General features: G+C 47.8%; 1 protein-coding gene and 1 non-coding gene across 5 annotated transcripts; both read left to right on the top strand.

Annotated features, from left to right (window-relative positions):
• The first annotated feature begins 29,773 nt into the window (after positions 1-29,773).
• On the top strand, positions 29,774-131,188 carry BRPF1 (bromodomain and PHD finger containing 1). 4 transcript variants are annotated; one of them, XM_063940990.1, is made up of 15 exons: positions 29,774-29,880; positions 32,239-32,847; positions 34,087-35,046; positions 65,195-65,351; positions 66,364-66,459; positions 69,659-69,790; positions 69,867-70,013; positions 81,776-82,088; positions 120,484-120,798; positions 124,511-124,804; positions 126,544-126,691; positions 127,901-128,031; positions 129,521-129,642; positions 129,836-129,990; positions 130,894-131,188. In XM_063940990.1, the coding sequence occupies exons 2-15, from the start codon at positions 32,249-32,251 to the stop codon at positions 131,075-131,077; spliced, it is 3,753 nt and encodes a 1,250-aa protein (XP_063797060.1). In that variant the 5' UTR covers positions 29,774-29,880; positions 32,239-32,248; the 3' UTR covers positions 131,078-131,188. The 4 variants fall into 4 exon arrangements, with proteins under 4 accessions (XP_063797060.1, XP_063797061.1, XP_063797059.1 ...); XM_063940991.1 differs by lacking the exon at positions 29,774-29,880 and adding an exon at positions 29,887-30,288 and having other exon boundaries at positions 69,867-69,995; XM_063940989.1 differs by lacking the exon at positions 29,774-29,880 and adding an exon at positions 29,887-30,288.
• Positions 102,671-102,791, top strand: LOC134959541 (U5 spliceosomal RNA). Its single transcript, XR_010187563.1, has one exon. It is a non-coding gene; the product is annotated as a U5 spliceosomal RNA (small nuclear RNA).
• Positions 131,189-144,179: the final 12,991 nt, after the last annotated feature.

Raw genomic sequence — 144,179 nt, 5'->3', positions numbered from 1 at the left:
GTGATCAGGTCGTATTGGTCGAGGTGGGCGAGTGAGTGGGGTACTCGGTAAACCGCCACCGCCGGCCTATTTTTGGACAATTTGGTTTGCTGTAAGGGTTCGCTGAAAACCTTGAGATAAAGATCCAAGGAGGAATAAGCAACACCTGCAGAATTATGGGGGCCAGTTGTTCAGGTAGGGGGCGATCAACCTCGGTTCGGGTTGATTCAGAGAACCGACCCGTTGGGTCGGCAAGGTACATCATGTGTGAAAAATACGGAAGTCACACAGAATCTTTATGTGATGAATGGGAGAGAATGACTGTACAAGACAGGGACAAATTCCCAAGAATAGGTAGCTTCAGTCCAGACGTGTTACAAAATTTAAGGAGGAGGATATGTCTCGTAAAATCATCAAAGAGACGAATTCAGCATCATGATTACTTACAGTTGTGGCACCAGGAAGGTGAGATACAGAGAGGTTTGGCTCTGGCGGCGGGATCTGGGGCAGTCAGGAAGCTGATAGCCACAGCTCCACCTCCACCATACATTGCAGGAGAGAAGCTGATTACGGAGAGAAACGCACTGGGTTGTAAAACACAAACTCTTAGTAACCCTGTAAATGTTAATGATGTTAACCAAATAACTCATGCAAGTATTAACCCGTGCAAGATGTACCCTGTTCTGAACCTTCCTCAGGAGTGTGATCAAGAAGAAGATTCGGCAACAATTTCAGCGCTCTCTCTAGCGGCCACCATATCAGAAACCACAGTGGGAACTGCACCACCCACGAGATTAGTGAAGGCCCCTAGCGGAGGGATAGGTGAGGTCGTGTCAACGGGTAAGTACGGCACCATGCACTACACTGAAACAATTGTACCACAAGTTGTAGAATCTACGCAGAATGAGGCTGTTAGAATTGCTCCTGTAAAGGTGATAGTAGTTCCCAATGGGAAAACAGATGCATCAGGAGCCACACCCGTCAGGAACATTGCCATGTATTGCCCGTTCACTAGAATGGAATTGAGGACCATAGTGTCTGAATTCCCAGACCCCAGAAAAGATTTAGTGGCAAGCCAAAAATACATCAGGGATCTAGGAAACACTTTAGAGCCCAATAATAAGGATTGGCAGATAGTGCTAAGAGCTTGCTTACCTTCCAATGTCGACTCAGTTAAATTCTTGGCTGATTGTGGACTAGATAAAGATGTACCGCTTACAGATGTGTACGACCAGGATAATGTAAAAAGGATAAATTTACAGCTAAAGGAGTATTTCCCAGCCGTTGTTAAATGGAATAAAATATTTTCCATTAAGCAAAAGGAGTCCGAAACGGCAGCAGAATATTTCCACCGGGCACTATCAGAAATGGCAAAATACACTGGTATAGAAGACATTAAGACCAACCCAAACCATCGAGAAGTAGCAGTATCTGTACTGATGGATGGTTTGAAAGAAACATTAAAAGCTAGGGTACAGACCACACAACCATGTTGGCGAGGTCTGTCAGTGTCCACCTTGAGAGAGGCTGCTGTTGATCACGACAAAAACATCACTAGACACAGGGAGTCGCAAAGTGATAAGTTGATGTCCGTAAGTATACAGGCGCTGACCACAAGGCAGCCTGCGTATGTACCACCGAATCCTGTGGGTAAGGCAAGTGTAATAACACGTTTTTCTTGTAACAGACCGGGACACTTTGCACGAGAATGTAGAACAAAGAATGTACAAAGATCTTTTCAACCCCCTAGACAACAACACAACACACGACATTGGGAGCAGGGTCCACAGAGGCGGAGTTTTGAGCCACATACAGGGGAAACAAAAAGATATCCCCCGAACAGAGACTGGCAGGCCTCTGGTAGTTCCCAGCTAACTCCCCCACAAGTAGTTGCTGCCAATGGGATTCAGGGAGGTCAGCATACCCAATAGGGGTGTGGCCACACCTGTAATCTGCAGCCAGTTAAATTGATTGCCAGTCTTGGAAGCGAACCAGAGATTGCAATCAATGTAGCTGGTAAAACTTTAAACTTTCTTGTAGACACAGGGGCGGCCAAGTCAGTGATAAATTCGACAGTGGGCATGAGAACCACTGGTAGGACAATTCCAGCCATGGGAGTAACAGGAGTAGTCCAGCACTACCCTGTTAGCAAACCAGCCGAGATTACAATAGGGCCTTTGCATACCAAGCATTCCTTTTTGCTGGCTGCATCGGCACCAACTAATCTCCTGGGGAGAGACTTACTATGTAAAATGGGTTGCGTCATTTATTGTACTCCTGAAGGTGTATTCTTGGACATTCCTGAGAATCACGCTCAGGAGGTACGAGACATGTTAGACTCCCCATCAAAATTAATGTCACATTCCATTATGACAAATAGGAACCCATCCCAAGTAGAAGAGATGACATCTCAGATACCAGAGTCACTTTGGACAAAAGATGGACAGGACACTGGATTAATGGCAAACGTAGCTCCAGTAGTTGTACAAGTAAAAGATGGTAGGATAGCTCCAAAAATCCCACAGTATCCTCTGAAGCCAGAGGTGGAGTTAGGAGTTTTCCCAGTAATAGAACGCTTGCTGCAACAGGGCATTCTGGTAAGAACGTCCAGCACAGCCAATAGTCCCATCTTCCCTGTTAAAAAGAGTGGGGGGAGGGGTTACAGGCTAGTGCAGGATCTAAGGGGGATTAACAAAATAGTTGAGAGTCAGTTCCCCGTAGTGCCTAATCCAGCTGTCATCCTAATGCAAATTCCTCCCACTGCCAAATTTTTCACTGTTATTGACCTCTGCTCCGCTTTCTTTTCGGTACCTCTGCACCCTGACAGCCAATATTTGTTTGCATTCACATACAGAGGAGTCCAATACACGTGGACTCGGCTACCCCAAGGTTTCATAGATAGTCCAAGTATATTTTCTCAGGCTTTGCATGATTGTTTACAGTCTTTCCAACCAGACAGTGGATCAGTATTGATACAGTATGTGGACGATTTATTACTGTGTTCAGATTCACTGGAAGCATCTCTGAAGGATACGAAACAGCTCCTGTTTCATCTTTCAGACACAGGTCACAAGGTTTCCAAAGACAAGTTACAATTATGCCAAACTAAGGTAAAATATTTGGGACACTGTCTAACACAAGGACTGAGACACCTGACCGCTGATAGAATCCAAGCCATTAGAGACATGACACTGCCACAAACCCAGCAACAGATCAGGACGTTTTTAGGAATGTGTGGGTATTGCCGTAATTGGATCCCAGGGTTTTCCATATTGGCGTTACCTTTGCAGGAAATGGTCTCTTCAAACAAACCTGACCGGATTTCGCATACAGACGAATCCGAAACAGCATTTGAGAGACTCAAACAGTGCCTAACGCAGGCACCAGCACTAGGTATGCCAGACTATGGGAAACCCTTTGAACTATACGGAACAGAAAGTGCTGGGTGCGCAGCAGGTGTACTAACCCAAAAACACGGTGACGCCAGCAGGCCAGTCGCATACTACAGCGCCCAGCTAGACACGGTAGCGCGATCCCTCCCCACATGCTTGCGTAGCGTTGCGGCGATAGCATTGCTAGTGACAAAAAGCGAAGATGTCGTGCTAGGCCACAACCTCACAATCCATACACCACATGCGGTATCTGCCTTATTGAATTCTGCCCAAACCAGACACGTCTCATCTGCAAGGTTTACAAGATGGGAATTGGCATTAATGGCCCCAGTAAACATCACCATAAGGAGATGCAGCGCATTAAATCCTGCAACTTTTCTCCCAGGTGTGCCTGGTCAGGCACAAAGGGTGGAAGGTGAGAGTGATGGGGAAGGAGGATTTAATGCAAAGGAAGATACACATGATTGTATGGAATATTTGACCCAAAATTTCACCGCAAGGCCTGACATCAGTGACAACCCACTGGAAGATGCAGAACTAACGTTCTACACGGACGGTAGTTGTCATAGACAGTCAGACTCGGGAGACTTGTGTACTGGATACGCAGTCGTAGATGACCAAGGCACCATAGAAGCGGAACCGCTAGGCCCACCTCACTCAGCCCAGGTTGCTGAACTGGTCGCCCTAACCAGAGCATGTGAATTGGCTAAGGGTAAGTCAGCCAATATCTACACCAATTCTAGATACGCCTTCGGGGTAGTCCATGATTTCGGAGCCCTATGGCGGCTCAGAAATTTCATGACGGCGGCTGGTACACCGATAGCGCATGCAGCTCACATAAAAAGGCTTCTAACAGCGATACAGGAACCCGACAGAGTGGCTGTTATCAAATGTAAAGCACATACATATAGTCAAGACCCAGTGTCACTTGGTAACAGCCGAGCAGACGAAGCCGCAAAGCTTGCAGCTGCTACCCCCATACAGACAGACACCACACAACTGATGGTATTTAATACCATCAACACACAAAAGTTGTGTGAGATGCAGAATTTGTGTTCCACACAGGAAAGAGCAGTCTGGAAGGCAAAGGGATATGGCCAGGAGTCCTCAGGGCTCTGGACGGATGGACATGGTAAACCAGTGGCCCCCAGGGCATACCTTCCATGTCTGGCTGAAGCAGCTCACGGGCTGACTCATCTAGGCAAGGAGGGGATGTGCAAATTGGTAAGAGCATACTGGTGCGCCCCAGGATTCTCCTCTCATGCGAGTAAAAGAGCAATGTCATGCCTTACCTGTCTGAGAAAGAATATTGGAAAAGCAATACCTACAGAACCATCCCACATCCCACCTGCCGGCGGCCCTTTCCAGGTAATACAAATCGACTTCATTCAATTACCCCCATGTCGAAATTTGAAATATGTACTTGTTTGTATAGATGTTTTCTCGAATTGGGTCGAAGCTTTCCCAGCAGCTACAAATACCGCTATGTTTACAGCTAAGAAAATTGTGCAGGAATTTGTATGTAGATATGGTATCCCTAGAATCATTGAAAGTGATAGGGGTACCCATTTTACAGGTGATGTCTTTCAAGGAATGTGTAAGTTGATGGGAATTGATAGCAAGCTGCACACTCCGTACCGTCCACAGGCGAGCGCGAAGGTCGAAAGAGTGAACAGCACTATTAAAAATAAATTGAGTAAAGTAATGGCAGAGACAGGATTGACGTGGCCAGAAGCTTTACCCATTGTTTTGTATAGCATCAGAACCACTCCCAGGTCCCCTCTTAATCTGTCTCCTTTTGAAATCTTGTTTGGTCGACAACCGCATGTCATGATTAACCCTCAGGATGATTTGAAATGTAACAATGAAGTAACTGTAAAGTACTTGATTAACATGAGTAAGCAGTTGAGGAATCAAAATGATAATCTGAAGTTGATGATTCCTGATTTACCAGATAGTAATTGTCATGACATTGAACCTGGGGATTATGTAATGATACGAAATTTTCTACGCTCAGGTTGTCTTATTGATAGATGGGAAGGACCATACCAGGTCTTATTGACTAGCACCACAGCATTGAAGGTGGCTGAGAGAGAGACTTGGGTCCATTCATCCCACTGCAAAAAGGTTGCTGATCCAGAGAAGTCCCGTGATAAGGAACAGACGGTAGAGGTTGTATCACTGGAGTGTCTGTTCCAGGAGGACTGAGGCGGCACCTGAGCCTTGAAGACCGAAAGCAGTTGTCGACTCCCTTCTCCCTTTTATTGTTTTCCTCCACTTCCCATCCCCTCTTCCTTGAAATTTCTTTTTCCCCCTTCTCATTCTTCTCTATTTCCTCCTCAAAGATGGACTTGCCCCAAGAGACTGTGATCCGGATTTTGATGTTAACCATGATGTTGACCAGAGCAGTCTGTTCCGGCGAGAGTACCATAGAGGTCGAGAGAGGTTCTGGAATGGGTTCCGATTATGATGATGGAGGCGTAGTTTTCCAAGATCAACCAAACCAACAAGCAAAGGCGAGTATCAGAAAACGATCCGATAGAAGAAATTGTGATGGATTGTTAGCTGAAGAAAATTGTATCTGTAGGCTCTGTGATAATCTGGTTGAAGATGGATGCATAAAGAAATGCCAATCCAGTTTTAATATCCATATAGACCGGCATCCATTGAGTGACTATCACTCTTTAGTGGGTAATGTGTTAAACCAAACAGATTGTTGGGTATGCTCTCAAGTACCTCAGGGTCATAGCAAATCAGGGCTAGTACCATTTCCTTTAACGTTAGGGGAGGTACTTGAGCTAAGTGGTGGGAGACCGGTGGACCGGAGGTTTAATATCTCCAGCCCTCCTAGTTTGAAGCTCCACCAATACCATGTGGATAGGTCCCTCTTATGTTTCAATATCTCCAATCCCAGAAAACCGGGAAATTGGGAAGTGTCATGGAGCAACCTTACCATGACCTTTTCACACAGAGCAGATAGAATGCCTACAGATACAGAGCTGGTACGCCACATAGCCAGTAGAGGAAAATCTTTTCGGTATCGATATACCTTAGGAAATAGGATTACTAGAGTTGGAGAGGTATCACCAGGATACTGTGCACATATCGTACAAACTGATACGTGCATTAAGCAGATGGAAGAATTAGGGTCAGGAGATTTCACCTGGAAGGTTTGTAACATGGTCATGTCCTTCTCCGTCCCATATGTTCTCCCCGATGACGCATATTTCATATGCGGGAGAAAGGCGTACAAGTGGCTTGCCCCAAACTCTGAAGGATTGTGTTATATTGGAAAAGTATTGCCTGAAGTGATGACTGTAACACATGACAAAATGAAGGACATACACCGTGGTGCCCAAGCTCCTTATACTCACACTCATTACGAGCACCGAGTTAAAAGACAACTGTCAGAAAGGTTAGAGCATCCGGCCTCCGATCTTATCCATGAATCCACCGGGATTCAGGTTCTGGTAGCGTTAGATTTCACTCGCACCGCTCGAGGAGTGATGAATTATAGATACATTTCCGCACTCGCCAATTTGTTAGATAATATCACTGAAATGTATGATGACACGTTTAGATACACTGGAAGAGAACTTCAAGCTTATAAAACAGAACTAGTTCAGCATAGGATGCTTCTTAATTATCTTACAGCAGTAACAGGCGGATATTGTGTTACATTGGCAACACAGTACGGCATAAAGTGTTGCACTTATATCACGAATAGCACCGAGGATCCGGTAGAGGTCATAGACCAAAAGATGGACGATATTCTCCAATTGAAGTGGGAATTTCGTCGAAAACACAATCTCACCCTTGCTGCTGTAGGTAATGAGCTGACTGGTTGGGTGTCATGGTTGAACCCGCGAAATTGGTTCTCCGGTTTGGGGGACTGGGCTCAAGGAGTCATAATGGATGTTGGAAAGTTTCTACTATGTATCTTGGGTGTCGTTATATCGATTGGATTGATATTTAGATGCGGGCTGGCTTTAATGAGGTGCAAACAAAGTACAAGAGTGATGAGCTTGAGGAGCGAGGAAACTGTAATTAACCTGGATTTGATTTATGACCCAATGATAGAAACCAGGATGGGATGAAAATGCGATTATACGGTCCGTTTCTTTCACCTGTTTTTCTGCTTTTCTCCAAGATACAAAGACCCCCTTGGACGAGGAAGTTGACGAGACGCTATACAGACAACAGACAAGCACCAAAGATGAAGTTTTGACAACCTATGATATGGACACTTGATGAACTTTGCCATGGATCCCCAGTCTCCCTAGTACTTTTAAACTCACGCTAGCCCAACATTTTTTTGTAAATCTGATGGCTCAGACAAAGCTATTTGCTCATGCCCAAGGAGCAATACAGCGCAAAGAAGACGACTCTCAACAGATACCGAACACAACTTCGACGACAGATGTACATTTCCCTGACATAGAATATCATTGCATTTTCCATAAGTGTTCTTTATCTTCATCTCTACAACCCTCAGGTAATGACACACATAGACGATAGGGAATACAGGCACAGATATCAGCAACCACATACCTCCCCCATTCATGTATCATCAACTAAAATGTGCTCCCCATTTTGTTCAAAATCCGAAAAGAGCTCGGTAAAGTTTGACAGCCCATCCACAGACCTGTACCACAGGATAAGAAGGAATTCAAATGTATACTTCGCAATACCTCGAAGCTTGATGTACAACACGTACGGCACGATGATACATGACCCCCCAAACATGGATTCATACACACATGCTTCTGCTATCTCACTAGGTCATACCCTCTTCACACCTTCTCCTCTCTCCTCCCTTACCCAACCATGGAAATCAATTAACCCCTGACTTGCATTTTTCTCCTTAAATGTTTTGTGGCAGTTATTATTGACTGCCAAAGGGTGGACTGTCAAAGTCAGAAAAATGTCTCTATGCACGTTGCCATATTTGCACCGCACACTGGTCCGTGCTGCGCATGCGTACGCTCTCCCGTGAAGGCGCATACCCGCAATAGCGTGCACTCGCAGGCGCGGTATGCGTATTTACGGTAGAGTTTATGTAGTCGTAGCGTGCGACTCATTCGTTACATATTTTCACAATTAATGTAGTTTATAGATCATGATCCCTTTGATAGTTTCTGAAAGTTTGGTTAATATAGAAGGTCCCTGTTTAAAGTAATCCCTCTTTGTATCGTACGAAGGGTCTAACAAGACTCATACAGCAGTGTTTGGTACCCATCGGAAGAGTATTTAATTAGCAATATTCCGGTGTTGGTTTGGAGCGTATTAATCGCTCGTGCGAATAGTTATGGACATAAGAAGTTTATGTCCATTTCTACTATTTACTCATACTCAGGTATGCGGCGGGAAACCTAGTTCCCCACCCACCTGAGCTGTTTGAAATCGTCACAGCCCACCTGTATGAATCAACCTATGACCTTTTGTTGTGATACAGGGTCGAATTCCTTCATCCAATGGACAATGGGATTGTAGGGACTATGAGATTGCATTGTGTGTGGGGCATAAATAGGCAGGCCGACCACATCCAGCTCTCACTCTTCAACGGTTCTCATTGCTGAAAATCGGGTGCTGGATGTCCAGGCGCATGCGATCGTTTACCCTTGTGCGTAAGTTTCTCTCCGTAATCATTGTCTTTCTGTGAGCCAATTTCTCTCATCTCTCTCTCTCTCTCTCTCTTTCCCTTCTCTTTCTCTCGTATCTCCCCTAGACTAGTATTGTATTGTATTAGATAGTATTGTATTTTGGTTAGGAAGTCTTTGTTATATTGTAGTGTATCATTTGTACTGTTATCCCCTTTTTACAAGTATACTAGATATAATACAGTTAATAGGCTTTGGACCCTAAACCAGTATCTGTGTATTTCCTATAGTGTTAAGTGTTCACTTGAGCGTCGGTGACGCTCAAGCAGCTTTGTAGTTAGTCAGGTTACACAAGGTTGCACTTACACCCTGTATTCACATTAAGGTATTCCGTGTATTTCATTGGTATAAGGTTTAGACATAAAGGTATAGCGTTGTGAGCGTCTGCGCCGCTGGTGATCTCCTCGTGGTCTCGAGCGTCCGCTACGCCATAGCGAATCATTACTCTAGTCATAGCCAATAACGTGTCCTGTGATCGCTGGGCCGTGAGCGAACGTGACGCTTGAGCGTCTCGCCTACGGCTGAGCGATCGTTACGCAACTAGCGTACCATTACGGTACTTCTTAAGTAAACAGCGTACAGTGTTCTTAGCTTCATAAAGGGTTGTTTATACGACAAGGGAATTTAGCATTGTCAGGTCAAAGCCTTATCCAGGGACGGATTGGGAACAAAAAGCGGCTCTGGAAAAATTTGTACTAGTGGCCCCACATGGGCAGCACCAGAGGTGTAAGGTCTAGCCATGGGCCATGGCAGCAGCACCCTCCCCCCAAGACTTTCCAGATAGTGGGCATGTCCAGAATCAAGGGGGAAGTTAAAAAGAAATAAAATTAAATATTATGAGTACATTATATGATACACCTTCAGAATTTAGGAAACTATATAATTCTTTAGAAAGATATATTTTCTTGCTTATTACACCAACCGTATCCCAATCACTATTCACTCAATCTTATATGTCAGCCAAGCAGGCAGACAGAGCATACACTAGATCATCTGCAATCACAGGCTAAGTGGCAAAGTAATTTTCATATATGCAAATTATTTTGCATCTTCTTCATTATGATTATAAAAAGGACCACATGTCCTCAAACTAAACAGGCCCCACGGGTGCGTCGGCCCACCGGGAATCTTCCCTGTAAACCCTATGCCCAATCTGCCTCTGGCCTTATCCCCTTGCTGGACTTCACCACCGGGTACTGCGGGCTTTATAGTAAACGTTTTTTAGTTTAACCAACCTGTGCCCTTGCCCTGGTGGTCTAGTAAGGTCCCTGTACTACCACAGTGTCCACGCCAGCACGCGCGGCCCGCCTCCCACCGGCCGTGCCAGATTGCGATTTCCAGTGGGTCCCGCCTGGGGGACCCACTTACCTCCTCCCTGAGTGCGGCCACGCGATCCTGGAGAGCTGCGGTGGGGTGTGTGACTGACAGATGAAAACCGGAGCCTCCACTGTAAGTACCCGGCAACCAGGACGCAGGAGTATACAGAGCCGCTGGGGGAGGTGATGGAGCTGCAGCAGGAGATGTCTGACTGACATCTAACACTCACAGTGTCTCTGCTGCAGCCCTTGAAGTTTTCATTTTTCACTTAAAAAAACTCTTCTGAGGGCTACTTGGAGCAGCCCTGCCTGTTGTATGCCTGCACTGCATGGCACCAACTACAAAACTGGGCTCCTGTGCACGGAGGCGGGGTTATAGAAGAGGCGACGCTATGCATTCTGGGAACAGTCAAAGCTTTTAGCCTGTTGGTGCCTCGGATCAAGATCTTATTCTACACCCCAATGTCATTCCCTGTGGAGCCCAGTGTACCCCGCAGCAGACATTCCATTGCTCTGAGGGGGCATCAGAGATATCACTGTACCGGGCCCCAAGATGTCTGTTGCTGGCCCTGCTTACACAGCACCACTGAGCTTATGGCAGCACAGGACACAACACTGTGACTGGACTTATGCAGCACAAGACACCACCACTGGACTGATGCAGCACAACACAGCACTGGAATGACAGATAAGAGCAGGTCGTCACACCACTTTCCCGTACAGACAGACACTGAGGAGAGCGACACGTCCTCTCGCTACACTCTCCAGGACTGAAGTGAAAATGGCGGCCACGCGCGGCTCCTTATATGGAATCCAAAACCTGCAAGAATCCGACAGCGGGATGATGACGTTTTGCCTTGTTCTGGTATCTGAGTCTGGCGGGAAGTCCCGAGCTGGGTTCGGATCAGGACTCGGGACGTGATGTTCGGGGGTGTTCGGTATATATATATATATATATATATATATATTTACTTTTATCTATATAATATTTATATTATTTTTGCAAAAAATACACGTATACCAGCTGAGAGATGCTCAACTGTCTTGGCGATGCTGGCTGGGAATGCCAAGTCTTGACCCCATTTGTCACTGGCAGAGGCTCTCATTGTGTACTGAGCGGTGTGACGGATTCTATATCTACAGGCCGGAAATATCACACAGATGTGAGTCACTGTTAAACAAGAGTTGAACATGAGCACATGGAACCACTTAGATTATCATAGACAACAGATACCAGTCAGAAGGAGAATTTGGGGGAGATGTATCAAACCTTCTGAAGTTTGGAGAAGTGGACAAGTTGCCCATCGCACCCAATCAGCTTCTTGCCAGTATTTATCAAGTACATTCTATAAAATTATAGTTAAAGATGGTTGGTTGTTATGGGCAACTTCTCCAATTGTCCCCTCTTTAACAAGTGCGGTTGATGCATGTCCCAGTAGAACACAATGGGGGTCATTCCGAGTTGTTCGCTAGCTGCTTTCGTTCGCTGTGCAGCGATGAGGCAATAAAAAAAATGCACTTCTGCGCATGCGTATGCGGCGCAATGCGCACGTGCGAAGTAATTTTACAACGAACGATGTAGTTTCACACAAGGTCTAGCGAAGCTTTTCAGTTGCACTGCTGGCTGCAGAGTGATTGACATGAAGTGGGCGTTTCTGGGTGTCAACTGACCGTTTTCAGGGAGTGTTCTAAAAAACGCAGGTGCGCCAGGAAAAACGCAGGCGTGGCTGGGCGAACGCAGGGCGTGTTCATGACGTCAAAACAGGAACTGAACAGTCTGAAGTCATTGCAAACGCTGAGTAGGTATTGAGCTACTCTAAAATTGCACATAAAAACTTTGCCGCCGCTCTGCGATCCTTTCGTTCGCACTTCTGCTAAGCTAAAATACACTCCCAGTGGGCGGCGGCATAGCGTTTGCACGGCTGCTAAAAACTGCTAGCAAGCGATCAACTCGGAATGACCACCAATTTCCTGTAAAATTATTTTTAATGCAACATCGCCACCTGCTGACCAAACTGAAGGACAGAAAGGTTAATGTTACTTGAGGCACAATGGTGGTCATTCCGAGTTGTTTGCTCGCAAGCTGCTTTTAGCAGCTTTGCACACGTTAAGCCGCCGCCTACTGGGAGTGAATTTTAGCTTATCAAAATTGCGAACGAAAGATTAGCAGAATTGCGAATAGACACTTCTTAGCAGTTTCTGAGTAGCTTCAAACTTACTCGGCATCTGCGATCAGTTCAGTGCTTGTCGTTCCTGGTTTGACGTCATAAACACACCCAGCGTTCGCCCAGACACTCCTCCGTTTCTCCAGCCACTCCCGCGTTTTTCCCAGAAACGGTAGCGTTTTTTCACACACTCCCATAAAACGGCCTGTTTCCGCCCAGAAACACCCACTTCCTGTCAATCACATTACGATCACCAGAACGAAGAAAAAACCTTGTAATGCCGTGAGTAAAATACCTAACTGCATAGCAAATTTACTTGGCGCAGTCGCAGTGCGAACATTGCGCATGCGCAGTTAGCGGAAAATCGCTGCGATGCGAAGAAAAATACCGAGCGAACAACTCGGAATGACCCCCTATGACTGCCCCCTTTGATTGCAATTGTTGAGCCAAATCTAGTTGTTGTTGATATTATTATTATTATTATTACTCCTATTATTATTATCCTTTATTTATAAGGTGCCACAAGGGATCCGCAGCGCCCATTATACAGTACATAATCAAATGAGCAAACAAGAAAACATCACTTACAGTACAAGACTATATAGGACAGGTATAGAAAATCCGGGGTTAGGTGACATCAAGGAGTATAAGATAGTGAAGTAAGAGAAGGACAGGCACATGAGGAAAGAAGTCCCTGCTCTTGCGAGTTAGATTAAGTTACATCTGTAGGACCGGGTAATGCCCAAATTTATTAAACAGAAGCATAATCAGGGGTTAAATTGAAGAGCAGAAATTTCACTAAGCACTTTGAGCAGTATCCAATAAGCTGCATAAAACTTGGGTGCTTTTTTAATGTTTTTTTTCAACCCTATTCAATTACAAATGTTTTGTCGTGCGAAAATAAATAGGGTCTGCGAAAAGCCGTAAACCTACTGTATGTATTTTCGTGGCACCTATCGCAGAAAAAATAGTCACTTATTGGGGATTTGGTTTTGCCTGCCTGAGAGAAAATAAACCAACTCCGATTAGGACCGGCTATCGGGGCTAATAGGATAGCACCCGGCGAACCAATTAGCTACCATAAATTACCGCGGCTAATTGGATACCCCCGTATGAATATATTGAGGACTAAGGGGGACATTTACTAAGCAGTGATAAAAGCGGAGAAGTGAGCCAGTGGAGAATTTGCCCCATCAACCAATCAGCAGCTCTGTATCATTTTATAGTATGAGAATTATAGATGTTACTTCAGTGCTGATTGGTTGCCATGGGCAACTTCTCCACTGGCTCACTTCTCCGCTCTTATCACTGATTAGTAATTGTCCCTGTGACAGGACGATACCGTACGGAAGCACTCGCAGCTTCCGCGTCCCGTTGACTGCGCACAGAATGGAAGGTCAAGCCGCACGAGGCCTGACCACATAGGGGATTCCCGCTTACCGTCAGTAACCGCCTGTTACTGACTCCACCCACTGCGCTGTGGGCGGGTTCTTGCTGCCACCACCAAACTCCTAACCTGCCGTGGCGTTTGGAACCACGGTTCTGCTCTGTATGTGCCGACGCACTGCTTTACCACACCTGTGTGGTGTCGACGAATCCCCACTAGCCACTTGCTAGGCCTCTACCGGTAGCTGGCGGAAGGCGGAGCTTGGAGACGTCAGGTGCTTCCCTGGACAGCCGGAGGACGGGGCTAGGTTTGGCCTAACCCTGTTGGTCACAAGATGAAGCAGTCTTCTTGAGGCAAAGGTGTTTATTGCTCAAATAACCTTTAAAAAGGCTCCTCCCTATTGCTAGGGGCAACAGCATACAATTAAGATGTTTCAGCAGAAGAAGATGTTACAATACACAATCCTATGGGCCAACTGCCCTCCTTTTATCCCTCTCCAAGACCCTCTACCACAGGGGGTAAGCCCGCCCTGTGGTGTACAACCAATCAATGTTTACCCATGAGCTGTGCATGCTCTGGACTCATGCACACCTAACATTGTCCCCAATGGACAGTGGGGAGTGGTCGGTCTCCTTTGTCTCTCCCATCTGGGAGAGCAGGCTACTCCCACGGTGCCGTTCAGTCTGGCTGGGGGGAGGTTTTCCCTCCTAAACTGACTTCCAGAAACCTGCCCGGGACCCCTTCTCACTGCCTGCAGCCTGGATTTGGGCTCCAGAGCTGGGCAGCCTGGCTCCCCGGTCCAGGTCTCTGGTCCACTACGGCTGATCTCCATGGAGCTCCAAGAAACCACTCAGCTTGTCTTATAGCTAAGCTGCTTCTTTTTCTCCCTGTCCCCATTGGAACTGTGAGGCTGGATGGGAAAGCATTCCGTTTTTAGGGAAAAGGTCTGGGAGAATCCATCAGCCTGCACAGCTATGGATTCCCCCCTCCTGGGACACACAATCAAGTAAGTGCACTTTATCTTTAAATACATTTACATTTTAAATCACACTGTACATTTGTCCTTTTAAATATACACTGAGCCTGTGCCCTGCACAGACTCTACATACTCAGGCACTGCAGTGCCTTCCCTAGCCCTGCAGCCTGGCTGTTAGGGCTCTCTGGGTGCTGGAGGTATGGGGCTGGCTTCCCCCATCCTCCAGCCTGCTTTTCTGCCTCTGGGGTTCCAGGGAGCTGGCTCTCCCTGTCCCCCCAGGGTGGCACTAATCAGTGGCCTCGCCGCACGCAGCGGCGCACCCCCCTGTACCGAAGTCCGGCGGACCGGGACACTTGTCCCGGCCGCCGTGACCCTGGCTTGTTGTGGTGCTGGGGCGCCGGGAGCGTAGCTCCCGGACCCCAGCGCTCATCATCTTGCTGGCCCGCCTAATGTGCCCACGCCGCTAGGGAGCCGGCTAGCCCGGTCCCCCCTGAGCGGCGCCTGTCTTGTGGCCTCGCTGCAGCGTCCGGCGGGGAGCCAGGCTGCAGCGCACCCCCCTCGCCGGCTAGCAGCCCGGGACGTCCGTCCCGGCTGCTGCGGCTGGCCACCCGTGCTGTGCTGAGGCGCTGGGAGCAGAGCTCCCGGCCCCCAGCGGCGGCTCTCACATAGAGCACTGCAGCGGGAGCCGAGCTCCCAGCCGCAGCGCTCACCCTTCTCCCCGGCGCGCACACTCCAGTGCGCCCGGGGCTACACTGACCGCTGCCGGGAGCGGAGCTCCCGGACTCCGGCGGTCAGCGGCTGCCTCCTCTCCCTCGGCGCGCACACTCTGCTGAGCGCGCCGGGGAGCTGTCCTCCCTGCCGTGGTCTCCGGAGGGGTCCGGGACCACGGCGCATCCTAAAATACATTTTACACATTTATAAAACACGGCGCCTAGCGCCCACAATATATTTCAAATTTGGCGCCAAGAGCCCCTTTTGTCCTTGCAAATGGCGCCGGGCACTAGGGATTAACCCCTTCAGTGCCAGGGCGGCCATTTGCCTCGTGGCTGGGGGCTCTCCGGCCACACTCCTCCCCCCCCATTCAAGCGGGTCAACCAGGGACCCATGTCCCAACGATTTGGGTCCTGGTCCCGCAGTCCGTTGGTGTGAAGGGGACGCTACCTGGGGGGTGTAGGCTCCGGCCTAGACAGTTCATCCATAGTGCAGTGGGCCTCTCGTCGTGGGTGCACAATGTTCAAATAGTCCACCTGAAGTCCAAGTTCAAGGCTCCACCACAAAAGTCTGTCCAATTTCCCCAAGGTAGGTTGCAGCCACCTAACAGGTAGGTGGTAAGTCACCACGGTGGGGGGCCGGTTACAAACAAGTGCCACCCACGGTGTCCCAACTGTGGCATACCCCACCTCCCACAATAGCAGTATACTGCTCAAACAGGCCACAGGGTGCTCCTGCCCATATGGCTCTTTCTGGCTCGGTACAGCTCCCAGTCCGTGCAGTGGCGCAATAGTTCGTAACACACAGTCCTGGTCAAGAATGTGCGCCATCAGCACGGGAGCGGGTACCCGAGCCTCCTTCAATGACTGGAATGCCAACTCGCAAGCGGGTGCAAAGTCCACTGACTTGGGAATGCCCTTCCTAGCCATCTCTGTCAAGGGGTTCACTACAGGACTAAAGTCAATGACAACATGTCCGTAGGGCCTTACAGGTTCTAAGGTCAGTACCGGTCTGGGTGATGTGGGTCGGGGACAGCCTCTGGTCGCCTCCACCCCCTCTGGGTTGGGCCTACCCCTGCCTCCTCCCACATGGTGCCCCAGGCACTGCACCTCCGTCATACCTATCTGGCAATTGTCTGCCCTAACTGTCAGACCTGCCCTCCAATCCTCTTCTGTCGACCTATGACTCGGGAAACCTACCCTGTCACCTAGGCCTACTCTTTCCTCCTCGTCCGCTACCTGTGCCACAGTGATGGCGGCCAGACCACCAGCCTCTGGATCCTGTGTGGCATCCACTACAGGGAGGCTGCGTGTCTTCCCCGATCTACTGTGCACAGGCAGGGGACCTGCTATGTCCACAGCAACTTGCTGCAACGGTTCTCCTATGGGCAGAGGCCCAGAGACAACACAAACGCTGGAGTGCCCCGGCTGCCAACGCATGGCACCAGCCTTACATTTGGTCTGGGCGTCATCCGACATTCCAGACCAGGGTAAGCTCTGTGTCAGGCACTTCAGGGTACGGTCTGTCTCCGGGTTGCTGTCCAAAGGGGTTTCGCTGGCAACCGACACCGGTTGCGCAGGAACGTTCCCTGAGGGGACCAGTTGGACACATTCCCTATCTGGTCTATCCCCTCCCACTTTCCTGGCTACTCTGTACCTTAACCCTTCCCGCCAGGTCAAACTTCCTGCCCCAACCCTGTCAAGGCCGCTGCCAGAGTGGCGCCTCATGCCTTTCAGGGATGGGTCAGAGAGTTCAGCCTCCCTAAACTCCTGCCTGTGGCCCTCAATCTCTCCTAAATTGGGAAACTCTACAGGGGGATCTAGGTGGGGACTATTAGGGTCAGTCTGGTAGGGGTCAGTCATGGAAAAGTCAATGTGGTTTCTCATACTCACCGCCGGAGTTGGCAAACCACTTGGGTCAGGAACATCATTGGGCACCCCCACAGGATCAAACGAGCTGGAACCGACATCCTCTGCGTTGCTAGGGGACGTGGGCATACCAGAGGCAAAAGGCATGCGGGGTCGATGTGCTGATCTAGCCGCTGTAATCTTTTCCTCTGGGCTGGTTGATGCTGTGGTTGGCTGTGCTGGCAGTTGTCTAGCAGCTGTAGTCTTTTCCTCTGGGCTGGGCTGTGCTGGAGTAGCTGATGTCAACGGTGGTTTTGGAACTTGACTCCGGGGAATGGCGCCAACAAACGTAGTGACGATCCCACCACCCAGATCATTTCCTAGGACCACATCAGTTGGGAGACCATCCATGACGGCAACTTCTCGCAACTCTGGTCCAGCTCCCCAGTCCAGGTAGACTCTTGCCATGGGAACCGCTTTTTCTGTTCCTTCTGCCAGGGTGACCGTGGCAGTGCGACCCTGCAATACTGCAGCAGGATCTATAAGGTGGGGGCTCACCACAGTGATTGAGGCCCCAGAGTCTCTTAGGCCTTCTCCCTGCAGGGGTCCCACGTGGACTGGCTGCAGGTGCCTCCACATGTTGTGTAGGGGCTGTTTGGCCATGCAGGTGACTCTCTCCGCAGAGTGCACCTGTCTCTCGCCACACTCCATCGGACTGACTGGAGGGGGAACAGTCTCTGTAGGCTCATCTCCTCTCGTCAAACAAGCGAGCCGGGCTCCAGCACTCGGATTTGGGGCACGAGTCTGGGGTGCTTGGGATGCAGGACAGTTCATCCTCAGATGTCCGATTTTCCCACAGCCGTAGCACTTCTTCTCCAGTCGTGGCACCGATGATCTCTGATCAGTTGCAGGGACGCTGCGGTGCGGTTGCTGGCCAAGAGCACCCGGGTTGGAAGATGCTTGTCTTTGGGGGTGATGAGTTGAAGAGGGGGGTCCCCTTGGTGGTGCAGTCTTTTGGAGCTGACTGCTCGCTGGGCGCTTCTGGCCCCGTGGCCGAATTGCCACATATTTGTCGGCTAATTGGGCAGCCATTTTTAAGCTGGGTGGCTCCCGATCTAGCACCCACTCCTTCACTTCTTGGGCGCACCTGCGGTAGAACTGCTCCCTGCAGATCAGGTCGATCAGTGTGTCCCATGTAGTGGCTTCCGAATCCTTCACCCACTTCACCACGTACTGCCGCAGCTGGGTGGCGAACTGCTCATGGGTGCTGCTAGGATTCTTAGGCAAGTCTCTGAATTTCTTCCTGTAAGACTCGGGAGTGATGAAGAATCGCTGGAGGAGGGCCTTCTCGACTTCGTCGTAGTTCCCACAGTCCTCCGTCGCCACTCCTCGATAGGCCTCCAAGGCCTCTCCATGCAGAGTGGGCACAAGGTGTCTCACCCACTCCGACTTGGGTAGATCGTGTAGTTTGCAAGTCCTTTCAAAAACTTGTAAATGTCCATCAATGTCCCCATCACTGTCTGCAAACTTGGCAAACTGAATACGTCCTGATCTGTGTACAACAGCTGACAACGGCTCCCGGGGTACCACGGCCTGTGGTGCCCGCTCATCACGCCACATCTGGATGATGATCATGCGTTCTTGCTCCGTTGCCCTTTCCCCCAATTCCGCTAGCCGATCTGCTAGGGTATCCGGGCCGCCCCCCCTGGGACGTCGGGATCCTGGCCCTGCTAGGGATTGCTGGGAAACATTGCTGCTGTGAGAGAGGGCGGGGCTTGTGGTTCTCACCGGTTCCTTACGAAGGTCCACTGTTGGGCTGTCCTCTGCGATGCTGACGCCGTCAGTGCTTTCCACCTCCGCCCGATGAGACTCCTCCACGCTCCTGAGCGCCGCCTTCATGACGCTTCTGGACGCGTTGGAAGGGATATCCACACCCTTCCCCTGGCATACAATCTCCAGATCCTCCTTGGACATTCCGCTGAATTCCGCCATCTTGTGCGTTCTCCTGCGCTGCAGTTACTCCTCTCCTGAGTAACTCGGCTTCTCCAATCGGGTGATGAAAAGCCGCCTGGGACTATCCCACCACTATGCCACCAATTTCTGTGACAGGACGATACCGTACGGAAGCACTCGCAGCTTCCGCGTCCCGTTGACTGCGCACAGAATGGAAGGTCAAGCCGCACGAGGCCTGACCACATAGGGGATTCCCGCTTACCGTCAGTAACCGCCTGTTACTGACTCCACCCACTGCGCTGTGGGCGGGTTCTTGCTGCCACCACCAAACTCCTAACCTGCCGTGGCGTTTGGAACCACGGTTCTGCTCTGTATGTGCCGACGCACTGCTTTACCACACCTGTGTGGTGTCGACGAATCCCCACTAGCCACTTGCTAGGCCTCTACCGGTAGCTGGCGGAAGGCGGAGCTTGGAGACGTCAGGTGCTTCCCTGGACAGCCGGAGGACGGGGCTAGGTTTGGCCTAACCCTGTTGGTCACAAGATGAAGCAGTCTTCTTGAGGCAAAGGTGTTTATTGCTCAAATAACCTTTAAAAAGGCTCCTCCCTATTGCTAGGGGCAACAGCATACAATTAAGATGTTTCAGCAGAAGAAGATGTTACAATACACAATCCTATGGGCCAACTGCCCTCCTTTTATCCCTCTCCAAGACCCTCTACCACAGGGGGTAAGCCCGCCCTGTGGTGTACAACCAATCAATGTTTACCCATGAGCTGTGCATGCTCTGGACTCATGCACACCTAACATTGTCCCCAATGGACAGTGGGGAGTGGTCGGTCTCCTTTGTCTCTCCCATCTGGGAGAGCAGGCTACTCCCACGGTGCCGTTCAGTCTGGCTGGGGGGAGGTTTTCCCTCCTAAACTGACTTCCAGAAACCTGCCCGGGACCCCTTCTCACTGCCTGCAGCCTGGATTTGGGCTCCAGAGCTGGGCAGCCTGGCTCCCCGGTCCAGGTCTCTGGTCCACTACGGCTGATCTCCATGGAGCTCCAAGAAACCACTCAGCTTGTCTTATAGCTAAGCTGCTTCTTTTTCTCCCTGTCCCCATTGGAACTGTGAGGCTGGATGGGAAAGCATTCCGTTTTTAGGGAAAAGGTCTGGGAGAATCCATCAGCCTGCACAGCTATGGATTCCCCCCTCCTGGGACACACAATCAAGTAAGTGCACTTTATCTTTAAATACATTTACATTTTAAATCACACTGTACATTTGTCCTTTTAAATATACACTGAGCCTGTGCCCTGCACAGACTCTACATACTCAGGCACTGCAGTGCCTTCCCTAGCCCTGCAGCCTGGCTGTTAGGGCTCTCTGGGTGCTGGAGGTATGGGGCTGGCTTCCCCCATCCTCCAGCCTGCTTTTCTGCCTCTGGGGTTCCAGGGAGCTGGCTCTCCCTGTCCCCCCAGGGTGGCACTAATCAGTGGCCTCGCCGCACGCAGCGGCGCACCCCCCTGTACCGAAGTCCGGCGGACCGGGACACTTGTCCCGGCCGCCGTGACCCTGGCTTGTTGTGGTGCTGGGGCGCCGGGAGCGTAGCTCCCGGACCCCAGCGCTCATCATCTTGCTGGCCCGCCTAATGTGCCCACGCCGCTAGGGAGCCGGCTAGCCCGGTCCCCCCTGAGCGGCGCCTGTCTTGTGGCCTCGCTGCAGCGTCCGGCGGGGAGCCAGGCTGCAGCGCACCCCCCTCGCCGGCTAGCAGCCCGGGACGTCCGTCCCGGCTGCTGCGGCTGGCCACCCGTGCTGTGCTGAGGCGCTGGGAGCAGAGCTCCCGGCCCCCAGCGGCGGCTCTCACATAGAGCACTGCAGCGGGAGCCGAGCTCCCAGCCGCAGCGCTCACCCTTCTCCCCGGCGCGCACACTCCAGTGCGCCCGGGGCTACACTGACCGCTGCCGGGAGCGGAGCTCCCGGACTCCGGCGGTCAGCGGCTGCCTCCTCTCCCTCGGCGCGCACACTCTGCTGAGCGCGCCGGGGAGCTGTCCTCCCTGCCGTGGTCTCCGGAGGGGTCCGGGACCACGGCGCATCCTAAAATACATTTTACACATTTATAAAACACGGCGCCTAGCGCCCACAATATATTTCAAATTTGGCGCCAAGAGCCCCTTTTGTCCTTGCAAATGGCGCCGGGCACTAGGGATTAACCCCTTCAGTGCCAGGGCGGCCATTTGCCTCGTGGCTGGGGGCTCTCCGGCCACAGTCCCCCTTAATAACCAAATAAAAAATTGAGTGTGAAGGGCCAGACTCCGGATTACATTCACCATGTACCTCCCAGGGAACAGTGGCATTGCATGCGGCTGGAATCAGGCCCTCAGTGTGACATGTACCGTTTAGCATTTGGAACCTTTGATGGATCAATAAATATGTACCTGGGAAAAAACCTACAAAGCAGATCTTGTTATACTGTAATCATTTTTTCCTTTCTGCTTTTGAAAATGAATATTTGTATAACGGTGCCCTAGACGTATCCAGAAACACAACTGGCGGCAACAGGGGCGGATCCAGAAAAAAATGACAGGGGGGGCACAGTGATTGGGAAAGCGTAGTTGTGGGGTGTGGCAGTGACGTGCGGTCAGGTGAGTCAGAGCCTTTCCTGTCATACTAACATATATAGCAAATACAAAGAATATATTATAAATATCTTCTTTGTATCTAATCATTTTTATAGTCAAATCTTTGGAGTAAAAAGTCTATGGCAGGTGCCTATGGATGAACATCGCAATCCCACCATCAAATGATCTGTCGATGCGAAAAAAAGATTGAAGAAAAAAAATCATATGATTAGCGCATGCGCAAAAAAAGTCCTGTTTGCGCATGCACAACCCTCTGCAGTATGGTGGCCGGGGATCGGATTTGGGGCGGACTCATCACTACACCATCAAATGTTTACCATTAGATGGCGGCAAACATTGGAGGGAAAAACCACTACCATTGCAACAAAACATTGATGGTTGCAAACCATCGTGATGCAATATCCATCCCTACCCCAGCCTACCATTACCGCACATCTCTGATCAAAGCTCACTAAATTTCCAGCAGTATCACCTGTGTATAATGTCCACATGTATATACTGATGCACCTGTGTAAAATGCCCACAAGTATATACTGCTGCACCTGTGTATAATGCCCACATGTATATACTGCTGTACCTGTGTATACTGTCCACATGTATATACTGCTGCACCTGTGTATAATGCCCACATGTATATACTGATGCACCTGTGTATGATGTACACATGTATATACTGCTGCACCTGTGTATAATGCCCACATGTATATACTGATGCACCTGTGTATGATGTCCACATGTATATACTGCTGCACCTGTGTATAATGCCCACATGTATATACTGATGCACCTGTGTACAATGTCCACAAGTATATACTGCTGCACCTGTGTATAATGCCCACATGTATATACTGCTGCACCTGTGTATGATGTCCACATGTATATACTGCTGCACCTGTGTATAATACCCACATGTATATACTGCCGCACCTGTGTATAATGCCCACATGTATATACTGCTGCACCTGTGTATAATACTCACATGTATATACTGCTGCACCTGTGTATAATGTCCACATGTATATACTGCTGCTGCTGCTGCTGCTGTGTATAATGCCCACATGTATATACTGCTGCAACTATGTATAATGCCCACATGTATATACTGCTGCACCTGTGTATAATGCCCACATGTATATACTGCTGCACCTGTGTATAATGCCCACGTGAACCCTTTGGCTCATGTATTGTATGTAAATCTGGCTCTGGTAGTAGCCAGTGTGTCCTCAGCCAGTTGCCTCAACGCACGTTCCTGCTGGACAGAGTCTGCAGTAGGGGGATTGAAAGATCTCTCATCTGCTACTATGACTCTTTAGGCTAAAAGTAGTTTAAACCATCAGAAGATGCCGTAAACTAACATGAACAAATTCTGAAAAGCTTTGCTGATAATAATGGGGACTGCAATCTGTAATGCTAATTAGCATTCAGCAAGAGATTTTGTGAAATCTCCTGCATTATGCTATTAGTATATAGTCACAAGCCTTAAAATTATGCGGAAACTTCAGTTTCTACATCATTTTATGGTAAAAAGCTTGATACATAGGCCCCATAGAGTGAGTAATACCCCTTTTCCACTAGCTCAAAAAACTGCAAGTGGAAAAGGGTCCCCCCGCAAAAACCTGGATCAAGTGACCCGTGAATCCTGGGTAGGACACGGGAATGATCCGGGTAGGGTTGTAGTGTAAACGGGAGCCGTGTCGCTCCCGTTCACTGTGTTTGGAAGGGCAGCGCTGGGAGATCATGTGATCTCCCAGCGCCGCCCCTGCGCATCACTAGCAGCGTCACCAACCCGGCAATATGCCGGGCTGGTGACTGCTGATGGGAAAGGGGCTGAGCACGGGTCGGAGCCGGGTAGCACCCGTGTCAGGCTCCCGGCTGCGACCCGTGCTCGTAGGTGGAAAAGGGGTATAAGTGCTCTATGAAACCACTACTAGCAGTAAAGTAATATTGTTTAATTAGAAATGTTTTGAATACCATTTGCTAAAAGACAGAATTTGTCTAACTGTAAGCATTCAGATCTAAATTTTATTTTAAAACACATACATTTTCCACCTGCTACAGTACTGTATATCACCACAAGTACTATCCATTCTGAATATAAATGCAGAGCACATGGATTTATTTAATAAACATTTACCTGTATTTAAAATTCACAAAGATTTGTCATTAACAGTGATGATGTAACGCTAATAACTGAAAACTAAGCCAATTAATAAAGCACATTCTTTAGAATATAAAATGGGTCCCTGGAAGTTTTTTAAAATCTGTGATGTTATATATTTACAATATTTTAATATATGGCAACCAGGCTTTTATGTACCTACTCTATCAGAAAACAATAGGATTAATTATTTTTGATGCTGTCCTTCTGTATTCCTGGCTGTCTCCTGTTTGTTTTATGTTGGCCTGTTGCACTTTATTGTCTGGGTCAGGTCAGGAATGCGGCAGAGTTTAGGATTTTAGCCTGCACCTACAAAACTCATTGAAGCAGACTAGTAAATGCATATCCTCAGAGCAGCACAGACACACTTATAGTTGAACTTACTGTAGCTGCCGTGTGTGGGCAATAAGTCAATGCATGTTTATGTATTACTGGCACAGTTTCTGCAGCAGGCCGTCCCACATACTGGCTGGTGGGATCCCGTCTGTGTGTGACTGTGTGGAGCAGAGGGGAGAGGAGGCTGAAAAGCATATGTTGGAATCTCCTTGTCTCCCTCTGCCGTAAATTGGAGCATTCTTTTGACCTCACCTTCCCTCCCATCTTCACTCTCCCGATGACTGACAAGCAGCTGGGTCCGGGTCTCCGGGAGGCTTGCAAAGCTCAACGAGGCAGAAGCTGCGGAGCTGCTGCTGAGCCTATGACCATACTGCTGCTGCAGATACTATTAACACCAGCAGCAAGTACAATAAAAAACGATTTAAAAAAAAACCTGAAAATGACAGGGGGGGCACGTGCCTTGGTGCCCCCTCCCTGAATCCGCCAATGGGCGGCAATCTCCCTTCAACGTCTCACTAACTGCAGTTCAGTGCCGTTTCTTGCGGCGGGCGAGCCGTGCAACCGCACGGGGCGCCCGCCGCGGCACTTCCTGAGCACTTTCAAACCCCCCTCCCCTCTCCTCCCGAGTGCCCAGCTCGGGGGGCGGGGTTTCGCGGAATGACGCGTTTGCGTCGTGACGTCACAACGCAATCGTGTCATTCCACAAAACCCCGCCCCCCGAGCTGGGCACTCGGAGGAGGGAGAAGGGGGAGCCAAGACGGCCAGCGCTGCGCAGACGAGGGAGAGGCGGCTGAAGAGCGGGAAGAACCGCTTCAAATGTAAGTCAGCCCCTCTCCCTCTCTCTCTCTCCCTCCCCCCCCACCTGCCGTACTGTGTAAAATGGGGACACTTGTCTGCCGGAATGTGTAAAATAGGGACACTTGTCTGCCGGAATGTGTAAAATGGGGACACCTGTCTGCCGGAATGTGTAAAATGGGGACACCTGTCTGCCGGAATGTGTAAAATGGGGACACTTGCCTGCCGGAATGTGTAAAATAGGGACACTTGTATGCCGCAATGTGTAAAATGGGGACACTTGTCTGCCGGAATGTGTAAAATGGGGACACCTGTGTGCCGGAATGTGTAAAATGGGGACACCTGTGTGCCGGAATGTGTAAAATGGGGACACTTTCCTGCCGCAATGTGTAAAATGTGAACACTTGCCTGCCGTACTGTGTAAAATGGGGGCACGTGCCTGCCGCAATGTGTAAAATGGGGACACTTTCCTGCCGCAATGTGTAAAATGGGGACACTTTCCTGCCGCAATGTGTAAAATGTGAACACTTGCCTGCCGTACTGTGTAAAATGGAGGCACGTGCCTGCCGCAATGTGTAAAATGGGGACACTTTCCTGCCGCAATGTGTAAAATGGGGACACTTGCCTACCGTACTGTATAAAATGGGGATACTTGCCTACCGTGCTGTGTAAAATGGGGACACTTGCCTGCCGTACTGTGTAAAATGGGGTCGCGTGCCTGCTGTAATGTGTAAAATGAGGACTTTTTTTTTTTTATCGTGTGGTGGCTGTGATGATGAGATCAGATGAGGCCACACCCATCTTAACAAAGCCACGCCCATTTTAACGAGGTCACGCCCCCTTGCCGGGCATACTTTTCCTCTTTATATCTATGGGGGGGGGGGGGGCATTTTTTCTTATGTGAATGGGGGGGGGCGCGCATTTTTAAATCTCGCACTGGGAGCCAAATTGGCTAGAAACGGCCCTGCTGCAGTTACTGAGCGGGGGAAAGCAGGAAGACACCGCCTCTTCTCTGCTCTTTTCTGTTTCTACAGGTAAGACATATAACATCCAGAGATGGCGCTATGGGGGTTAATCAGACTGTATCGCGGCAGCAATCGCAGTCTGAATTACTTTGTGGAGTGCGCACGCGCAGCGGCTGCACTGTGCGTGCGCACCCCGGGAGCCCAGTGAGATGCTATCAGCATCTCACTGGCTGCGATCGCCTCTGCCTGATTGACAAGCAGAGGGGGTCGCGCGGAGGGAGGTGATAATGCACCAATTCGCTCCTGTCATTTTTCAAACCCATCATGATTGGCTGGTGCGTTACCACCTTCCACATATCACTGCTTTATCACTTCTCCAGGCTTAATACATCTGTGTTTGCGCTAGCTTGTATAAAGATGCTGAATGTGTGGCCATTGCTATATTTTTCAAAAACACCTCAAAAGCATTCCAACACCATGCTAGTCTTTGTTGCAGCATATTTATAAGGCAGTGTGTTCCCATCGCTGTCCATAGTAAAACAGACTAAACGGTTTGGGTGTGTGGAATCTTTGGGGTGTTGGAAAACCAAAGGCTTGTGAACACAGGCCCTGATGGAAGTTTATGTATTAGACCTAAAGTGATGCCAGTTGATCCCCCTCTGTTGTTTTCAAGTGTCAAATTTGTGTCCCAAGTCTATTTAACCCTTGCAATACTACAGCTACTTATTCAAAATGGTTAAATATGGCGAGCGGGTAGCGAGCAGGGTTTAATGCGTGTTCAAACTGGCTCGCTGTGCTGTGTAAATGGGAAAGCGGGGTCAATGCGACCCGTTTCCCATTCACACTATAGTGACAGGAGACCAACCCAGCAATGGGGGTCATTCTGAGTTGATCGCTCGTTGCCGATTTTCGCAGTGCCGCGATTAAGTAAAAAAAGGCAAAAATGCGCATGCGCTAAGTACTTTCACACAAAACTTTGTAGATTTACACAAGCTCGAGTGACGTTTTTTCATCGCTCGAGTGATCGTAGTGTGATTGACAGGAAGTGGGTGTTTCTGGGCGGAAACTGCCCGTTTTCAGGGAGTGTGCTAAAAAACGCAGGCGTGCCAGGTAAAAACGCAGGAGTGGCTGGAGAAACGGGGGAGTGGCTGGCCGAACGCAGGGCGTGTTTGTGACGTCAAACCAGGAACTAAACGGACTGAGCTGATCGCAATCTGTGAGTAGGTCTGGAGCTACTCAGAAACTGCAGCAAATTATTTAGTAGCAGTTCTGCTAATATTTCGTTCGCTATTCTGCTAAGCTAAAATACACTCCCAGAGGGCGGTGACCTAGCGTGTGCAATGCTGCTAAAAGCAGCTAGCGAGCGAACAACTCGGAATGAGGGCCAATATGCCGGGTTGGTCTCAGCAGCAAATAGGGGCTCAGGCGGGTCGCACCCGTGTACGTCTCCCGGGTGCAACCCGCCTCAGGCGGTCTGAAGGGGGAATAAGTGAGCACCCTCTGCTGGTTTCAAGAGTCAAATTTGTGGCCCAAGTCCATTTAACCCTTGCAATACTTGCAAAGCTACTTATTAAAATCAATAAAATTAGTATATGTGCCCACTCTGCCAGCCTAATTTATGCCCAAAGGTTTGTTGTAAGGTATATGATTTTTGTTTATACAAGGTTAACTGGGTGATACAACTTGATGTAACTGTTTTAATAGACACGTTCTGAATAAGAATCTGGGGCTCTAATAAGAAGTGAATAAGAAGCTGGAGCATGAATTATACCCCTTTTAGACCACATTAAGCAGGTCGCACCCGAGACTTGTGCACAGCTCCTTCCAAGGTGCAACCCACTTCAGACCTGTTTCATATTGCCGGTTTGGTGACGTCAGCAGTGTCACGTTACGGAGGCGGCGCTCGGAAATCAGATGATCTCCAAGTGCCGCCAGTTCCTATACATACCTTCCAACATTTACACGTAAAATATCGGTCCAGGGGGAGTGGCCATTTGTAGAGGGGGCAAGGAGACGTGTCAGCAGTGACTTGTCTATGGGACCGGCTGCTGTTCCTGAGGGCTTGGCCCCTTCCTCACCCCGGATGCCGTCCCGCTGACCAAAGGACACCAGCACCCGCTCGTCCTGCACCTTGAGGACCAGGTCCAGGGGGTAGCTGAATATCTTCTCCGTCTCAGAGCACGGGTTCGATTGTCCAGCTGGTAGATGAGCCCGCCCGCCTTGTTCACCACATACACACTGAAGATCGCCATCTCACCGGAGCCCCTCAGCCCGGCGATGAGAGCAGCGTATGACAGCGGGGAATGATGGGAGTGACATTTCCCGCCCAACCCAATGGCAGCTCTCCATACAGCAAACGCAGCAGCAGCACAAATGACACATAACCCCCTAACACACGCCGCTCCCTAGGGATGCCAGGAAGTGTAGTTCCTTGCTAGAGAGCTACTGCTGGTGCTGCCAGGGAAGGGTGGAGGGAGCTGCCTGACACTGAGTAGCGCTGCCGGAGTCCATGTCCCTGCAGCGCTCCGATACATGTCCGAACAGTCCAAAATCCGGTACAATCAGTACACCCCCGTTTTAGCCGAAACAGTCCTTAAAGAAACGGTACTGTACCGGCTGAAACGGTACAGTTGGAGGGTATGCCTATACTGTGCATGGGTACAGCAACCCGGGATGAACTTGTGTTCAACATTTCCCCTGGCCCCTTTCACGCTGCAAAAAAACCTGGATTGCTGTGCGTTCATGTGCAATAACCCGGGTTATTTTTGCCAGTGTGATACCGCTTTCACATCGCAATGCCGGGTCGCACCCGGGAATTGGAAACGGGTCCTTCCTGGGTGCGACCAAGCATTAGACTTTTTCATACTGGCTTCCTGACCCCGCAATATGCCGGGTCGGGTTGCCCACAGGATGGAGCCGGCATCGGGGGCGGGTGCGAAGGTTGCGCTGGGAGATGAGATCATCTCCACGCCGCCTCTGCAGTGAATGGGTCCCGGGTTGCATCGACCCGGCAACCCGTTCACACTGTACCTCACCCGGTAATAACCCTTCTTTATTCCTGGGTTGAATCACCAGGTCAGGTGACCCGGGAATTCATCAGTGACCCCTTTCACACCGCACAGCGGACTGCATTGACAGGGCAATATACTCGGTCGATACCGGGTTATTTGTGTGGTGTGAAAGGGGTATAAGAATTGAATATGGACAAATAAGAAGCTAACTTCAGCCTTTTAAACTTTAGGAAGTCATGTGAACGTCTATGCAGTATATACATACGGTACAGTCCTATTCTATGCAAAGGGGAACCTAGGAGGGGGATTGTGACACACGACATATTGCTCAGATGAAGGAATCTACACTATGTAACCCTCACCTTGTCACACTAGCATTAACTGACTTTTGGGAGCCATAACTAACACAAAGAAACCGAAAGGGCAAATACAATTACAGTATCAGCTCCCAGGCCGTCGTTGCTCCAGATCCCCCCGTTGGGCTCCCCACCTCGCCGGGAAGCGGTTACTAGTCACGTGCGGCAGATTCGACACTCGCCTTCTGCTCGGCCGGAATAATTACCGTTGCCCGACGGCGGGCGGAGCGGGTTTTCTCTCTCTCTCGGTAGGTACCCGATGCTGGCTCGGCCGTCTCCGGAATTATTTCCCTGGCGCGGTGCGGCAGGAGGGGGCGGCGGGGAATCGGCCGGCGGGGTAAGGAGCTGAGTTTACACGGACAGGGCAGCATCTCCCGGAGGATCCTCCATTGTTTCCCGGCGGCTCGGAGCCAGTCTCCGGGGCTCAGCGCCGGCCCGAGGCCGTGTGTCTGCTGTGCAGGGACCCAGGGCCATAGGGAGAGCTCCCCCCCAGCCGCCTGCCCCTACTCGCTCCTACGGTCACGCCCGCCAGGCGAAATACCCGGCCTCGGGGCCTAGTCCCCCCACTATCCCTCGCCCCATGGGGCTGATGGCCTCCCCGGGCACCGGAGCTGCCTAGCCTCAGCCCCGAGATGATCCACAGCGGCCACAGACAGGTGAGTGAGCCCACAGGGCCGCAGCCCCCACCCTTGACCCCCACAAGGCCGCAGCCCCCCCTTGCCCCAGGGTATCACTAAAATATTTGCCCCTCTATACCCCATGGAGGAATTTACCCCGGGCTGGGACAGGGTCTGTGCAACATGACAGCCCCCATTTTATATTATTCATTTATATATGATTTTAATACATATTTACTGTTCTATAAGCTCATTGCTGCAAATAAATTGGGGTTTTGCTGTAAATCGCCCGCGGGGCGGCACGCTTTATTTTATGCAGGGCAACGGGTGTCGCGCACGTATTAATGGGTGACTGCGCATTTCTTAGCTGCTCCGGTGCCAATTTTAAAGAGCCAACGGGATATGCGAAAAAATCTATGTAAACGTCAAAATAATAGGTCAAGGATCTGATGAGACTAGATATGATGGATTAAAATCTATAATGAATCTAGCCACATGGATAATTTTATACACTTATTACCAATTATATAGCGCATACATACTCCATAGTGCTATATTATTATCCTTTATTTATATGGCGCCACAAGGGTTCCGCAGCGCCCAATTACAGAGTACATAAATAATCAAACAGGAAAACAGCAACTTACAGTCGATGACGGTATAGGACAAGTGCAGGGTAAATAAACAGCTGCATCAGCTGATGACACTGGAATAAGTATCAGGTGGCAGAAGACTGCTGGAGTTGATGCAGTTGAAGAATATTCAAGTAAGAAAGGATAAGCACATGAGGGAAGAGGGCCCTGCTCGTGAGAGCATATATAGGGAATCAGAGCCGGCCCTAACCAATGTGATGCACTAGGCAAGATTTTGGCTGGTGCTCCCTTGCACAGACGCTAGTTCTGCCTCTGACCCTTTCCCAGCACTATCACCCCTCACCCATAGCAGTCCACATTTTGGTGCTCTTACCCCCTTTATTTTAAACAGGAACAGTGTGCACATTCAGTGCGCAGCCGAACACGGTGCGTGTTTTTGCTGGGAAGGGGCATGGCCACACAATAATACCCCAAGTTGAATTTACGCCACACAGTACTGCAATTTTATTCACATTAAATCAAACTAAAGTTTCTCTTATTCACGTTACATCACACAGTAGTACCACTTTACTCCTCACAGTAGTGCCCCTTCTTCACATTACACCACACCATATTGCTCTTTATTCACATTAGACCACACAGTAGTGCCCTTTCTATACGTTACGCCACAAAGTACTGTAGTACCCCGTATACACATAATGCTGCACATTAGTAATGCATTTTGTATGCAGATAGAGCCGCAGTCATACACAGAATACAGGCATGCCACATATAATTTTAATCAGCAGAAGCTGCTTGTTCCCCTAGGCATTCCAAATGCCCTAGGCCAGGCATGTCCAAACTGCGTCCCTCCAGCTGTTGAGAAACTACACATCCCAGCATGCCCTGACATAGCTTTTGCATTCTCTGACAGCAAAACTGTGTCAGGACATGCTGGATATGTAGTTTCACAACAGCTGGAGCGCCGCAGTTTGGACATGCCTGCCCTAGGCATTTGCCTTGTAGGAAATAGTTCAGTCATTCACATCCATCCCTGCCCCAGAGCAGCTCACACTATTCCATATCGCATGTACACACATACGCTTGGGTTAATTTTTTTGTCAGCAGCCAGTTAACCATCCAGAATGTTTTAGGATAGTGGGAGGAAGCCGGAGCACCCCAAAGGAAATCCCACGCAAACACAAGCAGAACATATAAACTCCACTCAGATATGGCCTTGATGGGAATCGACCCCAAGACCTCATTGCTGAGAGACAGTAATGCTAACCACTACACCAACTGTACTACCCCTACCGCGTGTCAGGCCGCATGTTATGCAGCACTTTACGGAGTATTGATGCCCGCAGCAGTTCGGATTATTATTTGGTTTATCTGTCATGTCTTTTGTTTGTTGCAGATGTAACATAATGGGTGTGGACTTTGATGTCAAGACATTTTGCCATAACTTGAGGGCCACCAAACCGCCCTATGAATGCCCAGTTGAGACCTGCCGTAAGATCTATAAAAGCTACAGTGGAATTGAGTACCACCTTTACCATTATGACCATGACAACCCTCCGCTTCAGCAGCAGACCCCGATCCGAAAGTCTAAAAAGAAGGGGCGTCAGCCTCGCTCTGCTAACAAGCAGTCGCCGACGCATTCCGAATTGTCCCAGTCGCCAAACCGTGAGGTTATGACCTACGCTCAGGCCCAGCGGCTAGTCGAAGTGGAATTACATGGAAGGGTGCACCGTATAAGCATCTTTGACAATCTGGATGTTGTTTCGGAAGACGATGAAGTTCCGGAGGAGGTCCCTGAGAATGGGAGCAATAAGGAAAATAATGAGACTCCGACAGCGACTCCTAAGTCTGGAAAACATAAAAACAAGGAGAAGAGGAAAGATTCCAATCATCATCACCACCACAATGCATCCACGGGTACCACGCCAAAGCTCCCGGAAGTTGTCTACCGGGAGCTAGATCAGGACACTCCAGATGCTCCTAATCGTCCTTCTTCTTATTACAGGTGAGTGTAAGACATGTAACACGTGCCCATCAAACTTTTATTTCTCTTTCATTATATATTCTTTACGGTTATTCCCGTTTTATTCATTATCAAGGTAAACAGAGTGTGAGGAGAATTATGGTGAAATACTTTATTCTTCTATTCACATTTTTACTTACACTGTACTTATCGGTGGAAAGTGTGTTCTAATAAGGAGAAAAATGTAATACCAGCGCTGTTATGCCTGACGTTAGAGACTTAACTGCGACCTCTAGGACCCTGCATCTTATAGGAATCGGACACAGGACCGCATTGTACCTGTGGCCCATGATTAGAGTACATTAGAAGACACCCCACACTAAATTAACCATGCCGTCATGTATCCGTTTTATTAACTGTTGAACTTGTTTCTGCAAGAACAGAGATAGGAAACGTTTCCGTTGCTGTTTCGAAAGTTATATTGATGCTTTTTATTGTACATTTGAGGAACCACCTCATTTGTTCTTCATAAATGTATTAATTACTCGTTAGTTATTTATATAGCACATACATATTATGCAGAGCTTTACAGAGAATATTCAGTCATCTACATCTGTCTCTGTCTATATTACAAGCTATGGGGCAGATGTATTAACCTGGAGAAGGTATAAGGAAGTGATAAACCAGTAATATGTGCAAGGTGATAAAGGCAGCAGCCAATCAGATCCTAACTGTCAATTTACATATTGGATCTGATTGGCTGGTGCCTTTATCACCTTGCACATATCACTGGTTTATCACTTCCTTCTGCCAACTCCAGGTTAACACATCTGCCCCTATGTTCCCTATCACAAGTGCACACATAGACAATAGTGTTATTTTTTTGTTGGGAGCCATTTAACCTACCAGTATATGTTTGGCGTGTGGGAGGAAACCGGAGTACCCGGAGGAAACCCATGCAAGCACGGGGAGAATATGCAAACTCCACACAGGATCATGGTGGGAATTGACCCCGACCTCCTCCGTGTTGTGAGGCAGTAATGCTAACCACTACACCATCCATGCTGCCCAAACTAAACCCTATAGATTCCAATGGAGAAATTCCACCATCTAGCTCTATCATAGAGTCACCTTTTGCACAATACTCTCTGAAAATTATATATATATATATATACTACAGTTTATAGATATGGTTGCTTTCCTCAGCATGAACACCGCCTGCCTGATAGAAGAGCTGCAGATTTACATTTTCTGGTTATTTTCCTTACTCGCCTTTTTAAGGTACATTGAGAAGTCTGCAGAGGAGCTGGATGAAGAAGTGGAGTATGATATGGACGAGGAGGACTACATCTGGATGGACATTATGAATGAACGGCGAAAGACAGAGGGTGTTAACACCATCCCGCAGGAGATCTTTGAGTACTTAATGGACCGGCTAGAGAAAGAGTCCTACTTTGAGAGCCATAATAAAGGGGACCCGAATGCGTTAATAGATGAGGACGCTGTGTGCTGTATCTGTAATGACGGGGAGTGTCAGAACAGCAATGTTATATTGTTCTGTGACATGTGTAATCTGGCTGTGCATCAGGAGTGCTACGGGGTCCCTTACATACCGGAGGGACAATGGCTTTGCAGGAGATGTCTCCAGTCACCTTCTAGAGCAGTAGACTGTGCTCTGTGCCCAAATAAGGGAGGGGCGTTTAAACAGACAGACGACGGACGCTGGGCGCACGTGGTTTGCGCCCTTTGGATCCCCGAGGTTTGCTTCGCTAACACCGTTTTCCTGGAGCCTATAGACAGCATTGAACACATCCCACCAGCGCGCTGGAAGCTTACATGCTACATATGTAAGCAGCGTGGCTCGGGAGCCTGTATCCAGTGTCACAAAGCAAACTGTTACACAGCCTTCCACGTCACGTGTGCACAGCAGGCCGGACTCTACATGAAGATGGAACCCGTGCGGGAAACGGGGGCCAACGGCACGTCTTTCAGTGTCCGCAAAACGGCTTACTGTGACATCCATACTCCTCCCGGGTCTGTGTGCAAGCTCCCAGCCCTCTCCCACAGCGAGGGGGAAGAGGAAGACGACGAGGAGGAAGAGGAGGGGAAAGTCTGGAGCTCGGAAAAGGTGAAGAAGGCAAAGGCCAAGTCAAGGATTAAAATGAAAAAAGCTCGGAAAATCCTTGCGGAGAAGAGAGCCGCTGCCCCCGTCGTCTCTGTTCCTTGCATTCCTCCACACAGGTAAATAGTATGACATCCTGTATTAAATGAACACTAAGCCTGAAATGCAAGTTGGATTACATAGAGTGCTACAAATAACATAGAGAACTGAGTGTTATTGTGTCAGGAGCTTATCAGCCCTCAGGATGTTTGGGTTGTGTAGACGTTACAGTCTGCCCAGGGCAAAAGTAGGCTACGTACTAAATAGAAATTCACTGTCTTAAGTCTTGCAAACCTTTATGTTTGAATGTTACTAGTATCTGGTTTTTGTAAGCTGATTTGTGTTTTAGGTTAAATGGTTGTTTTTATACTATTCTATAGTGTATGTAACAGTACTATAAAGTATAACAGTCCTTCATTGGAGTAGATTTGTAGTGGATGATAAAGTGGCAATAATGGGAGTTCTTTACAGTAATAACACATCTGTATGGGGCCTCTGTGCTGTCAGACGTGCTTAGCCCTCTCTATTTTCCCCTCTACGATATTATGGTCCGGGTTTCCGAGTGGCCTGCACTGCGCATTATGGGCTGAGATGTATGCAAAAGCGGCCTCATTGCGTACTGGGAGATGAATGCAGATATTAGGCCGTATTCAGAGGTTGAGGCGTATCTATATGACAGCCCGCCTCTATCCATCCACTTGTGAAGGGAGCTGTCAACACTCTCAGGGCACATATGCCCCAGTCATATTCCCAGAGCTAAACAACATCACATTCAGTGTTGGATACAGTGGGCGGTATTTAATTGATTATCGTGCTCGAACCCGCATCTAAAGTGGTGGGAGATCACGGGGGAGATATTCAATTGTATCTACTTTTTGCGCTGATTGCGCGCACAAAGGTCGGGATTTAACTGTGTAAAGCAGCTAAACCCAACCAAAGTGCTGGGTGTCCATATGAGTGACTTTTCGCGTATTTCAGCTTGCCGCCCCCGGGTGCAGCCGGCAGCCATCTCGCCCGATCAATTGACTAGCTCTGTTTGGGTGCCATTTGGTGGCTGGCGATGTGATAACACTTGAATCTCGCCCAGTGAGTGTTACCTTGTGTAATGCCACGCTTGGATATGAATAGCTTACAAATATAATTAGAAAAGTGTTGAGTTCTAAATTGTATCCTACACTTTCCTTGTGACTTTAGCTAGATCTGTTGGCTGTAACAATCCCAGACCTCACTTCTCTCACCCGTTGGCATGACTGAAACGATCCAAACAGTTGTTGATATCCCTCACTGTGAGCCTTCCATTTGTAAACACTCGAGTTTCACATTTAGAGGCTTATTCAGTTGTGGCGTAAAAATGAATGGGCGTCTATCGGAGCTATTCAGTTGTTGCTCCAATTAGATGCGCATTAGCATGTAATGTGACTGACAGCACCTGTCTGGGTTTGAGTGCCCAAACGACTTTTCATAAATATGTTTTCGCACGAAGGCTGCGAGTAAAATGTATGTGCTGCCGCTGATAGCTGTCTGATCGGAGAAACAATTGAGTAGCTACGATACACTGCAGCTATCTTGTAGCCTTGGTTCGCCAGGAAGAAAGCTTCTCTTGTCTCTGTAATATCAGACTCCTTGTGAATGGATATGGTGCAGTCTCAATAATAATGCTACAGCCGACAAAATGGCTGCCTCTGTCAAACGTTGGACACAGTTCTTAAGATAGGTACACACTAATGGCAGATTATCTGCTAGATCTAGCTGGTTGGAATGGAAATCTGGTAATGGATGAGAGGAAATGACAATCGACCATTTGCTCCCAAACACTAGAAAACAGACAAAAACAGTTGTTCATACAAGTTGGTTAAATTTGCGTTTAACCAATATGTCTGAACGACAGGTTTTGTTTGTTTCTCTAACGTCCTAGTGGATGCTGGGGACTCCGTCAGGACCATGGGGAATAGCGGCTCCGCAGGAGACAGGGCACAAAAGCAAGCTTTTAGGATCACATGGTGTGTACTGGCTCCTCCCCCTATGACCCTCCTCCAAGCCTCAGTTAGGTTTTTGTGCCCGTCCGAGCAGGGTGCAATCTAGGTGGCTCTCCTAAAGAGCTGCTTAGAAAAAGTTTTTAGGTTTATTATTTTCAGTGAGTCCTGCTGGCAACAGGCTCACTGCATCGAGGGACTTAGGGGAGAGATTTTCAACTCACCTGCGTGCAGGATGGATTGGAGTCTTAGGCTACTGGACATAGCTTCAGAGGGAGTCGGAACACAGGTCACCCTGGGGTTCGTCCCGGAGCCGCGCCGCCGATCCCCCTTACAGATGCTGAAGATCGAGGGTCCGGAAACAGGCGGCAGAAGGCTCTTCAGCCTTCATGAAGGTAGCGCACAGCACTGCAGCTGTGCGCCATTGTTGCTACACACTTCACACTGAACGGTCACGGAGGGTGCAGGGCACTGCTGGGGGCGCCCTGGGCAGCAATATTTAATACCTTTGATGGCAAAGAATACATCACATATAGCCATTGAGGCTATATGTATGTATTTAACCCAGGCCAGATATCTCAAAACCCGGGAGAAAAGCCCGCCGAAAAGGGGGCGGGGCTTATTCTCCTCAGCACACAGCGCCATTTTCCTGCTCAGCTCCGCTGTGAGGAAGGCTCCCAGGACTCTCCCCTGCACTGCACTACAGAAACAGGGTAACAAAGAGAAGGGGGGCATATTTTGGCGATATTTATATATTTAAAGCGCATATAACAAAAACAACACCTTTTAGGGTTGTTTATATACATTTTATAGCGCTTTTGGTGTGTGCTGGCAAACTCTCCCTCTGTCTCCCCAAAGGGCTAGTGGGGTCCTGTCTTCGATAAGAGCATTCCCTGTGTGTCTGCTGTGTGTCGGTACGTGTGTGTCGACATGTATGAGGACGATGTTGGTGTGGAGGCGGAGCAATTGCCGGTAATGGTGATGTCACCCCCTAGGGAGTCGACACCGGAATGGATGGCTTTAATTATGGAATTACGTGATAATGTTAGTACATTACAAAAGTCAGTTGACGAAATGAGACGGCCGGAAAACCAGTTGGTACCTGCTCAGGCGTCTCAGACACCGTCAGGGGCTGTAAAACGTCCCTTACCTCAGTCAGTCGACACAGGTACCGACACAGATGAATCTAGTGTCGACGGTGAAGAAACAAACGTATTTTCCAATAGGGCCACACGTTATATGATCACGGCAATGAAGGAGGCTTTGCAGATCTCTGATACTGCAGGTACCTCCAAAAAGGGGTATTATGTGGGGGGTGAAAAAACTACCTGTAGCTTTTCCAGAATCAGAGGAATTGAATGACGTGTGTGATGAAGCGTGGGTTAACCCAGATAGAAAACTGCTAATTTCTAAGAAGTTATTGGCATTATACCCTTTCCCACCAGAGGTTAGGGCGTGCTGGGAAACACCCCCTAGGGTGGATAAAGCGCTCACACGTTTATCAAAACAAGTGGCGTTGCCGTCTCCAGATACGGCCGCCCTCAAGGATCCAGCAGATAGGAGGCTGGAAACTACCCTGAAGAGTATATACACGCATACTGGTGTTATACTCCGACCAGCAATAGCCTCAGCCTGGATGTGCAGTGCTGGGGTAGTGTGGTTGGATTCCCTGACTGAAAATATTGATACCCTGGATAGGGACAGTATTTTATTGACTCTAGAGCAATTAAAGGATGCGTTTCTTTATATGCGAGATGCTCAGAGGGATGTTTGCACTCTGGCATCGAGAGTAAGTGCGATGTCCATATCTGCCAGAAGAAGTTTATGGACGCGACAGTGGTCAGGTGATGCGGATTCCAAAAGGCATATGGAAGTATTGCCATATAAAGGAGAGGAATTATTTGGGGTTGGTCTATCGGATCTGGTGGCCACGGCAACTGCCGGCAAATCCACTTTTTTACCTCAGACCCCCTCCCAACAGAAAAAGACACCGTCTTTTCAGCCGCAGTCCTTTCGCTCCTATAAAAACAAGCGGGCAAAAGGACAGTCTTATCTGCCACGAGGCAGAGGAAAGGGTAAGAGAGGGCAGCAAGCAGCCCCTGCCCAGGACCAGAAGCCCGCCCCGGGTTCTACAAAGCCATCAGCATGACGCTGGGGCTTTACAAGCGGACTCAGGAGCGGTGGGGGGTCGACTAAAGATTTTCAGCAATCAGTGGGCTCGCTCACAGGTGGACCCGTGGATCCTGCAGATAGTATCTCAGGGTTACATGTTGGAATTCGAAAGATCTCCCCCTCGCCGTTTCCTAAAGTCTGCTTTACCAACGTCTCCCTCAGAAAGGGCGACGGTATTGGAAGCCATTCACAAGCTGTATTCTCAGCAGGTGATAGTCAAGGTACCCCTCCTACAACAGGGAAAGGGGTATTATTCCACACTATTTGTGGTACCGAAGCCGGACGGTTCGGTAAGACCTATTCTAAATCTGAAATCCTTGAACCTGTACATACAGAAATTCAAGTTCAAGATGGAGTCACTAAGAGCAGTGATAGCGAATCTGGAAGAAGGGGACTTCATGGTGTCCCTGGACATAAAAGATGCTTATCTGCATGTCCCAATTTACCCCTCACACCAAGGGTATCTCAGGTTCGTGATACAAGACTGTCATTATCAGTTTCAAACGCTGCCGTTTGGGTTGTCCACGGCACCTCGGGTCTTTACCAAGGTAATGACCAAAATGATGGTTCTTCTACGAAGAAAAGGCGTATTAATTATCCCTTACTTGGACGATCTCCTGATAAGGGCAAAGTCCAGAGAACAGCTGGAAGTCGGTGTAGCACTAACCCAAGTAGTGCTTCAACAACACGGGTGGATTCTGAATCTTCCAAAATCTCAATTGTCCCCGACAACACGTCTGCTGTTCCTGGGAATGATTCTGGACACGGTTCAGAAAAAGGTGTTTCTCCCGGAGGAGAAAGCAAGGGAGTTATCCGAACTTGTCAGGAACCTCCTAAAACCAGGAAATGTGTCAGTACATCAATGCACAAGAGTCCTGGGAAAGATGGTGGCTTCTTACGAAGCAATTCCATTCGGCAGATTCCATGCACGAATATTTCAGTGGGATCTGCTGGACAAATGGTCCGGATCGCATCTGCACTAGAGATGAGCGCCTGAAATTTTTCGGGTTTTGTGTTTTGGTTTTGGGTTCGGTTCCGCGGCCGTGTTTTGGGTTCGAACGCGTTTTGGCAAAACCTCACCGAATTTTTTTTGTCGGATTCGGGTGTGTTTTGGATTCGGGTGTTTTTTTCAAAAAACACTAAAAAACAGCTTAAATCATAGAATTTGGGGGTCATTTTGATCCCAAAGTATTATTAACCTCAAAAACCATCATTTACACTCATTTTCAGTCTATTCTGAATACCTCACAATATTATTTTTAGTCCTAAAATTTGCACCGAGGTCGCTGTGTGAGTAAGATAAGCGACCCTAGTGGCCGACACAAACACCGGGCCCATCTAGGAGTGGCACTGCAGTGTCACGCAGGATGTCCCTTCCAAAAAACCCTCCCCAAACAGCACATGACGCAAAGAAAAAAAGAGGCGCAATGAGGTAGCTGTGTGAGTAAGATTAGCGACCCTAGTGGCCGACACAAACACCGGGCCCATCTAGGAGTGGCACTGCAGTGTCACGCAGGATGGCCCTTCCAAAAAACCCTCCCCAAACAGCACATGACGCAAAGAAAAAAAGAGGCGCAATGAGGTAGCTGTGTGAGTAAGATTAGCGACCCTAGTGGCCGACACAAACACCGGGCCCATCTAGGAGTGGCACTGCAGTGTCGCGCAGGATGTCCCTTCCAAAAAACCCTCCCCAAACAGCACATGACGCAAAGAAAAAAAGAGGCGCAATGAGGTAGCTGTGTGAGTAAGATTAGCGACCCTAGTGGCCGACACAAACACCGGGCCCATCTAGGAGTGGCACTGCAGTGTCACGCAGGATGTCCCTTCCAAAAAACCCTCCCCAAACAGCACATGACGCAAAGAAAAAAAGAGGCGCAATGAGGTAGCTGTGTGAGTAAGATTAGCGACCCTAGTGGCCGACACAAACACCGGGCCCATTTAGGAGTGGCACTGCAGTGTCACGCAGGATGTCCCTTCCAAAAAACCCTCCCCAATCAGCACATGATGCAAAGGAAAAGAAAAGAAAAAAGAGGTGCAAGATGGAATTGTCCTTGGGCCCTCCCACCCACCCTTATGTTGTATAAACAAAACAGGACATGCACACTTTAACCAACCCATCATTTCAGTGACAGGGTCTGCCACACGACTGTGACTGATATGACGGGTTGGTTTGGACCCCCCCCAAAAAAGAAGCAATTAATCTCTCCTTGCACAAACTGGCTCTACAGAGGCAAGATGTCCACCTCATCATCACCCTCCGATATATCACCGTGTACATCCCCCTCCTCACAGATTATCAATTCGTCCCCACTGGAATCCACCATCTCAGCTCCCTGTGTACTTTGTGGAGGCAATTGCTGCTGGTCAATGTCTCCGCGGAGGAATTGATTATAATTCATTTTAATGAACATCATCTTCTCCACATTTTCTGGATGTAACCTCGTACGCCGATTGCTGACAAGGTGAGCGGCGGCACTAAACACTCTTTCGGAGTACACACTTGTGGGAGGGCAACTTAGGTAGAATAAAGCCAGTTTGTGCAAGGGCCTCCAAATTGCCTCTTTTTCCTGCCAGTATAAGTACGGACTGTGTGACGTGCCTACTTGGATGCGGTCACTCATATAATCCTCCACCATTCTATCAATGTTGAGAGAATCATATGCAGTGACAGTAGACGACATGTCCGTAATCGTTGTCAGGTCCTTCAGTCCGGACCAGATGTCAGCATCAGCAGTCGCTCCAGACTGCCCTGCATCACCGCCAGCGGGTGGGCTCGGAATTCTGAGCCTTTTCCTCGCACCCCCAGTTGCGGGAGAATGTGAAGGAGGAGATGTTGACAGGTCGCGTTCCGCTTGACTTGACAATTTTGTCACCAGCAGGTCTTTCAACCCCAGCAGACTTGTGTCTGCCGGAAAGAGAGATCCAAGGTAGGCTTTAAATCTAGGATCGAGCACGGTGGCCAAAATGTAGTGCTCTGATTTCAACAGATTGACCACCCGTGAATCCTTGTTAAGCGAATTAAGGGCTCCATCCACAAGTCCCACATGCCTAGCGGAATCGCTCCGTGTTAGCTCCTCCTTCAATGTCTCCAGCTTCTTCTGCAAAAGCCTGATGAGGGGAATGACCTGACTCAGGCTGGCAGTGTCTGAACTGACTTCACGTGTGGCAAGTTCAAAGGGCATCAGAACCTTGCACAACGTTGAAATCATTCTCCACTGCGCTTGAGACAGGTGCATTCCACCTACTATATCGTGCTCAGTTGTATAGGCTTGAATGGCCTTTTGCTGCTCCTCCAACCTCTGAAGCATATAGAGGGTTGAATTCCACCTCGTTACCACTTCTTGCTTCAGATGATGGCAGGGCAGGTTCAGTAGTTTTTGGTGGTGCTCCAGTCTTCTGTACGTGGTGCCTGTACGCCGAAAGTGTCCCGCAATTCTTCTGGCCACCGACAGCATCTCTTGCACGCCCCTGTCGTTTTTTAAAAAATTCTGCACCACCAAATTCAAGGTATGTGCAAAACATGGGACGTGCTGGAATTTGCCCATATTTAATGCACACACAATATTGCTGGCGTTGTCCGATGCCACAAATCCACAGGAGAGTCCAATTGGGGTAAGCCATTCCGCGATGATCTTCCTCAGTTGCCGTAAGAGGTTTTCAGCTGTGTGCGTATTCTGGAAAGCGGTGATACAAATCGTAGCCTGCCTAGGAAAGAGTTGGCGTTTGCGAGATGCTGCTACTGGTGCCGCCGCTGCTGTTCTTGCGGCGGGAGTCCATACATCTACCCAGTGGGCTGTCACAGTCATATAGTCCTGACCCTGCCCTGCTCCACTTGTCCACATGTCCGTGGTTAAGTGGACATTGGGTACAACTGCATTTTTTAGGACACTGGTGAGTCTTTTTCTGAGGTCTGTGTACATTTTCGGTATCGCCTGCCTAGAGAAATGGAACCTAGATGGTATTTGGTACCGGGGACACAGTACCTCCAACAAGTCTCTAGTTGGCTCTGCAGTAATGATGGATACCGGAACCACGTTTCTCACCACCCAGGATGCCAAGGCCTCAGTTATCCGCTTTGCTGTAGGATGACTGCTGTGATATTTCATCTTCCTCGCAAAGGACTGTTGGACAGTCAATTGCTTGGTGGAAGTAGTAAAAGTGGTCTTACGACTTCCCCTCTGGGATGACCATCGACTCCCAGCAGCAACAACAGCAGCGCCAGCAGCAGTAGGCGTTACACGCAAGGATGCATCGGAGGAATCCCAGGCAGGAGAGGAATCGTCAGAATTGCCAGTGACATGGCCTGCAGGACTATTGGCATTCCTGGGGAAGGAGGAAATTGACACTGAGGGAGTTGGTGGGGTGGTTTGCGTGAGCTTGGTTACAAGAGGAAGGGATTTACTGGTCAGTGGACTGCTTCCGCTGTCACCCAAAGTTTTTGAACTTGTCACTGACTTATTATGAATGCGCTGCAGGTGACGTATAAGGGAGGATGTTCCGAGGTGGTTAACGTCCTTACCCCTACTTATTACAGCTTGACAAAGGGAACACACGGCTTGACACCTGTTGTCCGCATTTCTGGTGAAATACCTCCACACCGAAGAGCTGATTTTTTTGGTATTTTCACCTGGCATGTCAACGGCCATATTCCTCCCACGGACAACAGGTGTCTCCCCGGGTGCCTGACTTAAACAAACCACCTCACCATCAGAATCCTCCTGGTCAATTTCCTCCCCAGCGCCAGCAACACCCATATCCTCCTCATCCTGGTGTACTTCAACACTGACATCTTCAATCTGACTATCAGGAACTGGACTGCGGGTGCTCCTTCCAGCACTTGCAGGGGGCGTGCAAATGGTGGAAGGCGCATGCTCTTCACGTCCAGTGTTGGGAAGGTCAGGCATCGCAACCGACACAATTGGACTCTCCTTGTGGATTTGGGATTTCGAAGAATGCACAGTTCTTTGCTGTGCTGCTTTTGCCAGCTTGAGTCTTTTCATTTTTCTAGCGAGAGGCTGAGTGCTTCCATCCTCATGTGAAGCTGAACCACTAGCCATGAACATAGGCCAGGGCCTCAGCCGTTCCTTGCCACTCCGTGTCGTAAATGGCATATTGGCAAGTTTACGCTTCTCCTCCGACAATTTTATTTTAGGTTTTGGAGTCCTTTTTTTTCTGATATTTGGTGTTTTGGATTTGACATGCTCTGTACTATGACATTGGGCATCGGCCTTGGCAGACGACGTTGCTGGCATTTCATCGTCTCGGCCATGACTAGTGGCAGCAGCTTCAGCACGAGGTGGAAGTGGATCTTGATCTTTCCCTAATTTTGGAACCTCAACATTTTTGTTCTCCATATTTTAATAGGCACAACTAAAAGGCACCTCAGGTAAACAATGGAGATGGATACTAGTATACAATTATGGACTGCCTGCCGAGTGCAGACACAGAGGTAGCCACAGCCGTGAACTACCGTACTGTACTGTGTCTGCTGCTAATATAGACTGGTTGATAAAGAGATGTCTATGTAACTATGTATGTATAAAGAAGAAAGAAAAAAAAACCACGGTTAGGTGGTATACAATTATGGACGGACTGCCTGCCGAGTGCAGACACAGAGGTAGCCACAGCCGTGAACTACCGTACTGTACTGTGTCTGCTGCTAATAATATAGACTGGTTGATAAAGAGATGTCGTAGTAGTATGTATGTATGTATAAAGAAGAAAGAAAAAAAAACCACGGTTAGGTGGTATACAATTATGGACGGACTGCCTGCCGAGTGCAGACACAGAGGTAGCCACAGCCGTGAACTACCGTACTGTACTGTGTCTGCTGCTAATATAGACTGGTTGATAAAGAGATGTCTATGTAACTATGTATGTATAAAGAAGAAAGAAAAAAAAAACCACGGTTAGGTGGTATACAATTATGGACGGACTGCCTGCCGAGTGCAGACACAGAGGTAGCCACAGCCGTGAACTACCGTACTGTACTGTGTCTGCTGCTAATATAGACTGGTTGATAAAGAGATGTCTATGTAACTATGTATGTATAAAGAAGAAAGAAAAAAAAACCACGGTTAGGTGGTATACAATTATGGACGGACTGCCTGCCGAGTGCAGACACAGAGGTAGCCACAGCCGTGAACTACCGTACTGTACTGTGTCTGCTGCTAATATAGACTGGTTGATAAAGAGATGTCTATGTAACTATGTATGTATAAAGAAGAAAAAAAAACCACGGTTAGGTGGTATACAATTATGGACGGACTGCCTGCCGAGTGCAGACACAGAGGTAGCCACAGCCGTGAACTACCGTACTGTGTCTGCTGCGACTGGATGATAAATGATATAAAAAATATATATATATCACTACTGCAGCCGGACAGGTATATATTATATATTATATAATGACGGACCTGCTGGACACTGTCTGTCAGCAGAATGAGTTTTATTTTTATAGAATAAAAAAAACAACAACACACAAGTGAAGTCACACGACGAGTGTTTAACTTTTTCAGGCAATCACAATATAAGTATACTACTAACTATACTGGTGGTCAGTGTGGTCAGGTCACTGGTCAGTCACACTGGCAGTGGCACTCCTGCAGCAAAAGTGTGCACTGTTTAATTTTAATATAATATTATGTACTCCTGGCTCCTGCTATAACCTATAACTGGCACTGCAGTGCTCCCCAGTCTCCCCCACAATTATAAGCTGTGTGAGCTGAGCAGTCAGACAGATATATAATATATATAGATGATGCAGCACACTGGGCTGAGCCTGAGCAGTGCACACAGATATGGTATGTGACTGAGTCACTGTGTGTATCGCTTTTTTCAGGCAGAGAACGGATATATTAAATAAACTGCACTGTCTGGTGGTCACTCACTATATAATATTATGTACTCCTGGCTCCTGCTATAACCTATAACTGGCACTGCAGTGCTCCCCAGTCTCCCCCACAATTATAAGCTGTGTGAGCTGAGCAGTCAGACAGATATATAATATATATAGATGATGCAGCACACTGGGCTGAGCCTGAGCAGTGCACACAGATATGGTATGTGACTGAGTCACTGTGTGTATCGCTTTTTTCAGGCAGAGAACGGATATATTAAATAAACTGCACTGTCTGGTGGTCACTCACTAGTAAACTCTCTGCACTCTCTACACTTCTACAGTACTCCTCCTAGTCCTAAGCTCCAGTAAATCTCTCTCTCTTATAATCTAAATGGAGAGGACGCCAGCCACGTCCTCTCCCTATCATTCTCAATGCACGTGTGAAAATGGCGGCGACGCGCGGCTCCTTATATAGAATCCGAGTCTCGCGAGAATCCGACAGCGTCATGATGACGTTCGGGCGCGCTCGGGTTAACCGAGCAAGGCGGGAAGATCCGAGTCGCTCGGACCCGTGAGAAAAAACATGAAGTTCGGGCGGGTTCGGATTCAGAGGAACTGAACCCGCTCATCTCTAATCTGCACATGCATCAGCGGATAACACTGTCACCAAGGACAAGGTTGTCTCTCCTGTGGTGGTTGCAGAGTGCCCATCTGTTAGAGGGCCGCAGGTTCGGCATACAGGACTGGGTCCTGGTGACTACGGATGCCAGCCTACGGGGCTGGGGAGCAGTCACACAGGGAAGAAACTTCCAGGGTGTATGGTCAAACCTGGAGACGTCTCTTCACATAAATATACTAGAGCTAAGAGCAATCTACAATGCTCTAAGCTTGGCGAAACCGCTGCTTCAGGGTCAGCCGGTGTTGATCCAGTCGGACAACATCACGGCAGTCGCCCACGTAAACAGACAAGGCGGCACGGGAAGCAGAAGAGCAATGACAGAAGCTGCAAGGATTCTTCGCTGGGCGGAAAATCATGTCATAGCACTGTCAGCAGTGTTCATCCCGGGAGTGGACAACTGGGAAGCAGACTTCCTCAGCAGACACGACCTTCACCCGGGAGAGTGGGGACTTCATCCGGAAGTTTTCCACATGATTGTGAACCATTGGGAAAAACCAAAGGTGGACATGATGGCGTCTCGCCTCAACAAAAAACTGGACAGATATTGCGCCAGGTCAAGAGACCCTCAGGCAATAGCTGTGGACGCTCTGGTAACACCGTGGGTGTACCAGTCAGTGTATGTGTTTCCTCCTCTGCCTCTCATACCAAAGGTACTGAGAATTATACGGAAAAGGGGAGTAAGAACAATACTAGTGGCTCCGGATTGGCCAAGAAGAACTTGGTATCCGGAACTTCAAGAGATGCTCACGGAAGATCCGTGGCCTCTACCTCTAAGAAGGGATCTGCTTCAGCAGGGACCTTGTATGTTCCAAGACTTACCGCGACTGCGTTTGACGGCATGGTGGTTGAACGCCGGATTCTAAAAGAAAAGGGCATTCCAGAGGAAGTTATTCCTACCTTGATTAAAGCTAGGAAGGAAGTGACCGCACAACATTATCACCGCATTTGGAGAAAATATGTTGCGTGGTGTGAGGCCAAGAAGGCCCCAACGGAAGAAATTCAATTGGGTCGATTCCTACATTTCCTGCAGGCAGGATTGTCTATGGGCCTCAAATTGGGGTCTATTAAAGTTCAAATTTCGGCCTTATCAATCTTCTTCCAGAAAGAATTGGCTTCAGTGCCTGAAGTACAAACTTTTGTCAAGGGTGTACTACATATACAACCCCCAATTGTGCCTCCAGTGGCACCGTGGGATCTAAACGTAGTTTTGGAATTTCTCAAATCTCATTGGATTGAGCCTCTCAAATCGGTAGATTTGAAGTATCTTACATGGAAAGTAACCATGCTATTGGCCCTGGCTTCAGCCAGGAGAGTTTCAGAGTTGGCGGCTTTATCGTACAAAAGCCCATATCTGATTTTCCATTCGGACAGGGCAGAACTGCGGACACGTCCTCATTTTCTCCCTAAGGTGGTTTCGGCTTTTCACTTGAACCAGCCTATTGTGGTGCCTGCGGCTACTAGCGACTTGGAGGACTCCAAGTTACTGGACGTTGTCAGAGCATTGAAAATATATATTTCAAGGACAGCTGGAGTCAGAAAATCTGACTCGTTGTTTATGTTGTATGCACCCAACAAGATGGGTGCTCCTGCGTCTAAGCAGACGATTGCTCGTTGGATCTGTAGCACAATTCAACTTGCACATTCTGTGGCAGGCCTGCCACAGCCTAAAACTGTAAAAGCCCACTCCACAAGGAAGGTGGGCTCATCTTGGGCGGCTGCCCGAGGGGTCTCGGCATTACAACTTTGCTGAGCAGCTACGTGGTCAGGTGAGAACACGTTTGTAAAATTTTACAAATTTGATACTCTGGCTAAAGAGGACTTGGAGTTCTCTCATTCGGTGCTGCAGAGTCATCCGCACTCTCCCGCCCGTTTGGGAGCTTTGGTATAATCCCCATGGTCCTGACGGAGTCCCCAGCATCCACTAGGACGTTAGAGAAAATAAGAATTTACTTACCGATAATTCTATTTCTCGTAGTCCGTAGTGGATGCTGGGCGCCCATCCCAAGTGCGGATTGTCTGCATTACTTGTACATAGTTATTGTTACAAAAATCGGGTTATTATTGTTGTGAGCCATCTTTTTTAAGAGGCTACTTCTTTGTTATCATACTGTTAACTGGGTTCAGATCACAAGTTGTACAGTGTGATTGGTGTGGCTGGTATGAGTCTTACCCGGGATTCAAGATCCTTCCTTATTGTGTACGCTCGTCCGGGCACAGTACCTAACTGAGGCTTGGAGGAGGGTCATAGGGGGAGGAGCCAGTACACACCATGTGATCCTAAAAGCTTGCTTTTGTGCCCTGTCTCCTGCGGAGCCGCTATTCCCCATGGTCCTGACGGAGTCCCCAGCATCCACTACGGACTACGAGAAATAGAATTATCGTTAAGTAAATTCTTATTTTTCCAGTGTTTGGGAGCAAATGGTCGATTGTCATTTCCTCTCATCCATTACCAGATTTCCATTCCAACCAGCTAGATATAGCAGATAATCTGCCAGATAATTGTATAGTGTGTTAAGGTGGGTACACACGGAGCGATAATCTAAGCAGTCTGACTAGATTGCTTAGATTTTCAGCAAGATCGCTCCGTGTGTACCCCCTACAGCGATAGCGATGTGCAGCCCCGCGCATCGCTATCGCCGGTGCTAGATTGGCCTGCATGCAGGCCAATCTAGCGGGTCGCTCACTTCACCCGCTGGGTGAAGTGAGCGGCCTCCCCGTCTCCCCCCGCATGCTCAGCACAGATCGCGCTGTGCTGAGCGGCGGGAGAGATGTGTGCTGAGCGGTTCGCTCAGCACACATCTCTCCTGCATCGGCCCGTCTATATGGGCCTTTAGATTTCTCGGTCATGGTAGGGGATGTGTTGTAAATGTCCAAGATATTATCAGTATATTGGGTCTGATGGCATTTTGGTTTTAGTAGTCTTTTAACCACTTAACTGACGATTTTTCCCTTCAAAACTGTTAACATTGTTTTTTAAAATTTATTTTATTTAATAAAGTTTAAAAAGTATTTTTTTAAATATTTAAACATTATATTATGCACATCTGCAGAATGGATCTCATCAAAAACGGGGGGATTGGGTGGGACGGCGCAGTCGCATGAGATCTAACCATGCCAGTTACGTGGTTTTAAAGGTAGCTGTGTTTTCCAGAAGTAAGAGAAAAAGTTGCATTATTACATTTGTGTTCACCATGTAGTAGAAGGATATTGGGGCAGATGTATTAAGCCTGGAGAAGTGATAAAGTGGAAGGTAATAACGCACCAGCCAATCGGCTCCTAACTCATTTTTCAAACCCAGCCTGTAACTTGACAGTTAGGAGCTGATTGGCTGATGCGTTATCACCTTCCACTTAACTTCTCCAGCCTTATTACATCTGCCCCATAACCTGCTTTGGAGTCCGTGAACTGGCCAATAAATGGCTTCTACTTAACCTTTAAAACTCTGCTCTGCGCCTTCTCAGGATGTGTGCACTTGCTTTTTTTAGGGACGGTTTCTAGATGCTTAGAACAAAGTTTGGTTCCCTCACCCCCATGCTTGACCTTGGCTGCTGTTAACTTGGCTTTAGATGCCCTGGGGTTAGGAAAGAATGTTACTTCTAAGGTCCCTGTAGCATATTGTTCCTTCTGGTGGTAGTGGTTTAGTCCGAACACATGGTCAAGGAGGAGAGCAGCCATACTGTGGTGTTTTTGTAAAAAAAAAAAAAAATCCCAACCCGGTGATGTGATCTTCAGGGTCTCTCTATGCAGGAGAGAGACCCTGAAGATCCCATCTGAAGAGTGCAGGGGCAATGGGTTCTGCATTATGTAGGCAGCCTATAGGAATTCTCAATCAGCTGGTCTGGACAGGACAGAAGAAGCAGCCTCTAACCTTAAAGAAATGTAATTTTAAAGTGTCCCCCACCCCCCCTTGACCAGACCTGTTTTAGAACTGTAGATCATTAGATGAAGAGTCAGTGATACGGTGGGCATACTGCACCACCTCGTTTGAAATCTGTCTTGGGGTCCCACTTATCATAAGTAACTGGAGCTTCTTCCACTACAAAACCACTGGCTAGAATATTACTTCTTATCTGTAGGTCGCATGACTTCAGCAGATACATGCATCTTGCAGGAATAGAGCAGGATCTTTAAGAATAGCAGTGCGTATTGCTCAGTGGTATCTCCTAAAGTAGCTGTTGCACACCGCTAGAAGGTAGTGATGATATGCATACAGTGATCCTCAAGGGATCATGAGAACCCAATAAGTCAAAGAATATGGTTATTCACTTATTGATTAAACTTAAAGGGGGGAATTCATATGTTTGAAAAGTCAGTTGGGTGTCTGTTTTTTTTTTTTTTTCTCCCCTGTCTATTATATAGGAATAACAGACAACCAACTGACTTTTCAAACAATTGAATCTCCCCCAAAATGTCATAATAAGTCAGCCTTTATGACTCTGTAACTGGCGTGACCCACTGTGCATCAGAAATGGCTTCAGTTTAAACGTTTACGGTAATTGATCAGTACTGCACGTCGGAGCCCTGCACTTTGGATTAAGGGCTGGACTTTGACTTGGGGCAATTCCAAAGTGATTTATTTTGTAGATTTGTAGATTGACCTATGTGTTTAGGGTCATTGGGGTCAATTCTATTCTTCGACAGTTGAATAGCGCCGGGAGTTTGCTCCTGGCGCTATTCAATACAGCGACGAGTGACCCTCAATTGTCGGGAATTCTTCTCTCATCCCCCTCTCATCAACCCGACAAAAGTGCTGCCGCGCGGCCGGCGCGAGGCTGATTCTGTCGGGAATCAGCCTCGCGCCGGGGAGTTAAGTCGGAGAATGGCCGTTCTCCCGACAATTCAACCTGTTTAGTCGGCGAGAACGGGCCATCGCCGACTTAACTGGAGCTGAATTGAATAGCGCCGGGAGCTAATTCCCGGCGCTATTCAACTGTCGGAGAATAGAATTGACCCCAAAGTATTGCTGCATGGACCCATCTTCTGTTAAACTTCAGTGCACAGACAGATACCTTCATGTAAAATTTGCTAGTACAATCTGGAATCTGTCATTTCATCCGTAATGGTAAGACATTCTGGTCCCGTCGCACCAAAACTGCCCGAATCCACAAGTCTGCCACCCCTATGTTTCATGGATGGGATGGTTCTTATGTTGGACTGCAGTATTTGTGTCTTCTTCTTATACAACTTTTCTCCTGAAGGGTCCACAGGTTATCCACAGGATAAACATTGGGATATGAGGTAGCAGCAGCTGATTGGTACCAACGATGAAAGCTTTCGGCCTCCCAGAATGCACTGGGCCCGCGCCCCTATATCCCCACCTACTGGCTCAGGCAATTCAGTTTTTTGTTTGGTGCGGCAGGAGCGGGACCATGGTCAATGGGCTGCTGGTTTTTAGCAGCCATAAGCGTTTTATTTTATTTTCATAGTTTTGTACTTTTTTTTTTTTTTTTTTTTTGCGATCTGTCTAAAAAGCGTCTTAAACATACCTTAGAAAGAGTCACTCCAACAACTCTCCGCCTGGTCGCGACAATGCTTACCCACGTGTACAGTGCTATTTCGGCGGGCATCAAATCTAACTCTCTGCAAATGTTGTATCTGCCCCACCTGCAGTGCACATCGTTTTGCCCAACTGCTAACAAATTTGCTGCTGCGATCAACTCTGAATTACCCCCTAAGTCTCTATCTACCTTTGAGAACAAATAGTTGGATAAGTGCCTAATGCATATGAGTTTGTAAACTATTGCTGCTGTTTCTTTCACTGTGCGACTGAATACGTTAAAGTCCTATATAAGATAATGCAGTAATATGTTTCTCCTACATACTTGAAATGTATCTGTAGTTGATTATGTGCTCATATTGCTTATTATACTAATGTATAACCTGTGACTGATTGCTAGTGTGATCGCTGACTTTACTATATTCCGTCAGTTTCTGTGTATCCAGATCCTCAATGCTGGTGCAAAGCAGGGAGGGATTGGATGTCACTTCAACAAATTATAAAGTAATTGCAGTCACAAATTGTGTGGTTCAAAATGGATTATGTACAAATTGTTTTAGCTTTCACCAAAGCCTCTTGAATAATCCAAGGCAGGCACAGGTTCAATTTGAACCCCCATGGGCTACTTTTGCACAGACATTATCCAGTATAGCTGAGCGGATAATGCCAGCTCCTATACCAGGGATAGGTTACCCTATTAACTTTTACTTGCAACAGTCCCCCTGTGTTTTTTCACATCCAGTACAGGAATCTGCAGCCTCTCAACAAAAACAGGCTGATAGGCCAGTGGTACGTAATACCCCTTTCACACCGCACAAATAACCCGGTATCGACTCTGCAATATGACAGGTCAGCGTGCAGTGTGAAAAAGGCATAGCTGAAATCCCGGGTCGCCTAACCCGGGAATAAAGCAGTGTTATTCCTGGGTTGATTACCGGGTTAATGGCAGCGTAAACGGGCTCCCGGGTCGATGCACTACAACAGGGAGAGGCGGTGCGGAGATGATCTCATCTCCTGGCTCCGGCCCCCGCCGCTATGGCAACCCACCCGGTATATTGCCGGGTCAGGGAAGCCAGCATTGGCAGTTTGAAAGGGGTATAAATCACATAGACATGAAACAACATCTTCACAGTCTACACATATTTCAGATGAGGACTCGTCGGAGGATGAGGACTCATCACACTACGGTTCTGAATACAGAGACGAGGATGAAAGCGTCAGCTCGGTGGACATACCTGAGCTGATTAGTGCTATGAAAGCCATTCTATCCTTAGAGGAAGCAGCAGGGCCTTTGATACAATCTAAGGCACCGGTGTTTAAACGTCCCAAAACAGTTAGGACTGAGGGAGTCGTTCCGAGTTAATCGTAGCTGTGCTAAATTTAGCACAGCTATGATCAGACACTCAGAGATGGGGGGGCTCAGCACAGGGCTAGTCCGCCCGGCATGTCAGTGGCAAAAGCTGTGGCAGCCTGGGCTGATGCATTGAAGGATGATCTTTCATTGGCATCTAGAGAGCAAAAATCCCATATTGCACATATTAAACAGGCAGCTCTGCGAGTTTTCACCAAGGTCATGGCAGTAATGACGGCTGTACTCCGCCGTCAAGGGGTCAGGATCCTACCGTACCTGGACGACTTGTTGATCCTGGCAAATTCCCCAGAAATTCTCCTACGCCATCTGTATCTGACTATCCAGTTTCTGCAAGCCCACGGGTGGCTCATCAACTGGATGAAATCTTCCCTGGTCCCTGCTCAGAGCATGGTGCACCTGGGGGCGTTGTTGGACACTCACAACCAGCGGTTGTTCTTGTCTCAGGAGAAAGTCCTGGAGCTTCAGGACAGGATTCAATGCTTCCTATCTCATCCGCAAGTGTCGATACATTCGGCAATGCGTGTGCTAGGTCTCATGGTGTCGGCTTTCGACATGGTGGAGTGCGCTCAATTCCATTCCCACCCTCTGCAGAAGCTGATTCTTGCCAAGTGGGGCGGCCTGCCTCACCGGATCAGGTCTTAAATGATCTCCTAGTCTCCGGAGGTCAGTCTGTCACTGAGCTGGTGGCTTCAGGACCAACGATTGAGCAGGGGCCGTCCCTTATGGATCTCCAACTGGGTCCTTTTGACGACGGATGCCAGTCTGAGAGGTTGGGGTGCGGTGTTGGAGCAACTCTCCCTTCAGGGTCGGTGGATCAAGAAGGAGTCTTTCCTCCCGATTTAAACCATTCTGGAACTGCGGGCGGTGTTCAATGCTCTGAACTTGGCCCAGTATTTAATACAGAACAGACCTGTTCAAGTACAGTCGGACAACGCCACCACGGTGGCGTACATCAATCATCGAGGCAGCACTCGAAGCCGCATGACAATGAGGGAAGTATCACGGATTCTTCAGTGGGCGGAATGCCATCTGCCAGCAGTGTTCATTCCTTTGAGTCCTAAACTGGGAAGTGGACTTTCTCAGTCGTCAGGACGTACACGCCGGAGAGTGGAGCCTCCATCCAGAAGTGTTTCAACTCCTCGTGGACAGGTGGGGCCTTCCAGATGTGGACCTGATTGCGTCTCGACACAATCACAAGGTTCTGGTCTTCGGAGCAAGGTCAAGGGATCCGCAAGCAGGGTTCGTGGACGCACTGGCAATTCCATGGAACTTTCGGCTGCCATACATGTTCCCTCCAGTGTCACTCCTGCCCAGAGTAATAAGGAGCAAGAAGGAGGAATCCTACTTCTGATCACTCCCACGTGGCCCAGACGTCATTTGTTCTCAGACCTTCAGGGTCTTTCGATAGAGCGTCCTCTTCTACTTCCACAGCACCCAGATCTCCTCGTTCAGGGCCCCTGTGTATATCTGGATTTAGTCCGGTTGGCCTTGACGGCGTGGTTCTTGAAGCTTCCGTCTTGAGAGCCAAAGGATTTTCTGAGGCGGTCATTCAAACCATGTTGAAGGCCCGGAAACCAGCTTCTTCTCGGATTTACCATAGGGTCTGGAATTCTTACTTTGCTTGGTGCGCATCTAACAATCATGACGCTTACAAGTTTAGTATGGACAAATTTTTGGCCTTTCTACAACAAGGCCTGGACTTGGGCCTTCGTCTGGCCTCCATCAAGGTTCATATTTCTGCCTGTTTGGTTCCAGAGAAAAATTGCTTCTTTACCTGATTATACATACGTTTACTCATGGTGTGTTGCGGATTCAACCTCCCTGTGGCCCCTTGGGACTTGTCTGTGGTTTTGGAGGCGTTGCAAGGCTCTCCGTTTGAGCTCTTGAATCTGCAGACCTTAAGTGGCTTTCTCTTAAGGTGTTGTTTCTGCTGGCTATTGCCTCTGCTAGACGGGTGTTGGATTTGGGTGCCTTATCTTGTAGGTCACCATATCTGATTTTTCACTGTGATCGGGCGGTTCTTAGAACACGTCCCGGGTATTTTACCTAAGGTGGTGTCTTCTTTCCACCTTAATCAGGAGATTTGTGGTTCCGGCCTTTGCCTCTCCTGAATTGCCTTCCAAAGAGTGGTCTTTGGATGTGGTACGGGCTCTCCATATCTACGTGAAGAGAACTGCCTCCATCAGGAAGTCGGATTCTCTCTTTGTTCTGTTTGGTTTTCACAAACGTGGCTGGCCTGCTCACGAGCAGACCCTAGCCAGATGGATTAAAATGGTGATTGCACATGCTTATGTACAGGCTGGCCTTCCAGCTCCTGCTACCATAAAGGCCCATTCCACTCGGTCGGTTGGACCTTCTTGGGCGGCCCGCCATGGTGCAACCCTTGAACAATTGTGCAAGGTGGCTACGTGGTCCTCGGTGAACACGTTCATAAGGTTCTATGCCTTCGATACTTCCGCCTCCCAGGATGCTTCTTTTGGACATTGGGTTCTTGTGCCTGCTACAGTGCGTCCCCTCCCATAAGGAACTGCTTTAGAACATCCCCAATGTAATTCCCTGTGGAGCCCAGTGTACCCCGCAGCAGAAAACGAGATTTATGGTCAGAACTTACAGTTGTTAAATCTTTCTACAAGGTACACTGGGCTCCACAGGGCGCGCACCCTGATGCACTTAGCTTCTTTGGGTTGGTATGGCATTAGCCGCTGACACTTTCTCCTGTCGTGAGAATGTGGTGTATGCGGCTACTAACAGTTGTCGTCTCTTTTGCCTGCTACTGCATTGGACTGGTTAACAAAAACTGAGCTCCTGTGCACGGAGGCGGGGTTATAGAGGAGGTGGCGCTAGGCATTCTGGGAAGAAGGTCAAAGCTTTGAGCCTGTTAGTGCCTCGGATCAAGGTCCTACTCTACACCCCAATGTCATTCCCCGTGGAGCCTAGTGTACCTCGCAGAAAGAGATATAACAACGTAAGTTCTTACCATAAATCTCGTTTTTGTTCCTGCTGCAGTGCCTTGGGATTTAAATTTAGTCATAAAGGCGCTTCAAGTTGCTCCTTTTGAACCACTAAAGTAAGTGGATCTTAAATGGCTGACAGCAAAAGTTCCCTTTCTGCTGGCTATTGCTTCAGCTAGAAGAGTTTCACATTTAGGGGCATTAATATGTCACCCTCCTTTTCTGATTTTTTTTTTTTTCCATCCAGATAGAGCGGTTCTCAGAACCAGATCTGGGTATCTGTCTAAGGTGGTATCTAAATTCCACCTTATTGAAGAAATTGTAGTACCGGCCTTTCAAGGGCGGACCTTTCTGTGGTAGATGCATCGTTGGACGTAGTCTGTGCTTTAAGGATCTACGTGGATCGTACCAGTGCCATCAGAAAAATAGACACTCTTTGTTCTCTACGGATTTCACAAGAAAGGATGGCCTGCTGACAAGCAGACACTGGCGAGGTGGCTTCGGATGACTGTTTCAGAAGCATGTTCTCAAGCTGATCTCCCGATTCCAGGTAATGTCCGTGCTCACTCTACTCGTAAGGTAGGTCCATTATGGGCAGCACAACGTGGTGCTTCTGCAGAACAGATATGTAAGGCAGCCACATGGTCTTCCATGAACACATTCATTAGACATGATGCCTTTGATACCTTTGCCTCTCAGGATGCTGAATTCGGGCGAAGGATTCTCCTGTCCAATCAGTAGCGTCCCCACCACTAAATTTGCTTTGGGACATCCCAATGTTTATCCTGTGGATAACGTGTTGAGTCTGCAGGAGATGTAATAGTTATGGTAGACTTACCGTTGATTACTCTATTTCTCCTAAGTCCACAGAGGTCCCACCCTGACGCACCTGTTTTGAGGATCCTTTCACATTCTAACCTCTTCCTTCTTGTACGGAAAGGTGTGCATGTGTGCTTCTCGCCTGATTAGGACTCTCAATGATGCTCCTGCCTTGAGCTTTGGAAAACAACTGAATTGCCTGAGCCAGGAGGCGGGGATATAGGGGACAGGTCCGGTGCATTCTAGGAGGCCGAAAGCTTTGTTTGTTGGTGCCAATCCGCTGTCGCTACCTCATATCCCAATGTTTATCCTGTGGACTTAGGAGAAATAGAGTTATCAACCGTAAGTCTACCATAACTATTTTTTCTCATTTAAGCCAAAAAGTTTTGTTTTGGACTCATCTGTCCACAGAACACTCTTCTAGGCATCAAACTCCTCTAAGTGGTCTATAGTAACATTTATACAGGTAGCAGTGTTCTTCTTATCGTTTCCTCCTTGCTATCCTCCCAAGCAGGTTAGTGTCAGTGTTTATCTGATGGTGGAATCATGAACATGGTCACTAGTCTGCAAGAGAGGTCTGCAGATCCATGGGGCACATTGTGGCATGCCTTTCCCTTGTAGTGATCTTTGTTGGGCGACCACTACCTGTGGTTTTGCTTTTTGCCCTAAGGGAGCACGAAGGTTAGCTCTGCCCCTGCATCTTTGAGCCCTGCCACCCCCCACTCCCCCAACTTGATTGACCCGTCGTGCCCCAGCAGAGATGACCATTGATGTGTGCAAGCCATTGATGGTTCATGATGGGCTCATGCCATTGATGTATATCACGGATTGCATTATCGATAGTTATCGATGCCCATCCCTACCCTGTGCTGTTGACGGAGAAAGGCGTATTGAGAGTAGACTATAAGTCTCCTTTTATTTTCAAGCCTCAGTAGCCCTGATGTATTTGTGCAGTCTGTCTATATCCATAGCAGCTGTGTGCCAGACACTGTGCCTCTTTGCTATGCAGCTTGCTGTAGCAATTGTCATAGCGACCTACACAGAGAAATTGCATTTAACCGTTTACTCCTACAAGACATCTCTTCTTCTTCAAAACATGAATTATTTATGTCATTTAAATGCAGCCTGGACAAATACCAGTTGCTGTGGTGACAAAAAAAAGCCTCCCAGCATTGGTAAACAGTGTGCAGATATGTAACTAGCAGTCGCTGCCAAGGACTTTAGGAAAGTCTGCAACCGTCAGGCCACATGGGAACACAGTGGTGTTCTGGTGTTTAATGAGCTGATGTCACCTTTTTTACCCAGTAGATCTGTTAAATGTCGACCATGTATGGAGGATATAGTCTACGTTGGTGCTGTTCCGTGATGGGACCCTGGCTTCTAGACTCTGATGAGATAGAGGATTCTAGCTTGTGTATGGAGTGGATAGGGGCATACCCTGGCTGCTGTACTAGGTATGCCCCTAGCCACTATATAGGTAGTACTATATATCTACCACAAAGTTGTAGTTGGTTAGTAATAAATCTGCTGTAACATGCATTGCTGTAGAAGCTTTTTATTAGTGATCTGGAACTTAGAATATGGATTTGCAATGTGTAGGCAAAAACCGAATGCTTTAAAGCACTGTTCTAATGTTAAATGACACACACAACAGTCCACTTTTCTCTCTGCTACTGTGTGTGATGATACCGGTTCTAGGTTACTGTATGTGGTAGCTGAAGTGTCTGTATATTCACATGTGCAGAATAGTACATGACTTTGTAGAATAAATAGTTGCTCTGCTACACAGCGACATTGCTGAAGGTTTATCTATGTGCCATATGTGGCTGTCTATGCATTCAGTCTGTCCCTAATTAATATAACAGGCTTTGTTCCCTGTTATCATAGTGCAGGCCTGGCCATCCTGTGGCTCTCCAGGGGGCAGATGTATTAACCTGGAGAAGTCACAAGGAAGTGATAAACCAGTGATGTGCAAGGTGATAAACGCACCAGCCAATCAGCTCCTAACTGTTAATTTACATATTGGAGCTGATTGGCTGGTGCCTTTATCACCTTGCACATATCACTGGTTTATCACTTCCTCATGCCTTCTCCAGGTTGATACATCTGCCCCCAGGTGTTGTGAAACTTCACGTGCCAACATGTTCTGCCACAGTTTTAGCATTCCCTGATAGCAAAACTATGGCAGGGCATGCTGGGACTTGAGGTTCGCCACACCTGGAGAGTTAGAGATTGTCCAGGCCTGACATGGAGCATCTCTTCGATTAGTGATGGTCTGTTTTCCTATCTGCATTTATTTGTTATAAAGTTATGTCTAAAAACTGTGTATACCTCCTTAGAGGACTGGTCATGGGAACAGAGGCCATAGATCTGTCATCTAAACAACCTCTGTTGTGTTTTTTTTTTCCCTCCATCTTTAGCAACTACTACACAGGTGTTGATGGATAGACGAGGTCCTGCGCATAGTGCGGGCAGCCAGTTTGTTTGCTGGACTAAAAGTCCTGAAAATGCAGCTGGTGGAGCTGTAGGGGTATTGCTGAGGCAGATAGATAGATAGATAGATAGATAGATATAATATTCTCCTTCATCCACTAGGGGCCACTGGAGCGCAGTTACAATGGGGAAATAGTAGGCAGTAATTGGGAGCTGGCACTTTAAAATTCTAACACTGTGGCTAGCTCCTCCCCTACTATGTCCCCCCTCCAAGCCAGTCTTAGTTAGTGCCCGAGGGAGCTGGTTCACTTGGGTTTTAGCTGAAGAATTTTTTTCTTTATTATTTTTATTTTTCTTTCTTACACACACAGACTGGCAGCTCTGCCACTGCCAGTCTGCACCGCGGGAGCTGCCGGCGGGGTCCCATCGCAGCTGCGTGCGGCTCGGGATGGGCCCCGGCTGAGGGAGACACTGAGCTCTCCTGAGCTGGCCGGACACCGCTGCGTGCGGCGCGTGTCGGGGCCGCTCCACCAGCAGAAGATTCCGGCAGCATGGCAGCGGTGAGTATCAGTGGCCGGACACCGCTGCGTGCGGCGCATGTCGGGGCCACTCCATCATTCCATAGAAGTGTATTAGTCAGCGGTCCTAACCATTTGGCTATACCTGGCACTCTCAGCAGTCAGCAACTTCAAAGTGTATCTGTAATAAGAACATAATAGGATCTTACTCACCGCTGCTGTGGAGCTTAGACCCGCTCTGCACAGCGGGTTCAGCGGCGCTTTGCTGGCGGGGAATGTGACGCCCCCCGCACCGATGGCGCTGGAGCTTGTTGATTTTAAATTGAGCGCCACAGCGGGGGGCGGAGCTTAGTCCCGCTCTGCACAGCGGGTTCAGCACTGCCCGCTCCCCGCTGTGACTGCGCTGGAGTTTGTTCAATTTAAAATGGGTGCCATAATGTGGGGGGCGGAGCTTACTCCCGGAGGTCCTCAGCTCCCGGCGGCTCTGCATGCGCTGGCGGCCTTTTCCTCTACCCGGATACCGTTGCTTGCTATGAAGGTGTTTTTCAGAGAGACAGGTAATAGTGATAAGTACAATCTATTACATTGACACTGATAATACTTCGCTCTAACTTCACCATTCCCTTGCCCTGCGCTAGCGCCGTTGATTTTAGATATAGGCGCCATAGCGGGGGGGCAGGGCTTATACCCAGTGCCCCATTGTCCAAGGGGCTAGTGACAGTTACAGCCGGCTGCGGCTCACACCTCCACCACAATTTATTATAATAGCAGGGACATCCAGGTTCGGACCTGGGTTCACGTCCCACATAATTTCACCTCGTCGCATCAAATTTTCCATACAGGGCGGGGGTTGTCTTCCCTTTATTATTCCTTTGTTTCACTTGGTAATAATACTGTTTGTATTTTGGAGAATGTGGGTGACATCAAAATAGCAGCTGTGGCTCAGTACGCTAGTAGCGAGGACATCTGACAACAAAAGCCTACTTTAAAGCGCCTATAGCCTAGTGGCTAATACTCCTGTCCCGCAGCGACCGGTTCAAGTTTCCGCTGCTCCAGAATGTTTATTTGGAACGTATCTGTCACTGCTTGTTATAGTGCATACATTACATAGGGCTACGCTTCTTTAACCCACCTTTTCTCCTTTCATTTACTGAACGTATCACCTGGGACGGTCAGAATTCCGTTAGGTGTGGATTGTGCGGTGGAGCCATCTGCTCAGCCCTCAACGCAGCTGCAGGACGCTCCTGTTTGAACAGCTCGGCTTATGCAGGTAATGTCACTGTTAACCAGAGACCTTGTACGTCATTTCTCCTCTCCAGTTTTCTATAAGGAGGTTGCTAACCTCCATGTGACACAACTCTGCGGATGAGAGGCCCCTCTTGGAGGAGGCGAGAGATGTCCAGGATACTGATGCCGTCGGTTTTCGGTGGAGTCTGAACCAGTATCTCAGGATATCGAGGTGCATTGTACAGAAGTTCATCTGACACTTCAGGTACCGCGGAGTTCGGCGCCGATGAAGAAATGACAACGACTTGTCCAGTTTCGGATGAGCTGGATATGCTCCAGTCGGCGGCCTGGAGACATCCGATTACACACTTTCAGGTTTCAAACATTGTTTGTTCTTCTATCCTTTCCCTACAGCTAGCAGGAAACGATATCAGACCTCTCCAAGGGTATACCCCTCGATGTATCGCTAGTCCAAGAAGCTGCCGTTTCCTGGGGCTACCTGGCTGAGGGAGCCATCTAATAGAAATATGCGGCAGCTGGGGTTCTACCTTGTCCGGAGCATGTGGAACAATTGTTTTCAAGCCTGTGTCTCGTACCGAAGCCGGACGGCTCGGTCAGGCCAATCCTGAACTTGACGGATCTCAATCCGTATTTGAGAGTATTCAAGTTCAAGATGGAGTCCCTCCAGTCTGTTATTGCGGGGTTGGAGCAAAACGAGTTTCTGGCGTCCTTAGACATCAAGGATGCATACTTACATGTTCCCATTTGGCCTCCTCATCAGGCTTTTCTCCGGTTCGCGATACAGGACGCTCCTTTTCAGTTCCAGGCCCTTCCGTTCGGTCTCTCTTCTGCTCCCAGAGTGTTCACAAAGGTCATGGCGGTCATGATGGCCCTACTTCGGAAGCAGGGTGTGACAATTGTTCCCTATCTGGACTATCTGCTAATAAAGGCAAGCTCGGCAGAACTGTTGCTTCAGAATATCCGGATGACGCAGGACCTTCTGATTCGACACTGGTGGATCCTGAATTTACCGAAGTCTCACTTATGCCCCTCACAACGGCTGCTGTTTCTGGGGATGATTCTCGACACAGTCCGTCAGAAGGTTTTCCTTCCTCAAGACATGATCCTGTCTCTGCAGACACTGGTAAGGTCGGTACTTCGACACCGTCGGGTGTCAGTGTATCTGTGCATTCGCCTTCTGGGAGAGATGGTAGCAGCGTTCGAAGCTCTTCCGTACGGACGCTTCCACTCTCGACCGTTTCAGCTGTGTCTTCTACATCAGTGGTCTGGATCTCATCTGTTCCTTCTTCAGCGGGTGATGCTATCTCCAAGGGCACGGTCATCGCTTCTCTGGTGGCTACAGTCGGCACATCTGTTGGATCGGAGTGTGGGATTGGACTCTCCTCACCACGGACGCAAGTCTGCGAGGCTGGGGGGCAGTGACCCTGGAACGTCGGTTTCAAGGGCGCTGGTCAATCCACGAATCCGCTCTACCTATAAACATTCTCGAACTAAGGGCGGTATACAACGCCCTACTTCAGGCACATCACCTGCTGAGCGGTCAGAGTTCAGTCCAACAACGCCACGACGTTGGCGTACATTAACCGTCAGGGCGGCACTCGCAGCAGTGCAGCGATGAGGGAGGTCAACAACATCCTTCTCTGGGCGGAGGAGTATGCTCTGTCCTTCTCGGCGATATTCATTCCAGGAGTGGACAAATGGGAAGCCGATTATCTAAGCCGACAGGACATGCACCGGGGAGAGTGGTCACTCCATCCCCAGGTGTTTTGGCAACTGGTCCGCCGGTGGGGAAAACCACAAATCGACCTCATGGCGTCCCACCTGAACCATCAGTTGCCTCTTTATTACTCTTGGTCGAGGGACCTGGCGGCGGCGGGCGTTGATGCCCTCACGGCTCCTTGGAATTTCCGATTCATTTACCTCTTTCCTCCCTTCCCGCTGTTGCCGCGGGTTCTACAACGCATCAAGAGAGAAAATGCTCTGGTCCTCCTGGTGGCTCCGGATTGGCCACGCAGGGTTTGGTACTCCACCCTACACCTGTTGTCAATAGCCGAGCCTTGGCCCCTGCCACAGCGGGACGTTCTACTACAACAGGGTCTTTTTCTTTATCCAGACTTACGCAGGCTACGTTTGACGGCGTGGCTGTTGAGAAAGCCATCTTGAAAAGGAAGGGGATTCCTCGTACGGCTATACCTACTATGCTTCGGGCTGGAAAGTCAGTCACATCTTCTCACTACTACCGCATTTGGAAGGCTTATGTAGCCTGGTGTGAACGGCGAGAATTTTCTCCTTCCGTGTTTAGCTTAGCCCGCCTTCTCAGTTTTTTGCAGACAGGTTTTTCGGCAGGCTTAAGACTGGGTTCACTAAAGGTGCAGGTCTCTGCTCTTTAGGTTTTCTTCCAGAAAAAGTTAGCTTTGCTGCCGGAATTTCAAACTTTCCTTCAGGGAGTTCTTCGAATACAGCCTCCCTTCCGCCCTCCGACAGCGCCATGGGACCTCAATCTGGTCCTCTCTTTTCTGCAGTCTTCATTGTTTAAACCCCTGGAATCGGTGGAGATGAAATATCTCACCTGGAAGGTGGTCCTTCTCCTGGCGCTGGCTTCAGCCAGACGGGTGTCGGAACTTGGGGCTCTCTCTTGTCGATCTCCTTACCTGGTGTTTCATGCGGATAGGGCCGAGCTTCGTACTCGTATGTCTTTTCTACCTAAGGTGGTGTCTGATTATCACATCAATCAGCCGCTTGTGGTTCCGGCACTCTCGGTGGACTCTCCGGATTCGAGATCGTTGTCAGGGCGCTCAAGATCTATGTGGTTAGGACTTCGACTATTCGGAAGTCAGATTCCTTATTTGTTCTATACGATGCTGCTCGCTGTGGTTGGCCGGCTTCTAAGCAGACTTTGCCCCGATGGATTCGACTGACCATCCGACAAGCTTATTTAGCAGCTTCTCGGGAACCTCCATCTTCAATTTCAGCGCACTCTACGCGCTCTGTGGGACCTTCGTGGGCGGCTGCCCGTGGGGTCTCCATGCCTACTTTATGTCGGGCGGGTACTTGGTCGGGCCGACATACGTTTGTCAAATTCTACAGGTTTGACACTTTCGCGGCATCTGCATCGCAGTTTGGCCGAGCGGTTTTACAGGACTCTCAGCGCTCTCCCACCCGTTTTGGGAGCTCTGGGACGTCCCCATTGTAACTGCGCTCCAGTGGCCCCTAGTGGATGAAGGAGAAATCAGGATTTTGTTACTTACCGATAAATCCCTTTCTCCGATTCCACAGGGGCCACTGGAGCGCAGTTACAATGGGGAAATAGTAGGCAGTAATTGGGAGCTGGCACTTTAAAATTCTAACACTGTGGCTAGCTCCTCCCCTACTATGTATATATGTATGTGTATATATATATATATAAAATATATAATATAATTTCAGTGCTGAGCACATCCCCTTTGCCATGGTGACTGAATTACACTCTGGTTGTAATGACTGTGTTTTAAAACGCTCTGCTGTTATTGCACTCAGAGCGTCACCTTTACATTCCCCAGAAGCCCGTGCCCTTATAACTGGGGCCTCTGTGTAGGAATGCATATATTGTGGCAGTAATTAGTGTTGCAGATAATTCTGATCATTTGCTTTTTTGTCTTATTTATCCTTCATAAGCTTTTGATTGATTTGAAATCGGTCATGAGATTGCTTTATCTTCCTGACACAGCTGCCTGTTTCTCTTTCAGACTCAGTAAGATCACCAATTGCTTAACCATCCAGCGGAAGAGCCAGTTCATGCAGAGGTTGCACAGTTACTGGACACTAAAGAGACAATCCCGTAACGGCGTCCCCTTGCTGCGCCGCTTACAGACGCACTTGCAGTCGCAGAGGAACTGTGAACAGGTCAGAAATCAGCGGAGTGTACTTGCAGTGCTGGTGGCTGCTCTGACAGCAGATGGTGGGAACAGTTGGAAAGTGGGAGGGTGATATAGACTGTGGCGTATATTAATTGCAGATTGTGTGCAGGCTCATCCCATTTTACCGTTCTGCCTGTGATTGCTGTCATAGACGGGGGAAGGGGTCACAGACCCTTACAGGAAGGTGGGGATGTAAAGTGAGATGCTGGAAGGCGTAAGAACCACAAATTGCTCAAAAGTTTTATACTATAGCCAGGACAAGTCGCCAAAAACCTACATTTAAAAAAACAAAAACAAAACCCAAAAGCGTACAATTCGGCTACATGTAAATTGTCGGCTGGTATCCTGCATGGTTAAGCCGATTTTTAAGATTGTAAATTACGCATAAAGTACAACAGGCTAATGCTTATTAGTTGGTGTTCATGATTTTTTCATTCTGGAGTTTTAATGAGAAGCTGGTAACATCAGCTTCCCAAATATTTACTAACTAGGGGGCTAATTCAGATGTGGGCGGACTGGCGATAGCTCTGCATACGTCTATTAAAAGCAGACTCCTCCTGCTGCAGTAGTGACTTACCTGCGCCATAGGCATCGGATCACGGACTCTCCATCGTGCAGCTTGCGAGCTCCCCATGGGGACTCGCAAACCGCCGGCACAGAGGCCAGGAAATCTTCATCCAGTGACTGAGAACCCTGGCTTCTTCCCTCCCCCTAAATGGCGGAGACATTGCATCAGACTGTCAATCACTGACAAGTCTGATGCCTGACTGCTTCCTACATCGCACGACTTGTTGCGCACTTGCAAATTGCACATCACCTATTGGTACTTTGCACTTCAGGAGGCAGATCCAACGGGATCTAAAGGAAGGCCAAGGTCTGTTTTGATTTTGGGGCAGTTTGTAGCTGTTTTTGTTTCCTGTGTATGCCTTTATATCCGAATATTTATTGCAATAACTTGTCTTGACAGTGCATAAATAAGTCTTTTGTTCTCCCACTAGGATATGAAGTGGAGGATCCCTTTATCTGAGGATGTCTCTGTCCACCTAGGGACAGTCACTAAATCAAACGATGAGATGGGAGACCAAACAATTAAGGTGATTATAAGACCGTGCACTGGAGTCATGGTGTATGGAGCGTACTTTACCATCTCACGTTTGTCTTACTATAGAAGAACCCTTGAACACGTTGTATACTTCAATTCAGACTCTGGTATAATTGCTTGTCTGATTCAGTGTTTAGAGCAATTTGCACCTTGGTAAAACCATGTTGCACTGCAGGTGGGGCAGATTTAGAATGTGCAGAGTGATTCCTAGTTGGGAAGGGGTGTATGTAATAATAATATACTTTATTTGTCATTAACAAAATCAACAGCGAAATGTTAGCCTGATTCTAAATCAGCGTATAAACAAAGCTGCCAGTATATACTGTATACCAACAAAAGCAATCGGTGCTCGAATGTATTTGCACCCCTTGCATTGCAACATAGATTGTTCCAGGAGTAACTTGCTACTTTTTCGTTTGCTTCGAACACTGGACAAGGTTGTCTAATTCTTGTACCTGTCTCTGTCGGGCACATGACATAATCTGTGCAGGCCAGGTACATGCACAGTACTGTCAGAAACACATACTGCTAGATACACTCTGCGAGAGATGATACAAGACAAGGGGCCCATACATCTATAGGCAGATTTCCCATTTTGCCAATGCCGATCCATTCGGCCATGAAAAACGTTGTTCGGCGGGTATCGATGATCGGCAGTTCGTCGGGATACCTGCAAAATAGCGCATGTTTAAAATCCCTGACTGACTAATCCCGATTCCCCCCCGCCCCCCCCCCCCCCCCCCCTTCCCCGTAATCGGCTAATCGAGGTTTTATAACATGTTGGTTCCCCAAATTTCTCCGATCCCCCGACCCAGGCATAGGCAGAACTGGGAATTGCCTCGATAGCTGCCTGATTTAGTGTTCACTGTAGTTTTTTTTTTATAGGGCAGGTTGCTGATCCCCGAGGAAGGCACTTTTTCATTTTAAAGGGCCCATTATTTCTGGGGATTGAGGGAGGGACTTAAAGCATACTTGCCTACCTGACCCTCTCCATGAGGGAGAAAATGCTCTGTTCCTGGACTTTCCTGGTAATGTATGATTGCCATCACCTGTGGTGAAACACCTTTCTTATCAATTAGCTAGCTCACCACAGGTGATGGCAATCATACATTACCAGGCAAGTCCAGGAACAGAGCATTTTCTCCCTCATGGAGAGGGTCAGGTAGGCAAGTATGACTTAAAGGGTGTGCGGTCTCATGGGGAGTGGGTGTGGCCCCATGAGACACAATTTTCTTGGGGTGTGCCCAGCACTCCTGGAGATGTTGGGCTGCCTTCAGGCTCTCCCTGCCCTAAACAGATGCCAAATGAGTGCTACCTCCCCCCTGCCCCCCTCAAGTCTGCAGGTGGGACGGCAGAGCAGTTGGGAGGTATGCTGTAATATTAAATGTAATATTTAGACATTTGACCACCCCACATGCTCCTCAGCCCGCCCCTCAGCCCACCCCACATGCCACATCAATGGACCCCTGACCCTCCCAATCAATGCCTCTCAGAGCTGGGGGTGGGGAGATCCAGGAATGCAAACAGTGCAGATAGGGGATGTATAATCACATAACAGGTGTATCCTCAGCAGGTGAATGAGACTGGGCAGAAGAGCTTGCTGAAAGGTGCCCGGGAGAACAGTTATCTGGAGGCCCCTGGGAGGAGGGCGCGTCGTCTCCCTGGCCAGGAACCCTGGGATGTGCCGTGGCTCGGACGGGCTCCCGTCACCCATCTGTAGCCTGCGGTCCCGGCCGTATCCTCAACCCGGAGAGGCTTGGCGACCGGGGTGGTGGAGGAGGGGAGATAGGCAGCGACGAGACCGATGCAGAACGGTGTGAGGGAGGAGAGGAGCCTTTTCGCCCGCCGGTACTATTATATTATTTATCTGCTCCCTGGGTCAGCCTGCAGCGAGCGGGCTGCTACCTTGTTCTGCAGACAGTATAAAATGGATACTGGGGTAGCGGGTGTTTGCACATAACTCACAGCGCAGCCACATCACTAACCTCACAGGGGACCTGCCGCCTGGTGGGACCAGCACTAGCTCTGCAGTTGCATCAGACATTCTCTATCTTTGGGCCGGTGTTTTATGCCTTGTTGCTACTGACCGACGTTGCGTTGCACGTTCACATCGGTGACAAAGGAATCGCATGCTGCCCAGCTGTCGCCAGGGGAGTAGCGGTTCCTAACCCTTGATTAGGCTTTTCATTTAGGATTACCCCCTCGTTTCATAAATTCCCACCTTTCTATGAAATAGTTGTTAATATCAACAGTAACCACAGGAACATGGAAAAAGACTTCCCAGTAAATATACATTAATAACCATACCCTGCCAAGCCATCATTGATCATATGTATCTGTAATCAAAGAGATCATGTCATTCAGATAACATCTAAGACGTCCTCAAACAGAAACTTCCTAGTGGCTAAAGCGTCATAGCAATCAATTATAGCAGACCTGCACTATATCAAATCCTACACAGGACAGCAAATAACATTTATCTAGCCACCATTGGAAGTAACTATTGTTATCATAAGGATCCTTTCTGGATTCTCAAAACCCCAATGTTGTTGCATATATAGATGGTACTGCAAATATCAAAAGCAAAAATAAATAATCTAGCTGCAGCAGCTAAAACACCGACCTATAATATCTGTGCACACACTTACATTCTGGTCAAGGCACCCAGCAATTTGTTTTCCATCAAGGAGTGGACATGTTTTAGTGGGGATGCTGTGGGCCCCTTCCTCCAGCGCTGCTCCGTGACCCTGCGTCCTCCAAGCGCAACAGTACATGCGACGGGGGCTCCTTCCTCCAGCCGCTACTTACTCCGTGACCCAGCATCGTCCAAGCGCGTGCGCCGGGAGGGACCCTGAAGAGCGGCTTCTTCCGCCATTATCAGCATTGTTTTACAGTACCCCCGATTAGTCCGCCGCGCACCCCCGGGAGTTACGCGTACCATGGGTTAGGAACCGCTGGCCTAGAGCAAGAACACTACTGATGCATGGGCCCCGTTAGATATACATATAACACCCAGGTTAACTACAGTCATGGACTTATCCTTTTAATCTGTTTAATGGTGATCTTTGTAAGAAGAAATATCTGACTCTTTGCAGTATATTTTGGAGTTTTCTTAACATTGTCTTGGTAAAACTAGATCAATGTTACTGTCACTTTGATTTCTTGGTTTTAACTCCTTTCCTTTTCAACAGAAAGACTCCACGGATAAGAACTGGGTACTGAAGGAACAATTGAAATCGTGGCAGAGGCTCCGACATGACCTGGAGCGGGCACGCCTGCTGGTAGAATTAATACGCAAACGAGAAAAGCTCAAGAGAGAAACGGTAACGGGTTAATTTGTTTACTTGGAGAGCGCTGGACGCATCACCGGCTTGCCCTGATGATTCTTCTCTGTTACAGATCAAAATCCAGCAGTTGGCTCTTGAGGTCCAGCTGACTCCTTTCCTTATCCTCTTGAGAAAGACACTAGAGCTTCTTCAGGAGAAAGATACCAGTAATATATTCACTGAGCCCATCCCTCTGTCTGAGGTAACAGAACTGTACGAAGTAAGAATCCGATCTCCCATCACGTATTATCTGCATCTCATAACCATTGTCATTGTCTGTGCTGTATGTGATCCTACTAACGCGGCTATTCTCCTGTGCATCCTCATTTTCTGTACATATCCTCTTTATATGTGAAAGGAAATAAAGGGTTTATCTACTTTGGTGTTCTCCCCAGAAAAATGTTGCCAGCTGGGTGGCATTAAGAGGTAGCCGGCGGGGGAGGGGTGGTTATGGAAGGGGGGGAGGTGGGGGGGGGGGGTGATGTAGTCTTTAGGCCAACATTCATATTGTCCCCTCCGCAATGTTGACATGTGACATGCCGGCTTTGTCAGATGTTGACTTCGCGGTTAGGCTGCGGGATATGAGGGTGGGGCACTAGGGACAGGTTAGGATTAGGCTCTAGAGCAGGGGTGGCCAATAAGCGGCCCTCCAGCAGCTGTTAAAAGTACACATCCCAGCATGCAGTGCTACAGTTATAGCATGTCCTGATAGTAAACCTGTGGCAAGGCATGCTGGCATGTGTAGTCCGACCCCTGCTCATTAGGGAGGGTTAGTGATAGGGGGCGTATACGTTCCATCAGTTGACTCTGCTGGCAGTGACAGCCACATGAGTGTTGGGATACAAGAGACGCTGCTGCAGCCTGCAGGAGTAGGTAAGTCACCGCTGGGCCACCAGCAACAGTATGTTGCCATTATAACATTTTGTCCGTCAGACCCCTGGAGCATCTGTAAAATTAATCCTTGGGAGAGCACTGTACCTACAGATTCATTCTGAAACTTATGACTAAATTATGCTTTGGATTTAATCATTTGCTTTTTTGTTGTTAATATCAGCAGGTAGATGATAATAGGATTTTAATTGCCTACCGGTAAATCTTTTTCTCATAGTCCATAAGCAAATTGGGGAATCTAGTACGATGGGGTATAGACGGGGTCCAACGGAGCCAGTGCACTTTAAATTTCTTCAACTGGGTATGCTGGCTCCTCCCCTCTATGCTCCCTCCCACAGGCAGTTATAGGTAAAAACGTCCCCGATGGAGAAAGGACATGAGAGAAGGAAATATGATAACAAAGAGTGGTGAGATTTACATACCAGCACACCACTAACATATAACAACCAGCAACGGCTGGCAGCAACAGCAACAGCTAAACAAAAACAAAATTGGGCGCTAATGTTAAAATCAAACGCTAGCCGCACGTTCCTAGGGCCTGGTTCGTAAGCCTCCAATTAATTAGAACAAGAAAAAACAACTTGGAACTGCGCTTAGCATTTAATTATAGCTATTTTATTTTTTATATATAAAATTAAATGAAAATAATGATAAAAAATATATTAAAATTAAACAGATTATACAATTATACAATTACCGGCCGGATTTCTTGTATTGTACAGTCAATACATAAAACATTTGGTGTGTATAAAATACATAATTATTGCGCACAGCGAGAATTCCTCTCCTGTAAATGTATATTCATGCACAACCGGGTATACTCCACTAATTAAGAGAAACCGCTTTGATGACAATTATAACTTCGCAGGCGTCCCTGCACTGTAAATTGCCTTATATAATGTCCGTTTAGTTTAAAGAAGAAAAATTAGTGAATTATTACTTAGATTGAATAATTCGTTCCGGGCTGTCCTGAAGATGCAGATGACAGCACAATAATTGGACGGATCTTATATACTCTGTCCTTCCTTTAAGCAGCGGAATAGAACTACAGTCTCTGTGTAAAATATAAGGGAGTTCAGGTATCAAAATGTCCAATTATCAGCACAACAGTATTCTCAAAGCTGTTATATTAAGCTGATATTGTGATCCTCCCTTTATCCCCAGGTGCTGCACAGCCTATATATTGTGATGTGATTTCGCTCAGATAAAGGAGAGCCCTCCTTATTCCCCCTTAGCACTGGGGTCCGGACAACCGGGTACTGAGACAGATGATGTAATGGAGGCAGCAAGCGTTTCCTGGAATGATTGAATATGCCGGCCGGCTATGAACTCACTTGTTTTCACATACGCGTTTCTCCGCCTTCATGTGTCCTCGGCGGCTTCCTCAGTGTGTACACACTGAGGAAGCCGCCGATGACACATGAAGGCGGAGAAACGCGTATGAAAACAAGTGAGTTCATAGCCGGCCGGCATATTCAATCATTCCAGGAAACGCTTGCTGCCTCCATTACATCATCTGTCTCAGTACCCGGTTGTCCGGACCCCAGTGCTAAGGGGGAATAAGGAGGGCTCTCCTTTATCTGAGCGAAATCACATCACAATATATAGGCTGTGCAGCACCTGGGGATAAAGGGAGGATCACAATATCAGCTTAATATAACAGCTTTGAGAATACTGTTGTGCTGATAATTGGACATTTTGATACCTGAACTCCCTTATATTTTACACAGAGACTGTAGTTATATTCCGCTGCTTAAAGGAAGGACAGAGTATATAAGATCCGTCCAATTATTGTGCTGTCATCTGCATCTTCAGGACAGCCCGGAACGAATTATTCAATCTAAGTAATAATTCACTAATTTTTCTTCTTTAAACTAAACGGACATTATATAAGGCAATTTACAGTGCAGGGACGTCTGCGAAGTTATAATTGTCATCAAAGCGGTTTCTCTTAATTAGTGGAGTATACCCCGTTGTGCATGAATATACATTTACAGGAGAGGAATTCTCGCTGTGCACAATAATTATGTATTTTATACACACCAAATGTTTTATGTATTGACTGTACAATACAAGAAATCCGGCCGGTAATTGTATAATTGTATACCGTATATACTCGAGTATAAGTCGACCCGAATCTAAGCCGAGGCACCTAATTCTACCACAAAAACCTGGGAAAACTTATTGACTCGAGTATAAGCCTAGGGTGGGAAATGCAGCTCTAGCCGTACACAGCCCTCAGTGCCAGATATGCCCTCATAGTGCCAGATATGCCCCCACAGTGCTGCCAGATATGCCCCCACAGTGCTGCCAGATATGCCCCCACAGTGCTGCCAGTTATGCCCCCACAGTGCTGCCAGATATGCCCCCACAGTGCTGCCAGATATGCCCCCACAGTGCTGCCAGATTTGCCCCCACAGTGCTGCCAGATATGCCCCCACAGTGCTGCCAGTTATGCCCCCACAGTGCTGCCAGATATGCCCCCACTGTGCTGCCAGATATGCCCCCACTGTGCTGCCAGATATGCCCCCACAGTGCTGCCAGATATGCCCCCACAGTGCTGCCAGATATGCCCCCACAGTGCTGCCAGATATGCCCCCACAGTGCTGCCAGATATGCCCCCACAGTGCTGCCAGATATGCCCCCACAGTGCTGCCAGATATGCCCCCACAGTGCTGCCAGATATGCCCCCACAGTGCTGCCAGATATGCCCCCACAGTGCTGCCAGTTATGCCCCCACAGTGCTGCCAGTTATGCCCCCACAGTGCTGCCAGATATGCCCCCACAGTGCTGCCAGATATGCCCCCACAGTGCTGCCAGATATGCCCCCACAGTGCTGCCAGATATGCCCCCACAGTGCTGCCAGATATGCCCCCACAGTGCTGCCAGATATGCCCCCACAGTGCTGCCAGATATGCCCCCACAGTGCTGCCAGATATGCCCCCACAGTGCTGCCAGATATGCCCCCACAGTGCTGCCAGTTATGCCCCCACAGTGCTGCCAGTTATGCCCCCACAGTGCTGCCAGATATGCCCCTACAGTGCTGCCAGATATGCCCCCACAGTGCTGCCAGATATGCCCCCACAGTGCTGCCAGATACGTTCCCTCCCCAAGTGCCAGGTATGCCCCACAGTGCTGTTACTTACCCCTCCGTCGATCCCGCGCTGTCTTCTGGAGGGACACGAAACACACAGCGTGCGCGGCTCTCCTGTGTCCCTCCTGCATCTTCGGCGGCCGCGGCGGGTCTATTATAGGAAGTGCCGGTTCGTGATCAGAGGTCACGAACGGGTATTTCCTGTAATAGAACCGCCGCTGCTGCCGCCGGAGATGCAGGAGGGACACAGGAGCGCCGCGCGCTGTGCGCTCCATGTCCCTCCTTCACACTGCTCTGCCTCTGCCTGCACTGACTCGAGTATAAGCCGAGGTGGCTTTTTCAGCACAAAAAAAAGTGCTGAAAAAGTCGGCTTATACTCGAGTATATACGGTAATCTGTTTAATTTTAATATATTTTTTATCATTATTTTCATTTAATTTTATATATAAAAAATAAAATAGCTATAATTAAATGCTAAGCGCAGTTCCAAGTTGTTTTTTCTTAGCTTAACAAAAAGTCACCGTACTGAGGCGGGCGCCCAATGGGGGTCATTCTGACCTGTTCGCACGCAACAGTTCGATGTGGTGCGAGCGGGTCGGAACTGCGGATGTGCGGCGAGCACATTGCGCATGAGCGTTGTTGCCCGGCGACTGACGTCGCCAGGCAACGGAGCGCCCAGCGGAAAAAAGACGCAGCGCTGGACGGAAGAAGATTGACAGCGGAGAGGCGTTCTGGGGCGGATACTCACCGTTGGAGGCAGTTTTTCGGGGGAGTGGGAAGAAGAACGCAGGCGTGTCCAGGCGACTGTCTGACATCAGAACCAGGACCTTCATCGCTGGATCCGTCGCACAGGGTAAGTAGCTGCAGGGCTGGTCTTGTTTTGCAGGAAACTTTTTAAGCATAGCAGCGCTGCACAAGCGAGCGCAGCCCTGCTATGCTAAAGTACACTCCCCCATAAGCGGGGATTAGTTGATTGCCGCAGCAGCAAAAAAGTTGCTGGCTGCGATCAACTCTGAATGACCCCCAATATCCCTTATGGACTACGAGAAAAGGATTTACTGGTAGGTAATTAAAATCCTATTTTCTCTAGCATCCATAAGGGATATTGGGGAATCTAGTACGATGGGGACGTCCCAAAGCTTCCAGAACGGGCGGGAACGTGTGGAGACTGCTGCAGCACCGCATGCCCAAACTGGGTATCCTCTTTGGTCAGGGTATCAAGCTTGTAGAACTTCACAAAAGTGTTCTTGCCTGACCAGGTAGCAGCTCGGCAAAGTTGTAAGGCAGAGACTCCACGGGCAGCCGCCAAGGAAGAACCCACTGATCTTGTAGAGTGGACCTTCAGAGATTTAGGAACAGGTAAGGCTGCTGACACATAGGCCTGTTGAATAGTAAGCCTAACCCAACGAGCAATGGACTGCTTTGAAGCAGGACAACCCTTTTTCTGTGCACCATAGAGCACGAACAAAGAATCTGTCTTTCTGATCCGAGCCGTTCTCTTGACATAGATTTTTAAGGCTCGCACAGCATCCAATGCCTCCGGAGGAGCAGAAGTGCCAGAACTGGACGAAATCACAATAGGCTGATTCAAGTGAAACGCAGAGACAACCTTCGGCAGGAACTGCTGTCTAGTCCGGAGCTCCGCTCTGCCTCGTAAAAGACCCCCAATTCTGAGACACGTCGAGCAGAAGCCATGGCCAGTAACCTCACCATCTTCCACTTGAGGTACTTGTCTTCTACTGTCATCAGAGGTTCAAACCAGGAGGACTGTAGAAATTCCAACACTACATTCAAATCCCAGGGTGCCGTAGGCGGCACAAAAGGAGGTTGGATGTGAAGTACCCCTTGCAAGAAAGTCTGAACTTCTGGCAACACTACCAATTTCTTCTGGAAGAAAATGGAGAGGGATGAAATCTGGACCTTAATGGAACCCAGACGTAAGCCCTTATCCACACCAGCCTGCAGGAAACGTAAGAAACGTCCCAAGTGAAACTCAGCAGGCAGAAACGTGCGTTCCCCGCATCAAGAGACATATCTCCTCCAGATATAATGCTAGCGTCACAGGTTTCCTGGCCTGAACCATGGTAGCAATAACCTTCTTGGAAAGGCCCTTGTGAGCTAGGATGGTCCCGTTCAACCTCAAAGCCGTCAAACGAAGTCGCCGTAAGTCCAGTTAGAACAACGGTCCTTGTTGAAGAAGAACTCTTCGTAGTGGTAGAGGCCAAGGGACTTCGACGGATATGTCCAGAAGATCCGTGTACCACGCCCTCCGAGGCTAATCCAGGGTAATTAGAATTGCCTGGACTCCCTGATTTCTGATGCGCTTGAGCACCCTTGGGAGCAACGGAATCGGAGGAAACGGGTAGACCAGCCCGTAAGGCCAAGACGACGTCAGTGCGTCCGTTGCCCTCGCCTGAGGGTCCCTGGTTCGTGAGCAATAACAGTGAAGCTTCTTGTTAAGACGAGAAGCCATTATGTCTATTTGCGGGCAGCCCCACCGGTTGATGACCTGCTGGAACACCTGCTGGTGGAATCCCCACTCCCCTGGGTGGAGATCGTGACGACTCAGGAAATCTGCTTCCCAGTTGTCCACACCCGGAATGATGATTGCTGACATTGCTCTTGCATTTCTTTCCGCCCAGAGGAGTATCTTCGACACCTCTCGCATGCAGGCTCTGCTTTTTTTCCCCTCCTTGTCGATTGATGTACACCACTGCTGTGGCGTAGTCCGACTGCACCTGGATTGCATGATCCTTGGGCAGAGGAGAGGCCTGAAGCAGAGCATTGTAGATCGCCCGAAGTTCCAGAATGTTGATCGGAAGAAGGCTTTCGTGGGCTGACCACCTGCCCTGGATCTGCGCCCCTTGGGTGACCGCTCCCCATCCTCGTAGACTTGCATCTGTTGTGAGGAGGGTCCAATCTGGAATTCCGAAATTCCGACCCTCCAGTAGATTGGAGGACTGCAGCCACCGCAGGAGGGAAATTCTGGCCTGAGGCGACCAGCTGTATCATCCGGTGCATCTAAAGATGGGAACCCGGACCATTTGCTCAGGAGATCCAGCTGAAAAGTTCTGGCATGGAACCTGCCATATTGGATCGCCTTGTAGAAGGCGACTATCTTCCCCAACAATCTTATGCAAATATGGATGGACAATCGAGCAGGTCGGAGTACCATGCGGACCATCTCCTGAAGTGTTCTCGGCTTGTCTTCTGGTAGGAACACCTTCTGGGCCACAGTATCCAGCAACATCCCCAGGAACAGGAGCCTCTGAGTTGGCTCCAGGTGGGACTTCTGTAAAGTTGAGGATCCACCCATGGTCTGACAGAAGATGGATAAGTGTAGTCGATATGGAGCAATAAAAGCTCCCTGGATCTTGCTTTTATCAGAAGATCATCCAGTTAAGGGACAACATTGACTCCCTAGACCCGGAGTTGGAACATCATCTCCGCCATCACCTTCGTGAATCCCCTAGGGGCTGTGGACAGGCCGAAGGGCAGTACCTGGAATTGGAAGTGATCGTCCAGCAGGCAAACCGCAGGTACGCCTGATGAGGAGGCCAAATTGGAACATGGTAGTAGGCGTCCTTGATATCCAAGGAGACCATGAATTCCTGTTCTTCCAAGCCCACAATCCCTGCTCGCAGGGATTCCATTTTGAACTTAAACTCCTTCAAATAAGGATTCAAGTACTTTAAGGTCAAAATGGATCTTACCTAACGGTCCGGTTTCGGCACCACAAATAGGTTGGAGTAAAACCCCTTGCCGCGTTGCAGTATTAGTACTGGACCAGCTTTTGGATGGCCTGTTGTAACGTAACTTGCATATCCTCCAAAGCTGGTAAGCTTGATTTGAAAAATTGTTGGGGAGGAGTACTGTCGAACTCCAGCTTGTAGCCTTGAGAAACAAGATTTCTGACCCAGGTATCCTGGCAAGAAGTCTCCCAGACGTGGCTGAAGTGACGCAGGCGAGCTCACACCTCGAGATCCCCTCAGGGTGGGTGGCACCATCATGCTGAGGCCTTAGTGGAAGCAGAACTGGTAGTCTGTTCCTGAGAGCTGGTGCTTGCAGTTTTTCTGGTCTTACCTCTGGTGCCTCTAGTCGCATTGGAGGTACATCTGGCCATAGATCGAAATCTGTGAGACCGAAAGGACTGGACAGATGGCCCCGGATAGGAGCGTCTCGCCGGCGAGGCTCCAGAGGGGAGAAACGTGCATTTCCCAGCCGTGACTTTGGAAATCCAGGTATCCAATTCAACCTCAGAGCCATTTCCAGAAAAGGGAAGGGATTCTACACGGGTGTGGTATGGAAGGTAGATAGTACCTAGATAGTACCACTATTGGTCGACACGGTTTCTAGGTCGACAGGGTTTCTAGGTCGACAGGTCAAAAGGTCGACATGAGGTTTAAAAAAAAAAAAACTCGTTTTCTTCGTAGAGTGACCGGGAACCCCAATTAGTGCACCGTGTCCCCTCGCTTCGCTCGCCATGCTTCGGTCAGATTACCGTTCCAATCGTAGTCCACGTGGATCGTTAAGTATGAAAAGGTTCAAAAAATTTAAAAAAAAACTGAAAAACTCATGTTGACCTGTCGACCTAGAACATGTCTACCTAGAAACCCTGTCGACCTAGTTACTGTCGACTAATAGTGGTCGACCTAGATAGTGTCGACCTAGAGACCGGATCCCTTCTACACTATGTTTGGATTCTGCGTCCGCAATCCACTGAGGCAACCACAAGGCCCTGCGCGCCGACACTGCCATGGCAGAAGTCCTAGCATTAATGTTCCCCATCTACTTGAGCGAATCACAGAGGACACGTGTAGTGTCCTGAATGTGTTTTAGGAGGGTCACCATAGTGATCAAGGGCATGTTCCCCGAGAGGCCCCCCTGAATTTGAGTGCCCAGGAATGAATAGCATGGGTCATCCAGCAACCCGCAATGACTGGCCTTTGTGAGACACCTGCTGCCATGTAAATAGACTGGAGTGTAGTCTCTATCTTCCTATCCCCAGGATCCTTCATGGTAAAGGAGCCCGGAGTAGGCAGCACCACCTTTTAGGACAGGCGAGAGATGGATACATCCACCCCAGGGGGTTCCTCCCAAAATTTCCTACCTTCAGGAGCAAATGGGAAAGTGCGCAAACATTTTTTGGACACTTTGAATTTTTTGTCTGGATTTTTCCAGGCCTGCTTGAATAGGTCATCTAACTCTGCACAGTCAGGGAAAGTGACATTGGGCTTGTTTTGAAAAAAGAAAAACCACTGCTGTGATGCAGCGTCCTTTAGAGGGAGCTTTAACACGTCCCAAATAGCCAGAATTAGGGGTTCAATACCCTGAGCAGAATCAGGATCCCCACTCATGGGATGCAAGTCATCCCCATCCTCCTGTATATCATCATCTGTATTAGAGAATAGAGCAGGTAACCAACGCTGCTGTGAACCTGCATGAGAGAGGGGGGGCTGTGCAGCTAAATCTGCAACAGCTTGTTATAGTAGCTGAGTCTTCTGTACATTAGCAGTGAGCTGGGATGACATATCTGACATCATGGTTTTAAGAGACCCTAACTAGTGGGACTCTGGACCCTCTCCCCCAGCCCCTTCACTGATTTGTGAAGATTGGCTGCATTGTTCACAGGAAACAGAATCATGAGATAAGGGAGAGAATCTGGTGTGACATACACTGCACAGCTTGTGTTTACCCATATTTCACAGTAAGCACAATAACATACACACATACACTGTATGTGAGAGGAGACACAGAGAGAGAGAGAGAGAGAGAGAGGACACCAGCACACCCTGAGATGTACAGCCCCAGTGAGGCCATCAGCTCACTATATTACAGTAAACACGAACCATTCCTGTCCTAAAGAGGACCCAGATAGTGTATACAAGCGTCTCTCCCCCTTTGCTACACCCTGTACCAGATATCCAGCGTGTCTGAGGAGTCAGGAAGCGCTGTGTGTGCTGAGAAAGGCTGCAGTAAGCAGAGGAAGGCGCCACAATGCCTCAGGTCCCGGTCTGATGTAGCTCCGCCCCCTCCAATGGTGCCGGAGCTATAGAGATATATTATACTGGCAAAGTCTCCTTACAGCTAAAAAAAACATCAAGTGCTAGTTCTAGCGGTTTTGTGCCGGTCTACATGGGGAATCTTAGCGGGGCCCCCGGTGTGTACTCATCACCGATGTCGCCTTCAGGCAGCGTTGGGGTTGTGCGGCTGTAACAGCCAAGGCGCAGTGCCCCGCTGAACAACAACCCCTCAAGACGGTGGTTCTGCAGCGGAGAAGCGGCTCTGCACCTCGTAAGGCCGGTGACCGCCCCCCCCCCCCCCCAACTGCCACAGTGTCCAGGCAGCATTCCGAAAATAACAAACAGAAAGAAGAAACTGAAGAAAACTCTCTGGAGCTCAGAGATGTGCATCCTTTCCTGAGGGGACTTTTTTCTAAACTGCCTATAGGAGGAGGCATAGAGGGGAGGCGCCAGTACACCCAGTGAAGAAATTTAAAGTGCACTGGCTCCTTTGGACCCCATATATACCTCATCGTACTAGATTCCCCAATATCCCTTATGGATGCTAGAGAAAAGGGTTTTGTGTGTGCCCTCTGAATTACCACACTTCTCTGATGAGAAGTTACTCCCAGCCCTTTCTGCTAAATAAGAACATGACATGCAAAAAAAAACAAAAAACCTTCAAACTTTAGTTGCTCTAAACAAAACTTATTGCAATAACTACAATGATACACGCCTAGTGTGTTTTATGTTGTCTAATTCAGCCTGTAGATAGGAAGGCTGCAGCGCTCTTTAGCCGTTTTTTAAATGGCTGTTACGCATGTAAATGTCATTAACCAATTGTATGTTTAAGCCTTCTCTTAAAAGGGCCTAGTGTAGAGATGCCAGTAAATAACAGGTTATGCCATACGTCAGATACGCCAAGGCTGAGGAACATGGCTGCCAGTTTGCTCCCTGTTCATCAAACAAGCACCGCCTTTATACACTGACTTGAGTTACTGAGATCGCCCCCTGCTGGTGGAGCTTCTGTTCCCATTCTTTTAGTTACCTAGCTTCACAGTGTTCTCCCTTCTCTTTATGGTGACCGGATATTCAGCACAAACCATAATCTTTCCCTCTGTTTATTCACATAATGGGCAGTACCACAGCTTTTCCCCTACAGCAGTAAAGGAAATGGCCAGTCGCATAAGACCATGTTAGTAGCTCTACTGAGTGACAGCCACAGCTATCGGTAATATTGTTTGGCTGGAACATCCTCAGCTGCCCCCAGAAACAAGAGAGAGATTGTGTAGGCCCCATCGGAGACCAATTCTACTGAGTTTGTTCTACTCTGTATTTCTTAATGTTATTATCTACTTGCTGGGCTAGGGGTAAACTGAGAGGTTGTCTTGTCTGGTTTAGTATGAAATACCTACAGTCAAAATACCGACAACAATTGACTGATGGTCAAAATACCAACATTTAAAATGTCGAAAAATCAAAGTCAACACTAGTTGTTCATATATTTTTTTGGTGTGTGTGTCAACATGGATACCATACAAGTGTACCGCGTCCCCTCACATGGCTCGCCATTCTTCGGGCACGGTGCATTGCAGCGCTCGGCACACTATTATATTCCTATATTCCCCCTCCAGGTCCACTGGGATGGTAAAGTATGAACAAGTCTGTTTCAATGAAAAACCCATGTCGAGTTTTTGACCTGTCTGTATTTTAAATGTCGGTATTTTGACCGTCGGTCAATGGTTGTCGGTATTTTGACCATCGGGATTTTTATTGTAGGTAAATTGACCGCATCCCGTCTTGTCTTAGTAAGAATATAATAGCAGACATGGCTTTAATTTGTTTGCCATGGTAACGATATGTTTAGGAGCAAGTCTGTAGTAAATACAGAATATAACATCACTAAAATCTGCTTGCAGGAGCAGTTCCTATAGCGCCAGTGGATGATTGGCACAAGCTGATTGTCCTTTAACTCTTTGCGCTGTTTCCTGTCAGGTACCTGACTACCTAGAACACATCAAGAAGCCAATGGACTTTAAGACGATGAAGAGTAACCTAGAAGCGTTCCGCTACCAAAACTTTGACCAGTTTGAGGAGGACTTCAACCTAATAGTCAACAACTGCATAAAGTACAACGCGAAGGACACCATCTTCTACCGCTCAGCAGTCCGGCTCCGAGAGCAGGGCGCAGCTGTCATCCAGCAGGCTCGTCGGCAGGCGGAAAAGATTGGGATTGACTTTGAGACTGGAATGCACATACCCCAAGTCACCACGGGAAATGAGACTGGACGTCACGGCAGAGAGAGCGGTAAGTGGTGACTGCTCTATGCTACAGTTACTTCATTCTTAATGGGTCACAAAGCCCAAAACACTGATGTTGTTGGGTACAAATGTTTCACTAACAGTAATGACATATATGTGGAAGTTTAGATTTCATTAAGTATTCTTTTAGCCATGTATAGAGAGAGAGAGATAGATAGATATAGATATAATATTTTCCAGGTGCAGTTGCATTGTATTTGATACTGCTGTATCAAGCAGCTTTGTGTTGTATCCCAGGGCAAGGAATGTAAAAAAAAAATAGGATTTTAATTACCTACCGGTAAATCCATTTCTCGTAGTCTGTAGAGGATACTGGAGTCCACATTAGTACCATGGGGTGATCCACAAGGAGCCTTGGACACTTTAAGAAATCAATAGTGTGCACTGGCTCCTCCCTCTATGCCCCTCCTACCAGACTCAGTCTAGAAACTGTGCCCGAGGAGACGGACATATCCTGAGGAAGGATGTAACAGAAAAGTGGTGAGATTCGAACCAGCACACACAAACAAGAGGAAAGCCATGCTAACCAAAACTGAACAAGAACAGCAAAGCTGAACCAACAACAATACTTAACGAAGTAACAGAGCAGGAAACACGAAGCACTGGGCGGACGCCCAGTATCCTCTACAGACTACGAGAAAAGGATTTACCGGTAGGTAATCAAAATCCTATTTCTCTAACGTCCTAGTGGATGCTGGGGACTCCGTAAGGACCATGGGGAATAGACAAGCTCCGCAGGAGACATGGGCACTTTAAGAAAGAATTTGGATTCTGGTGTGCTCTGGCTCCTCCCTCTGTCCCTCCTCCAGACCTCAGTTTGAATCTGTGCCCGGACGAGCTGGGTGCTACTTAGTGAGCTCTCCTGAGCTTGCTATAAGAAAGTATTTTGTTAGGTTTTTTATTTTCAGGGAGATCTGCTGGCAACAGGCTCCCTGCACCGTGGGACTGAGGGGAGAGAAGCAGCCCTACTCTCTGAAGATAGGTCCTGCTTCTTAGGCTACTGGACACCATTAGCTCCAGAGGGATCGTACACAGGATCTCTCACCCTTTGTCGTCCGATCCCGGAGCCGCGCCGCCATCCCCCTCGCAGAGCCGGAAGACAGAAGCCGGGTGAAAGAAGCAAGAAGACTTCGAAATCAGCGGCAGAAGACTCCAGTCTTCAGTGAGGTAGCGCACAGCACTGCAGCTGTGCGCCATTGCTCCCACACTACACCCACATACTCCGGTCACTGTAGGGTGCAGGGAGTGGGGGGGGGCCCTGGGCAGCAATTAGGACCTCTTGGCAAAAGTTAGACATATATACAGTTGGGCACTGTATATATGTATGAGCCCCCGCCATAATAGTGTACAGAAACGCGGGACAGAAGCCCGCCGCTGAGGGGGACGGGGCTTCTTCCTCAGCACTCACCAGCGCCATTTTCTCTCCACAGCTCCGCTGAGAGGAAGCTCCCCAGGCTCTCCCCTGCAGATTCACGGTAGTAGAGGGTAAAAAGAGAGGGGGGGCACATAAATTAGGCGCAAAAATATAATATACAGCAGCTACTGGGCTAACACTAAGTTACTGTGTGATTCCTGGGACATATAGCGCTGGGGTGTGTGCTGGCATACTCTCTCTCTGTCTCTCCAAAGGGCCTTGTGGGGGAACTGTCTTCAAAAAAGAGCATCCCCTGTGTGTGTGGTGTGTCGGTACGCTTGTGTCGACATGTCTGATGAGGAAGGCTATGTGGAAGCAGAGCGGGAGCAAACGAATGTGGTGTCTCCGCCGACGGCGCCGACACCTGATTGGATGGATATGTGGAAGGTTTTAAATGATAATGTTAATTCCTTGCATAAAAGGTTGGATAAAGCTGAAACCTTAGGACAGTCAGGGTCTCAGCCCATGCCTGATCCGATGTCGCAGAGGCCGTCAGGGTCTCAGAAGCGCCCACTATCCCAAATTGTTGACACAGATACCGACATGGATTCTGACTCCAGTGTCGATTACGATGATGCAAAGTTACAGCCTAAATTGGCTAAAGCCATCCGTTATATGATTATAGCAATGAAGGATGTGTTGCACATCACAGAGGAAACCCCAGTCCCTGACAAGAGGGTTCATATGTATGGGGAAAAAAGGCAGGAGGTGACCTTTCCCCCTTCACATGAGCTAAATGAGTTATGTGAAAAGGCTTGGGAATCTCCAGATAAAAAACTACAGATTTCCAAGAGGATGCTTATGGCGTATCACTTCCCGCCAACGGACAGGTTACGCTGGGAATCCTCCCCTAGGGTGGACAAAGCTCTAACACGCTTATCCAAGAGGGTAGCCCTGCCGTCACAGGATACGGCCACCCTCAAAGATGCTGCGGATAGAAAGCAGGAGGGTACCCTGAAGTCCATTTATACACATTCAGGTACCTTATTAAGGCCGGCAATTGCGTCGGCCTGGGTGTGTAGTGCTGTAGCAGCATGGACGGATACCTTATCTGAGGAACTTGATACCTTAGACAAGGATACTATATTAATGACCCTGGGGCATATAAAAGACGCTGTCCTATATATGAGAGATGCTCAAAGAGACATTAGCCGACTGGGCTCTAGAATAAATGCAATGTCGATTTCTGCCAGAAGGGTCCTGTGGACTCTGCAATGGACAGGCGATGCCGACTCAAAAAGGCACATGGAGGTTTTACCTTACAAGGGTGAGGAATTGTTTGGGGAGGGTCTCTCGGACCTGGTCTCCACAGCTACTGCTGGAAAGTAAATTTTTTTGCCATATGTTCCCTCACAACCTAAGAAAGCACCGTATTACCAAATGCAGTCCTTTCAATCACAAAAAGGCAAAGTCCGAGGTGCGTCCTTTCTTGCCAGAGGCAGGGGCAGAGGAAGGAAGCTGCACAACACAGCTAGTTCCCAGGAACAGAAGTCCTCCCCGGCTTCCACTAAATCCACCGCATGACGCTGGGGCTCCACAGGCGGAGCTAGGCCCGGTGGGGGCGCGTCTCCGAAATTTCAGCCACAAGTGGGTTCACTCCCAGGTGGATCCCTGGGCAATAGAGATTGTGTCTCAGGGATACAAGCTGGAATTCGAAGAGATGCCCCCTCACCGATACCTCAAATCGGCCCTGCCAGCTTCCCCATTAGAGAGGGAAATAGTGTTAGCTGCAATTCACAAATTGTATCTTCAGCAGGTGGTGGTCAAGGTTCCCCTCCTTCAACAAGGGAAGGGTTATTATTCGACCATGTTTGTGGTACCGAAACTGGACGGTTCGGTCAGACCCATATTGAATTTAAAATCTCTGAACATGGTATTGAAGGGAAGGTATGCCTTTTTGCAGATGATACAAAGATATGCAACAGGGTAGACACACCGGGAGGGGTAAAACAAATGATTGATGACCTAGCTAGGCTTGAGAAATGGTCAAGAACGTGGCAACTACAGTTTAATACTAAAAAATGCAAAATCATGCACTTGGGTCTCAAAAACCCAAAGGCTAAATATAGTATCAAGGGTACTATAATGGAAACTACTGAGGAGGAAAGGGATTTAGGAGTCACTATTTCAAGTGACTTGAAGGCAGGAAAGCAATGCAACAAAGCAATGAGAAAGGCAAGTCAGATGCTTGGTTGCATAAGGAGAGGAATCAGTAGCAGGAAAAAAGAAGTGATAATGCCACTGTATAGGTCATTGGTGCGGCCCCATCTGGAATACTGTGTCCAGTTCTGGAGACCATATCTCCAGAAAGATATAAATACATTAGAGAGTGTACAAAGAAGGGCAACTAAAATGGTGCATGGCCTACATCGCAAAACGTACCCGGAAAGGCTAAAAGATCTTAACATGTATAGTTTGGAGGAGAGAAGGGAAAGGGGAGACGTGATAGAAACTTTCAAATATATCAAGAGTCTTAACAAAGTTCAGGAGGGAAACATTCTTCAAAGGAAGAGAAGTATTAGAACTCGAGGACATACACTGAGACTGGAGGGGGGGAGGTTCAGGGGAAATTTAAGGAAAAATTACTTCACAGAAAGGGTAGTGGATAAGTGGAATAGTCTCCCATCAGAGGTGGTAGAGGCTAAGACTGTAGAGCAATTTAAACATGCTTGGGATAGGCATATGAATATCCTTACAAAGAATTAAGGTTTAAAAAGGGTTGAGATTACCTAAAGGATAAAAAGAAAGGGGCAGACTAGATGGGCCAAGTGGTTCTTATCTGCCGTCAAATTCTATGTTTCTATATACCTGAAAAGGTTCAAGTTCAAGATGGAATCGCTCAGAGCGGTGATTGCAAGCCTGGAAGAGGGGGATTTTATGGTGTCTCTGGACATAAAGGATGCATACCTTCATGTCCCCATTTATCCACCTCATCAGGCGTACCTCAGACTTGTGGTACAGGATTGTCATTACCAATTTCAGACGTTGCCGTTTGGTCTCTCCACGGCACCGAGAATATTTACCAAGGTGATGGCAGAAATGATGGTACTCCTGCGGAAGCAAGGGGTCACAATTATCCCATACTTGGACGATCTCCTCATAAAAGCGAGGTCAAGAGAGCAGTTACGGATCAGCGTAGCACACTCTCTGGAAGTGTTAGGACAGCACGGCTGGATTCTGAATATTCCAAAGTCGCAGTTGATTCCTACGACTCGTCTGCCCTTCCTGGGCATGATTCTGGACACAGACCAGAAGAGGGTTTATCTCCCGATGGAGAAGGCTCAGGAACTCATGACACTAGTCAGAGACCTATTAAAACCAAAAAAGGTGTCGGTGCATCACTGCACACGAGTCCTGGGAAAGATGGTGGCATCATCCGACGCCATTCCCTTCGGCAGGTTCCATGCGAGGACCTTTCAATGGGATCTCCTGGACAAATGGTCCGGATCACATCTTCAGATGCATCGGTTAATCACCCTATCCCCCAGGGCCAGGGTGTCTCTCCTGTGGTGGCTGCAGAGTGCTCACCTTCTGGAGGGCCGCAGATTCGGCATTCAGGACTGGGTCCTGGTGACCACGGATGCAAGCCTCCGGGGGTGGGGGGCAGTCACACAGGGAAGAAATTTCCAAGGCCTGTGGTCAAGTCAGGAGACTTGCCTTCACATCAACATCCTGGAACTAAGGGCCATATACAACGCCCTACGTCAAGCGGAGTCCCTACTTCGCGACCAACCGGTTCTGATTCAGTCAGACAACATAACCGCAGTGGCTCATGTAAACCGCCAAGGCGGCACAAGGAGCAGAGTGGCGATGGCGGAAGCCACCAGGATTCTTCGCTGGGCGGAGAATCACGTAAGCGCACTGTCAGCAGTGTTCATCCCGGGAGTGGACAACTGGGAAGCAGACTTCCACAGCAGGCACGACCTCCACCCAGGAGAGTGGGGACTTCATCAAGAAGTCTTCACACAGATTACAAGTCGGTGGGAACTACCACAGATAGACATGATGGCGTCACGCCTCAACAAGAAGCTACAGAGCTATTGCGCCAGGTAAAGGGACCCTCAGGCAGTAGCTGTAGACTCCCTGGTGACACCGTGGGTGTTCCAGTCGGTCTATGTATTTCCTCCTCTTCCTCTCATAACCAAGGTACTGAGGATAATAAGGAAAAGAGGAGTAAGAACAATTCTCATTGTTCCAGATTGGCCACGAAGGACTTGGTATCCAGATCTGCAAGAATTGCTCACAGAGGATCCGTGGCCTCTTCATCTAAGACAGGACCTGTTGCAACAGGGACCCTGTCTCTTCCAAGACTTACCACGGCTGCGTTTGACGGCATGGCGGTTGAACGCCGGATCCTAGCAGAAAAGGGTATTCCGGAGGAGGTCATTCCTACGCTGATAAAGGCTAGGAAGGACGTAACAGCTAAACATTATCACCGGATATGGCGAAAGTATGTTTTTTGGTGTAAGGCCAGCAATGCTCCTACAGAGGAGTTTCAGGTGGGCCGTTTCCTTCACTTCCTTCAGTCAGGAGTGAATTTGGGCCTGAAGTTAGGCTCAATTAAGGTCCAGATTTCGTCCCTTTCCATTTTCTTTCAAAAGGAGTTGGCTTCTCTGCCAGAAGTTCAGACGTTTGTGAAAGGAGTGCTGCATATTCAGCCTCCTTTTGTGCCTCCAGTGGCACCTTGGGATCTTAACGTGGTGTTGAGTTTCCTGAAATCACACTGGTTTGAACCACTTAAAACAGTGGAGTTGAAATATCTCACGTGGAAGGTGGTCATGCTATTAGCCTTGGCTTCGGCTAAGCGCGTGTCAGAATTAGCGGCTTTGTCTCATAAAAGCCCATATCTGGTTTTCCATATGGATAGAGCGGAATTGAGGACACGTCCACAATTTCTGCCAAAAGTGGTCTCATCCTTTCATATGAACCAACCTATTGTGGTCCCTGTGGCTACTCGTGACTTGGAGGATTCCGAGTTACTAGATGTGGTCAGGGCTTTAAAAGTTTATGTAGCCAGAACGGCTAGAGTCAGGAAAACGGAGTCACTGTTTATCCTGTATGCATCCAACAAGCTTGGTGGCTCCTGCTTCAAAGCAGACTATTGCTCGCTGGATCTGTAACACGATTCAGCAGGCTCATTCTGTGGCTGGATTGCCGCAGCCAAAATCAGTGAAAGCCCATTCCACTAGGACGGTGGGCTCTTCTTGGGTGGCTGCCCGAGGGGTCTCGGCATTACAGCTATGCCGAGCTGCTACTTGGTCAGGTTCAAATACGTTTGCAAAGTTCTACAAGTTTGATACCCTGGCTGTGGAGGACCTATCGTTTGCTCAATCGGTGCTGCAGAGTCATCCGCACTCTCCCGCCCGTTTGGGAGCTTTGGTATAATCCCCATGGTCCTTACGGAGTCCCCAGCATCCACTAGGACGTTACAGAAAATAAGATTTTACTTACCGGTAAATCTATTTCTCGTAGTCCGTAGTGGATGCTGGGCGCCTGTCCCAAGTGCAGACTTCTTCTGCAATGCTTGTATATAGTTATTGCTTAAATAAGGATTACTAGGTGCTTCATCGCGCCCTACGGGCGCTCTTCACACCGTCGCAAGGGGCTACGCCCCCTTAACCCTTGCATGCCTTTCTGGGGTTTAATATTTGTATTATATGGAGTATTACCTGCATTCCTTTGTTAGTGGTTAAATATTGCACAATGAAAGGGCGTGCGATGGTGAAGGAGGCGCAGCCCCTTGCGACGGCGTGAACAGCACCTGCAGGGCACGATGTACAGAATGTAGCGGGTGCGGGGGGGACTGCGGATGGTGTCTGTAGATGCTGCGGGTGGAGGGGAGGCAGAAGTGGGGGTGGGGCCCGGGTGGGGAGGGTTCGGGAGGTGCTGCGCGTGGGGGAGGGGCAGAGGAGTGGGGGATGCAGATGGGGGAGGGGTCCGGAGGCACCGCATGTGGGGGAGGGGCAGGGGTGCCACGGGTGGGAGAGGGGCAGGTGTGGGGATGTTGTGGATGGGTGAAGGGTTCCGGAGGTGCTGTGGGATGGGAAGGGATGGGTGTGCCGGGGGTTGGGTAGGGGACCGCAGGCACCATGGGTAGGGTAGGGGCAGGTACGGGTGTTGCGGCGGATGGGAAAGGAGGTCCGGAGGTGCTGCAGGTGGTGGAGGGGCAGGTGCAGGGGTGCCATTGGTGGGGGAGGGGTGGGTGAGGGGGGGACCGCTGATGGAGGAGGGTGTCTGCAGATGCTGCGGGTGGAGGGGGGCAGGTGTGGGGGGGAGACGTATAAGGGGGGTGAATGGTGGAAGGGGCCTGGAGGTGCTGTGGGTGGTGAAGGGGTGGAGGAGTGGGAGCCACGGGTGGTGTAGGGGGTCTGGAGGCACAGCATGTGGGGGAGGGGTGGAGTGCCGCATGTGGTGGAGGGGAAGGTGCGGAGGTGTGGTGCATTGGGGAGAGGTCTGGAGGCGCTGCGGGTACTGTACATGCCATAAAAGGTAGTTGGAGGGTATGCAGTAACAGGGCCAGTACAGGGGTGACAGGGTCAGTACAGGGTTGACGGGGCCAGGATAGGGGTGACGGTGCCAGGATAGGGGCGACGGTGCCAGGACAGGGGTGACGGGGCCAGGACAGGGGTGACGGGGCCAGGACAGGGGTGACAGGGCCAGGACAGAAATGATAGGGACAGGATAGGGGTGACAGGGCCAGGGTAGGGGCGGCAGGACCAGGACAGGGGTGACGGGGCCAGTATAGGGTTCACAGGGCAAGCACAGGGGTGACAGGGCCAGGATAGGGGTAACAGGGCCAGCATAAGGGTGACAGGGCCAGGATAAGGGTGAAAGGGCCAGAATAAGGGTGGCAGGGCAAGGCCAGGGACATGACAGAACACAGGGCACGGGAGAGATTGGTATTAGGGACAAAACAGTGGTGACAGACAGATGTGTCTTACCGGAGTCACTGCTGCTGGCTGCTGCTGTTCCATTCCAACCTGTTGGGATCTGCTGCTGCTGGAGACTTGGCATGGCTGACTCTCTCAGGCTGGAGTCCTGCTTTCTCTGCCAGTCCGCATCCCTCCCCCCCCTCCTCAGTCACACACCGCAGACCTCGCGCAGCTGCCGGGCACTGTGGTAAGGTGAGACTGGAAATGACTGGTTAGCCCCCAGGAGATGCTGCGGCTGGAGGGAGGAGGGGGTCATAGCATGCACGTGGCGCGGACCTCATGGCTTCCGGGCACTGTGGTAAGGGGAGACTGGGAGTGACTGGTTAGCTCCCAGGAGACGCTGCGGCTGGAGGGAGGAGTGGGTCAGAGCCTGCAAGCAGCTCGGATTTCTGCAGCGCTACCCGCCAGCTAAAGTGTGTGAATGAGCTGGGCGCACTCCACTGCGGGTGGCAGCGCTGCAGCTAGCGGTGGGGTTGCCGGGGCTGGAGATAACAGAGGCAGTATGGAACCTGCACAGCGGCAGGTGCCCCACTAAACTGCAGCTAAGAAGCGTGGAGTGTGTCAGAAAGTGACGCTCCTCCACACCAGAGAGACCCTGCTGAGTATGCCGATGTGGGGGGTCAAGCACACAGTGAGCCGGTGCCCGTCTGTCTGTATGACATACCCCTCACACACCCCCATACCTCCCAAATGTCCCGATTTTCGCGGGACAGTCCCATTTTTTGGGGTCTGTCCCGCTGTCCCACCCGCGGGTCGCAGTGTCCTGCGGTGGGGGGGGGGGCAGTTGGAAAGCTCCTGTACTCGCTGTTCTGCTTAGCAGAGCAGCGGTGAATAGTGGAGACAGAGGGAGAGGGGGCATCAGGGGGTACGGATTAATGGGGGGGTTCCAGCAGCAGAGCCGGATTAAGGGGGGGGGATACGTACCGTTGGCCCCACAGTTTTAGAGGCCCCCCCGGCTGGAGTAGCTCTGTCCCAGCTCAGAAGCTCCCCCCGTCCTGCCAGCAACAGTGGCAGCATTGCGCTACAGTCAGCACACGCTGCTGCATATTGGCAGGTCTGTGGTGTTGCAGGGAGGCAGCAGTCTCCCTGCTTTCTTCTCCCTGTGCGGGTGTGTAGGGGGGAGCGACCACCTCCTCTGGATTTAGCCCTAGCTGAGGGGCCAAAATCCCATAAAAAAAATAAAAACAATAATCGGAATTTGCATAAGGGGGCGTGGCCGCGCGGTCCGCGATTAGGCCACGCCCCCAACCCCCAGCAGGCACAGCAATGAGATAGGGCTCCCCTGTCTCAAGTGCCCTGGGCCCCCCGGACTCATAATCAGCCCCTGGGGGCATGCCAGCAGCTCACAGAGCGCTGGGCATGCCCCCTCACTGACGAAAACGGGGACCCTCCCGTGAAGCCACGCCCCCTTTTCGCCGAGTGTTTCCCTCCTTCTGCCTGGAGAAAGCTCCTGCAGAAAGCTGGGAGGTATGCAGCCCTGTCTGTGACATGCCCAATGTCCATGCTATCTGCTTCTGCTCCTAGTCTCCTGTAGATTTGGCCAGATCTCTGTGACTCATTTGAATAACTCCGCCCACTGCTGTGACTCCGCCCAGCGTTAGCAAATGAATCACAAGGTCACAGAATAGGGCTATTATATAGGAGATGTTATAGTTGCATGAGGGTTTATCTGATGCTCTGTTATTGTTCATACTGTTAACTGGGTAAAGTTATCACAAGTTATACGGTGTGATTGGTGTGGCTGGTATGAGTCTTACCCTGGATTCCCAAAATCCTTTCCTTGTACTGTCAGCTCTTCCGGGCACAGTTTCTTTAACTGAAGTCTGGAGGAGGGACATAGAGGGAGGAGCCAGAGCACACCAGAATCCAAATTCTTTCTTAAAGTGCCCATGTCTCCTGCGGTGCCCGTCTATTCCCCATGGTCCTTACGGAGTTCCCAGCATCCACTACGGACTACGAGAAATAGATTTACCGGTAAGTAAAATCTTATTTTCTCTTACGTCCTAGAGGATGCTGGGAACTCCGTAAGGACCATGGGGTATAGACGGGCTCCGCAGGAGACATGGGCACTATAAAGAACTTTAGAATGGGTGTGCACCGGCTCCTCCCTCCATGCCCCTCCTCCAGACCTCAGTTAGATCCTGTGCCCAGAGGAGACTGGGTGCACTACAGGGAGCTCTCCTGAGTTTCTCTGAAAAAGAATTTTGTTAGGTTTTTTATTTTCAGGGAGCACTGCTGGCAACAGGCTCCCTGCATCGTGGGACTGAGGAGAGAGAAGCAGACCTACTTAAGTGATAGGCTCTGCTTCTTAGGCTACTGGACACCATTTGCTCCAGAGGGAGTCGGAACGCAGGTCTCCCCCCGCCGTTCGTCCCAGAGCCGCGCCGCCGTCCTCCTCACAGAGCCGGAAGATTGAAGCCGGGTGAGTATAAGAAGAAAAGAAGACTTCAAGGCGGCAGAAGACTTCTTATCTTCACTGAGGTAACGCTGCGCGCCATTGCTCCCACACACTACAAACACTAGTGGGCACTGATGGGCGCAGGGGGTGTGCCCTGGGCAGCAATAATAACCTCTATATCTGGCAATATTATAGGCACTGCGGAGGAAGTAATTTTTTAAATCCCCCGCCAGTTTTGAGTTTGAGCGGGACCGAAGCCCGCCGCTGGAGGGGGCGGAGCTTGGTCCCTCAGCACTAACCAGCGCCATTTTCTCCACAGAGATCTGCAGAGAAGCTGTCTCCCCGGTATCTCCCCTGCTGAACACGGTGACACAGGGCTGAAAAGAGGAGGGGGGCACTTGTAAGGCGCAGCGAGTGTATTACACAGTAATTTAATATAAAAGCGCTATTATCTGGGACATTATTTTCCAGTGTCAGTTGGCGCTGGGTGTGTGCTGGCATACACTCTCTCTGTCTCTCCAAAGGGCCTTATTGGGGAACGGTCTCCTTCTATCTATATCCGGGGGTGCGGGGGTGTCGGTACGAGTGTGTCGGCATGTCTGATGCGGAAGGCTCAGCTAAGGAGGAGGTGGAGCAGATGATTGTGGTGTCGCCGTCGGCAACGCCGACTCATGATTGGATGGACATGTGGAATGTTTTAAATGCAAATGTGACCTTATTACATAAGAGATTGGACAAAGCAGAGTCCAGTGAAAGAGCAGGGAGTCAATCCACGGCTTCGGCTGGGTCATCGGGCCCTTCTGGCTCTCAAAAACGTCCCCTATCCCAGATAGCAGACACTGATACTGACACGGACTCTGACTCCAGTGTCGACTACGATGAAGCGAGGTTGCACCCGAGGGTGGCAAAAAGTATTCATTATATGATTATTGCAATAAAAGACACGAGGGTGCGCATGTATAAGGAAAAGAAACCTGAGGTAACCTTTCCCCCATCCCATGAGCTTAACGAGTTATTTGAAAAAGCTTGGGAAACTCCATAAAAAACTGCAGATTCCCAAGAGATTTCTTATGGCGTATCCTTTCCCTGCACAGGACAGGGTACGTTGGGAATCCTCACCCAGGGTGGACAAGGCTTTAACACGCCTGTCCAAGAAAGTGGCGCTACCGTCTCCAGCCCTCAAGGATCCTGCTGATCGCAGACAGGAAACTACTTTAAAGTCTATTTATGCGCATACAGGTGCTTTGCTCAGACCGGCAATAGCATCAGCATGGGTGTGTAGTGCAGTTGCAGCTTGGACAGATACCTTGTCAGCTGACCTTGATACCGTAGATAGGGATACCATTTTATTGACCTTAGGTCACATTAAAGACGCAGTCTTATATGTGAGAGACGCTCAAAGAGACGTTGGGCTGCTGGGTTCGAGAGCCAACACCATGGCGATTTCTGCTAGGCGAGCCCTGTGGACCCGCCAATGGACGGGTGATGCCGACTCAAAGAAGCATATGGAGGTTTTGCCATACAAAGGTGAAGTTTTATTTGGGGAAGGTCTCGCGGACCTGGTTGCCACAGCTACCGCGGGTAAATCTACCTTTTTGCCTTTTGTTCCCCCACAGAAAAAGAAAACTCCACAATATCAGATACAGTCCTTTCGGTCGCATAAGTCCAGAAGAGGTCGGGGCTCATCTTTCCTCGCCAGAGGTAAGGGTAGAGGAAAGAGAGCACCTGCTCCGGCTAGTTCCCAGGAGCAGAAGTCCTCCCCGGCTTCCACTAAATCCATCGCATGACGCTGGGGCTCCACTGAGGGAGTCCGCACCGGTGGGGGCACGTCTTCGACTCTTCAGCCAGGTCTGGGTTCTGTCAGACGTGGATCCTTGGGCGATGGATATTTGTATCCCAAGGCTACAAACTGGAATTCGAAGAGGTGCCCCCTCGCCGATTTTTCAAGTCGGCCTTGCCAGCTTCTCCCCCAGAGAGGGAAGTAGTGTTCGCTGCAATTCAAAAGCTGTATCAACAGCAAGTGATTGTCAAGGTTCCCCTAGTCCAACGGGGGAAAGGGTACTATTCGACCCTGTTCGTGGTCCCGAAGCCGGATGGTTCGGTCAGACCCATTTTAAATCTAAAATCCCTAAACCTGTACTTGAAAAAGTTCAAATTCAAGATGGAATCGCTCCGGGCTGTGATCTCCAGTCTGGAAGGGGGGGATTTTATGGTGTCACTCGACATAAAGGATGCATACCTTCATGTCCCCATATATCCTCCTCATCAGGCATACCTGAGATTCGCTGTACAGGACTCTCATTACCAGTTTCAGTCGTTGCCGTTTGGGCTTTCCACGGCCCCGAGGATTTTCACCAAGGTGATGGCGGAGATGATGGTGCTCCTGCGCAGGCAGGGAGTCACAATTATCCCATACTTGGACGATCTCCTGATAAAAGCAAGATCGAGAGATCATTTGCAGAAAAGCGTGTCTCTCTCCCTGAGAGTACTACAACAACACGGTTGGATTCTCAATCTGCCAAAGTCACAATTGATTCCAACGACTCGACTATCATTCCTAGGAATGATTCTGGACACGGAGCAGAAGAGGGTTTTTCTCCCGATGGAAAAAGCCCAGGACCTCCAGAACATGGTCAGAGACTTGCTAAAGCCGAAAAGAGTGTCTGTTCATCAATGCACTCGTGTTCTGGGGAAAATGGTGGCAGCCTACGAGGCCATCCCCTTCGGCAGGTTTCATGCAAGGACGTTTCAGTGGGACCTCCTGGACAAGTGGTCCGGGTCCCATCTACTAATACATCAGAAGATAAGCCTGTCCCCCCGGGCCAGGGTGTCTCTCCTGTGGTGGCTGCAAAGTGCTCACCTTCTAGAGAGTCGCAGGTTCGGCATTCAGGACTGGGTTCTGGTGACCACGGACGCGAGCCTCCGAGGATAGGGAGCAGTCACACAAGGAAGAAATTTTCAAGGGCTATGGTCAAGCCAGGAGGCTTGTCTACACATCAACGTACTGGAATTGAGGGCCATATACAACGGCCTACGACAAGCGGAGGATCTTCTTCGCGACCTACCGGTTCTGATTCAATCAGACAACGTCACAGCCGTGGCTCATGTAAACCGCCAAGGCGGGACAAGGAGCAGAGTGACAATGGCGGAAGTCACCAGGATTCTTCGCTGGGCGGAAAATCACGTAAGCGCTCTGTCAGCGGTCTTCATTTCGGGAGTGGACAACTGGGAAGCAGGCTTCCTCAGCAGACACGATCTCCATCCAGGAGAGTGGGGACTTCATCAAGAAGTTTTTACAGATATAACAAGTCTTTGGGGAATTCCTCACATAGACGTGATGGCGTCACGCCTCAACAAGAAGCTTCAGAGGTATTATGCCAGGTCAAGGGACCCTCGGGCAGTAGCGGTGGACGCCCTGGTGACACCATGGGTGTTTCAGTCGGTCTATGTGTTCCCCCCTCTTCCTCTCATCTCAAATATATTGAGAATCATACGACAAAAAAGAGTAAAAACAATACTCATTGTTCCAGATTGGCCTCGAAGGGCCTGGTATTCAGATCTTCAGGAGATGCTCACAGAAGATCCCTGGCCTCTTCCTCTCAGGGAGGACCTGTTACAACAGGGGCCCTGCGTGTTCCAAGACTTACCGTGGTTACGTTTGACGGCATGGCGGTTGAACGCCGAATCCTAGCTGGGAAAGGTATTCCGGAGGAAGTCATACCTACTCTGATAAAGGCTAGGAAGGACGTGACGGCAAAACATTATCACCGTATCTGGAAGAAGTATGTTTCTTGGTGTGAAGCCAAGAATGCTCCTACGGAAGATTTCCATCTGGATCGTTTTCTTCACTTTCTACAGACAGGAGTGGATATGGGCCTAAAATTAGGCTCCATTAAGGTACAGATTTAGGCCCTGTCTATTTTCTTTCAGAAGGAATTTGCTTCTCTCCCAGAAGTCCAGACTTTTGTAAAGGGAGTGCTGCACATCCAGCCTCCTTTTGTGTCCCCAGTGGCACCTTGGGACCTTAACGTGGTGTTACGGTTCCTGAAGTCTCACTGGTTTGAACCTCTTCAAACGGTTGAATTGAAATTTCTCACTTGGAAGGTGGTCATGTTGTTGGCCTTGGCATCTGCAAGGCGGGTGTCCGAATTGGCAGCCTTGTCTCACAAGAGCCCCTATTTGACCTTCCATGTGGATAGAGCAGAGTTGAGGACTCGTCCTCACTTTTTGCCTAAGGTGGTTTCTTCATTTCATATGAACCAACCTATTGTGGTGCCTGTGGCTACGAGTGATTTGGAGGATTCCAAGTCCCTGGATGTAGTCGGGGTCTTAAAAATCTATGTAGCCAGGACGGCTCGAGTTAGGAAAACAGAAGCACTGTTTGTCCTGTATGCAGCCAACAAAGTTGGCGCTCCTGCTTCGAAGCAGACTATTGCTCGCTGGATCTGTAACACGATTCAGCGGGCTCATTCTACGGCAGGATTGCCGTTAACAAATTCGGTAAAGGCCCATTCCACTAGGAAGGTGGCCTCTTCTTGGGCGGCTGCCCGAGGCGTCTCGGCTTTACAGCTTTGCAGAGCTGCTACCTGGTCAGGTTCAAACACTTTTGCAAAGTTCTATAAGTTTGATACCCTGGCTGAGGAGGACCTTGCGTTTGCTCAGTCGGTGCTGCAGAGTCGTCCGCACTCTCCCGCCCGGTCTGGAGCTTTGGTATAAACCCCATGGTCCTTACGGAGTCCCCAGCATCCTCTAGGACGTAAGAGAAAATAAGATTTTAAACCTACCGGTAAATCTTTTTCTCCTAGTCCGTAGAGGATGCTGGGCGCCCGTCCCGGTGCGGACCAAATCTGCAAGGCTTGTATATAGTTGTTGCTTACATAAAGGTTATGTTACAGTTGAGATCAGTCTTTAGCTGATACTGTTTTGTTCATACTGTTAACTGGTTGCGTATGTTCCAGGTTGTACGGTATGGATTGTGTGGGTTGGTATGAATCTTGCCCTTAGATTTACAAAATCCTTTCCTCGTATTGTCCATCTCCTCTGGGCACAGTTTCTAACTGAGGTCTGGAGGAGGGGCATGGAGGGAGGAGCCAGTGCACACCCATTCTAAAGTTCTTTATAGTGCCCATGTCTCCTGCGGAGCCCGTCTATACCCCATGGTCCTTACGGAGTCCCCAGCATCCTCTACGGACTAGGAGAAAAAGACTTACCGGTAGGTTTAAAATCCTATTTTTCTCTTACGTCATAGAGGATACTGGGGTCCACATTAGTACCATGGGGATGTATCAAAGCTCCCAAACCGGGTGGGAAAGTGCTGAGGTTCCTGCAGAACTGATTGACCAAACTGAAGGTCCTCAGAGGCCAAAGTATCGAACTTGTAGAACTTAGCAAACGTGTTTGAACCCGACCAAGTAGCTGCTCGGCAGAGTTGCAAAACCGAGACACCCCGGGCAGTCGCCCAGGAAGAACCCACCGACCTAGTAGAGTGGGCTTGTACTTTAGGAACCAGCAAACCTGCCGATGAATAAGCATGCTGGATAGTAAGCCTGATCCAGCGAGCAATAGACTGCTTGGAAGCAGGACACCCAATCTTCTTGGGATCATAGAGAACAAACAGCGAGTCAGATTTCCTGTGACGAGCTGTCCGCTTCACGTAGATCTTCAAAGCCCTCGCAACATCCAAGGACTTTGAGGTAGCAGAGGTGTCAGTAAGCACCGGAACCACAATAGGTTGGTTGATATGAAACGCAGACACCACCTTAGGAAGAAATTGCTCACGAGTTCTGAGCTCAGCTCTATCTTCATGAAAAATCAAATAAGGGCTTTTGTGAGAAGCCCCTAGTTCGGACACATGACTTGCAGAAGCGAAGGCCAATATTGTAACAGTCTTCCACGTAAGAAACTTTACGTCAACCTCCTGTAAAGGCTCAAACCATTCTGATTGTAGGAACTGCATCACCACGTTCAGATCTGCTGTGGGAGGCACAAAGGGCGGTTGGATGTGCAGAACACCCTTCAAGAACGTCTGAACCTCAGGGAGGGAAGCCAATTGTTTCTGGAAGAAAATTGATAAGGCCAAAATCTGGACCTTCTAGGAGCCCAAACACCACGAGACATATTTTTTCCAAATACGGTGGGAATGTTTGGACGTCACCCTTTTCCTGGCTTGGATCAGGGTTGGAATGACCTTGTTCGGAATGCCTTTCCGGGCTAAAATCTGATGCTCAACCTCCATGCCGTCAAACGTAGCCATGGTAAGTCTTGATAGACAAATGGCCCCTGTTGCAGAAGACCCTCCCGAAGAGGTAGAGGCCACAGGTCCTCTGGGGGGCATCTCCAGTAGATCCGCGTACCAGGCCCTTCTTGGCCAATCCGGAGCAATGAGAATTGCTTGAACCTTTTCCCTTTTTTTATTATTTTGAGAATTCTTGGGATCAGTGGAAGAGGTGGAAACATGTAAATCATTCGGTCGACCCATGGAGTCACCAGAGCGTCCACCTCCACTGCTTGAGGGTCCCTCAACCTGGAACAATACCGCTTTAGCTTCTTGTTGAGACGAGAGGCCATCATGTCTATTTGTGGAATTCCCCACTGACGTGTTAAGGACTCGAGCACCTGCAGGTGAAGGCCCCACTCTCCCGGGTGTAGGTCGTGTCTGCTGAGGAAGTCCGCTTCCCAGTTGTCTACTCCCGGAATTAAGATTGCCGACAATGCCACCGCGTGTCTTTCTGCCAGAGGAGAGTTCTTGTTACCTCTGACATTGCTGCTCTGCTCTTCGTTCCGCCCTGTCGGTTTATGTACGTTACTGCCGTCACATTGTCCGACTGAACCTGAATGGCGTGATTTTGAAGAAGATGCGATGCTAGTAGAAGGGCGTTGTACATGGCCCTTAGTTCCAGAATGTTGATCGGAAGTATGGTTTCCAGACTTGAGCATTTTCCTTGGAACTGTTCCCCCTGGGTGACTGCTCCCCAACCTCTGAGGCTTGCATCTGTTTTTAGCAGAACCCAATTTTGATTTCCGAACCTTCGACCCTCTGTCAGGTGAGAAGTCTGAAGCCACCACAGAAGAGAAATCCTGGCTTTTGGTGACAGACGTATCCTCTGGTGCATGTGAAGATGCGATCTGGACCATTTGTCCAGCAGATTCAGCTGAAAAGGCCTTGCATGAAACCTTCCGTACTGCAGAGCCTCGTAAGAGGCGACCACCTTCCTCAGAAGGTGAATGCATAGATGCACCGATACCTAGGCTGGTTTTAGGACATCCTGCACCATCGACTGGATTACCAATGCCTTTTCCAACGGAAGGAATAACTTCTGTGCCTCTGTATCCAGTATCATCCCCAGAAACGGAAGCCTTGGTGTTGGTTCCAGGTGGGATTTTGGTTGGTTCAAAATCCATTCGTGATCCTGAAGTAGTTGGGTTGAGAGGGCAATGCTGTCCCAACAACCTCTCCCTGGAGGGCGCTTTTATCAACAGGTCATCCAGGTACGGTATTATGTTCACTCCCTGCTTGCGGAGGAGAAACATCTCTGCCATTACCTTGGTGAATACCCTCGGTGCCGTGGAGAGGCCAAATGGCAGGGCCTGAAACTGGTAATGATAGTCCTGTAGTGCAAGGCGTCCAGATCGGAATATGAAGGTACGCATCCTTGATATCCACAGACACCAGAAATTCCCCCGCCTACAGACCTGATATCACCGCTCTCAGAGACTCCATCTTGAACTTGAACACCCTTAAATACGGGTTCAGTGATTTGAGGTTTAGAATGGGCCTTACTGAACTGTCTGGTTTCTGTACAACAAACAGGTTGGAGTAATAACCCTTGTTTTGTAGTTAAAGTGGAACTGGGATAATGACCTGAGTCTGTACTAGTTTTTGAATTGCTGCCTGTAATGTCATACTTACTTCCAGAGAAGCTGGTAAGCCTGATTTGAAGAATCTGTGAGGTGGGAGTTCCTGAAACTCCAGTCTGTTTCTTTATCATCCACTAGGGGTCACTGGAGTACTCTTGGGATATGGACGGGCGTAGCCGAACAAAGGCACTGAATATTCAAATTTAGGACTCTCCCCCCTCCATATCCCCGAGTACCTCAGTGTACTTTGTCAGTGTTTTTTCGGTGCTCACAGCATGAACATCGGCTTGTGGGAATGCCCACATTTCAGAAGATTTTATTAATTTTTCATTTTACTTTTTATTTTTTAATTTTTACACTTCCCGTCCCAGTTTCTGGAAAAACATGGGTCCGGGATGGTGCCGCTGCAAGGCAGCGTATGGCGTGTCGGTCCTCACAAAGAGCACCCTCACAGCCACAGGCGCTATAAGCGCATGGCGTGTCGGTCCTCACAAAGAGCACCCTCACAGCCACAGGCAGCCACTGTCTCCTGCAAGCTGAACGGAGCTTACAGAAAGAAGCTCCGTCACAGCCAGGATGAGACAAAGAGCTGGAAGGAGCTACAGCTGCAAGGAGCTTACAGGAAGCCCCGTCACAAGATGAGAAGCTGGAGGCTGAAACGGAGCTTACAGAGAGAAGCTCGTCACAGCCAGGATGAAAGCGGCACAAGGTATGGGGGTCAGGGCGGTCAGCTCACGCTGCCGCCCTGCTGTGTGAAAGTGTGATACTGTAGCCGCCGCTGAGCACGCCGCTGAAGGGGTCCCGCTGAACTACGCGCAGAGCGGCCGCACGTCACTCAGACGCCGGCCGCTCTCACTGGGCTGATTGCCCGGCAACACTACAGAGGCGCCGCCGAGACTCTCCGTGTGCTAAAGAGCGGCCGCACGTCACTCACGGACGCCGGCCGCTCTTCCAGTGAGACACAGCACGCCGCTGATGCCGGACACAGGGAGACTGTGTACTACTGTAGGAAGGTGCCGGCCGCTCTTCCGGACGGCTCCCCGGCCCTATATACAGCGCTCTCCTGCTCTCCCTGCACCCGATCCCCGTACGCTGCAGGTAACATGGGGATGCAGGGGGGGGGGAGGGGGAGTATTGCCCATAGCAGCAGCAAAGGCTGCATGGGTTAAAAATAGGCTGCTCAAACTACCTCACAAGCAGCGCAGCGTTTTAAACAGTGTCATGGGCTATAACATTTTATATATATAATATATAATGAAGTTTTTTGCTGCCAGGGACACTGTGTATAATATCAGTGGGAACTGTGATTATAGGTTTCAGCACATTTTATATATATAATATATAATGAAGCTTTTTGCTGCCAGGGACACTGTGTATAATATCAGTATGAACTGTGATTATATGTTTAAGCACATTTTATATATATAATATATATATGAGGCTTTGGCTGGCAATAGGCTATCAGTGGCATAACCTATTGCAGGTTTAACCATGTTTTCTGTTATTTTATGTTAAGGCTGCAAGATAATAACATTCACTGCAGCCAGTGTTCATATTAATGGAGGCTAACTAAATGCATGTATTTTACTGTATCCTACACCTGTGTTATCACTGGATAATAGGATATTAAGCCTATATTAACTGTATAATAGGCTATTAAGCCTATATTAACACTGCAGCAGGTAACCTGTACTGTGATTTTCTGTGAAAGCATGGCATGACGGCCATTTTAATCATTGCTGTTTTTCCAGTTTATAATTCCAGAACATTCCGGCCATACACCTCTACTCCACAAGGAGGCGCAGGGGTGTTGGTGGGAATTTTTGGTCAGCATAAGTTAGCCATGTAAACTGTATTTCTACATAATTCTAGAACATTCCTGCCCTACATCTCTAAGCCACCAGAGGCGCAGGGGTCTTAGTAGGAATTTGGTTCGGGTTTCATATGCCAACTGCTTTTCATAAAGATTACTCTGATTTCTCTTCACAGCGAATAAATCTTTCGTTTTTTACTAAAGATTTCCGTAGAGAGAAACAACCATGCGTTTAATATAAATATGCTGTTCAGCAATAAAATATATATATGACATAATAACGTCATAGGCGTGCAATGTCTGTCCGTTGCCTATTGTGGTGTCTGTCTGCATAGCGAGTAAGGCTCTAGCGCAGACCAAAAATAATTTTAAAGTCCTATTTTAAGCATTGGCAATTCAAATAAACATAGGAGTCTCGGAAGTTATTCCGCCAGCTCTAACAAAAGACAGTCTTTCCAAAGGGCCAATTTTCCCTTTGGGTATCACAGTGTTTATTTAACTGGTCTTATAATTTAATGCACGATTCTATGTCAAATCTCACACCGATAACTACGAGTGAGAAGGCTACATTAGACCAGCACTCAGATAGTGCAGGGTTGTTGCCAACATACATTGCTAAATTACAGTGAGTCAAGGTCTCCATTTTTACACTTAGTACACTTTGACCACTATTTAATCGTTTCCAAGATGACGCCATCCGCCATTGCTAAATGCGTCTGTGTCAAAAATTATAAAGACCCAAGAAACATTTGGGTCACTAGACTATGTATGGAAACAATGAGATTACTGTTAAAAGAAGCTGCAGAGTATATCTGTAAAGCTTCTTCTAACGACGGTACTTCGAATCTCACTTTTCATTGTCGCTAGTTCAGCACGACAAGGCCACAGCTTGTTGGTCCTAAATTTGATATTCAGCCATTACCGCATCCAGTATCAAAACGGAATACTTGGGCCGGCATTTAATCCCTTTAGACTTCAGTTTCAAGGCGTTGGTACAAAACACTCACGCCTTGTAACGACAGGACGCTACGGTCAGCAAGCCAGTAGTTTGATGACCTCTTTTCCAATTGTGGAAGCGTGTCTTTAAATGTTACTTTTGAGGGGTTTCCACACTTCAACTCAAGTTACAGTTAAAGGACATGACTGCCTCAGTCGAACGGTTTGGCAGGTGGCCATTTGGCCTCTGCTGGGTTTCAGCTGTCTTTATAATACAGGCTGTAGTACAACAACAGAGTCAGGGTTGTTTATTCCCCTCTGTTTGGGGTAACAAAACCATACAGCTCCGTCGCAGTTTCAATCAGCAAGTCACTTACTGCAGTTTGAAAATGGATTTGCTGCGGTTGGTATTGGCATATTGGAGCCACAAACTTGCATACTTGCACTTGATCTTCACAATGCATATATACCCATTCCGGTTTGCTCATCACAGGTTTTAGCGTTTGCAAATCGCCACAACCATTAACCATTTCAGGTCTACCGTTTATTATACTCTGGTATTTACCAAAGTGATGTTGGAAGATGATAGTTCATCTCACATAAGAACTCTGTCGCAACAGAGTTTCTCTATCTTAGATGATCTGCTCATAAGAACTCTGTCTCAACAAAGTTCCTCTAACTTGCGCTACTAATGTATACTGCGCTAGCAGATCACGTTCAAAATACAATTCCGTCTAAACGATGTCAATTCCTAGGTAATATTATAAATACGGTAAATCAAAGCATTTACCTACTACACCAGCAAGAACAAATGTACATCTAGTAATTAGTGCAAATCACGCTCACTAACGGTACATTGGTGTATTCACCTAGTTAAGATAATAATGCGTTTTAAAGCGATTTATTTCGCCGCCCTTCACTCGCCGTTCCCACAGAGGGGCGAGGGTGTATAATACTCTGGACGAGAGTCGCAGAGGTTCAGGAGTTGTAGTTTACAAAAGATCAGCGACAGAGGTTCTAAAACACGATAGATTGCTGTCGATAAATGTTCTGGAACTACGTGAATTTTACAATGCACTACATGCTTCGCTTTCAGTCTGACCACGGCCAGTCAGACAACGCAACGGCAGTTGCATACAGAGACAAAAAAGCCGCATGGCAATGCGGCAGGTAACTCCAATTCTCAATGGCTCAGAACACTATTATGTGAAAGTGTCAAGAGATTATTCCGTGCGTGGACATCTGTTAGACAGATGATCTCACCCGTCAGAATTTGGATCCTGAAAACTGGACATTAAATCCAGAGGTGTTTCTTGGGGTTACCCTCAACATGATGGCATCTCGCCACAATTACAAAAGCTCAGTATGTGTACAAAACAACAGATCACAAGGGCAGTGGCGGTGGAGTCTCTCACATTCATGTGGTCATTCAGCATCGTGTATCTGGCTCCACCATTTTCCGCTGCTCTCTCCGTTGTCAAAACGGATCATAAGACAGTTCGTCACAGTCATACTGATGGTATCTCATGTGTGTTGGAGAAGTTGCTTCTTGAATTTCCAAGGAATACTTGCACACGATCTTGGGGCGCTCATAATACGTCCAACCTGTTACATCAGGGAACGTTCTTTTACCCATATTTACCTATGTACCTATTACCTATGTACCGCAGCTGCGGTTGATGGGGTGAGGGTTCAAACGCCCTCTTAAGAAATAGAGCATTACAGTGTCGGTTATACCAACCATGTTACGAGATAGTAGACCGCTTAAGGCAGCTCATTATTACAAAATTTCGTGTGCTTACATAAGTCGTAAACCTCGGAAGTTTCCAACATCATCCTTCAAGTTACCCGTATTCTGTTAAACGGGGTGGTATGGAAAACTGCGTTTACTGGCACGGAGGGTGCAGGTATCTGTGTAGTAAACTTATCTTCAAAGACGTTTGTCTTTATTGCGTCTGTACACACCGTTATACAAGGTGTCACCAAAGTTCAGACTCTATTTATCTCACCTACAGCGCCAGGCGACTGGAGGTTGGGTTCAGATTTCTTACAGTTTCATATTTTGAACACTTACAACACATGGGGATTAAGTTTCTCACTTTGGAAAACATTTTTCTTCTAGCCTTGGCTTCGGCAAGGGTTTTGTTTTCATATTTGGGTGCCTTGTATTCCAAGCCACCGTATTTGAGTTTTCTCATGACAAAGCAGATCTTCCGACGAATTCCGCTTTCGTATCCTTCACATCTATATACCAATAGTGGTTCCTGTGTGGACAGCACGTTCTAGAATTCTGAATGTGGTACACGCATTACGCGTTTATATATGTCCCGAACGTCTACAGTACGTGATATGAATACGTTGTTTGTTCTCTATGATACTGCCAACTGGGGTTAACCAGTTTCTCAGCAGACATTATCCAGTTGAATAATAATAATGACTACAAGTCAGGGTTCCTTTAAGGCTAAGTTACAATCGCCTACGTCAGTAATAGCTCATCCCACAGGTTCTGTGGGAATGTCAGACCCAGCGGGTCGGGGAGCGTCTACGACGCGGCTACATAGCCTTCAGTGCACCACGTTTGTGCACGTTTACATATAATGGTGGCGCCATCAGCATCTAGCTTTGGTCTGCCTACTGTTACAAGTATCAAACAGCTCTCCCGCCCACGAGGGAAGCTTTGGTACGTCCCAAGAGTACTCCAGTGACCCCTAGTGGATGATAAAGAAAATAGGATTTTGGTACTTACCAGGTAAATCCTTTTCTTTGAATCCATAGGGGGCACTGGACGCCCACCCAGAGCAGTTTTACCTGGGTTGTTTTAAGCTCAAGGGAGCTTAGGGTCACAAGTTTTACTTGGTTTGTATTAAGCTCAGAGGAGCTTGTGGTAACACATTTTCACCGATTGGTTCAAAGTATAAAGTTCTATCGGTTAAGGTGTCAACTGTTTAGTTGACAATAAGGTTATGGGTCAACTTTGTTGTTGTCCGTTATGTTATAGGTATTCTCCATTGTCAACCTCTCTATATCCTGTTCGCTCAGTAAAAAACACTGACAAAGTACACTGAGGTACTCGGGGATATGGAGGGGGGAGAGTCCTAAATTTGAATATTCAGTGCCTTTGTTCGGCTACGCCCGTCCATATCCCAAGAGTACTCCAGTGCCCCCTATGGATTCAAAGAAAAGGATTTACCTGGTAAGTACCAAAAACCTATTATCCCTGGGTGATAAGGTCTGTGACCCGGGAATCCTGGCAAGATGTTACCCAAACGTGACTGAAATAATGTAACCGAGCTCCCACCTGCCGGTCTTCCAGGCAGTGTGGACCACTGTCATGCTGAAGGCTTTGAGGAAGCAGATCCGGAGGTCTGTTCCTGAGAACCTGCAGCTGCTGGTTTCCTGGGTTTACCTCTATTACCTTTGAAGGCTGTAGAGGAACCGTTGGATTTGCCCTTGAATTTCGCTGTCCGAAAGGACTGCAGAGTTGGAGCAGAGTAGGTTTTCCTAGCTGGGGGTGTTGCGGAAGGAAGATACGTAGACTTACCCGCCGTACCCTTGGATATCAACTTATCCAGTTTCTCCCCAAAATTGGCCTCATCTGTAAAAGGTAGATTTCTCTGACGTCCTAGTGGATGCTGGGGACTCCGTCAGGACCATGGGGAATAGCGGCTCCGCAGGAGACAGGGCACAAAATTTAAAAGTTTGACCACTAGGTGGTGTGTACTGGCTCCTCCCCCTATGACCCTCCTCCAAGCCTCAGTTAGGTTTTTGTGCCCGTCCGAGCAGGGTGCAATCTAGGTGGCTCTCATAAAGAGCTGCTTAGAGTAAAAGTTTTGATAGTTTTATTATTTTCAGTGAGTCCTGCTGGCAACAGGCTCACTGCAACGAGGGACCTAGGGGAGAAGAAGTGAACTCACCTGCGTGCAGGATGGATTTGCTTCTTAGGCTACTGGACACTAGCTCCAGAGGGACGATCACAGGTACAGCCTGGATGGGTCACCGGAGCCGCGCCGCCGACCCCCTTGCAGATGCCGAAGTAAGAAGAGGTCCAGAAACCGGCGGCTGAAGGCTTTTCAGTCTTCATGAGGTAGCGCACAGCACTGCAGCTGTGCGCCATTGCGCTCAGGCACACTTCACACCGGCGGTCACTGAGGGTGCAGGGCGCTGGGGGGGGCGCCCTGGGCAGCAATGTTAATACCTTTCTGGCTAAAAAGAATACATCACATATAGTCCATGAGGCTATATGGATGTATTTCACCCCTGCCAGGTCTCAGAAAAACCGGGAGAAGAGCCCGCCGGAATAGGGGGCGGGGCCTATCTCCTCAGCACACAGCGCCATTTTCCTACACAGCTCCGCTGCTAGGAAGGCTCCCAGGCTCTCCCCTGCACTGCACTACAGAAACAGGGTAAAAAACAGAGAGGGGGGGCATTTTTTGGCGATATTATATATATTTAAGCAGCTATAAGGAAACAACACTTATATAAGGTTGTTCCTATATAATTATAGTGCTTTGGTGTGTGCTGGAAAACTCTCCCTCTGTCTCCCCAAAGGGCTAGTGGGGTCCTGTCTTCTATCAGAGCATTCCCTGTGTGTCTGCTGTGTGTCGGTACGTGTGTGTCGACATGTATGAGGACGATGTTGGTGTGGAGGCGGAGCAATTGCCGGTAATGGTGATGTCACCCCCTAGGGAGTCGACACCGGAATGGATGGCTTGGTTTATGGAATTACGTGATAATGTCAGCACGCTGCAAAAGTCGGTTGACGACATGAGACGACCGGCAAACCAGTTAGTACCTGTACAGGCGTCTCAAACACCGTCAGGGGCTGTAAAACGCCCTTTGCCTCAGTCGGTCGACCCAGACACGGACACCGAATCTAGTGTCGACGGTGAAGAAACGAACGTATTTTCCAGTAGGGCCACACGTTATATGATCACGGCAATGAAGGAGGCTTTGCATATCTCTGATACTGCAAGTACCACAAAAAGGGGTATTATGTGGGGTCTGAAAAAACTACCTGTAGTTTTTCCTGAATCAGAGGAATTGAATGACGTGTGTGATGAAGCGTGGGTTACCCCTGATAAAAAACTGCTAATTTCAAAGAAGTTATTGGCGTTATACCCTTTCCCGCCAGAGGTTAGGGCGCGCTGGGAAACACCCCCTAGGGTGGACAAGGCGCTCACACGTTTATCCAAACAAGTGGCGTTACCGTCTCCTGATACGGCCGCCCTCAAGGATCCAGCTGATAGGAGGCTGGAAAATACTCTAAAAAATATATACACACATACTGGTGTTATACTGCGACCAGCAATCGCCTCAGCCTGGATGTGCAGTGCTGGGGTGGCTTGGTCGGATTCCCTGACTGAAAATATTGATACCCTGGATAGGGACAGTATTTTATTGACTATAGAGCAATTAAAGGATGCATTCCTTTATATGCGAGATGCACAGAGGGATATCTGCACTCTGGCATCAAGAGTAAGTGCGATGTCCATATCTGCCAGAAGAAGTCTATGGACACGACAGTGGTCAGGCGATGCGGATTCCAAACGGCATATGGAAGTATTGCCGTATAAAGGGGAGGAATTATTTGGGGTCGGTCTATCGGATTTGGTAGCCACGGCAACAGCCGGGAAGTCCACCTTTTTACCTCAAGTCCCCTCCCAGCAGAAAAAGACGCAGTCTTTTCAGCCGCAGTCCTTTCGTTCCTATAAGAACAAGCGAGCAAAAGGACATTCATATTTGCCCCGAGGCAAAGGAAAGGGTAAGAGACTGCAGCAAGCAGCCCCTTCCCAGGAGCAGAAGTCCTCCCCGGCTTCTGCAAAGGCCTCAGCATGACGCTGGGACCTTACAAGCGGACTCAGGGGCGGTGGGGGGTCGCCTCAAGAATTTCAGCGCACAGTGGGCTCACTCGCAGGTGGACCCCTGGATCCTGCAGGTAGTATCTCAGGGTTACAGGTTGGAATTCGAGAAGTCTCCCCATCGCCGGTTCCTAAAATCTGCTTTGCCAACGTCTCCCTCAGACAGGGCGACGGTATTGGAAGCCATTCACAAGCTGTATTCTCAGCAGGTGATAATCAAGGTACCCCTTCTACAACAGGGAAAGGGGTATTACTCCACGCTATTTGTGGTACCGAAGCCGGACGGCTCGGTAAGACCTATTCTAAATCTGAAATCTCTGAACCTGTACATACAAAAATTCAAGTTCAAGATGGAGTCACTCAGAGCAGTGATAGCGAATCTGGAAGAAGGGGATTTTATGGTGTCCTTGGACATCAAGGATGCTTACCTTCGTGTCCCAATTTGCCCTTCACACCAAGGGTACCTCAGGTTCGTGGTACAAAACTGTCATTATCAGTTTCAGACGCTGCCGTTTGGATTGTCCACGGCACCCAGGGTCTTTACCAAGGTAATGGCCGAAATGATGATCCTTCTTCGAAGAGAAGGCGTATTAATTATCCCTTACTTGGACGATCTCCTGATAAGGGCAAGATCCAGAGAACAGCTGGAGGTCGGAGTAGCACTAACTCAAGTATTGCTCCAACAGCACGGGTGGATTCTGAATTTTCCAAAATCCCAACTGATCCCGACGACACGTCTGCTGTTCCTAGGGATGATTCTGGACACTGTTCAGAAAAAGGTATTTCTTCCGGAGGAGAAAGCTAGGGAGTTATCCGAACTCGTCAGGAACCTCCTAAAACCAGGGACAGTGTCTGTGCATCAATGCACAAGAGTCCTGGGAAAAATGGTGGCTTCTTACGAAGCTATTCCATTCGGCAGATTCCATGCACGAAATTTTCAGTGGGATCTGCTAGACCATGGGTTCTCAAACTCGGTCCTCAGGACCCCACACAGTGCATGTTTTGCAGGTAACCCAGCAGGTGCACAGGTGTATTAATTACTCACTGACACATTTTAAAAGGTCCACAGGTGGAGCTAATTATTTCACTTGTGATTTTGTGAGGAGAACTGCAAAACATGCACTGTGTGGGGTCCTGAGGACCGAGTTTGAGAACCTGTGTGCTAGACAAATGGTCCGAATCGCATCTGCAGATGCATCAGCGGATAAAATTGTCGACAAGGACAAGGGTCTCTCTGCTATGGTGGTTGCAGAGTGCTCATCTGTTAGAGGGCCGCAGATTCGGCATACAGAACTGGGTCCTAGTGACCACGGATGCCAGCCTGAGAGGCTGGGGAGCGGTCACACAAGGAAGAAACTTCCAGGGCGTGTGGTCAAGCCTGGAAACGTCTCTTCACATAAATATACTGGAACTAAGAGCAATCTACAATGCTCTAAGCCTGGCAAAACCTCTGCTTCAGGGTCAGCCGGTGTTGATCCAGTCGGACAACATCACGGCAGTCGCCCACGTAAACAGACAGGGCGGCACAAGAAGCAGGAGGGCAATGGCAGAAGCTGCAAGGATTCTTCGCTGGGCGGAAAATCATGTGATAGCACTGTCAGCAGTGTTCATCCCGGGAGTGGACAACTGGGAAGCAGACTTCCTCAGCAGACACGATCTTCACCCGGGAGAGTGGGGACTTCATCCAGAAGTCTTCCACATGATTGTAGTCCATTGGGAAAGACCAATGGTGGACATGATGGCGTCCCGCCTCAACAAAAAACTGGACAGGTATTGCGCCAGGTCAAGAGACCCTCAGGCAATAGCTGTGGACGCTCTGGTAACACCATGGGTGTACCAGTCAGTGTATGTGTTCCCTCCTCTGCCTCTCATACCCAAGGTACTGAGAATTATACGGCAAAGGGGAGTAAGAACGATACTAGTGGCTCCGGACTGGCCAAGAAGGACTTGGTACCCGGAACTTCAGGAGATGCTCACGGAAGATCCGTGGCCTCTACCTATAAGAAGGGATCTGCTTCAGCAGGGACCGTGTCTATTCCAAGACTTACCGCGGCTGCGTTTGACGGCATGGCGGTTGAACGCCGGATCCTAAGGGAAAAAGGCATTCCGGAAGAGGTCATCCCTACCCTGGTCAAAGCCAGGAAGGAGGTGACTGCACAACATTATCACCGCATTTGGAGAAAATATGTTGCATGGTGTGAGGCCAGGAAGGCCCCGACAGAGGAATTTCAACTGGGTCGATTCCTACATTTCCTGCAAACAGGATTATCTATGGGCCTCAAATTAGGGTCCATTAAGGTTCAAATTTCGGCCCTGTCGATTTTCTTCCAGAAAGAATTGGCTTCAGTTCCTGAAGTCCAGACTTTTGTAAAAGGACTACTGGCCCTGGCTTCAGCCAGGAGAGTGTCGGAATTGGCGGCTTTATCGTATAAAAGCCCATATCTGATTTTCCATTCGGACAGGGCAGAATTGAGGACGCGTCCTCATTTTCTGCCTAAGGTGGTATCAGCGTTTCACCTGAACCAGCCTATTGTGGTGCCTGCGGCTACTAGCGATTTGGAGGATTCCAAGTTGCTGGACGTTGTCAGAGCATTGAAAATATATATTTCAAGGACGGCTGGAGTCAGAAAATCTGACTCGCTGTTTATACTGTATGCACCCAACAAGCTGGGTGCTCCTGCTTCTAAGCAGACGATTGCTCGTTGGATTTGTAGCACAATTCAACTGGCACATTCTGTGGCAGACCTGCCACAGCATAAATCTGTCAATGCCCACTCCACAAGGAAGGGGGGCTCATCTTGGGCGGCTGCCCGAGGGGTCTCGGCATTACAACTCTGCCGAGCAGCTACGTGGTCAGGGGAGAACACGTTTGTAAAATTCTACAAATTTGATACCCTGGCTAAGGAGGACCTGGAGTTCTCTCATTCGGTGCTGCAGAGTCATCCGCACTCTCCCGCCCGTTTGGGAGCTTTGGTTTAATCCCCATGGTCCTGACGGAGTCCCCAGCATCCACTAGGACGTCAGAGAAAATAAGAATTTACTCACCGGTAATTCTATTTCTCGTAGTCCGTAGTGGATGCTGGGCGCCCATCCCAAGTGCGGATTGTCTGCAATACTTGTACATAGTTATTGTTACAAAAAAATCGGGTTGTTTATTGTTGTGAGCCATCTTTTCAGAGGCTCCTACGTTATCATACTGTTAACTGGGTTCAGATCACAAGTTGTACGGTGTGATTGGTGTGGCTGGTATGAGTCTTACCCGGGATTCAAAATCCTTCCTTATTGTGTACGCTCGTCCGGGCACAGTATCCTAACTGAGGCTTGGAGGAGGGTCATAGGGGGAGGAGCCAGTACACACCACCTAGTGGTCAAACTTTTAAATTTTGTGCCCTGTCTCCTGCGGAGCCGCTATTCCCCATGGTCCTGACGGAGTCCCCAGCATCCACTACGGACTACGAGAAATAGAATTACCAATGAGTAAATTCTTATTTTTCCACTCCTTTCCTGGAATCCGCATCCACAGTCCACTGGCGTAGCCACAATTCCCTGCGTGCTGACACTGCTATGGCAGTGGTGCGTGCGTTGAGCAAACCAATTTCCTTTATGGCCTCCACCATAAAGTTAGAAGAATCTTGGATATGCTGCAGAAGTAAAACTATCTCAACCCTGGGCAAGGTATCCAAACCGTCAATTAGGTTAACTGACCATTTTGCAATGGCTTTAGTGATCCATGCGCATGCAATAGTTGGTCTCTGGGCCACCCCCGCAGACGTGTATAGCAATTTGAGAGTGTTTTTCAATTTTGCGGTCAGCTTTGTCCTTTAAGGAAAACAAAAATTGTATCTGCACACACACTGTATTTGACTTAATCTATATTTGAAACATAAGTTCCATCATAAACCCCTGTTTAGATTCGTGGTAATTACCATCTATTATGGGGGTGCTACCAACTACAGTTGTCATAGATACACAAAAAAGAAGAAGGAAAGGACTGTATTGTCGGTGCACAAAAGGAAGACTAGACCTGGTTATCACATCTGCCTATATTTGATTAAAATTTAACTTTTATTAGTATTTATTTAAAAATCGTGTACATTACTTACACATAATCGTGAGTATAAGCGAAACATAGAGGTTAAAATTATGACACAAACAAAACATATATAGTGCAAATGAAAATAAAGGTGATTTGAAGATTTAAAATGTGTGTCCACGTGTCTTATTCCAATGTCCAAAGATATATACTCTATTATTCCATAATAGGATTGGAATTTATTTGTATGTTTCAGTCGTTATTAGGCTCTTAGATGAGGCATTAAGGTGATAAAGATGTTAATTGTAGTAATATCCTAGATATTTGTAACAATAAAAGCTGTTAGTACCAACTTATTTGTAACACAGCAGCTGTCGCACTATCTAATTGAATCAGATGTGTAATAAAGTGTGAAATACACAGGTGATGCTATGAATTCAGTATAGATATATGATATACTCCGGGGAAATAAATATCTTCCTCAGTTGTTTATGATCATTAACATAAATGATAATGCATAAGGGTATATCTTTCTTTTAATTGATATATCCTCAGCAAAAAAACTTCTTCATTTGTTAAAGGCTGTGTCGCTGATAATATAATGTATGTCAATCAGCTACAGCAGTTATATAATCAAGACGTTGTTATCTCTAAGGAAGGGACACCTTATTTTTTAAGAATAAATGACACCTTACTCAGATGTCAGTATATTACTTCCCGGATTATGTATCACCATTAAGCATCTGATATAATTATAATTATTAAGCGAGAGAAGCCTTCATTAAATGTGTGTGGGTAACCGTGTATTGAATAAAGATTTTATTATCCTGATATATGGCACCTGATAAGGCTAGATTTCCCAACCAGCATTAAACATTAATGTTAACACGTTGTTTTATTCACAGCTGCCACATTAGCTTGGAGAGTTCATTTAGAAACATTTGTTGCAATTGCATCTGCTCAGTTGTGTCACATTTAGCATAAAGACATAGAATGTATCTATTTGAGCTTGAAGCAATATCTCCTGCTCACTGTGTATGTCTGAGGATTTCAACAGCCACTGCTGCGTTATTCATTAATTAATTATATTGTTATCTAATCAGCAGATGTAAATTATCTATATTTCAATAATCATCTATTCGTTGTCTCTTAGTAATAGTTGTAATAATCACTACATACGGTGACTGAGTCACGCTGATTAGTAATTAATTTATGAAGATTTGTTGTAATTGTGTCACAATTGCTTAATAACACTGACACATCTAACATATGAACCAAATAGGTTTATCTTCACTTAGAGCAGTGCTTGTATCTTCCTATGTATTTTTCAACTGAGTCTAACAGCTAATGCTGCATTCTTTCTATTGCAATAATTTTTAACTTAACAGAAATCTAGTTAATCAGGACTCGATATTCATGTATCTGATTCAATGACTAGTACTACATTACTTGTTATCCACTTAACACAAATATAACTGTCTGAGATTCACTTGTTCATATACTCGCTGCCTCATATTAATGATCTAAACATATTGGTTAAATGGAGCTGACTAAACATTGGTGTAACATGGACATGGAAACACGTGGAGACACGCTGCCCACACGCGTGTTCCGCCGTTACTCTGACAGCTTCGTCAGGGCTGAACCAGAATGCCTCTCCAGGCATAATATTTAAGCTCTCCTAATGATCCAATCAGCAGCGGACGGCTGGTCACATGTAGCTGCTAGCCAATCGTGATGCTGCTCCTCCGGTCACATGACCCGGGGAGCCAATAGCGGGACTTCATGGTTGTCATGGTAGCGGCTGTTCATAGCACTATATTCCCGGACATTACTACTCGTTCGTGCCCTGTTATCTGTATTGTATAATTAATATACCCTAAAATAACTTGATCCAATATCTTTTAGCTTCTCCTATATTATGTCAGTGCCAATGTCAGTTAGTTTTTACATGATGCTTATACGGAAACCGCATTTACATCACTCAGTATATACGTTTCACGGTGGTATGATTACAAGCATACATGTCTGATGTTCGCTGACCCTGTGCCCTGTGTATAGTATATGGGTCTTCAGATCTCATTGTACATATAGTTCATAAATAAATTCTGCTATCCACTCATTGTCTCGTTATTTAGCAGGGACATATAGTGGTTTGTATTAATTCAAGAAAACTCACTTTGATGAGTATACTTATGCAAATACAGCCAATTCCACTACACCCGGTCAGAGAATGTCCATATTACATAAACATCCTTTGATCATTGTTATACCATGGTATTCAGTCTATTACATTATATTCCCGATTTGTTACAGGTAAGTACACATCTCTTAAAAAAGAGTATTTAAAACAAGATTCCTTCTTCAGTGTTATAATTAAGAGCTTACTAATATTTCACTCCTGTTGTACCCTATAGGATTTGATATAATGATCAGCTATTCTAACAGTTATATATATTTTGCCAGCATTTAAATTTGTCTTTGTTATTGTGTACAACATTCATTACCCTAAATCTGGGTAAATAATCCATAATGCCACAAGATGTGAACATAATCTTTATTAGTCACATACTATGTATGTGTATAGATGGTGACTCAAAAATAAGTGAATAAATAAATTACATGTGTTATACATGGTGAAAGTGACCACGTGAATCATTTAATAAGGTACTGCTAAAAGAAGTAAAATGTAAGATATGAGGAGGATAAAATTAATCCAAAATAATAAGACCCCCTGAGTGTGAAAAACTCAAAGAATGTGTGAAAAGCGTGTCATGTGCAAATCAATCCAGTGTATAAAATTATGAAGTGATGGGTGAGACAACAAAAAGGGGGGGGGGGGGGGGGGGGAGGGAGAAGAAAGGGATGAGAATTTAAGAGATCACCTCTTACCCAACATAACATATTAGGTGGATAAGGTATATGTTGATTTATGAGTTCTACAGTTTAGATTATTCAAGAATGAAAAATTAGACTAATTCACCGTATGTAGTGATTATTACAACTATTACTAAGAGACAACGAATAGATGATTATTGAAATATAGATAATTTACATCTGCTGATTAGATAACAATATAATTAATTAATGAATAACGCAGCAGTGGCTGTTGAAATCCTCAGACATACACAGTGAGCAGGAGATATTGCTTCAAGCTCAAATAGATACATTCTATGTCTTTATGCTAAATGTGACACAACTGAGCAGATGCAATTGCAACAAATGTTTCTAAATGAACTCTCCAAGCTAATGTGGCAGCTGTGAATAAAACAACGTGTTAACATTAATGTTTAATGCTGGTTGGGAAATCTAGCCTTATCAGGTGCCATATATCAGGATAATAAAATCTTTATTCAATACACGGTTACCCACACACATTTAATGAAGGCTTCTCTCGCTTAATAATTATAATTATATCAGATGCTTAATGGTGATACATAATCCGGGAAGTAATATACTGACATCTGAGTAAGGTGTCATTTATTCTTAAAAAATAAGGTGTCCCTTCCTTAGAGATAACAACGTCTTGATTATATAACTGCTGTAGCTGATTGACATACATTATATTATCAGCGACACAGCCTTTAACAAATGAAGAAGTTTTTTTGCTGAGGATATATCAATTAAAAGAAAGATATACCCTTATGCATTATCATTTATGTTAATGATCATAAACAACTGAGGAAGATATTTATTTCCCCGGAGTATATCATATATCTATACTGAATTCATAGCATCACCTGTGTATTTCACACTTTATTACACATCTGATTCAATTAGATAGTGCGACAGCTGCTGTGTTACAAATAAGTTGGTACTAACAGCTTTTATTGTTACAAATATCTAGGATATTACTACAATTAACATCTTTATCACCTTAATGCCTCATCTAAGAGCCTAATAACGACTGAAACATACAAATAAATTCCAATCCTATTATGGAATAATAGAGTATATATCTTTGGACATTGGAATAAGACACGTGGACACACATTTTAAATCTTCAAATCACCTTTATTTTCATTTGCACTATATATGTTTTGTTTGTGTCATAATTTTAACCTCTATGTTTCGCTTATACTCACGATTATGTGTAAGTAATGTACACGATTTTTAAATAAATACTAATAAAAGTTAAATTTTAATCAAATATAGGCAGATGTGATAACCAGGTCTAGTCTTCCTTTTGTGCACCGACAATACAGTCCTTTCCTTCTTCTTTTTTGTCCTTTAAGGATACTGCCCCAGGCACCGGTAAGACAATGCGTCAACAATCGTCGAGTTGTAATCAATCCTTTAGGGATCTGAAATTTTTTGACAGGGTTAGCCCAAGTTTCTTCAAACAGGGCATTCAATTCCTTTGAAGCAGGAAAAGTAGCTGAGGATATATTTTTGACATTAAAAAAAGATTCCTCCTCTACCTCTGCCGTCTTGTCAGGAATGTGCAGGACATCTCTAATAGCTTTTATCAGCGCCTGTATTCCTTGTGATAGGACAGCATTCCCCCCAGCCCCCACCCCCCACTCGCATCCACTTCATCCTCCTCTGGATCTGATGTATCGTCATCAGTTTCATCCTGCATGAGCTGGGCCAGAGAACGCTTTTGTGGGCAAATGGCGGGGGTTTGAGACACTGGTATGGGAACGGAGTCTATTCATCAGGTCATCCATAGACTGTCTTTAAAATTGCGTCTTTCTTATTATGGGATAATTTAGTTGAAATATTAGATATCATCCCTTTAATGGAAGCTAACCGTGGGGGTCCTGCTCCACTAGCCTGAGAATGAGCACTGTCCTGGGTACAGGGTAGTGAGTCTCTGGGGGAAGAAAAGCACTCAGCCGTGCAGAAAACACAGTCCCTGGACATGGTAACGTAAAGGGACACAAACACACCCACACACAGAAGGTGAAAACACAGTTTAACCCACACACAGCCAGCACGGGGAGAGAGAAGATGGAGCCAACCACACAGCGCCCTTTTAGCGAAGTAAAACTTAGCTGGGTCGCCACACTAAGTCCCCTAAAAGGGCTTAGTATATACACACACTGCCCCGCCCCCTTCTACGACCCCCTAGTTAAGCTGAGGAGACGTGAAGTCTTTGCGGAAGAGCTGCGCTTCCCTGTGATTCCTGTCAGTGTAATCTGCAGAGGGAAAATGGCGCTAGTGAGCTGCTGGATCCGCTCATAGTGAAGCCCCGCCCCCTAAATGGCGGTCAGCTTCCCGCTCTTTATACTGGCCTGGGGTAATTTTTTATATCCCACAGTGTTAAAATTCTTGTTAGGTATGCCAGCCAGTGGGGGTGTACATTGGTGGCTCAGCATGCCCCTCACATCGGGGGACACACAGCTGTGTATGTCTCTGAGCCCCCTGGAGCGCAGCCTGCACCCAGAGCTGCGCTCCCACCCTTGTACCGCCATTCCCTAACTGGGACGCTAGCACTGTACTCACCACTCTTCTTTCTTCTGGCTCTGTTAGGGGTGGCGGTGTGCTGCGGGAGGGTACACTCGCCGTGGTGGGGCTTGCGAATGACTCCCTCAGGAGCTCAGTGTCCTCTCAGCTAAGAAACGGGACCATTAACTGTTTAGGAAGTTGTGCCTTCCCCCCCCCCCCCCCCCCCTAAGTCCCCTGAAGCAGGCAGTCTGGTGCCACTTAGCAATGCCTGAAAACAACAAACAGAAAATAAATGCAGAAAACTCTTCAGGAGCTTCCCTAAGCGTGACCGGCTCCTCCGGGCACATTTTCTAAACGGAGTCTGGTAGGAGGGGCAGAGGGAGGAGCCAGTGTACACTATTGATTTCTTAAAGTGTCCAAGGCTCCTAGTGGACCCGTCTATACCCCATGGTACCAATGTGGGCCCCAGTATCCTCTAGGACGTTAGAGAAAATTAGTATACCCGCGTTAAATCTTCCTCTTAAGAGTCCAGTCAGGGACATTGGAGATGTTTGGGTTTAGTGCTGAGTGCATGCTCAAGCTTGTCCATAGCTCCTTCCCCGTCTATGTCCCACACCTGCTGGGATTTCTCACATGATAAGATGCAGAGAAATTAACAAGTTTTGTCATCTGCATAAAACATCAAAACAAAAAGGAGAAACTGTGTGTAAAGGGCACAAACTCAATCTCCCAGGGGGCACAGAGAAAACAATTTAATCTTAGTGTAAAAATCCTCATTCATTCATCATCCAGATGAGGGATACTGAAGATGTTGGCTCCATGGAAGTGGCAATGCATCCTCCTTCCAAAACGGGCATCTCTAGGTGCAAATATATGAAACCTGTAGAACTTAGTGAGGCCCGACTCATCAACTGCAGATGTGTTCTCATACACTTATCCTTTTAGCGCCATAAGGCACAACTTTGCCTTCATCATGGGTAACGATTCCTGTGTTTGAGTACTTTCTCCCATATTTTGCGTCTTAATTTGCTAATACTGTGCTATGTACTTTGGATTAGTATGTTTTTTTTGGTTGCAAAGGAATTGGTATAAAGTAGCAGATTATGGCGGGCATTCAATTAGTGCCGTTTTTTCGACCAGTCGCAAAAACAGCACTTTTAGCCCATTGTAAAGTCGAAACTACATTCGACCTATTCAATGCCTGTGCCATTTTTTTTCGACTGGTCGAAAAATCCGGCACTGGTAAAAAAAACCATGTATATCGGCGAATTTGCCGATACACGTGTGTTGGCGAATTTGCGGGTGTTTTTGCCCAATTTGGCATAATTTTCGCCCATGCCGACTCGACAAAAAAAAATAATTAAACGACATGGGCGAAAATGCCCGCAATGGAGTACCCTGTCGAATTAGTGGCGTTTTTCAACCAGTCCAAAAAACGGCACTCAATTGAATAGCCCACAAAGAAACGTGTTTGACGATAAACCAAAATGGGGATATTTGGCATGATTTCATAGATGTACGTGTAAACATCTGTATTAGATATAAATGTCAAATAAAAAACCTCAAAAGCTAAAACATGTATGAGTGAGTAAGTATCATATGTCTGCATGCGTGTGATTTTCTGGTATGTCTTGCTCACTGACTGCACAGTGTTACATTTATACACGTCACGTACACTGCTTTTGCTTTTATTGTTCACTTGCTACTCTTTAAACCATTTCTTTGAAATGCCTTTTGTTTTCCCACTAGATTTTCAGCGAACTCTCTCTGACAACCGCAAACCCCTCCCTCTGGAAGAACAGCTGAAAGTCCAGCTGGCGCGGCTGGACGAGGTGAACGCGGGGAAGCAGAGCATAGGACGAGCACGCCGGGCCAAGATGATCCGCAAGGAGATCACATCCATCCGCCGTAAGATGGCACATCAGCAAGAGTCCAGAAGGGATGGAGCCGCCGAGCGGCACAGCTCCACCAGGAGGGGCGGCCTGTCTTTGCACGGCCCTTCTGAGAAGGATGGACAGACGGACAGTGCTGCAGAAGAGAGCAGCAGTCAGGAGACGGGGAAAGGTACTGACCTGTGTTAGTTGACTGCTTTTTGTACTCAGGGGCCTCTTCTGCAGCTCTGTTTTAGGTTTCAGCTCTGTTTACATATATGTGTGTGATTGTTGATTTAGCACTTTCCCTTTTTTCTATTTTTATATCAGAGACGGGCAATGTGTGCCTTTCACTGCTGTCGTGGAACTCCAGGTCCCAGCAGGTCTAGCCAGCCTTGGCACGCAGAGACTTGTTTTTTTTCTACATCTGGGAGCCACGTTTCCTAAGCCCGCTTTATACTTTATATCATGTGCACTCGGTTTATGTATGACTAAATGGAAACCATCATTCGTCTGTATTTTATACTGGGGTTTGGGTTTTTTGTTACTTGGGATTTTTTTTTTTTTGTGTACTTGCCTAACTTCCTTCTGGATATGAAAATGCTGCTATATTTGTTGGTTAGGAGAGATCAGATGTTTAGATTTTCTTTTGGTACCTTTTTATATTACTTGTGGCCCATTACATGTACACGGTAGATGCAGACATTGTGTGGCCTGTACCGGCATTCACCTCTTACTAGTTGTTAGAGAAGGGATTGGTTGTATTTCATACATTTTGGTTCAACGCACAAACAGGACAGTCCTCACTGGGCATTGGTAAAATGGTCTACTTTATGTGTGGGCTATTAAACAGGCCCGGGTCTAAAGGGAACTGCATTTGCTCAGCTGTATGAAGAGCAGAGGCTTCCTTTGCAGGTACTGTTATATGCACTCTGCTAGAGAGTGTATCTAGCCAATCATAAAACAGAGGAAGAACAATATTGACAAAGGAGACCCTTTAGGGTGCACTTACGCTCTAAAAATGCTATTTCTAATTTGATGGGGCTTATTAACGGCATGGAGTAAAAGTAACGGTCGCTCTTGGCAACCAATAAGATAATTGGCTTTCAGAAGTTTCACAACACTATAAAGGGGGATATCTGGTCTCTCATTTGCATAGTGTTATTAAACAGTCTGCTCTGTATCTACCTCCTGCTGTCTCTTCTCCATTTTCTTATAAGATGGAAAATTATGTTAGGGGGTATATTCAATAAGTGTTGGATCCTTTCCGACAAGCAATGCACTATTCAATAAACTGTCCTATCCGACTGTCAGATTTGGCCGCTGTTGCTACTCACCCTGATCCCAGTGCCGGCCGAGCGTCCTCAACCTCCCCGCTGCTGCTCCCCTCCCCGCCGGGCGTCCTCCTCTTCCGTGCTGCTGTTGACCCTGGCGCCGTGCGCCGCCCAGACTGGCTCTTCCTCCCCGGGCCCGGAGCAGCTGCCCTTCATCCTGGGATGTGGGGACCGGTAAGCTGGGCGGCAGGAGTAGCTGAGATCGGCAGCCGGCGGGGGGAGCTGGCAGCGGGGGGACATGTCTGCGGCGGCTGGGGGAGGCGCTGCAGGGAGAATGGTGCCTGACCGCCCCCCCGCTGTCGGCTCATCCTGCTGGCCGCCGATCTCAGCTTCCCCAGTCTCCTCGCCTCAATCCGACTTGTTTTCCAGTCGGATTGAGTTTGTCGGAAAGGGGGCCAAATCCTGTCTGATTTGGCCCCATTTCCGACCGAAGCACACGGATCGGCGGCTATTTTGCCGATCCACGTGTTTTACGACAAGTCGGGTATTCCCGACTTGTCGGAAAAAATCTGCCCCTATTGATCAGGTCGGAACCCCTTCCGACCTATTTCTGTCGGAAGCTGCCGTCTTTCCGACAAGACTGCAGCTTTCAACAGTTATTGAATACACCCCTAAGGATGTGTCCGCTAAATCTGTTCGGCTGCTGGATATAGACAATCAGCCAACAGCAACAAATGTCCGATAAGCAGCCGTACAGAGCTAAATAATGGAGACCAAAATCACTTTGACAGCAAGGAAAGCGCCTTGAAATTTCCTTTAGCAAGGGGTAGACTTACTAAACCTTGTAAAAATCAAACGTCGTGGTGTTTCCCATAGCAATCAGATTCTGTCTATAATCTGGTTGCTATTGACAACCAGATTGAAACTTTAGTAAATCTACCCCTAAGTGCGCAAATTGTTCATATGATCCATCCATACATACGACTTAGGAAAAATGACTTGCTGTGTAAGAGGCTGTACCAGTCCTGTCTGGCATATATACACTGTAATTTACCTCCCTTTCAAATAAATCCTGCTTCCCCACCCACCTAATATACTTATGTTGGGCAGTAGGCACCAGATTGCAACTTTAGCCTATCAGCAAAGTTTATTGTAAGATTTAATTTCTCAGAGTAGCCATTGTTCTGGCTCAAGAACTCCCGAAAATGTGCTTAACTTTTTTTTTTTTTTTATGTTAATGTTTGGTGTGGTCAACTGTGTAATACTACTGATGTAAAATCAGCGGCTTTAATTAGGACTAGAGAATACATTTGAGCACTTACATGTATCATTGCTAGAGAGTAATTTAATGGCAAGAGTTGTATCACAAGAGAATGTCCATACGATAAAGTCAATACTAGACGTTAGGCCTATTTTTTTGTAGCAGTTATGTTTGTACTAAAAGAAAAGATGTAAAAAAATATATATATGTTATCCGAATTGCATTTCTCACTGTGGAATCTGCATTGTCTCTATAATTAAATGCCTCCTTTTAAAATAAAAGCCGGGCAACTAGGCCAATTCAGGGCAAATTGCGAAAAAGCAACGAGGGTTAGAAAAGGAACACTTGGTATGGTTGTGTAACACACATCGTATCCTATGTACTACAAGTCCCAGCACACTACACAGTATGTTAAGTGTACAACAAGAGCCGTAAAGCCACAAGTTGCATACGTCTGGTGTAAAGACCAAAGTAAAAGATATTAAAGATAAAAAAAAAAAGTAACCAGCAACAGATCAAGTAACTATAACAGTATTCTAGAAATGAAGGTATTCTGTGTCAACCAATCAGATGTTTGATTTAATCCGCTACAAATCATTCTAATGAAAGAAGCCATACTATTGGTTACCCTGATAAAAAGCATGTGCTGTGTTTACACCCATGCAGGAGGTTATAGGTCTTGCTGGTTAATCAAAGATTTTAACAGAGAGTTGGCAAGAAAGGGCTTAATATTACTGTACAAGACTTATTTCATCTGGGATATCTCTGTAGAACCAGTGTTACTGAGGACCATGTCTAACCCGAGAAAGGACATGTAATGGATAATCATTGTTAAAACTGCTGTTTTCTATTGCGTTACTATCAAGACCTTGTAATGTTTGTTTGGAGTTTTCAGTCGATGACTCTTGGCATACATATAGAAATATATATTATTTTTTTTTTGCTGAGTTTTATTTTTTATATCATTGTAATCAAGCACTGTACATTCTGCAAAGTCTTTTTGGGTAATGTTTTTCATTTTTCTATCAATAAAGTGTGTTTATTTAAAACTTCCCATTTGGCCGTTTTGTGTTTTTGATGCACGGGGAGGAGCATTCCTCCCAAAAGTGCCGCACCCCCAGGGCTTGTGTTATAAATGTACCCAAATCACACATTGGGGTTTCCTCTCCAGCTTTGAAAGCTGTTTACGTTGTTTTATCTGGAGAAAATAAATACATTCATTTTTCTTCCTTCTCATCCTCTGTCCTGTTTTCCTCCATTCCTCTCGTTTCTTTTACCCACCCCCACTCATCCCCATAACATTTTTTTTCGCTCCCGTTCTGTTATCTTAACATCCTGCGCTATCTCTACCTGTCTCTCTTTCCTCTCAGGACTTGGCCCAAACACTTCCTCCACTCCTGCACATGAAGTTGGTAGAAGGACCTCTGTCCTTTTCTCCAAGAAGAACCCCAAAACTGCAGGACCCCCAAAGAGACCAGGGAGGCCTCCTAAGAACAGAGATAACCAGCTGGCGTCGGGGAAGATCAGCAGTCCAATCGGACCCCCTCAGCTCTCCATAATAGGGGGGTCCACAAGACAACGCAAGAGAGTCAGGAGTCCCCGACCAACATCCAGCTCAGACAGTGAAAGCGACAGTGATAAGTCGGCAGAAGATGCTTCTCTAGGTAAGTCGCTAAAGATGTCGGAGATAACAAATCTATCCGGAGCAAATGTTGACCTATTTCACTAAATGTGTCCTTCATTGAAGAGTGGCAGGGGCATTTATCAAACCTTTTAACAAGGACAGGAGGAGGTTACTGTAGGAACCAATCCGATTCAAGCTATCATGTTTGTAGTGCAGTCTAAAAAAATAATAGCTAGAGTCTAATTGGTTGCTACGGGCAACATCTCCGCTTGTCCTCTTTAGAAGATTTGATACATTTTGACTCTAAATCTCTTCTGTTTTCATCAGTCTGAAGTGAAGAAAATGATATGGGGGCAAAATCTCAAGTTATTATAGTATTATTTGCTGGTGAGAAGATATTGATATGTTTGCCAAATGTAGCTAAAAATATATTTTTTGCATTTAACTTTACTTTCCTGTCCCTTTCATGTTTGAAGTCTATCTCCAATAGCAGAGCCATGCTATGTAATGTATTAAAAGGAGGCAAACTGAGTAGCCATCCTAGTAGTTTATATAGAAATCCCTGGGGTGTGTGATGGGGAAATATCTACAGTAAACCAAAAAGGCTAGTCCATATTTAATGCCATTATCCAACTAATTATTGATTTCTCTTATTTACATGGTGCACCAAGGGGCAGTAGCGCCGTTGAGGGGTGAAACCTTCAACAACATGCATCTCTACAAGCTTATGCACACAATCACAAGATAACCTAATTACGTGGAGGATACAAAAAGGGAAGGGCCTTGAGCGCAACAGCCTTTTCACTTATTTTCTAAAGGGAATATGGGCCGACACAGAGGGAGAAGGGAGCAGAGCTATAGGATCCAGAGGCAGAGGAGCTAGGGGAGGGGTAGTAAGCTTGAGTAAAGAGATTAGTCTTGAGGGCATGTTTAAAGTTCGATTGGCTGCAGGGAATGACTTCCACAGCAAGGGTGAGAGGAGGCCTTTCATTGGCCAAGCGAAGCGGATGGGAGGAGAGTGGAGATGTAGGAGGAGAAGAGTGGATAAGGGCTTTGTAGGTGAGTAAGAGGACTTGATTCTGTGGGGTACTAGGGAGCCAATGGAACGATGGGCAGAGGTGACGTGATGAGTGAGGGATACCCTGCAGCAGAATTCAGTGTAGATTGAAGAGGGGCCAGAGAGGAGTAGATTACAGTAAACCAGGCGAGAGATGGTAAAGGCGTGAATGAGCCTTTTAGTGGCCTTAAGGTGTGAGAGGTCCCGTTCCCGGAGATATTATGGAGGTGGAAGCGGCAGGATTGGAAGAGGGGCAGACTGTAATTTTCTGTTTGAATGATACATTCTTGTTAATGGAAGTGCATGGGAAATAGTGTTTTTATGACCAGGCCTACCCCGATCTGCTATGACAGTGCTTTTTCATATGGTGAAACATATAAACTTAAATGGCATTAGAATTCACGTGTAGGGCAAGCGATGCAAAATAGCTGGTGGGTGCCAGGCTGACGCTGAATACGGTCAGTATACAATCAGCTTTAGGGAAGCAACAGGAGAACGGTGTCTGTGCCACCACCATTACTAGGGTAGATCACCTGCTTTCTATACTTTGGCAGATCCATCCATGGGCATGACGGAAGGCTATAACTCTGCGTGGCGCATGAAACACTTACCTCTAAATGTCCCGTGTCTGTGTAAGAAGTATTGGTGCCATTCACCAATTTTAAAGAGGAATAGTTTGAGAAATGTTTTACAATAATTTGCCTTTTTTTCTCCCCATAAAGACTTGCCCACGAACGGCTTCAGTGCCAGCAACCAGCAGGTGAAAAAAAGTTTTTTAATTTACCGCACTGACTGCAATCTCCCCCGGAGCAGCTCCGACTCGGAATCCAGCACCAGCAGCAGCAGCAGCGCCGCCTCTGACAGAACCAGGTAACTGCACTTTTTCTGGCCATAGCAAAGCTAAATGATACTATGTAAGTTCTACCTAGAAAATAATATCAGCATTAGAACTGCAGCAGTCTAAGCAAAGCCTTCCGTTCAAGCCTGGGTGCCATTCATTGTAGTTGAGTAGATGTGCAGTACAGATGTGTCCACATTCACCTATCCTCTAATCGTGCTAAATAGTCCTGCGTTTCTGGCATCACGGCCATGGTAACAAAGAAGTACCGTGCGTCCCACTACATAACTTATATAACCTATTAACATCACTGGCACGATAAAAGTACCATACACGGGTAACCTGGCCACTGGCATTGTATGCAGTATCCGTCTGCCACTCAGGCGCTAACTCTAGAAGAAGAAAAAAGCAAGACGGAGAACCAACATATGAGCCGCGCGCCAAGTGTTGTTCTTAATCTACGGCTGGGTACACGCTGGAGCGATGTCCGGGCAATTTGCCGTTTCTTAGAGACAGATCACTCGGTGTGTACGGGTGATTGCACACCAGCGACAGATGCTAGGTTGATGTGCCACATGTCAAACCTAGTGATATCACACAGAATCTGGACTCAAGGGCATTCGTTCCAAAGTGGGAATGAATGCCCAACACTCCGGTGTGTAATCAGCTTATCTCTATTGCAACAAAGATACTAATCCTAAGTGCCCAGTACACAATAAGCCTCTCTGGACTCTGCTGTGAGACATACTAAATTCAGAATTAAGGCGGTCTGGTAATCGCTACCTGTGTTGCATCCAAGCATCTCTCGTGTCACATGCTGTAAAATGGCTAGGGCACATCCACGGGTTTTAGTATCCAGGCTGTAGCTACATCCATTATAGGTAATAGAACAGGTGCGATTACAGTCTCTGTACTTGATTTATCCTCCTTGATATACCTTAGTGTTCTGTGTTTGTTAGCCAATAGCAGCCATGTATATTTCACTGTGACTATCCTCTAGCTACATGCAACTTCCATCTGTCCTTTCTATATGAAGAATGATGGAACCTCGCTGGTAGGTATAGAATTATGAAAATATATACGCTTGCTTTTTCTATTTTCATTTATGGTCTCACAATACGTTCAGCTTTATTGATCGCAGGTGACTTTTCGTCATTTGATCTCTATTTTGGATTGTTTGGTAACATTCATAGTTCTGGATATCATTCTAGTAATGGCGTGTTTCCATGTCTCTTTTCCAGCACAACTCCCTCTAAGCAGGGACGGGGGAAGCAGTCCTTTTCTAGGGAGAGTTTCCATGACTATAGCAGCGAGGACACGTCGGGAACTGAGAACGAGACCTATTCCATGGGCAGCCGAGTAGGACATGGCTGTAAGTGACTCCTAACAGAACCATACCTATAGGTGGCCACGGGAGTCAGCGATTGCTTGAAATGTTTCATTGTGAAGGATTTGTCCTCACGCTAGCTGCTGCGTGGACCCGCTGCCCCTCTCTGTGTAGTGTGAGATTGATCCTTCTTATTTTACTTTAAAAGACCAAATTTAAAGTCCTAAAATAATCGCTTGGCCCACCCAGTCTGTTCACTTTGCTTAAAACCTTTTTTTCTGCTCCAACTGTTTATCGTCTTATAATCAGGATAGTCTGCTGGGGTTTTAAAGAGCACCCTGTCGTCTGCATACATTGTGGCAGGTATCTGAAGGGCTAATTCAGAGACGGTTTACGTACATTTCCAATGTTGGCTAAACTGCACATGTGCCGATCCAGTCCTGCGTTGTCGGATGCAGTCCACCCCCCAGCCTGATTGACAGAGTGCTGCCGCTGGGGATGGCAGCAGACAGTGGTCTCTGCCCCATTTTTCGAGGCTTGTTGAGGCCAGGGTCTACGTATTCCAATGCAGCTTCATTGGCCTCGGAAGCGTGAAACCACTGGCCATCCTGAAGTACCAAGGTTCACGCAGAAGATCTGATGCTGCGTCTTTGCATACAGCAGCATATCGGTGAAGCCAGCAGGAGGCATCTATGTACACAAGACTCCTCCTGCAGCATTAGCAGATTTACACACAGTAGCTGCGTCCAAAGACAAAGCAGCTGTGCTAATGCTTCCATCTCTGAATCGCCCTGAGGCAATATTCCAGACAATGTATTTATCCAGAATCAGCGCCTCCTGTTGGTCACATAGTGTCTCCGTACAGTCACTTCTTTTTAGAGAAATGATAGCCTGCGTTCTCCAGAAGATTGGTTCAGTTCATAAAATGGCTGCCCTTAGTGTGTGCCTGTGTCAGGGTGCTCTTTAAACATAGATCCTTAACTTCTTTTACATGGCAACTGTACCCTAGGGAATAAGCAGTGTTGCCCTAATATTTAGGGAAAAATAAGTAAATGTTACTTAGAACATTGTTTTTAGGACAGCACTGTTTTATTTTCTTTCTTTGCCTGTATGTGGGTCTGACTGTCCAAGACATAAGCTTCAGCCTTCCCAGTATTGACAGAAGTAATAAGGCTGGATTGCTTAGTCTTGCCTAAATGCTCTTTACCCCTTCTTCTTTTTTTTTTTTTATCTTGCCCTACACATTTATAACATAAGGAAAGTCAGAAAATTAAATATTACCTCATCATTTTGACACATTAGAGCAGCCATTTTGGGGCTGAACCTAACTACATGCCTACTCACTAGGAAATAGTGACTCTGTGACCTCACTGGTTCCGGGTGACTGCTGGCAAGCAGCCCACAAAATGGCTGCCTCCACTATTGTCACTTAAGGGTGTATGTTGATTGATACAATAGAATCTTGAATATACTGTATGACATGTGAGAACCTGAGACAGGCCTATGACTTGTGACCTTTTCTGTTGTTTGATAGTGGTACGCAAAGGAATGGAGGGACGAGGGGCGGGGTGGCTGTCCGAAGATGAAGACTCCACTCTAGAAGCCTTAGACTTGGTGTGGGCCAAGTGTCGGGGATACCCCTCCTATCCAGCTCTGGTAGACATCAGTTCCTCCCCTATTATTATACTTGTTGTTTTAGCCATTTTGGATATATTGTGTACCACAACCGATCAGTGGGTCCATCAAACTTACTGGAAACTCATCTTAATAGTCATTGTGTCTGGAATGAAGTCTTTAATGGAGGTCAGCTGCTGGCAAGAGACTAACTGATGCTTTTCTTTTTGTTAAGATTATCGACCCAAAGATGCCCCGGGAAGGAGTGTTTCATCACGGGGTTCCAATCCCTGTGCCACCCGTAGATGTTCTCAAGTTGGGAGAGCAGATGACGCAAGAAGCACAAGAGCATCTCTACCTCGTTCTGTTTTTTGACAATAAACGCACCTGGTAAGTATGGATGACTGTATTGTGGTATAGACACGGCGATGGAAGCACCACAGTTGTCTGACTATAGTGGGACTCCTTCCATTTGTTCTTTTTCATTACTTGTTGCGGACAGAGAATACCGGCTCGGGAAGCGGTTCTGGTTTTTGTATAAGGATGGCAGTGGGGGAAGTGGCACTGGCAGAACAAGTAACTGGGTAGAGATTGTCCTGTGTATGAAGTGCAGTAATGGAATATGACACAGGGTTCTCCGGACATTGCTGGGGCATATAGTACATACTGGAATTTGGAAATAATGATAAATCACCATTTATCATGTTTTTATCAGAGTCCTCAAATCTGTATATATAAATGTATTTGGGTGTTTGTTGCTGTCACCACTAGAGGGCTCTATCAGGCTACTTAGTACACCTCCACTCTAAAGGGCCCCATACACTAGAATGATTATGCCCGATTTCAGCCCAATTCAGGCATTGGGCCCGATATATTGGGTGAAATCGGGTATTTTGGCTGTGTAGCCGATCCAATGTGCGGCCCCGTGAGCATCGGATCCTCCAGATTGAATGTGCTGCACATTCAATCTCATCTGACCCCACAGGCGTGGCTGGGATGGCTTAAGATACATCGGATGCTGTCCTTTTGCATACGATGTATCTTGGGCGATCCTGCTGCCGGGGTGATCGCCTGCGACATGTCAGATGGACGTGTCGCAGTAGTGTATGGGGCCCTTAACTGTACAATGTATGCAAGTCCTGCCTACATGGACACATTGGGACTTGATGTCCCACGGTACGACCACCCAAATAATTCTGTGTAATATTATTTTACACTCCCACCATTGAATGTATATTGACTAGTAAAATGTATTTGTGGGTCATGTACAATAAATTGCCCTGTCTTTTACAGGCAATGGCTGCCCAGGACAAAACTGGTTCCACTGGGGATGAATCGGGAGCTGGATAAAGAAAAGATGTTGGAAGGGAGGAAATCAAACATTCGCAAATCTGTGCAGATTGCCTACGACCGTGCCATGCAGCATCGTAACAAAGTTCAAGGAGCGCCGAGCAGCGAGACCAGCGAAAGCGATTAACTGATTCTGTTACTGCGTGCGGCATGTTCTCGGGGTCTTAGAGGCCAGACGTGTCATGTGTCCTGCTATTGCAATCATAGAAACAAATGGTAAACAAAGCTACAGACATTACCTTAAATTGAGTAGCATTTATTTGAAGAATAAAATCTGAATATTGCTTCTGGCCCCAATGGAGGGGTCAGTGACATGATTTAGGCCTTGGCCAGTACAGGTCTGCGTAGGAAGCATCTTCTGCACGGTGGACATGACAGAGGAAGACCGTTCTGAGCGGATGGGTATGGTGGTCGCTGGTTGACCATCTCATATGTGCTGCAGACTTGGCTCACCTGGCGTTTTGCAGGGGCTACAATGAATCATGGACTGTACAGACTTTATACAGTGTGTCTCCTCAGACATCTTATGTCTGCTTTTTATGAAGCGGTTGGATGAATGTTGTCTCTGTGGATTTATATGGCCCTGTCATTTATAATTGTATTTAAAGTCTTTTACAAAGTGTCTGTTTATATCCCAACAGAAAAGAAATGAGGATTGGAGAGTCTGGGATTTACATGTTGGGGGTGAGACAGATACGGTTATGGTTTAATATAACAGAAAACAAATCTCTCAGATCACGCCATCTAAAATATTTAATCATGGAATAATTATTTAATTGAATGGTACATAATATGAAGTATACATTGAGCAAACAAAGAGCTGCATCCTATGGGGTGATGGCTTATAGTAGAACTACTAGTGCCAGCACAGCCACCATGTTTAATAAATTTAAAAAAATGGAGACCCGACGTGGGAACAGCCTGCAGGTTTACACCAGGGATCAGTGGCGAGTGATGTAGTTACAGGCCAGTGCTTGTGCACATGCTACTAAACTGTACTCTAGATCCATACAAGTTTTTTGCCGATATTGGTCTGCTAATCTACAATCCAGAATAGCAACATGACTCATCCAGGAAAATCGTACTGTAGTCTATCTAAGCCACTAGCCCAGTGGGCCCCAAACCTTTTGAATCATGGCGCCCCTAGCCCAGAAGTTTCTTAAAGAGAAATATAGGAAGAAATATTAAATTTAAGTAACTTGTGTTTATATGTGATCCTGAAGATATATCTGTCCAATCTGGTTGGTTAGGATGAATATCTGGTAATGGATGAGATCAAATGACAATTACCATTTGCTTCTAAATGCTGTAAAACTGACAATAAGGTCATTCAGAGGTTAAATCAAATAGATTTAACCAATTTGTTTGACCATTTTTGTCTGTTTTGCAGTGTTTGGGAGCAAATGGTAATTGTCATTTGCTCTCATCCATTACCAGATTTTTATTCTAACCAGCCAGATTGGACAGATATTGTCAGTGTATTGCCAGCTTTATTTAATTATGTGGTGAGGGACAAGATTTGCTTCTGTTTGTCCACATAGTTTGATTGGAAGGCACCAGCACTGGTTTTGCCTATTATATTGCCCATAAATATTGAATTGGTCCTGGACCACCAATCCAAGGCACCCCTGCAAGAGTCCTGAGGCGCCGTAGGGTGCTATGGTGCACAGTTTGATAACCACTGAGCTAGACTAACTACTATCTTTACCAGACAAAATTGAAACTATTTTGCAGAATATAAAAAGCACCTTAATAATAACTGAATTTTCTGCCATATATTGCAAATCCGAGTCTTCCTCACGCTATCGTTTTACTTAACTAGAGAGAATTGCCAGTGCGCTCATTGGCTCTTTGTAGATGTGAAGTAGGTAGGCCAGTCACACCACAAAACACCTTTCCTGATGGTCCTCAAAAGGTCTGGGAATCCCTTAGCTACTCTATGAAAGTGAACATCTGGTTTGGGATCTTGTATCACTACACATGGCTGGAAATATTGGTATATGTTCGATATAACTCACAAAGCACTGTCCATCACCGGCTCTCCATCTGCTGGTCAGTTTTCCTTAACAGCCAGAGAAGAATTGAAGGACTAGATGGCCTTAAGACATGGGGGGTAATTCAGACCTAGGGTGCATTTTTTTGCATCCCTGCGATCAGGTAGTCGCCACCCACAGGCGGAGGGGGAAATCGGTGTGCATTCGGATGTGTTATAGAGCTGCACAAACTAATTTTGTACAGTCTCTGCACAGCCCAGGACTTACTCTTCCAGTGCGATGATCGGGGCCGGAGGGGTCATCAGAAACCCCCCCTCCAAACGCCTGGTCCCGCCTGCGTTCTAGACACTCTTCAAAAACGGTCGGTTGCCACCCACAAACGCCCTCTTCCTGTCAATCTCCTTGTGTCCGCCGGTGCGATGGGATTTTTCACACCAACCCGTCGCTGCGGACCATCGCGTCTGTGCATTGCAGTGCATTCACATGCGCAGTTCAGACCCGATCGCCTGCTGTGTGAAAACACACAGCAGTGATCAAGTCTGAATCGGCCCCATAGACATTTCCTATTACTGTAAGATGTACAGTATGAACACCATGCGCAGCACTGTAATTCCTACTTGTACTAAATAATCGTGTCTATTCACTGGTTACATTACAAAAGAACATTTATAGGGTTACATGATGGAGGCTAACTCTCAGCCATACAGAGCAAATTGACATCGTCCCACTTGCAGTGTTGTGCATTACACATTTTGCCTTAGGGCAAGGAAAGGGGACATAGCTTTCTGTTGCTATTATGCATGATATGTTTTGGATGGACCAAGTAGAGGCGAGACATGACAGGAAAAGTTGTACGGGGATCATTGTTAGCCAAAAAAAAGGCTAGCAGACACCCTCAAGAATAGAGAAAAAAGTGGTCTTCGCATAACACTGAGTGCTGTTTAAATCAGGCTTTGTCATTCATCTCCAGCAACACTGATCCCTTCATTGTGAGAGGAGACTGGAAAGCCATTTGTTGCCAGGCCACATGGAAGGACATGGGCACATTTCTGAAATCATGTTTGCTGCTCTTATAGAGCACATCTCTTACAGCAGAGTCAGCCATTTTGTTAGTTGCCAGGAACATTGGCTGAGCCCACAACAGGGCTGCCTCCAATGTACGCAAGAGTTGGGGGGTACACTTCAAGGTTTATTTCTTTAGTTCCTTCCAAGCTACAGCATGTCTCTGTAAATAATGTATATGAGAGAATTTAAATTATTCTCATTTGTAAACCATTTGAAATCCTTTATTTGTCTATTATGAGGGGATTTTTTTTTTTAAAGTGATAGGACATTTTCTTTCATAAAGTATAGCTTGGTGGTTTCATCGTAGAGCGAGGGAGGAATGCATTTGCAATACAGACCTTCTCATGTAAAAATTTTTGATAACCTTCACATTTAGACAGCACAATGTCTAGTAGATATATTCATTTCATTTGTCATTTTTATTTTAATGATTATTTTGAGTTTTACAGCGTATATTTCTGTTTTTGTATTTATTTCAGAAAGAAAATATATTGTTCTTAGAAAATAAACCTGTCTATCTGGCGTCAATGATGTCTTAGATTTTAATATGCAAGACTGTTGTATTTTTACATGTTTTCATCGCACTTGTTGCCGCGGGTAACTGAGCTAGCAGAACACGTCTCTCTCAAAGATTTGTTTAACATCAGGAAAAGCAGTTTTTCCTCCTGCTAATACAGGTTGAGTATCCCTTATCCAAAACGCTTGGGACCAGAGGTATTTTGGATATCGGATTTTTCCGTATTTTGGAATAATTGCATACTATAATGAGATATCATGGCGATGGGACCCAAGTCTAAGCACAGAATGCATTTATGTTACATATACACCTTATATACACAGCCTGAAGGTCATTTTAGCCAATATTTTTAATAACTTTGTGCATTAAACAAAGTGTGTGTACATTCACACAATTCATTTATGTTTCATATACACCTTATACACACAGCTTGATGGTCATTTAATACAATATTTTTAATAACTTTGTGTTTTAAACAAAGTTTGAGTACATTGAGCCACAGAAAACAAAGATTTCACTATGTCACTCACTCAAAAAAGTCCATATTTCGGAATATTTGGATATGGGATACTCAACCTGTAGTTTGTGAAAAATAGTTCAGTTTAAACGCTATACACCACATATTTGCTATTAGGGAATGCTAAAACTGTGGCAGAGTATGCTAGGATCTGTAGTTTTACAACAGCTGGAGAGCCACAGGTTGGCCAGGCCTGCTATACAGCATAGGGCAGGCATGTCAAAACTGCGGCCCTCCAGCTGTTATGAAACTACATATCCCAGCATGCCCTGACACAGTTTTGCTGTCAGAGAATGCTAAAGCTGCATCAGGGCATGCTGGGATGTGTAGTTTCTCAACAGCTGGAGGGCCGCAATTTGGACATGCCTGGCATAGGGTATCCGCTCTACAGTCAATTGGTCGACGGTCAAAAGGTCGACACATTTTTAAAATTTTTACAACTTTTGCTGCATTTACTATCCATGTCACAAGCTATCACCATTAGTAACCTTGAGGCAAGTGAAGCGGAGCGAGCAACACCACCCAAAGCGCGACGAGCGAAGCATTTAAAAGATTTGAGGTAAAAAATGTTTAAAAACACCCAAAAATTTTGTGTCGACCTTTTTAATTTCTATGTTATGTATCTGAACCACACCATAGAGGCAGCCATTTTAGTGCTAATAATGCAAGCCGAGGTAATTTGTACCTCACACCTCAGCGACTTCACTAGGTTGTAATAGAATTAAAGGCAGAGTACTCACTTAGTCCGAAGAATGGCCACCTCAGTTGTGCGTATATATAGGTTACACATCTTACCCTGTAAAATCTGGACACTTAGCCGTCACGGGATGCGTTTAGCAACCTGGCAGCTGGGATGCCTGCGGTCACGCGACAGACATCACTCAGGAGACCAGCGCCAGAACACTGACAGCCGACATCCTGAAGGTAAGTAGCAGGGTTCTAGTTCGGGTTTGGCCACAGTTGGTGTTGGGAAAGGGTAATCACTGGGGTGGGGAGTTATTTATTTATTAACAGTTTCATTTGTAGCGCAGTAAATTCCGTTGCGCTTTACAATTGGACACACTGATAAAACAAAACTGGGTATTAAGCAAACAGTCAGAGGTAGGAAGGCCCTGCTGTCAAGCTTACAATCTATAGGGAAATAGACATTGACACACAAGGATAGGCACTATCTATTGCATATTTAGCCACCGGATTGCAAAGGTTCTAGGTGGGTTGCATGATATCACATCACAGCAATGATGAACCATGGTCAGAAAGAGAAAATATGTGGAGGATATGTGCGGACTGTACAGTGGGGATATAATCGGATAGGAAAGCTTATGAATTTTGAGTGAGTGGTTCTGGAATGTGATAAGCTAGCCTGAAGAGGTGAGTTTTCAGGGAACGTTTGGAGACTAGGGGAGAGTTTTATTGTGCGTTTTAGGGCATTCAACAGAATGGGCGCAGCCCGAAGAAAGTCCTGCAATCGTGCATGAGAGCAAGTAATGAGTGTGGATAAGAGCCGTAGATCTTGTGAAGAGCAGAGAGGTCAGGTAGGCAAATATTTTGAGATGAGCGAAGAGATGTACATTGGTGTAGTATTGTGAGTAAAAAGGAGATTTATGGTAAGAACTCCCCTTTGTTAAATCTCTTTATGCGAGGTACACTGGATTCCACAGGGATAACATCGGGGTGTACAGTAGGATCTTGATCCGAGGCACCAACAGGCTAAAAGCTTTGACTGTTCCCAAGATGCTCAGCGCCGCCTCCTCTATAACCCCGCCTCTGTGTACAGGAGCTCAGTTTTGTTAACCAGTCCAATGCAGTAGCAGGTAAAAGAGACGACAACCGTTAGTAGCCACATGCACCACATTCTCACGACAGGAGAAGGTATCAGCGGCTAATGCCATACAAACCCAAAGAAGCAAAGTGCGTCTGGGTGGGTGCCCTGTGGAACCCAGTGTACCTCGCAGAAAAAGATTTTACAAAGGTTAGTTCTTTACCATAAATCTCCTTTTCTGCAGCGGGGTACACTGGGTTCCACAGGGATGTCTTAAAGCAGTTCCTCATGGGAGGGGACGCACTGTACCGGGCACAAGAACCCGGCGTCCAAAGGAAGCATCCTGGGAGGCGGAAGTATCGAAGGCATAGAACCTTATGAACATGTTCATTGAGGACCACGTAGCCGCCTTGCACAATTGTTCAAAGGTCGCACCACGGCGGGACGCCCAAGAAGGTCAAACAGAACGAGTAGAATGGGCTTTGATGGTATCAGGAGCTGGAAGACCAGTCTGTACATAAGCTTGTGCAATCACCATTCGAATCCATCTGACCAGGGTCTGCTTATTCGCAGGCCAGCCACGTTTGTAAAAAACAAAGTACAAAGGGGGTCATTCAGAGTTGATCATAGCCCTGCAAAATTTTGCAGGGCTACGATTATGTCCATAGATATGCGGGGGGACGCCCAGCACAGGGCTATCCCGTCCCACATGTCAGCGCCACCTCCCTCCTGCAGAAGTGCAAAAGCATCACACAGCGGCAATGTTTTTGCACTTTAGGAGTAACTCCCTTCCAGCGCAACTTCAGCGTGCTGGCCGGGAGCTACTCGTCGCTCCCCAGCCCCCCCGCACGGTCCGGCCCGCCTGTGTTGGCCGGACCACGCCCACGAAACGGCAGCCAAACGCCGCCATTTCATACACCCCCCACCCAGCGACCGCCTCTGCCTTTCAATCAGGCAGGGGTGATCGTACCGCAGCGACAGCCTTATACCATGCGCAGTTCTGACCCGATCGCACCGCTGTGATAAACTGCAGCGTGCGATCGGGTCAGAATGATCCCCAAAGAGAGAATCAGACTTCCTAACGGAGGCTGTCCTCTTCACATAGATACGGAGAGCCCGTACCACATTCAAAGACAGCTCTTTGGAGGACAAGTCAGTAGAGATAAAGGCTGGTACCACAATCTCTTGGTTAAGGTGGAAAGAAGACTCCACCTTAGGTAGATAACCAGGGCGCATCCTAAGAACCGCCCGGTCACGGTGAAAAATCAGAAAAGGTGACCGACAGGATAAGGCACCCACGTCTAAAACCTGTCTAGCAGAGGCAATAGCCAGCAGAAACAAGACCTTAAGAGTAAGCCACTTAAGGTCCACAGATTCAAGAGGTTCAAACGGAGATTCTTGCAAGGCCTCCAGAACCAACGACAAATCTCAAGGAGCCACAGGTGAGACATAGGGAGGTTGAATCCGTCAAACTCCCTGAGGGAATGGATGAACATCAGGCAGAGTCGCAATTTCTCTCTGAAACCATACCGTCAAGGCCGAAATAGGAACCTTGAGGGAGGCCAGACGAAACAGGCCCTGTTGCAGGAAAGCCAACAGCTTGGCCGTACTAAACTTGTAAAACGTCATGATTGTTAGATGCGCACCAAGCAAAGTAAGAATTCCAGAGCCTATGATAAATCCGAGCAGAAGCCAGTTTACGGGCCTTCAACATAGTTTGAATGACTGCCTCAGAAAATCCTTTGGCCCTCAGAACTGAAGCTTCAAGAGCCACGCCGTCAAAGCCAGCCAGGCCAAATCCTGGTATACACAAGGGCCCTGAACGAGGAGGTCGGGACGTTGCGGAAGTAGGAGAGGACGCTCTAACGAGAGACCCTGTAGGTCTGAGAACAAATGCTGTCTGGGCCACGCTGGAGCGATCAGAAGTAGGATTCCTCCTTGTTTGAATCTCCTTATTACTCTTGGCAGGAGTGACACCGGAGGGAACACGTACGGCCGCCGAAAGTTCCATGGAATTGCCAGTGCGTCAGCGAATGCTGCTTGAGGATCCTTTGTCCTTGCTCCGAAGACCGGAACCTTGTGATTGTGTCGAGACGCCATCAGGTCTACGTCTGGTAGGCCCCGCTTGTCCACTAGGATTTTAAATACTTTGGGATGGAGGCTCCACTCTCCGGCGTGAACGTCCTGACGACTGAGGAAGTCCGCTTCCCAGTTGAGGGCCCCCGGAATGAACACTGCCGATATGGCTGGCAGATGGCGTTCCACCTACTGAAGAATCCTGAACACTTCCATCATTGCCATGCGGCTTCGAGTGCCGCCTTGATTTATGTATGCCACTATGGTTGTCCGACTGCACTTGAACAGGTCTGTTCTGTATCAGATGCTGGGCCAGGTTCAGAGCATTGAACACCGCCCGCAATTCCAGAATGTTTATCGGGAGGAGAGACTCCTCCCTGGTCCACCGACCCTGAAGAGAGTGTTGCTCCAACACCGCGCCCCAACCCCTCAGACTAGCATCCATTGTCAGGGGGACCCAGTTGGAGATCCAGAAGGGACGACCCCTGCTCAATCGTTGGTCCTGTAGCCACCAGTTCAGTGACAGACGAACCTCCGGAGGCAAAGAGATCATTTGAGACCTGATCCGGTGAGGCTAGCTGTCCCACTTGGCAAGAATCATCTTCTGCAGAGGGCAGGAATTAAATTGAGCGTACTCTACCATGTCGAAAGCAGACACCATGAGGCCTAGTACTTGCACTGCCGAGTGTATCGACACTCTCTGGCGAGAGAGGAAGCATCGAATCCTGCCCTGAAGGTTCCGGACACAACCGCTGGTTGTGAGTGTCCAACAATTCCCCCATGTGCACCATTCTCTGAGCAGGGACCAGGGAAGATTTCTTCCAGTTGATGAGCCACCCGTGGGCTTGCAGAAACTGGACCGTCAGATCCAGATGACTGAGGAGAACTTCTGGGGAATTTGCCAGGATCAACAAGTCGTCCAGATACGGTAGGATCCTGACACAGTGATGGCGGAGTAGAGCCGTCATCACCGCCATGACCTTGGCGAAGACTCACGGAGCCGTGGTCAATCCAAAAGGTAAGGCCCGGAATGGATAATGGAGGTTGCCAATAGCAAACCGCAGGTATTGCTGATGCGACATGGCAATAGGAATATGGAGGTAAGCATCCTATATATCCAGGGATACCATATAGTCCCCGAGCTCCAAAGCCAGAACAATAGAGAGAAGAGTTTCCATACGAAAACTTGGAGACCCTCACAAATTTGTTCAAAGACTTGAGGTTCAGAATGGGCCAGGGGGAACCATTCGGTTTCGGGACTAGGAACAGCGGTGAATAGTACCCCCTGCCTCTCTGATCCAGAGGCACCGGCACTACCACTCCTGTGTCCAGGAGGGACTGTACCACCAAAAGAAGAGTTTTTGCCTTTACCTGATCCGAAGGGATGTTTGTCAGGCAAAATTGATGAGGGGGACGTTTCTTGAAGGATATGGCGTATCAGTGAGTGACGACTTCCCTTACCCAGGCGTCTGAAGTGGTCTTCAACCAAACTTGGGTAAACCGTAGAAGTCTGCTTCCCACCCAGGAATCCCCCAGGGGGAGGCCCGCCCCATCATGCAGCAGGCTCGTCTGATTTAGAAACAGGCAGCCCAGGCATGTTTAGGTTTGGGCTTACTGATTTTGGAAGTGCGAGCCTGTTTCGGGTACGCCTGACCCTTTGCTTTACCTGGGGGTCGAAAGGAAGTACTCATAACCTTCTGAGCCAAAGGAGCAGTACTAGGTAGACAGGCCGTCTTAGCGGAAGCTAAATCAGCAACAATCTTGTTGAGATCTTCACCAAAAAAGGATGTTCCCCTTAAAGGGGAGCACCTCCAAGGTTTTTTTTTTTTAGAGTCCAGATCAACAGACCAGGACCGTAACCAGAGAATCCAGCAAGCCAGAATGGACGTAGAAGCCTTGGCCGCCAGAACACCGGCATCAGAAGCCGCCTCCTTAATGTAATGAAAGGCTGTGACAATATACAAAAGACATTGTCTAGCATCATCAGAAAAATTGGAAGGCAGCTCTGCTTCCACCTCCTGAGCCCACGCTTCAATAGCTTCTGCAGCCCAAGTAGCCGCAATAGTGGGCCGATGCACAGCTCCCGCAAGGGTATAAATAGACTTTAAGCAACCCTCCACACGCTTATCCATCGGTTCCTTCAGAGACGTAACGGTAGTGACAGGCAGAGCAGAGGACACCACCAGCCGAGCGATTTGCGAATCCACCGTCAGTGGCATTTCCCAATTTTTACTAAACTCCGCAGCGAATGGGGTAGCAAGCTAGCATCTTCTTGTGAGGTGTGAATTTCTTTCCTGGATTCTTCCAGGATTCCCGACGTATATCAACCAAATGGTCAGAATGAGGCACAATTAATTTGATAACCTTCTGACGTTTGAATCTGTCAGGTTTCTTGGAGGCAACAACAGGTTCTGGGTCATCATCAATTTGAAGAATCAGCCTGATAGCCTCTAATAGGTCAGGAACATCCACCTGTGAAACAGACTCCCCATCAGAAGCATCTGGATCAGTGTCTGAGGGGTCAGTATACACGCCATCCTCATTGGATGAAGTATCTGAAACATGAGTGGATTGTGAAGACGTAATGGCCAGCTAAGGACCCCTTGGTCTTAGGCGGGCGAGGGTTAGATTTTTGTTTAGTCAATGAGTGATTCAATTGCTGCAACTGAGTGGACAGGAGATCCGCCCATGGCGGATTAACCACAGGGACGATATGTGGCTGTAAAGGCACGTGAAGTCCCACAAGGGGCGCAAGTCTAGTTACCAGCGTAGTCCGTAAATTAGAGAAAGTAGCCCAAGGCGGGTCGTGATGTGCCCCCATTGCCACAGACTGACTGGGGTGTAAGGAACCCCCAGAACCTGAACCCTCCGCTGTTATATTTTCCTCTAATGCATCTGTGGCATCACCACCGGGATCAGCCACAGAATCATGGCCCCCTGTAGCTGACATGATATGAAAGCGTAAACCACGGGCGACACAGTACAATATCAGCAGATATAATACCTAACCAAGAACCCCCTGTGCAGTGTGACAGCACAGGCAGAGGATTCAGGAGGTATATGGTGACTGAGAATCAGAGAAAAATACAAAATAAGTATATCCTGTGAAAATACCTATATAAACTAATAACCCTGATGCACTTAGCCCCCCTCAGGGTACAGAATATAGGGATAGCAATATGAGTGAGATACACAAAGTAGATATCACACAGCAGCTATACACACACGCAGTCACATGTACAATGCAGAAATTATGATAAACCATAAAACTGCACTGGACTAGCAATACTAAGTAGCACTAAGTAAAGCTATATAGACTTATAGATATATCAATGCACAGTAAAGACTGGATGTATATCACAGGGTACTTGTACTAAATAGCCCTGTAGTAATGCACTGTTTCTAAACTAACACTGTCAAAAGACATGTAGAATACTTGTGTCCTGTAAAATGAGACTCTGCCCATGCAGTCCCAGAATCAACTCAGCATGTGTAATGGTGCCCAAACGCCGACAGGGAGTGAGGGAGAGAGATGCAGCTCCTGGGCAGGAACATTTACTCTAACTGGCGCCCTGGGTCTGGGGGAGGAGCTACAGGTCAGCGCCTTATCCCCTTGATGGACTTCACCACCGGGAACTGCGGGCCTTAGCAAACGGATTTTTGAGAAAATCCGACCTAGAGGTCTAGTGGGGTCCATGTACCAACACAGTGTCCATGCCAGAACGCGCGGCCCGCCTCCTAAAGGCTGCGCCGGATCGCGATTTACAGTGGGTCCCGTCTGGTGGACCCTCTCACCTCCTCCCTTGATGCGGGCACGCGATCCCGGAGAGCTGCTGTGAGTGTGTGTGCCTGACCAGAAGAACCGGAGTGCTCCGCTGTAAGTATCCGGCAACCAGGGCGCGTGAGTATACAGCGCCGCCGGGGGAGGTGATGGAGCTGCAGCATGAGATGTCAAAATGACATCTAGCACTGTAAGTGCCTATGCTGCAGCCCTTGAAGTCTTCTATCTTCTTTAAAAAAAAGCTCTTTTCAGGGCTGCTGGAGCAGCCCTGCCTGTTAATGTCCTGCACTGCAGGCACCAATTTACAAACTGAGCTCCTGTGCACGGAGGCGGGATTATAGAGGAGGCGGCGCTGAGCATCTTGGGTACAGTCAAAGCTTTTAGCCTGTTGGTGCCTCGGATCAAGATCCTTCTCTACACCCCGATGTTATCCCCTGTGGAACACAGTGTAGCCCGCTGCTGAAAGTATTTTATATTGAATATGGTAGAATGGAGAGACTGACAAAGTGGATCTGCAGACGATGAACGTCTAGCCTCGCAGCTGCATTGAGAATGGATTGTAGTGTTGAGTCTCTTTTTGGTAAGACCAGTAAGAACACTATTGCAATAATCAGTGCGGGAGATGAGAGCATGGATTAGAGATTTTGCAGTGTCTTGTGTAAGGTATGGTCGTATTTTAGATATGTTTTTTAGATGCATGTAACATGACTTTGAAACAGATTGAATGTGGGGAGCAAAGGACAGTTCTGAGTCAAGTACGACACCTAGGCAGCGAGCTTGTGGGGTAGGATTGATTGTTGAGGTCTCAACAGTGATAGAGATATCAGGTTGGTAACTACTATTGGCCGGTGGAAATATAAGTAGCTCTGTTTTGGAAATATTAAGTTTGAGGTGGCCAGATGACATCCAAGATGAAACAGCAGAAATGCTTTCAGTGACCCTGATCAATACAGATGGTGACAAATCAGGGGAGGATAGGTAGATTTGAGTATCACTGGCTGAGGAAGAGCATACCATTTCATGTCAGATCTTATCAATCTTGTCCTTGTAGTAGGAAGCAAGATCTTGCACCTTGATAGTGGCTAATGGGTTGGGTGAGGGAGGGTTCAGAAGTGATTTAAATGTATTAAAAAGTCGTTTGAGGTTACAGGCTTGAGCAGAGATGAGAGTTTGGAAATATGTTTGTTTGGCAGAGTCCAGGGCATTACGATAAGAGTGGTAGACAGTCTTATATGTAAGAAAGTCGCTTGGAATATATATTTACGCCACACGTTCAGCTTTCCGTCAGTTTGTTTTTGTAGGTGTCTTGTTAATTTAGAGTACCACGGTTGACATCTAGACCTACGTGGAGTGTGATGGGTAGCTGGAGCCACTTGGTCTAGAGTCTGGTTCAGGAGTGATACAGTAGTCTCAGGAAAAGTAAATGCAGAAACAGGTGAGAGCAGTTGTTGCAAAGAGGTGGACAGTTCTTGAAAATTAAGGCCCTCATTCCGAGTTGTTCGCTCGTTCTTTTTCAT

This window comes from Pseudophryne corroboree, chromosome 9, assembly GCF_028390025.1.
Source record: "Pseudophryne corroboree isolate aPseCor3 chromosome 9, aPseCor3.hap2, whole genome shotgun sequence".
Taxonomy (NCBI): domain Eukaryota; kingdom Metazoa; phylum Chordata; class Amphibia; order Anura; family Myobatrachidae; genus Pseudophryne; species Pseudophryne corroboree.
The sequence above is the reverse complement of the archived record's forward strand: the minus strand, read 5'-3'. Positions and strand labels throughout refer to the sequence as shown.

Coding starts and splice junctions, on each gene's coding strand:
- BRPF1 (XM_063940990.1), top strand. CDS start 32,249: ATGGGTGTGGACTTTGATGTCAAGACATTTTGCCATAACTTGAGGGCC. Junction 32,848..34,086: donor CGTCCTTCTTCTTATTACAG/GTGAGTGTAAGA, acceptor CGCCTTTTTAAG/GTACATTGAGAAGTCTGCAG. Junction 70,014..81,775: donor AGGTAACAGAACTGTACGAA/GTAAGAATCCGA, acceptor GTTTCCTGTCAG/GTACCTGACTACCTAGAACA.